This window comes from Crocuta crocuta, unplaced genomic scaffold, assembly GCF_008692635.1.
Source record: "Crocuta crocuta isolate KB4526 unplaced genomic scaffold, BGI_CrCroc_1.0 scaffold556, whole genome shotgun sequence".
In the NCBI taxonomy this organism is placed as follows: domain Eukaryota; kingdom Metazoa; phylum Chordata; class Mammalia; order Carnivora; family Hyaenidae; genus Crocuta; species Crocuta crocuta.
This window is the reverse complement of record NW_027527436.1, coordinates 1,648,981-1,793,159: the sequence shown is the minus strand read 5'-3', so window position 1 is coordinate 1,793,159 and position 144,179 is coordinate 1,648,981. Positions and strand designations below refer to the sequence as shown.

General features: G+C 36.2%; 1 protein-coding gene and 1 long non-coding RNA gene across 2 annotated transcripts; one reads left to right on the top strand and one right to left on the bottom strand.

Moving 5' to 3' along the window:
• Nucleotides 1-37,007: 37,007 nt before the first annotated feature.
• LOC144227886 (uncharacterized) lies at nucleotides 37,008-44,109 on the bottom strand. Its single transcript, XM_077759656.1, has 3 exons — nucleotides 44,089-44,109; nucleotides 39,418-39,624; nucleotides 37,008-37,234 (listed from the first exon to the last, which is right to left on the bottom strand). Exons 2-3 carry the CDS (start codon nucleotides 39,608-39,610, stop codon nucleotides 37,059-37,061), a joined length of 369 nt encoding a protein of 122 aa, XP_077615782.1. The 5' UTR covers nucleotides 39,611-39,624; nucleotides 44,089-44,109; the 3' UTR covers nucleotides 37,008-37,058.
• A 14,758-nt stretch (nucleotides 44,110-58,867) lies between these two features.
• Nucleotides 58,868-108,776, top strand: LOC144227892 (uncharacterized). The gene is made up of 5 exons (XR_013334062.1): nucleotides 58,868-59,002; nucleotides 77,853-78,045; nucleotides 91,057-91,116; nucleotides 101,052-101,175; nucleotides 108,598-108,776. It is a non-coding gene; the product is annotated as an uncharacterized LOC144227892 (long non-coding RNA).
• Nucleotides 108,777-144,179: the final 35,403 nt, after the last annotated feature.

The window sequence follows — 144,179 nt, the reverse complement described above, 5'->3', positions numbered from 1 at the left end:
TAACAAAACATGCAAGGAGCTATATACAATATACTGTAAAACTAATGAAACAAATCAAAGAAGTTCTAAGTAAATGGAGAAATATTCCATGGTCATGGTTAAGAACATTCAGCATTACTAAGATTTCAGTTCTATTCAACGTGATCTATAGATTCAAGACAATTCCATTAAAAATTTCAACAAGTTACTTTATAGGTATTGACAAACAAATCCTAAAGTTTACAAGAAAAAACAGAAGACCTAGAATTACCAATCCAGTATTGAAAAGACATAGTTAATATAAAGCTACAGTAATCAAGGCAGTGTTGTATTAGTGAAAGAATAGACACAGATCAAGAGACGAGAATAGACAGCTAGATAGAACCATATCGGTAGAGTCAACACATCTTTGACAAAGGTACAAAGAAAATACAATGGAAAAGTATGGTCTTTTCAACACATGATGCTGGAACATTTTATGTCCATCTACAAAACAACAAACCGCTAAACATGGCTCGAACCCAAACCTTATACCTTTTACACAATTTAATTCAAAATAGATCATAAAACTAAATGTAAAAAAAGTGCAATAAAATTTTTAGAAGAAAATGCCTGACCAAGTATCTTGAATTTGGTGATGAGTTTTTAGAGGGAGCACCAAAAACGCAATCAATAAAGGAGAAAAAATAGAAAGTTGAACTTAGTAAATTAAGAAAAAACAGGTCAGAGACTGGGACAAAGTATTTGCAAAACATGTCCGGTAAACGATTGGTATCCATATCTATAAATAACTCTTAAAATTCAACATTAAGAAAGAGAACTACCTAATTAAAAAATAGCCAAAGGATATTTCACCAAGAAAGAAATATATATGCCAAATATACACTTGAAAAGAGGCTCAACATCATTTGTCATTAGGAGAATGTAATTTAAAACACCAAGATACCATTGCACACGTAGTAGAAACCCAAAAAGCTGACAATACCAAATGATGGCAAAGATATAGGGCAACAAGAGGTCTCATCCATTGCTGGTGGGAAAGCAAAGTGGTACAGTCACTGTGGAAGAGACTTAAGCAGTTTCTTACAAGGCTAAAGATAGTCTTATCATGAAATCCAGCAAACACACTTCCAGCTATTTATACAACTGATTTGAGAACTTACATACCTTTCAAAAACTTGCGTGTGAATATTTATAACAGCTTGGTTCATAAGTGCCCAAACCTAGAAGCAACCAACATGTGCTTCAGTAGGTGAATGATTACTGGATTTGAACAATTAAGTANTCTGGATATTAACCCTTTATCTGATATGTCATTTGCAACTATCTTTTCCCATTCCGTTGGTTGCCTATTAGTTTTCTGGGTTGTTTCCTTGGCTGTGCAGAAGCTTTTAATCTTGATGAGGTCCTAATCATTTATTTTTGAGAGCCAGATATCTTATTGGTAGAGCCTGACTTTATTGATAAGCGGGGAGAGGAAGTTAGAATGATCCATATGTTAATGAATTAGAGTTAGAGACATCAGTATGAACTCATGTTTAGCTTAATCTGGACACAGATGGCTACATACAGAAATATCTATAGATATGCTAGTATGTACCCACATCTCTCAGGTGAAAGAACCTTGAAGAAATGACATTCCGATAGCAAAGAGCACACCTGGAACAGAGATCTTTGTTTTTAATTTCATTATAAAACAAATAAATGTCGGAGGCCGGCTCCAGCAGGTCCAGGGGTCCCTGAAGGATGGACGGTGTCGGCCAGAGAGAGAGTGAGAGAGCCCCGAGATCCTTTCTGATCACCAGGAGGCATGTCTGTCCTGTCGGTTTTGGTGTCTTTATTTATAGGTCAAACATTAACATGAGATCAGGAAATGGAATTTTTACAATGGATAGCTCTCTGTGATAAGATGTTTTTGGAAAATGTACAGAAACAGGTTTTATAGAAGTCTTCTTGCAGAACTGCCCCAATTATAGTGAGGTTGAGTAACTAAGAAAATAACAGGATGTTCACATTATAATAACACTAAGATTAAGTCATAAGTTTGTAGATACTCTTATCCATCCTCATCACAGCTGCCAGGGTAAGGGAAGGTGTTTGTGGAATGTAGGCCTTAGGGAAGGGGCTGCTATACACCGTCAGTTAGCAAAGGTGTATGTACTAACTTATGTTCTGCCCTTATCTGTTCCTTCTCTCTAAGTTAGGCTCTTTGTCTCCAGGCAAGACTTGGTTTTCCAGTTATATGCTTTATGGCACCAGAGAGCCAACCATACCTTTAAAGAGTTTAGCTTATTTCCAATACATAGAATAGCCTCTTTGAGTGCATTTACCTTTGTGTCTACTTTTATGATTTCTTGAATAGCTAGGGCATGAGAGACATTTTTGGTTAGTTGATTTACATGTTGAGCTGTATGAACATCTTGGACTAATGCAACGGTAGAAACAGAATTGTACATGTAAAGGTCAATCTTTTATGACTAGGGGTCATTAGCCTGTTCATAGCTCAAGGGAAAGTATGGAGGGAAACAGGACCTTCTGGAGACACGATGTCTGTTCCCATAATCAAAAGAAGAAGTTCCCACAATAAGTTCCTTCACAAGGTGCAATCATCATACCAGGGCCGGAATAAGGGGACAAGTCACTCCCGATATTGATCAACAAGGTACCTTAGGGGTCAGTGCTCAAGCAGAAATAATTGAGTGGGGGTGGATATCGGTCATCATCTGATTGGCAAGAGACCGTGCAAACTTGCTTTAACCTCACCAGGAGTTTTCTCGACTAGTGGGCTCAGAATGGCTCCCAACAAATAATCAAAGGCTTCTTAGAGAAATGGATGATTCTAGAATTATAATGAAAATATACAAAATGACTGAACCTTGAGCATAATGTAGTGCCATATAGTAAGGAAAGTCTCCAACACACATACACACACACATACATGCAAGATATGGTATTTTACTTTATTTATTTATTTTTAATTTAAATTTTAGTTAGTTATCATACAGTGCAATATTGGTTTCAGAAGTAGAATTCATTACCTACATACAACACCCAGTGGTTATCACAAATGCACTCTTTAATGCCTGTCACCCATTTTCCTCTCTCCCCACCTATCTCCATCAACCCTCAGTTTGTTCTCTATCATTAAGAGCCTCTTGTTGTTTGTTTCCCTCTCTTCTCTTCCCCCCTTACCATATGTTCATCTCTTTTGTTTCTTAAATTCCACATATGAGTGAAATCATATGGTATTTGCCTTTCTCTGAATATATATATATATGTATATATATGTATATATATATATATACATATATATATAAAACGTATTTTTTATCCATTCATCAGCCAAAAGACATTTGGGCTCTCTCTGTAGTTTGACTATTGTTGATAATGCTGCTATAAACATTGGAATGTGTTTAACCTTTCAAATCTGTATTTTTGTATCCTTTGAGTAAATTGCTAGATAATAGAGTGGTTCTAGTTTTAGTTTCTTGAGGGACCTCCATACTGTTCTACAGAGTGTCTACTCCAGTTTGCATTTCCACCAGCAATGCAAGAAAGTTCCTATTTCTCTGCATCCTCACCAACACTTGTTGCTTCTTGTGTTAATTGTAGCCACTCTGACAGATGTGATGTGTCATCATGGTTTTTGATTTGAATTTCTGATGATGAGTGAAGTAGAGCATCTTTTCATGTGTCTGTTAGCCATCTGGATGTCTTCTTTGGAAAATTGTCTTAACTCCCCATTTCTTAACTGAATTTTTTGATTTTTGGATATTGAGTTTGATAAGTTCTTTATAGATTTTGGATACTAACCCTTTATCTGGTGTGTCATTTGCAAATATCTTCTCCGATTCCAAAGTTTGCCTTTTAATTTTGCTGATTATTTCTTTCACTGTGTGGAACATTTTTATATGATTAAGTCCCAATAGTTCATCTTTGCTTTTGTTTCCCTTGCCTTTGGTGACATGTCTAGTAAGTTGCTACGTTTGAGGTCAAGGAGATTGCAGTCTGTGTTCTCCTCTAGGATTTGGATGGTTTCCTGTCTCATATTTAGATCTTGTAGCCATTTTGAATTTATTTTTGTGTATAGTATAAGAAAGTGGTCCAGTTTCATTCTTCTGCATGTCACTGTCCAGGTTTCCCAGCACCATTTGTTGAAGAGACTGTCTTGTTTCCATTAGATAGTCTTTGTTATTTGTCAAAGATTAATTGACCATGTGTGTCCGTGAATCCATTTCTGGGTTTTCTGTTCTGTTCCATAGATCTATGTGTCTGTTTTTGTGCTGGTACCATACTGTCTTGATGACCTCAGCTTTGTAGTATATCTTAAAACCTGGCATCAAGCAAACAGTCTTAAAATTTGTAGGGAACCACAAAAGATCCCAAATAGCTAAAGCAATCCTGAAAAAGAAAGACAGTGGTATGTTAAAGTGACACAGAAACCAAACTAAAGATCATCCAATAGCCAACACCATAACAATTTGAGCAACAAAATTAAGTAGTTTGGATTAAAACTCAAAGTATGAAACAAATATCTGAGTCTGTATTGATAGAAAGAAATGATGGAATAAATGAATACCGTAAATAAATGGGGAGAATAGACAAATCTCTCATATATTAGAGTTCTAAATAATTTACATAAATACATTCTTGAAGCATACTCTCCACTACTTAAGTGTTAGCTATGCATACTGACTTCTTTTCAAGAAATACATTGTGGGGGAGGGGCGGAGAAGAATTTTGGAGTAGAGAAACCTGACAAACTATATCAGCCAGGTGATCAAGGTTAATATCAACAGTAATAAGTCATGTTAGTAGTATGTACCCTTGATACATGGTTTTGAGAAATGTCTTTTACCCCTCTAAAAATCAGTCTAATAATGAGAACAAATATCAGACAAAAACAAAATGAGAGTTCTTTTACAAAATACCGATACTCCTTCAAACCATCAATGTCACCAAAGACAAAGAAAGTCTGAGAAATTATCACAACCAAGAAAAGCCTAAGGAGACATGATAACTAAACATAATGTGGTATTATAGACGGTATCATGAAATTTAAGAAAAAGGACGTTAGATAAAAGTTAAAGAAATCAGAATAAAGTATGAACTTTAGTTAATAGATGCCTTTGATTTTTTTCTCTCAAGCATATTTTAGGGGCTATTTGAAATTTTTAAGAGAGTTTTTATATCCCATTAATTTTACATTTTGGTAGCTTCTGTATTAAATTCATTTCAGTCATTTAAAAAATATGCCATAATACATTATAATTTGGGTCTGTAGAGAAAAGACAGCCCGAGCCTTTTCAGTTTTCTGTTATAGAATCAGTTTTGACATCATGTTTACACAGCAAACAATGGGGCAAAAATACTTATAACTCTTTTCTGAATGGTCTAAGCCAAGAAGTAATTTAATCCATATGTTTTTCACAAATGGTTCATCAATTATTGATTAGGCTTAATGAGTATGCTAATAAGCAGAACTCAAGTGGCTTCTTTAGCCCTTCTGTGCTTTCCAGGTCCTCATAAATTTCTGAAATGGTAGCTGCTGGAAATAGGTTATGGATTGGTGCCAAGAAGCCATAATGCAGACCACATATGGTGTTCAAGGGCTGATGTTTGTCCTTTCGGGGTAGTATCAAAAATGCACTTTGTATGACATTTGTTTTCAATGTAAATTAATTTATAAAGTTTCCCCTTGTGTACTTGCTACACATATTGTTTCCTCTTCACAGGAGGTATTAAAATATAGATTTTGTTCATTTTAAAGGTTACATTGTGAACGATCAAATTCAAGCCATGTTGTCCTTAGAGATAGACACAGTGAAGGAGACCTAGATTTTGAACGGAAACATCTGTAGATTGGTCTCATTGTAAGAGGATTTACTGTCAAAATCTTGAAAATAATTTCCTGACCCTGACTCATTTACTTTCACTCTCTAAATGACACTGCATGTAGTAATCTATCCTTTTTAACATGTTAATGCATTCTGATTATTATATCATCAGAAATAGAGAGTGAAAGTGCAGTTGACTTCTTGGACGGGTAAAGAGCAATATGAAATATGTTCAGAGCATAATTAAAGTATAATTTTTGCTGAGACAATGAGCTGCAAACTGTTATATTTACATATAATGAAACTTCTATAAGGCGATCTGGAAATAATATGAATAAAAAGCCATTAAGACAGTTTATTAGAGATAATTACTTGAACTTTGCTTCAGATATTCCAAATTAACATCCTAGTTAAACTAAATTCTCTCTGAATGGATATTATAATGATGGTTTATTAAAATTGTTGCAAACAGATTGAAAAACTCTTATTTAACATCATAGATGTTATTGTATTACAAAAGATAGAACTCTTTCTATTGTAACTTCAATTTGTTCTTAGGATTGTTACTCAAAACCTCTAAGAACTAAGAAAGATGGATAATGACATCTAGCTACAATGATATTTCCATCAGAATAGCAAATTCTTTGTTTTAGGATTCCAAGAAATCTTACTGTACCTTCACTGCTGACTATATCTTTAACAACCTTCCTAAATAAGGCAACACAATAAAATAGATGCCACCGAGCACTGAAATGAACACAGTTGGTTTATTTTGGAGATTNTTACTTGAACTTTGCTTCAGATATTCCAAATTAACATCCTAGTTAAACTAAATTCTCTCTGAATGGATATTATAATGATGGTTTATTAAAATTGTTGCAAACAGATTGAAAAACTCTTATTTAACATCATAGATGTTATTGTATTACAAAAGATAGAACTCTTTCTATTGTAACTTCAATTTGTTCTTAGGATTGTTACTCAAAACCTCTAAGAACTAAGAAAGATGGATAATGACATCTAGCTACAATGATATTTCCATCAGAATAGCAAATTCTTTGTTTTAGGATTCCAAGAAATCTTACTGTACCTTCACTGCTGACTATATCTTTAACAACCTTCCTAAATAAGGCAACACAATAAAATAGATGCCACCGAGCATTGAAATGAACACAGTTGGTTTATTTTGGAGATTCCCCCCCCCCCCTTATGACTATGATCTTCACTATTTCTAGGTTCTTATGCATCAAAATACTAACTTCTTTTAGATAACTTTAATTTCGATAACAGCTTTTATGCTTTCATTTTGAACTTTAGTAAAATGATAAATGTCCAATTATTTATTTAACCTTGTTTCCTAAAGTTCAGAGTGTCATTGTTGACATAAGTTTCATATTAAGGCTGTTATAAAAGAGTAAAACCATAAGAAACAGATTGAAGAATAGATAAACTTAAAACGAACTAACTGCAGTTACTCAGGGACAATGGCGTATAAGGGTGCCTGGGTGGCTCAGTCGGTTAAGCATCAGACTCTTCTTGATTTTGGCTTAGGTTGTGATCTCACCATTTGAGCTCCAGTTGGGCTCTGTGCTGACAGCAGAAACCTGCTTGGGATTCTCTTTCTCTCTGCCCCTCCCCAGCTCCTGCACATGCTCACTCTCTCTCTCTCAAAATAAATAAATAAACGACCACCACCACCACAAAAAATCTTAAAAAAATAAAATGGGGAATTAATAGTTGGTCAATTATTCAGGTATTTCATAATAAAGGGACAAATAATAATTTATAGAAACCACTGAAACCAAGTGTTTATCCAGGTGTTTTGTTCCCTTATCAATGCAGCTTAAACTAAAATCTTTTCTAACTTATACTGATGTTGATTCCTTTTGCTACCTTCTTTTGTTGAAAAAAATGAAAGATAATCAAACCAATATTCTAATCCTCTTCAAAAATTTACAGCCACCAGAAACATACCATTTTTTTTCCAAAATTGTGTTTGATATATGTATTTAATATGAGTAAGTAGGATTCTTGGAGAAAGAGTTTCATGATTAAATTGTGACAGTTATAATTGTGACTGAGAGCTAGCATGATTTTTAACTTCAATACTGTTTGCGATGTTATCGACCTCTCTCCAGGCTCATTGATTTCTCAGAGTTATCAATTTTAGTTTAAAGACAGTTACTTTCAAAAACATTAGTTCTTTTACCCTCAGAAAAATCAAACTTTGCCAGAAAACCATAAATAATCATAGAAATAAATAGCAGGAATCTAATTTACATTTAACCTTTGTTTTAAATGATTAATGGATGCTATTTATGTAAACTATTTCTACAATGCACCATGAAATGAAATTTAAATTGCAGATTTTACAGTGGTGTATTTTAACTAGTGACCCTATCCCCACGAAGAAAAATAAAAGAAAACCAATTACATTTGTAATAAAGATGCTAATGCATTTCTTGTTTTAAAGTTATTTAAGTTGTAATGGTGTAAGAAACTTTTTTTTCTAATGAACTAGGAATAGATGCTCTGTTTCGTGGAACTTTCTAAGAGAGAAATGACTTGTTTTCTGCTCCACCCTCAACTGCAACAAACTTCCCTCTCTGGACTAGTTCCTGTCAGAGTCAGCAAATAGACTGGCATGAATCAGGCCCAGGATATTCTGTGCATGCAGAGGGAGGGAGAGGTGTGAGATTTCTGTTTGGTGGGTCAGTCACCGGAGAGACTGAACACACTGTCAGCCTCTTCTAATGTGGGGTCAGAACACAGGGCACTTGGAAGAATTCAGTTCACAGAGACCTGTAGACCTTTCAGTAGGGTGCTTGAGTGCACCTTTGAGGGCACCTGGTCCCAAGCGTCCCAAGAGGAGCTATCGAGGTGGGCTATTTCTACTACTTTCCAAGGCTAAGAAAATAGCCTACTTCTGCTGGTGGTGCAGTGGGGGGTTGAAAGCAGGTCCAACTACTTCCAAACTGGAATATGGCAGAGAATACTTTTCCTAATATCACTCACAGATCTATTAAAACTTACAACTTACACTTAGATCCCAATCTCAAACAATAGACAAAGAAAAGATAGAACATCTCAATGAAGGGAAACAGAAAGAGATGCAGAATATTGAGAGAAGTCAATCAAAGACAGTCAGTGAAAGAAATAGAGCAATATACGGGCGCCTGGGGGACTCAGTTTGTTAAGTGTCAAACTTTGGCTCAGGTTCATGATCTCATGGTTCCTGAGTTTAAGCTTTATGAGTTTCAGCCCTGCATTGGGCTCCCTCCTGTCAGCATAGAGCCCACTTTGGATCCTCTGCCTCTCCTTCTCTCTGTACCTCCCCTGCTCTCTCTCACTCCTCTCTCTCTCTCTCTCAAAAATAAACATTAAAAACAAAGAAACAGAGCAACTTAAATGTAAAGATATTATTAGAACAATTTTTGAAAATCAGACAAAATAAAAGAATCATCACTGCATAGTTAGTGATTTGGGAAAACAAGAAGTCAAATTTTCCCAAATCACAGATCAAAAATACAAAAGTTTGAAAATCATGAGAGTCTTAGATTCTGGGGATTCATATGGGATTCAGAAAAAGAAATGGCAGGGAGCAAATGACTAACATTTATTTGAATTGACAAAGACTAAATCAGTATATCTGTTTTATATCTACCTAAGTTTCCATTCACCTATATAGATAAATGAAAAATATTTATGGCAAAGGCAGGGTTTGAGAGAGAATATTACTCAATATTCCATCTGAGGAAAATAGTTGAGAAAAGGCTCAAACCAAGTCACTAAATAAACCACAAAAAGGCCACAGAATTAGGAAAAATAAAGTTGAGAAGAAATACTATTGAGGGAGTAACAATACATGTACGTATTTAGGAAATGACAAAATGACAAATAAATGGGACAAAAAAATCAGAGTTTTCCTTACTGTAACATCCATTAAAAACCAAGTTTTCAGTCAATTCACTGGTTTTGTAAGCAAAAATGTGCAACTAGCAAGTGGCCTAAATGTAAGTGTATGGCGACTCCAATAAATATTGTTCAGATTTGAAATGATCAGTAGAGAGGTTAAGGACTAAAAATTCCATATGTAGAGATAGAGATATATTTCAAAATAAGAACTACACATTACTTTATAATAATAAAGGTTTTACCCAAATCAATCAGATATTTGATCACAAAGGTAATTAAACCAATTTAGTAAGTAGAGTTATTAAAGCCTGCATTCTGTGATCACAGTCCAACAGAGCATAGGAAATAGCAAACTGAAAAGTTTGCAGAAAATGAAATTTTATTTGGAAACGAAGAAATGATCCCTAGCTAATATCAAATCAAGGTAAAAAAATCTGTCAAATTGTAGAAATGTTAAGCCAAGTGTGCATATTAAAATCTGTGAGACACAGAGAAATGGGGAGGCACTAAAGCTACATTTCTTTATTATTGAGAAAGTTAGTTCTTTAGTGCTCATCGGAAGAAATGGAACCTGACGTTCACTTTAGTATGGATTATAAAAAAATGTCCAGGAGATTGTAGAGAAAGGAAGTTAATAAACACACAAGCTGAAATAAAACAGGACACTAAGAAATAGTGAGAAAAATGCTTATCTCCAAAACTTTCTTTAAAAATATCAAACTCGGGGGTGCCTGGGGTGCTCATTTGGTTAAGCCTCCCACTCTTGATTTCGACTCAGGTCATGATCTCATGGTTTGTGAGTTCGAGCCCCACATCAGGCTCTGTGCTGACAGAGAGGAACCTGCTTGGGATCCTTTCTTCCTCCCTCTCTCTCCCTGGAGCTCTCTCTTCTCTTTCTCTCTCAAAATAAATGAATAAACTTAAAAATAAACAAACAAATAAATAAATTTATAAAATATCAAACTAATAGTTAAATAAATTTTTAGTCTGACACTGAAGAAGAGCCAAAATATACAAGATTAGTCATAAAATAGGAATAGTAACAGATATAAAAGAAGTTAGATGAATAATAGATACAACTCTTTGACAACTAAAGCTGAAGTCCTTGAAGTGTTACTAATATTCCCAAGGACAGTAACTTCGTTCCCTTCTGACCTCCAGTGTTCTGACTCTATCCTGGGAGATGGAATTGGAGTTAGTCTGCATGGGTAGATCTTTCAAAGGCTGGGCAAGGCAGGGGTGGGGTGGGGCAGAGGAGGGAACAAAGTCTTCAGAGTCTTGGCCATTGCTGTCCAACCTTCTACACGATGAAGTTGCTGTCCTCATGATTGGCTGTGACAAGGCAATAATTTTTAGGTATTATAACTTCCCAGAAGGAAGGGATTCTGTAAGAGGTGTTCCTTTAGATTAGTAAACATAACAATAAAATGAACAATCAGATGTATGTGTTCCTTTTATCTTTATACCTACAGTTATGTGTTGTTACTCTTATCCTAGTTTATTTTCAACTCTTTCTATATCTGTTAATTCACTTACACCTTCTATACTAAGTCTGAAACATATGAGTATTGGCCAATCACATTTCAATTTCTATTATCTTTCACAAGCTATATTTAGTAAAAATAGTCCTCACTATAAAAATTGTTTCTGGCCTCTCTTATCCACAATAACTTACACTGATAAAGGAGATGATAAATTTAAATGACAAGAGCACCCATTGATAGCATAAGACTAAGATTTTATATATATAATACATATATACAGATATGTTATATGTAATCACTCTACAATTCAGATTAGAGATATAATTATACATGTATATCATACATATGTATGTAGTATATATAAATTATATATTATATATATATTGTCATTCTCAATTATAACAATCAAGCGCTCCTGGGAGAATAAATACACCAAAAAATTGTTTGCAGGATTAGCAGTAAAAAGCTAAAAGTTGTATATTAAAATTAATGAGCTACCCATATAAACATAAATGATTTTATTTAAAAATTATATTTACAATGTGAAGTTAAAAACACATTCCTACTGTAAACATTTTGTCTGGGACATTCACGGATCACTAATAGTTTACTGAGGCTGATATTAAAAAGCTGAATTAGTTACAGTTTCTCTGGCAACTGTATTTTCTCAGTCTTACCAACCTATCTAGTGCAGAATAAGCATTAGCTAAATCCTCACTACATGCCTTTTCCTGACGGCAGCAAACACTCCTTCTGGACCCTTCACACACCCTTCTCCTTGCCCCTGAAAACACATCCATTGTATGACTGAATCACAGGTAATTAAAACTGTCTTTTCCATACCCTTAACGCTAGCAATTAAAGGAGTGTATGAGACAAAAGCAAGGATTTGAGCAAAAGTGTGGTGAATAAAGGGATATGGCCTGCTGAGTACCATTCTGTTGAGTAAATTCAGTGAACAATTCATCTAACAATTTAACTTAAGAAAAAACTTGGTATGCATCTTATTAGCTGATGGCATTTTCAACTCATGTTTTCTAATATTGTAGTTCAAAAATTTCATTCAGTTTTTCAGTCAGGCTAATTATGAGTCTCAAACAACTCTCCTTCCATTATTTCTGGAACATTAGGCCTTGGAGATTTTTCCACTCATTTAAGTTACTGTCTTTACATTCAGATAGAATGTTGTTAAATGACATAAATTTATTTGAAAGAAATCAGAAAGCCTGTTAGAAGGTCTGCTTATGAACTATTTTCTCTTGGATTTGCAGAATGTTTGAAAATAATGACTCTTGGGGCACCTGGGTGGCTCAAGTGGTTAAATGTCTGACTTTTGATTTTGGCTCACATCACAGTCTCATGGTTCATGAGATCTAGCCCTGGATCAGGCTTTGTGCTGAAAGTGTGGACCCTGGTTGGGATTCTCTCTCTCTCTCTCTCTCTCTCTCTGCCCCTTCCCCCCCACCATGATCTCTCTCAAAATAAATAAACAATGAAAAAAAAAGAAAATTATGTATTTTGCTATCTTGTTTACACAGCCAAAAAGATAACCTGATTAGTAGTGACCTGATAGGACCAGCTTGTACATATTTGAGCAGAGGTTGCATACATCATCTTGACCTGGAGAAAGGGATCTTTCCCATCTTAACCATTAACTTTGTGCATTGTCAGTTTTACAAAACTCCAGTTACAAAACACTTTTACAACTTTGAAACAAAATAGAAGAGCAGAGTTATGATATTCTATTTGCTGCTTTGCTCAGCAAAGCCAGGACCTTGATTTTATGGAAAAACAAATAAACAAACAAACAAACAAGCAAAACTTGGCATAAACTTTAATAAGGAATCAGACTAGAGAAAAATCAGCATTATGACTTTTCTGAGCAGATATAGAGTTTGATGAAACCGAATCCAAACTGGAATTTTGATTTGTCCCTCAAGTTACAATTGAATTATATGTCACAGGAACCTTAGGTTGAGACATTTACTATGCCATAAATGAGGCAATAATTCTTAGATGTTATAGCTTCCTTGGAAGAAAAGATGCTGCAAAAGCTTTCTTTTATATCAGTAAACATAATAATAAAATTAGTTGTGAAAGTCCCCACAAGATGGATGTGCTCTTTTATATCATTGTTTATGTATCATCACTACTTTGTCCTAGCTCATTCTCAACCCTTATCAAGTCTGCAAACCCTAGTTATCAAGTCTCTATCTCCAACACACACACACACACACACACACACACACACACACACACACACTTACACACTCTACTCCCTACTGGTGCAACACACATTTGTTCATTTCTTTCCCCAAATAATCTTATACATATTTCTATGCTGGAAATAATACATAAACTAGGAAATTTATGCAAACAAATACTTTTGGTTTTCAATTCCCACACTGACTCAAAATTTGAAAAAAGTAGACATTACCCCTACATGAGTTTAAGACTTCTTACAGTTGGTTCCAGAAAGACTCAAGAAAGTTTGAATGCTTATACTTAGAATTATAGGCAGTAAGTATCCATTGATTGAACAGCCATTTTTCTCATTTCCACACTTTTATAAGAGAGAGTGAGATTTTCCAAACTATAAAAGAAGTGATTGTAGATAGATAAAAGTGATCCAATATAAATAGCACAATTGATGTGTCTGGAAAGAGAAAAGAAAAAAAAAAGAAACTGAAAATATTGGAAAGTACTACAGGATCAACGTGGCTTATGAACAGGTAATGAACATTCCCTGTAAAAAGTCTAGAATTGCTGGATAAATTACAACCACTATATTTAAAAATATCTATCTATCTATATTTACAAATTGAAAAGGAAATCCATAGGGTGCTAGGGAGGAAGTAGGAAGGGAAAGAAAAAAAGGAAGGAAAGAAGGAAGGAAGGAAGGAAGGAAGGAAAGAAGGAAGGAAGGAAGGAAGGGAAGTTAAGATAGGTAGCAAGCACAGAACCTGCATATGACCTAGGATATTGTGCAAATACTAGATTTTAACATCCACATGGAGAATAGGAGACAGTCTTGAGCCTACATGAGGTAGGCAGTCAGAGTTGAGATTTACTCACCCCTCCAACACACAGTGTCAAACCCTTCCACAAACTATAGTATCAATGAAAGTGTGGGTTAATAAACACCTTTTTCCTGTGTACAAATATCAACAAGGAGAATTATATGTTACGTATGGGACAAATTGGAAGATAAGTTTCCTTTTCAATCATTTGTAACCAACTTGGGGAACACCATATAGAAACATTCATAAAAGCCCAGAGCCAGGTTGATGGTGCCTATCACCCCGGTACATTGAAGAAAATCTTACACAGGTCATTGGCTAACCAAGTCATTCATCAATTCTGTTGTTTAAAATCACCCAAGTTTGAACTCACAACCTAAACTTAATAAGAAGTAAGCCACCAAGAAAGTCAAAAGTAGTGGCAAAAGCAGAATCAGATTTCCAAAGACTTCTGTAAAAGGTAGCTTTTTAAAAAAATGAATTTTCTTTGCTTACAAAGGGGAAATAGGCAGCTATCTTCTCTTTATCTTGAGTCTCCTTAAAAATAATACTTTTTTTGAAATGCTAATTGTTCTGTCTACGCACTGCATAATTTCAGTCTCCAGTTTATAATGCAGAGATGTCTTGAAGATTGTAGACCTCATCACCCCGTGAAATGTAAACCCACCTCCAGAGTCAACTTAGAAGCCTGTGTCATCGTGTAACCATTGGTTCTTGAGAAGATGAGAGAAATTTTGTTCTTCTGCTCTGGGGTGAAAATAATGTGAAATTTCACTGTGACTCATAGTGTCTTAAGGCTACCAACATGCATGCACTCTGTTGCACTTAATAATAAAAGCAGATGGGGAAAACATAGCGCTAGAAAGCAAGGCAGTAAGAGTAATTCCCCATATACTGAGTACTACTTCACCCAGTCTCCCCTGATCTGGCTGACAAACTGGATACTAGCTTCCTGGAAGAGTTATAGAATCCCTTCAACTGTCCTGAAGATCCCAGAAAGACCCAGTGATTTTTAAGCTAAAGCAGATAATAGCCAGGCTGCGCCAAACCCTGGCAAAGGCCAGGTTTAATTTGGATTTTTAAAAATCACACCAGGATGTCCAGCTGTTTTCCAATGTCTGATCTACCCACGGGTATTGATACATGTCCTCCTGGGCCCAACTCTGGCAACTCTGAAGGTCAGTCTCACCCTCAGAGCTCTCCATGGGGTTGGCTGACATCTTACTGTGACTGCATTGCAGTCCAACTTTTCCCTTTGGCAATTCTGCTTTCTTTTGTCCCCCCACATGCCACAAGTGTTGATCCTGGGAGCACTCTCAAATAAATTGTTACATGCTAATCTCCTTCTCAAAGTCATTTTCCCAAGGAGCTCTATGTGAGATACCCACAATTTGCATAATTTAATTTTTTCATCTACTAAATTGTTATGGTACATTTTACTATGTCATAGACACTAGCCTTCTAAACTTAAGGTATTCATTTAATGCATTTTCAAATAAAAATTCCAGTAAGAACTTTTTTCATAGAAATTGAGAAAATAATTTTTAAAAATATGAATGACAAAGGGGCAAAATAATCAAAGAAAAATTTAATGGAAGAGAACAAGGAGAAGAACCTGTCTACCTCTACAATGACCATGTAGTATTACCCAGAGGACAACACATTGGCCAATGGAGTATATAGGGAAACAACATAACAGAGGAGACATGACAGGTCATCAGGGCGAGAATACTTATTCTGTCAATGGTCCCAGGACAACTGTTTATGCACATGGGAAACATTGTTCATCCTCCTTACATATTACAAAAAAACAAATTTTAGATGGATTAGTCTTTTTAAAAATTTTTAAAAATGTTTTAGCTTGAGCAGGGGAGGGTCAGAGAGAGAGGGAGACACAGAATCTGAAGCAGGCTCCAGGCTCTGAGCTGTCAGCACAGAGCCTGACAGGGCGTTCGAACTCATGAACTGTGAGATCATGACCTGAGCCAAAGTCAGACACTTAGCCGACTGAGCCACCCAGGCGCCCCTAGATGGATTAATCTTTAATGTGGAAAACAAAACTTGAAACCATTCAGGTGAAAGTGTAAAAAAATATGATTATAGATGAGAAAGATTTTTTAAATTACAAAAAACACAAATATAGGAAAACTCCAACTTCAGTATAAAAAACAAAATTTTTCTTCATTAAAAGATAGTACACTGGGGAGCCTCAGTGGCTCAGTCGGTTGAGCATCCGACTTCGACTCAAGTCATGATCTTACCATTCATGGGTTTGAGCCCCGCGTCGGGCTCTGTGCTGACAGCTCAGAGCCCGGAGCCTGTTTCAGATTCTGTGTCTCCTTCTCTCTCTGCCCCTCCTCAGTTCACACTCTGTCTCTCAAAAACAAATTAAAAATGTAAAAAAATGTAAAAAAAAACCAGTACACTAAATGTAATGTGGTGTCCTGGATTGAATCTTGGAACCCAAAAAGGATATCAGGTGCAAAACTAGTGAAATACAAAAACACAGCCTAGAGTTTAATAGTAGTATAACAGTGCTGGTTTCTAAGTTGTGACAGTGTACCAAAATGTACCATATATTTATAAAATATTCAGAGTAAAAGGGAACTCTCTGTACAACCTTTGTACCTTTTAGGTAAATCTAAAATTATTTGAAAGTAACATTTTATTTTTAAAAAATGATGGTATAAAGCAAAAACAAAAGCCACAAAGTGGGATAAGATATTTTATAATATGTAACAAAATTATTTTGTGTCCAGAGTATATAAGCAAACTTTATATTAATGTTTTTTTTTTAAAAAGAAGCCTAGTGGAAAAATTAATTATAGCCTCTTAATGGCAGAACTTAATATTATTTTGCATAATATTGTAAAAAGCAAACTGCAAAAGCATGCATAAAATATGAATATATATAGATTTTTAAAACATGTAAAACAATATTGCTTAGATATATATTCTCATATAATAAAATAGAAAAGAAATACATGAAAGAATAAACTCAAATTGTAGGACAAGGAAGAATACATAGGAAATTTCAAATAATATGGTAAAGATTTATTTCCTAAAGTAGATAATATAAGCAAATTATACTTTTTTGTATAAGTTACATATCACATGAGAAATAGTAAAATATAAATACTAAATATTTGAAAATTATGTGAAAGTATAGATACATATGTATAAAGTTAGATGGCTTCTTAGACAAGTTTCAAGAATGAGAATGCATAAAAATGATGGTAGAGGTTGACATAATTAAAATTAAAACAAAACTTGTATATGGGCAAAGGTGTCATCTATAAACTTGGAAACATTATTTGCAGAATATAAAATAGACAACACTAGATAATTAAATGGTCCTAAAGTGTTTAACATTTTATATACAAAAATAATATCAAACTATATGTTGAATGATCACTGAAGAAAAATAAGTTGTATCAGTTTTCTATTGGGTGATAAAAGTTACCATAAATGTAGTGGCTTGAGACACCACACACTTATCATCTTACAGTTCTTGAGATCAAAAGTTCAGTACAGATTTTCATTGGAATAAAATTGAGGTGTTGGCAAGATACATTCCCTTCTGAAGGCCCTAGAAAGAAAGGAACTTGTTTCTCCTAGAACAGAATCCATTATCCTGCTTATTTTGGTTATTGGCAGAATTCAACTCCTTGTGTTTAAACTGGAGGTCACAGTTTTCTTGATGGCTGCAAGATGAGGGGTATTTCAGCTTCCAGTGGCCACTATTCCTTGTCTCCTGACCCCTCTTCTCCATCTTCAATGACAGCAGGGGGTTCCTTCTCTCCTTCTCCTTGCATTTTTGTTACCCTCTCCACTGCCTTCCCCTGCCCCCCACTTTTAAGAATGCCTGTGATTGGATTGAGCCAAACTAGATAATCCATGATAATTTTCTCATCTCAATGTTCTTAACTTTTAAAATATCTGCAAAATCACTTTGTATCATAAGGTAATATATTCACAAGTTCCAGGGATTAGGGGGTAGACACCTTGAAGGATCATCATTTTTCCTACCACATTGTCTTATATAAAATGGAAAAGTTATGTAAACCTTTACACTTTTTGGAAAAGAGTATTGCCATTTTTCATTCATTGTTGCTGTTGAAAAATCTCATATCTGTACGGCTCTTACTTGCATGTAAATTATCCTTTTTTTCTTTCTGGAAAATTTAGCTTTTTTATCCCTTTAACATCTTTAAAAGAAATACTTCTGAAATTCACAGTCCGGACATGCTAGAAGGCAATAGAAACAACACAAAACAGTCTAAAGGGAAAAAGGAAGCATCACAACCAAACTCAGATGACACATATTGTGGAATTATCAACTAAGAATATCATCATAATTTAAAAAAATTTTTTAAATTTATTTTTGAGACAAAGAGAGACAGAACATGAGTGGGGGAGGGGCAGAGAGAGAGGGAGAAAGAGAATCCCAAGCAGGCTTTGCACTGTCAGCACAGAACCCAGCATGTGGCTCGGGCCTCACAAGCCTGTGAGATCGTGACCTGAGCTGAAATCAAAAGTCAGATGCTTAACTAAAGGAGCCACCCAGGTGTGCTGGGAGCCACACCGGCGTCTCTGGATGGCAGTCACAACAAGGAAATGGCAGTGTTTGCACAGCTCCTGCCGATAGAAGCCAAAACTGGTATCTCCTTCTGCTACTACTGGCTCATGTTGGAAATGAGCCTGCGGGTATTGACCAGGCCTCACAATATTCCAGATCAGACCGGTATCTCCCACAAGATTGCTCATAAGGAAAAGCCTATTCCTGCCTTTTCAAAAGAGACTTCAGATGAAAGCATTGTGGATGATTATCAAAAGGCTTTTCCTATGGGCCTTGCAGATCCAAGACTTACATAATAAAGGGGGCTAAGAACACAAGAGTTACAATTGAGCCTGGCCCTGAGACAAAGAGCCTAATTTAGAGTTAAGGACAGATATTCACCCCCACCCAATTGTTTCTGCTTGGAGTACAGGCCCCCCAAGGCATTTGTGATCAGTGTTCAGAGTGACTTATTCTGGCCTTGAATATTCTGTTTGCATCCTGTGAAGGAACCTATTGAGGAACTTCTTCTTTTGTGATTATGGGAGCAAAGATGTTTCCTGAAAGACCTGTTTTTCTTAATACTTCTCCTTAAACAAGCTATTGACCCCTGCTCACAAAGAAGTAACTTCACCCTTTTTATGCTAAAAACATTGTCTGGTATGCTAAAGATATCTTCTTCCCTATAGGATCAGCATCTAAATCACCTATCTCAATCACTATTGATAAAGGTTATGCAGGAGTCTTCTGCAAATCTATGTTCTGGAAAATTCTTACCTGTCAAAGAAGTTTGTCATCAGAAATCATTGTCTAAGGCAAATGCCACTTCTGTGCCATCCCCCAAACACTTCATTATAAAATAAAGAGCTCCAGTCAGAGCAGAGATGCCTGCCTGGTGACCAGAAAAACTCTTGGGGCTCTCTCACTCTCTCTCACTTGCCGACACCGTCCATCCTTCAGGGACCCCTTGACCCAGCCAGAGCTGGCATCTGGCACAGGTACCCCATGTTGTTTTGTGCTGAGAACTATAAAACACTGAGAGAAATCAAAGAAGACCTAAAGACACACCTCTGGAGAGGGGAGAGAAGCTGGGAGTTGGATCAGTTGCCAACGGCCAATGATTTAATCAATCATGCCTAAGTAGTAAATTTTCAATAAACAAACACAGAAACAAACAAAAAACAGGTTTGGAGAGCTCCTGAGTTGGCGAACACATGGAAATATGGGGAGAATAGTGTACTTGGTGACGGCATGGAAGTTCTGCACCTCCTCCCGTAGACTACCTTAAGCATCTCTTCCACCTGGCTGTTTTCAGGTTCTATCCTTTTATAATAAATCAGAAACCTATTGAGTACATGAGTTTCCTGAATTTTGTGAGCAGTTATAGCAAAGTAATTAAATCCAAGGATGGGGTTGTGGAGACCTCTGGCTTGCAGCTAGTATCTGAATTTGGAAGGAGGCAGTGCCATCTTGTAGGACTGAACCCTTAACCTGTGGGAGGTGATGCTATCTCCGGGTGGCAGCTGGTGTCTGAGAGTTGCTTGCTGGTGGGGGGAAGCCCCTTCTACACACCCTTCTTGGCTTTGGGTCCAGGAACCCCCAAAAAGGTATGATTTCACTAGAATTTTAGTACTTCAGATATATTATGGGCTTTTCCAGTTTTGATTAAATATAGTATCAGTTTCTTACTAGAAGTGGAGTACTATCTTTTAATAGGGAGAAGATAACTGAGATTGATTACATAAGTGAATGCAGTGTTTTGCTCCAGCCTAAACATGACTGTACCAGAAAAGACTCTAATCACTTGCACTGGAATACTTCATATGCAAGTCATTAAGATGAGATTAAAACAACTATTAAAAACAACTATTGCTCTCAATTCGCTTATTTGCAATTTTCTATATCACATTAAAGTTTATTTATTAGAAATGTACATAATTTTCTGCAATCCCTGATACAAATAATAAGTTGAAGCCGAAAGGTAAGCACCCTGGTATTTCATTCATCTAAAAACCAATCTATTTTTTCAAACTTTAATGAAATTTGCAAAATAAATATAATAAGAATATTAAATAAGGAAGGAATATTTTGTAATTGACCATGGTGAAAAGGAACAGTAACTTTGGATCATGTTTATTGAACATAAACTCCATCCTAATAATATTGCTTAAGAACAGTTGCCGGAATGAATATCTTGCTTTTACTACAACTGATTCAATATAATATTACCAGTTAACCTTTTTATCTGGAACATTGCTATTTGTAATACTATTGTTATTGACTCTTTTCTCCCTTATCTATGTAAATATATACTCGGGAAAGAGTAAATATTTTTCTTTGACCTTTTCATAGAAAATATCTTTATATAATCTGTCCAAGATTTTTCAGAGTTTAGGACAAGAGGCACATTTGTTTGTCTAATCCAAATAAACACCATTTAAATTCCTTCATAAAGTCTTATTCTGAAAATAAACAGAACAGTGTGCAAATTATGAGTTCAAAAAATGTCCATGCAGGTCAAGGACTATGATAGCAAGAGCACGCTTTGGGTCACCTTCTTGTCTCCTCCCAATCATCACGCCTTCTGCACTCAGTAAGTCTAACCACTTATATGGTTAGTTTTGCAAATGTTTGGGATTTATACAAGTGAAGTTATATAGACTGCACCCCTTTTTGTTTGGTTTCTTTCACTTAGTTTTATGCCCATTTGATACATTTGTGTTAATGCATGGAACAATAGTCCATTTATTTTCACTTCTGCTTATTATGCTATTGTATGATTATTCTACAATATATTAATTCAATATACACAGCTGGTGAATATTTGGGTTGTTTCCAAGTTAGTATTATTATGTATAACAGTACTGTGTGTATTTATGTACATTTTGTATGCTTTTGTTTAGGTAGATACTTAGGAGTGGATTTACTAGCTAGTGAATGGCTATGTGTGTTTTCAGCTTTGGCAAATACTATACCAAAGTTTTCAAAGTGATTGTACAAATTTACCTTTCCGAGAGGAATGAGTAAGAGATCTAATTTTTCCTGTATATCCTTGAAAATAATTGCCATCAGCTCTTTTAACTTTAGCTATTTTGTGTATTTGATGTATTGTTTCATTGCTATTATAATTTTGATTTTTTTTCCCTGATGACTTGGGTTATTGAACACTCTTCATGTATTTACTGGACAAACAGGCATTATTCATTTGAAGTGCCTGCACATTTAAATTTTGCTGTTGGGGTGCCTGGGTGGCTCAGTCGGTTAGGTGTCTGACTTCGGCTCAGGTCATGATCTGATGGTTCAGTTTGAGCCTGCATTCGACTCTGTGTTGACAACTCAGAGCCTGGAGCCAGATTCAGATTCTGTATCTCCTTCCCTCTCTGTCCCTCCCCTGCTCATGCTCTGTCTCTCTCAAAAATACGTAAACATTTAAAAAATTAAATAAATTTTGCCTATTTTCATTCTTTCTGTTCTTAAGGGGTTTTTTTGGTAAGTGTTCTCTATATGTTCTGATTATTAAGCCTTTTTCAGTAACATATATTGTGAACACCTTCTCACAATATGCAATTTGTTTATTCATTTTTGTTTTTAATTAAGAGGGAGAGGGAGAGCATGTAAGTGGGGAAAAGGGCAGAGGGAAAGAGACAGAGAGTCTCAAGCAGGTTCCAAACCAGACTGATGTGGGGCTTGATCCCACAACTCCTGGGATCATGACCTGAACCAAAATCAAGAGTCAGATGCTCAACCAACTATAAGCCACCCAGGCACCTCTGTTTATTCTTTTTAAGATATCTTTTGACTAGCAGAAATTCTTTTTCCTTTTTTAATTTTTTTCAATGTTTGTTTTATTTTGAGAGAGAGAGAGAGAGACAGAGTACAAGGGGGAGGAGGGACAGAGAGAGGAAGACACTGAATCTGAAACAGGCTCCAGGCTCTAAGCTGTCAGCCCAGAGCCAGATGTGGGGCTCAAACCCACAGACTGCGAGAACATGACCTGAGCCAGTCAGACTGAGCCATCCAGGTGCCCCTGACTAACAGAAATTCTTAATTTAATATTGACCAATTTATCAATCATTTCTCTCTTGGTTTGTACATCCTGGGTCCCATTTATTTATTTATTTTTTAAATGTTTTATTTATTTTTGAGAGAGAGATAGAGACAGAATGAGCAGGGGAGGGTCAGAAAGAGAGGAGTCACAGGATCCGAAGACAGGCTCCAGGCTCTGAGCTAGCTGTCAGCACAGAGCCTGACGTGAGGCTCAAAACCACAAACTGTGAGATCATGACCTGAGCCAAAGTCGGATGCTCAACTGACTGAACCATCCTGGGTCCCATTTAAATCATCTTTGTCAGAATAGTGTAAAAGATAGTCTATATTATTTTCCAATGCAGAGGTTGGCATCACCTCTGTAAATATCCAGATAGTGAATATTTTTGGCTGTGTGAGCCACAGGACTTCTCTTGCACCTACTCAACATCGCTGCTGAGCCACATGTGGTCACAGACAATACTTAAACTAGTGGGCGTGGTGATGTTCCAAAAGGTATTTATAGAAACTGAAGTTTGAATTTCATATAATTTTCACGTATCATAAAATGCTATTCTTTTATATATATTTTATATTGAAAAGCAAAAAAATACATTTTTAATGTTTATTTATTTTTGAGAGAGAGAGAGAGAGAGAGAGAGAGAAAGCAGAGGAGGGATAGAGAAAGAGGGAGGCACAGAACCCCAAGCAAGATCCAGGCTCGGCACCGTCAGCACAGAACCCTACTGCAGGCTCGAACTCACAAACCACAAAATCATAACCTGAGCTGAAGTCGACCGCTTAACCAACTGAGTCCCCTGGTGCCCCCCAAAATCCATTCTTAACTCATAAGCCATACAAAAATAAGTGGCAAGCTGGGTTTTTTTTTGGTCTGCAGGTAATTGCTTGACAATCCTTGCTATAAAGGCTTGAGTTATTTTCCTTTCACATTCATATTTACAATGTACTTTCAGTTGAGTTTGCTGTGTGATATGACATAGAAGAGTCAAGTAAAAGATGGAGAGAGTTTATAAATCCAACTGTCCTGCCTCCATGTACTGATGATCCACTTAGCACTGCTCTACTGTGCTCCCTTTAGTCAAAATCAGTTGTCAGTGCATCTGTCGTGCTGTTTCTAGATTCTACACTTTTTTCATTTTTCTGTGTGTCCATACTTGGAATCAAACCATGTCTTCTAAATTGTTATTAAAAAAAAACAAAACAACTTCGCATCCAGTAGAATAATTTCTCCCTCTTCGTCCATCTTCAAGATTTTCTTGGCTTTTCTTAGCCTTTGCCTTTCCAAATGCATTTTAGAATGATCTATTCTGAAAATTTATTCTGAGATCATTGTTGGAATTATATTGAATCTAAAACTCCACTTGGAAGCTGAGTTTTCAAACCTATGAATGTAATATATACCTCTGTTTATTTAAGTCTTCTTTAATTCCACTAATTATATTTATTATTTTTAGTATAGTGAGCTTCTATAATTTTTTCATGATTTATCCTTCAGTATTTGATGTTTCTTGATGCTATTATAGTTTATATACTTAAAGTTCATTTTAGGAATGGTGGTCCTGGTATATGGAATGTGTATGTGTGTATACATATATGGAGAGAGAGAGAGATTGATTTAATTTTAAATCATATCAGTCACTAGCCTATTTTATACTTGCTTATATACACAATCATGTTATCTACAAATAATGACAATTATATTTATTTGTTTCCAATTCTTAAATCTCTTGTTCATTTTCTTGCCTTTTTATACTGACTAAAATCTGTACTATAGTGTTACATTGAAAGCATGATATGGGGAACCTGGGTGGCTCAGTGGTTAAGTGTTCAACTTCAGCTTAGGTCATGATCTCTTGGTTTGTGAGTTTGAACCCTATGTTGGGCTCTGAGCTGACAAAGCCTGGAGTCTGCTTTGGATTTTCTGTCTCCCTCTCTCTGCCCAGCTTCCAATCACATTCTGTGTCTCCCTCTCTCAAAAAGAAATAAACATTTTAAAAAATTTTAAAAAGCATGATAATAGACATATTGATCTCATGAGAAAACAAATATTTCACACTCAGATATGATGTTTCACAGATACTTTTAATCAGAAGTTTACTTCTACTCTTCGCTTAAAATTTTTTTATCATAAAGAATTTGTGTTAAATTTTATCAATTGTCTTTTTACACACATTGAGGTGATTATCTCATTTTTCTCCTTTATCTCATTGACATGATGAATTTTGATTGATTTTTGAATGATAAGATTTAGTTCTTGGAATAAACCCAACTTGATTTTGGTGTATTTAAAAAAAAATTATCTGAGAGAGAGAGTAGGGGAGAGGGGCAGGGGGAGAGAGAGAGAGAGAGAGAGAGAGAGAGAGAGAGAGAGAGATTGAGAGAGATAATCTTCAGCAGACTCCATGCTCAGCACAGAGCCTGATGTGGGGCTCAATCCCATGACCCTGGAATCATGACCTGAGCTGAAATCAAGAGTTGGATGTTCAACCAACTGAGTCACCTAGGCACCCCTTGATGTACTTTATTTTTAAACTAATACTACTGGATTAATTTTATTAATACTTTATTTGAGATTTTGGCAGCTATGTTAACAAGAAACATTGGTTTAAAATTTTTCTTTCTTGAAATATCCTTGTCAAGTTTTGGTATCAAGGTCGTGTCAATTTCATAAAAAGAACTATGAAGCGAGCCCCTTTTTTGCATTCTCTAAGTGAACATTTAGAAAATCAATGTTGTTTGTTCCTCAAAAGTCTATAATCATTTACCAGTAGAGCCACTTAGGCTTAGATCTTTCTTTGTAGTTTAAAATACTGACTTCACTTTTATGGTAAAATTATTCTTTGAGATAGGATATTCTTTGACTTAGCATTATTCACACTATTTGTTTCTTCATGTTTTAGTTGTAGTGAGTTGATTCTTCACAGATATTTGTTCATTTTACATAAGATTTTAAATTCATGGGCAATATTCATTTTACAATCTTATATCTGTTCTAAACGGATGTCCTCTTTTTCATTACTGATTTTGAAAATTTTTGTTTTCTTCCTTATTTCTTTATAGATCTTGACAGTAATTTGTCAACATTATTAGTTTTCAAACCATCATCTTTGACTTAGTTTATTTTCTTTATTGTATGTTTTCTATTTTCTTATTTTCCCACTTTATTTGGTTTTAATTTTCCATTATTTTCTATTATTTTTCTTACGTCTTGAAATAGATTTCTACATTTCTGATTTTGAGACTTTCTTTTTTAAAAAAAATATTTTTAACGCTATAGAGTGCCCTCTAACTTCAGTATACTTAAGTCTAACAAAGTTTCTTATGTGGATTAATCTTCTTCTTGTACTATGCATCCTTTTTTTTCTCTCTGTGTGTTCTAATCTGTATATTTTCTATTGGCCAACTTCCGTCTGTACTAATCCCTATGACAAGCAATAGCATGTAGTCCTAAGATTTCCTAACAAAACAGATGATATGCCTGTTTAAATTTTATGGATTTTCAAGTTCTTAAATTAACTAAATGTACTTTTAATGAGGTTGCTGTAAAGTCATAGGCTTATATGAATACCTTCCCATGAATTAGACTTCTATTTTACTATTGTCGTGTTCAAAATGAAAGTGCAAAACTGTAAAACTTCAACATTTTATGGAAGTGTATGTTACAGTGCTCAAGCTCAATATGAGAAAATGACATAAAATTTCATAATGGGTTTATTTTTAGTGGAAAATAAAATGGAATATTCAAGCAAGGACGATGTGGTACTTTAAAGTGAACACAGAATACTACTGCAAATTGTTTTTCCATTACAGTTCTGACAGATTTTTTAAAAATTCACTCCATTGCTTCAGTGTTGCAGTTGCTGATACAATTATGCACACATTGACTTAACTGAGCGCTTGGGATGATGGGTAAAATCCATTTCAAATGCAGGTGCAATTTTATGACTCAAAGACTTAAATAAAGGTTCTAAAAGTATTCTTCACAGAACATGACTTGATTTTACAATCTTTGCACACAGAATTCTTTCAATATAATCAACAATAGTTTTGTTTGTGAACAGGATACGTGAAGTTTTTAAAGTAATGTAATGACTTTTTTTGTGTACATGGCGTTGAAGTCATGGCTTTGGCTTTTTTCATTCCTTTTCCAGAAGCATGCAGGAGGGAGATCCAGTGTATACAAATTCATTTGGGTCTTTGCAACTTGTTTTTAGACTTTTATCTGTTTATGTTGTTTTTGTATTATATTCGCATGATATATATTTAGAACAGCAAAATGTCATGCTCTTTGACAGAGGCACAAATTTATTCACAGATAATTCATGTGTATAAGAGAAATAAAACACATTGAATCAACGGCCCACAAAATTCTTTGGCATTTTCCTTTAACAAATCTATATTGTTGGGAAACTGAAAATTTGATGTTAATGACTTATTTGAAAATCTAATGTTTTCAAATTATTAACATATCATTCTCAAAATTCACATAAAGAGGTATGTGGACATGACAAAAACTTCTGTATAATCCTTCAATAAGGTGCATTCGACTTTTTTAACACTGTAATTTTGATTTTTGTCCCATTGTTTTCCAAGTTAAATTTCTTTTTTATGTTCATAGTCTGTAGGAGTCCAGGTATGAGATGTAATACTTTAATTGTACTTGTTTAATCATAATTGTTATACTTGTTTTATACACTTCTACTATGTGGTAGAAGAATCCAGCCACATTCTTTTTTGTTTGTTTTGTTTCATTTTGTTTTTATGTTTCTTTATTTCCACTTGAGGGGAGAGGAGTTTTCTTCAATTAAGATTTAAGATACAATTAAGTGCTTATTTTGAATAAATCGGTACCCACTATATTGAAGTATGATTCTATTTGTAATCAATTTTGCTCTTTCCATGTGGCCGGGACCATGGGGTTATGTGGAAGAGCAGTGCATGAATCTAGACAGAGTGAGTGAGTTTGGCTCCCTGCCCTGTCAGCCTAAATCAGAAAGTCTGCCAGGTCAGGGGAGCTTGGAAGGGTATGGAAAATGTATGCCATCCTAAGTGACTATGAATAAACCAAAAGTTGGATCAATGCTACTTTCTCTATCCGGGGATTTCCCTATAATTGCACTTTCAGGGAGACATACATTAAATTGAATGTGGAATAATAGTTAAGCAGGAGAGTGGTATTCTCTACTGTGGGCCAGAGATGGTCCATGAGACCTCACCATAATTTGGATAATAATTACAACAAACATTTCCTATACTCTTTATAAGACCTAGAACTTTTCTTGACACTTTACACATATTAGTTGGATTAGGTACCAACACGCCTATAGTAAGGGTACTATTAATATTTAATAGATGAGCAAAATAGGACATATAGTAATTGAATAATTTGCTCCAGGTAAGTTATTACTTGCTTGTCTAGTCATACTTGGGTGATATGTCCTTCAAGACTATGGGTCTCTTTGGTTTAGGAGACAAGAGACCGATAGAAGCAGAATTTAGACTTTGTTCCCTCCATACCCTTTTCTCTCACCCCACACGTATATCTGCAAACACCTTAGAAAAAGAAGTCTTCTAGACTTTGCCCTCCCGTCTTCCACGACTTGGAATCTCTAGTCTCCCTGCTGTCTTCTACCTATTGGTTCACACCTGTTTGCTTCTTCTCAGCCCTTTCTGCTTGACATTTTGTTACATGGTAGTGTTGCTCTTTGCTTTTGATTGTGCTACAAGCCTCCCTTGTCAGTATCTCAGCTTCATAAGCTGCCTCCCATTGCCCAGGTAGGATAGAGGATGAAAATAAGCCAAAAATGGGAGAAAAAAAAAAAGACTTTATGAACTAGACACCTTGATAACATTAAATAAAAAAGAACTAAGGTGCCAGGGCACCTGGGTGACTCAATCTGTTAAGCATCTAACTCTTGATTTCAGCTCAGGTCATGATCTCACAGTTCATGAAATTCAGCCCAGAATAGGGCTCTGTGCCAACAGGCTGGAGCAAGCTTGGGAATCTCTCTCTCTCTCTCTCTCTCTCCTGCTGCTGCTGCTTCCCTGCTCATGTGCACTCTTTCTTTTAAAATAAATGAATAAACTTTTAAAAACAAAAAGAACTGAGCTGAATAAGTTGGAAGTATAAGAGAGCTGTCCTGCTTAAAATTTCATATTCTAGATCAGGATTAATTGGGGCTGATAATACAATCCAGAACAGATTTAGAAGGGAATAAATACATTGAGATTAGCATATGAAGGCTATATTATTGCATCTTAAAAATAGACAACATTTGGATTTAAAAAGTTAAGTGAGCAAGATATTAAATTCTTTAAAGAATGGTAAGTATTCACTACATGGTTGATATGTAGTAGTAGCAACAGCAGGAAAGGTGATAGATACAGTGGATATAGCACTCAAAGAAGGACTATCTTGTTCTATTTTGTTGTTGCATATGCATTTGCAGACAATTCCACAAAATACCTAAATTTTCTGAGAAATACTTAGTTCAGAATAGTAGCCCTGACTATTGGTAGCACTCATTTGACTCTGTTAACTAAAATACCCATGAACAACGTTTAGCATCTGTGGCACCCAGAGCAGGTCTAGGTCTGAATATTTTGAAATCATAAATTAAGCTATGACCAATGTTGACCTAGCTTATTTCTTGGGCACATTTTTGTTACATGGAGGCAAAAGGAAATGTGCGCTACCCCAGACAAGCTTGATTTGGGCACAGATCTGTTTCGACAGGCAGACGCGAACAAGTCCAGTTCCTTAAGGGGCCAGAGCAGATAGGCTTCTCTGCTACCTTTACCCCACCTCATTTCGCTTTTCTGACTGTGAATTGTCCAGACACTTCCAAGTCCCTCCTAAATACAAGGAAGAGAAGGGATGGCTGGAGGGAGCATTGTTGCCTATGACTCCAGTCTGCCTAGACTTCTGCTTTGGGGGGATTTGAAGCAGTAAAAATAAAAAAAATAATAATAATAAAACCATTTTTTCTCTCTGGTTTCTTTCTGCACGTACTAAAGTAGTCTTAACCCCACCTATTTTGGAAGTGGGGAATGGAAGCAGAGGGCAGAAATTATTAGTTCAGATAGAATTTATTTTTTATAATTCCCATAAACAACCCATTAATGAGCTTTCAAAAATCATTTTTATTATCCTGAAATGCCAGGAACTTCTATTGCCTTGGTCTTAGGACAATATTGTCTATGAAGAAAACAAACAAACAAACAAACAAACAAACCTCCAGCAATAATTAAAGCTACAACAAACAGCAAAATGAATCAGAAAATCTGAACACCCTCAGACTGTTCTGCTATAATTGCTAAATGTGATAAGATGGTGGAGATGCTGTGGAGATCTACCGAAAATTATAGTGACTCAATAATTTTATGTTCAGCCAAGCTGTCTTTTGTATGTGAATATAAAACTAAGAAATATACTACTTGTGAATTTCTATAAAAAATTAGAAGATAAGTTTCCACTAGATGATAGCTCCCTGAAAAAATGTGCATGCCTCATTTATTAAAGGATTGATAATGAAGCAAAAATCAGTTAAAATCCAATATCCAAGTATTTCATGTAGGACTGTTTGTGAAAATAAATAACAATATTACTGCAATAATCCTCATATCAAATCTCATGTTTTACTTACCAACAATATTTGCCAAGTATGTTAGGAAAATGTGGGAGAGAGTAAATGTGAGAATCTTGAGATTGCAATTTCATTTTTGACCCCCTCATCATTTTAAGAAAGACAAATTAAATAATGTGTTAAAAATGCATAAGTTTAGCTATCTATAGAAGTGGACTTTGTTGAAGAGTTCCCATTAAAGATGAGGCCTTTACTCCTATATTTCTCCATTTCAAAGACCTAAAGTTAAAAACTACTGACAAGGCAATTTTTTAAAACGTAAAACCATAATTACTCAAAAAAAAAAATGGAAAGATTTTTGGAGGAAGTTGATTATCACAGAGCAAGTGGGTAAGTGGTAACTGCTTTAATGATTAAATAGAAGTTTAGCCATAAACAATAGTGGGGAAAATAGAAAACTACCTTGATATACAACATAGAATTCTCAGAATACTCAGGGACTGGCACTAACGGTTGCCTTGGACTTAAAGATAAAGGTCACATGAAGTGAGAAGGAGTGTTATGAATCTCTTTGAAAATTAGTTAGATTCCTGACTCCATTACTCCATTAATATGGAAATTCCTTGCCAAAATACCCCAACTTGTCAGCGTGTAGTCAATTTCAATGACCTAACCACATGCTCAAAACTTCCAAATACCTTTTTTTATATTAAGCATTAGCAGACAATGAAAATTACCAGATATCTGAGGAAAATCTCTAAAAAGGAAAAGACAGAACAAAATAAATGAATAAGTAAGTCAAAGCAACTTAGAGTAAACAGAGTCTTTTTGTAGGACAAGAAAACTTCAAACTATTTGCATAATAGCTTTAGGTAAATAAATAAAGATATTGCATTATTTAAACAAGCACAGAATGTAATAAGAAAGAAATATTTAGAGTACAGAAAGGAACTTTTGGAAATTGCAACAGGGAAAGAAGAAATGAAAAACAGAATGTTTGAAAGGTAAATCTGAGGGAAACCCATAGAAAATAAAGCAAAGCAATGAAGAGATGCATAATAGAAAAGAAATTTAGGAAAATCACCAATGAGGTCAATAGCCAAATAATATGAGCTCTACAATGACTTTAAAGGGAAAACAGAGTTGAGAAAATCATCATAAAATATTTTAAGAAAATTGTGTAGAACTAAAGATATGAATTGCCAGGGGAAAACACCTGATAAGTATCTGGCATGATGAAAGAAAGTAATCAAATCTTTCATTCAAGTCAAATCTTTGTGAGAATCCTGTGGACAGAGAGGAGATTCCATACATTTCTATTTTAAAAATTGATTTACATAAGTATTTTTATTGAGATATAATCAACATATAGCATTGTATAAGTTTAAAATGTATGATGTGTTGATTTGATAGACTTATATATTGCAATATGATTTCCACTGCAGCAGTAGCTAACACCTCTATTATTGCACATAATTATCATTTCTCTTTTGTGTTGAGTATTTAACGTTTGGTCTTCAAGGAACTTGAAGTGTATAATACAATATTCTGACAATAATAACTATGCTGTATATTAGATCTCCAGAATTAAATTTTTTTAAATGTTTTATTTATTTCTAGGAGAGAGATAGAGACAGCATGAGCAGGGGAGGGTCAGAGAGAGAGGGAGTCACAGACTGAAACAGGCTCCAGGCTCTGAGCTGGCAGTCAGCACAGAGCCCGACGCGGGGCTCGAACCCACGAACCGCGAGATCATGACCCAAGCGAAAGTCGGACGCTTAACCGCTTAACCCAGGCGCCCCTAGATCTCCAGAATTAATGCATCTTATAACTAAAAAATTATATTCTTTAGCAACATCTGCCCAATTTCCCCACTCCCAGCACCTAGTAACCACCATCCTACTCTCTGTTTCTTTGAGTCCAGATTTTTAAATTCCACATAAATGATATCACATAGTATTTATCTTTCCCTGTCNTACACACGTATGTATATATATATATACAGTACTCCATTATATATATATATATTTATATATATGTGTGTGTGTGTGTGTGTGCGCATATACAGTCAGTTCCTAATTTATGATGGCTCAACATGGGAAAGTGATGAGCACTGAGTAGAAACTGTACTTTGAATTTTGATTTTTTTCCCCCCAGGCTAGTGATATGTGGTATGATACTCCCCTGTGATGCTGGGCTACATGATCACAAGTGTAAACAACTGATACACTTATAACCATTCTGTATGTATAAAAACATTCTATTTTTCACTTTCATCACAGTATTTAATAAATTACATGAGATATCAACACTTTATTACAAAATAAGCTTTGCGTTACATGATTTTGCCCAGTTGTAAAGTGTTCCGAGCACATTTAAGGTAGACTAACTAATCTGTCATGTTTGGTAGGTCAGATGTGCTAAATACATTCTCAACTTTGCTATTTTCAATTTATGATGGGACTATTGGGATGAAACCCCATCATAAGTTGAGGAAGATCTATGTGTGTGTGTATTCTTTATGTATATATTCTTTACTCATTCATCTATGGACAGACACAGGTTGTTTCCGTATTTTAGCTATAATGAACCATGCAGCTATAAACTTGGGAGGGTAGATACCTTTTCAATATTTTCTTTCCATTTCCTTTAGATATATTCCCAGAAGTTGGACTGCTGGATTATATGTTAGTTTTATTTTAACTTTTTGAGGAATCCATACTGTTTTCTATAGTGGCTGAATCAATTTACCTTCCCACCAGCAATGCTCAAGGATTCTTTTTTCTCCACATCTTTGCCAACACTGTTGTCTCTTGTATTCATAATAATAACCATCCTAATAGGTAGGAAGTGATATCTCATTGAGGTTTTGATTTGTCTTTCTCTGATTAGTGATGTTAAGCATCTTTCCATGAACATGTTAGCCATTTGGATGTCTTCTCTGGAAAAATATATGTTTATTTCCTCTACCCATTTTAAAATCCTTGTAGAGACATAGAAATCTTAATTGTTTCTCAACACTTCTTTTCCAAACTCTCTTGTTTCAGTCAATAGAATCATTACTGCAATTAGCCTTGGTCTTTCTTTTTACACATGATATTCATTTATTACCAAATCCTGCCAGCTCTTCATTCAAAGTAGATCCAGAATCCAATCACTTCTTAGATCTTCTTTGCTAACCTTTTGGTTCAATTTACCATCCATCTCACCTGGATTAATGTAAATAATGTCTTAAATCACCTCACTGCCCCTTACCCTGCACAAAAATGTCCCTTCATGTGGCAATCCAAATAATCCATTAATGTGCCAATATATCCCATTTCTCTGCCTTGGGGTGTTTGTCTTATCCTGAGAAAGTTCTTAAGTTCTTTCAGCATGCACTATACAGTGCTACAGGACCTTGAACTCCCTGACTTTTCTGACTTTCCCTACTGCTTTTCCCCTTGTTTGGTCTCTTCTTCCCATTCAGGCCTCTTTGGTTGTTTAAACACAGGACCTATGCTACCACTTGTGAATGCTTTGTGACCTTGGCCTAGAATGTTCTTTCAGTAAATACTCAGAAAGCTACTTTGTTTACCTCCTTTGAGGCCCTGTGCAAATGTCACTTATCTGAGATGCACACTCTATCTGCACTGCTTTACATATTACAGATGTATTATTTCTTTATTGTTAGCTTCTTCCCATTAGAAGATAAACTCCATGAGAGCAATGACTTTGTTTTATTCACGGTTGAATCCCAGTTAGTAGAAGAGTGATTGGCACAGAAAAAAAAATGTATTCTTTTTAAATGAGTAAATATTAAACATTGAAATTTGCAGACCATATCCATAATGAACCCAACTGTAAACAGAAGGTGTGGGGAATGTTAAAAAATGAAATGTGTTCTAAAGGAAAGCAGAGGCTAAAATACTAACATTATTAAAGATGCAATTTCTAAAAGAAATTATAAAGAGATAGAATATATTGAGAAGTACAGTTCTCAGGTGTAACGTTGTTACCTTGAAATGTCATGACTATTTTCCCCTAAATATTATCTTGATTCAAATATATATACAGTTAAAGATTTAGAAATTAAATAAAAACTGAAATTTCATAAGACATCTTGAGGAGGCATCATGGGTTTCTACTATCAGATTCTCTGTCTTCTGTTTCTTAGCAACTGATGTTCTCATAAATACATAACATTAAGTGGAGATTTTCTCAGGCAGAATGATTTAGAGAAAATTCTCCTTGGAATTTTAGAAATTTATAGCTTTTGTGTCATGTTGCCCAACAGTACCCCTGTTGCCTCTAGTGACAAACGTTGTGTTTGGGGTTAGGAAAAGTTTACTTACCTGAGAAATACGACTCCTGCCTCTTCTGCTTTCCCTGTGGCCAGCTGGTTTCTGTATCTTATTCAATTTTGTTGTTGTTGTTAGGTGTAGCACAGGGCCAATTTAAATGCAATAATAAATCCAGTCACTTTCTTTTACTTTTATTCTTCTAAAGCGATACAGCTATAAAATTGCATGTAGAATTATCTTTCTTATATCTTACAATAAGTAAAACACTGAGGCTTCTTTCATCATTTGGTTTTTGTCTGACTTGCATATTTTTTTTCTTATCAATTCATTATTTCATCCTTTTTCCTTTAATTCTCACATATGGGAGTCAAGCCATTATTAGGCACTGTGTGGTTGGAAATTGCCTTTTCTTTCCTCAAGGCTAATGTATAGTCATGTTGTCTTTCCCAAAATCATCTTTCTTTTTAATCATCTGCAACTCATCTTTATATTTTGGTTAGGTAATTTGATAGTATTTGATATATTGCTGTAGTTATTTTAATAATAAAACCAAATTATTGTATGGCTATTGTCTCAGAAAAATCCTTGTGAGATGAAATTGAGCTAAAGCCTATATTATTATTAAGGACTTCAGGGGAAAAGACTTAGATATACAATTAACAAGCTTAAACATATACACAAAACCTCTTTAGTTTATAAAGGGGAGATCTGAAGGATTTCACTTTGATTTTTCCTTTTGATCATATTAAAAGTGACCTTGAGATGTACTTTTTTCATAGCAAATTCCAGTTTTATGTTCATGTTGCAAATGTTGTCAGGGCACATCTTAGTTCAAAGTTCCTTGGAAATTTGAAGTGTTCCTAAAATATGGTTCCTGATATTTGAACATAGCACAACAAGCCACCATAAACACACATACTTACTTAGATAGTTAACTGTGATCTGTTACATTACAAAGGGAATAAACTGTTAGAGAAACCAAGCATATCATAATTTGATAAATTCAACAGTTCATAATTTCCAATCCAATACTAAAACACTCATTTTCCTTAAGCCAGTGCTAGCATATATCAAAGAGGGCAAAGATATGCTTTAAATAATTATGAATATGGGTTTCCTCTTACCTCTATTAATTTCCTACTTTCTGTATTATTTCAGCATCTCAACTTGGTTCTCTGCACATCTGTCCCTCTGCAACTTTCCTAATATAAATATCTGCATTAGCAATCGATCAGACCTCTTTTTATTGTGTGATTGCATCCTTCTTTAAAATCAAACTGTGAATGGCAATAAGGTTTTATTTTGTGGGCAAATTGCATTTGAGAGACAAATTGCCTGAACCACTCATTAGGTGGAAAGAGATTCCTGGGTTTGTCTGGACTTAGTATAAAAGGAAGCCATTACCAGTTAGTGAAGGTTGCTTCAGGCGAGGGGATGGAACAAAGTGGCATGTATTAACAGGGAATCCTTGCTATCCACTTCCATCTCTTCTGCACATTAAGATAAATGAGCAACACCACTTGCTGGAAATGATTCTATCCTGGCTTATTCTATGTCTTCATTCTGAAATTTCCTTCGTAGGCATTTCTCCAGCTGACACACATCTTCTGATCCATCACTGTCTCTCTACAGCACTGACACTGTGCTAACAGTAACTCTACATTGTCTACACCATTAGCTCAAAGATTGCTACCCAGCTTGTTCTCTGTAGTCCGCAATGCCCATGCCATCGCCATCCTCAGATCTCTGACCTTCCTACAGCCATGCTGGCATTCATGCATCATCCCAACTGCACACTCTCTTCACGTTGCTCCACTGCTGATGCTCAGAGCTTCCTGCACACCCAGCCCATCCTCCACATGTTGGCATGGCATGGTCATTGTTTGGTCATCTTCATATTCATCTCCTATTCATTTCCAGAATAATACTCTAGTTGTGAAAGCTTGGTAGATCTCAGGCCTCTCGCCTTTTGGGCATTATTTTCTTTTGGCATTTTCTGTCCCAGAGAGCTTATCCATTTTACGTCTTCAATGATTACCTCTATAGTTTTGATTGCCAATCCCATAGAATGATAATAAATAAGAACACCTTATGGTAGTGTTTGTATTTCCCGTGATTACATGGGCATTATTTTCTACATTTGACAACTACACATTTACACACACATTCAGAAGCATATGAATATGATTATTCATATCTAAATTGCAGCCCTAATACTGTGATTTTCCCTCAAAATCTTACATATAAATTTATTCTTTTTATTCTGACCACAGAAATCCCTAAATACTACTTCTGTATTTAATCTGATCCCTGAGACATTGGACATTGTTGACCATTTACATTCCCTCTTCATAAAATTCTTCTGTCTTGGATTCTGCCATCTTTTGCCATTTCTCTATTTCCCTGGTTGGTCCTCATCAATGAGCTTCTAAGTGTTATAGGTCCCAGGATTTCAGCCTCCAGCCTCCAGCTTTTCTCAGTTTCTTTGACCTCCTTCCTGTTCAGAGCCAGAGGAGGGAATGAGCCTGGTGGCAGAGATGAAATGTGCTGTTACCTTACCTGCCGTTCGCTTGCCCATTTCTGATATAAACCGTCCCGCCTACTGGAAATTTCTATGATATTCTCAATTTACTTTAATTAGTTCATTTTCTGCTTTATTCACCTATGAACACTTTCTATAGCTTGTTTTTGATATAAAAGTTTTATTATGATTCCCATCCTACAGGTTAGAAAATTGAGTTTTCAAGAGGTTTAAGAGAGTTTAAGAGTTGAACTGGGGTTCAACTCAAGTAATTTGATTCTAGAGTTCAGGCTCATAAACACATCTTACTCTTTTCCAGAGAAACATAAAAACAATTAGAAAGATTTTTTTAAATTTTAAATGTTTTTATTTATTTCTGAGAGAGAAAGAGAGAGAGAGAGAGAGAGAGAGAGAGAGACAGCCTGAGCAGGGGAGGGTCAGAGAGAGAGAGATACAGAACCTGAAGCAGGCTCCAGGCTCTGAGCTAGCTGTCGGCACAGAGCCTGATGCGGGGCTTGAACTCATGAACTGTGAGATCATGACCTGAGCCAAAGTCAAGCGCTTAACCGACCGAGCCATCCAGGGGTCCCTGGAAAGCTTCTTAACCTAACTTCCTGAATTATTTTTATTCTATTAACCTTTTTCTATGTAGTGCAGATATATTTTGTGTAAGCATACATATTTTGCACTCATCCTTAGATCCTCACTTCTATCTCAGAGGAGGTAATATCCTCCTCTTCCCAGTGCCAACAACCCCTTTTGAGATCTGGTTCCTATACTGTTCTTCTCCTATAACGATTTTTGTCTAGAAACTGATGAGATTTTTGGGAAGCTTATAGTAGGGTTCGTGAGGTCCAGAGCCAAGAAAGGATCTTGAAGATGTTTGGTGTAAAAAGTTGATTTTATTGAAGCAAGGGTTCAGGACCTGGGGGCAGGAAGAGCTGCCCTGGGACCTTGAGGAGAGACTGGTTTTATACTATGGAGCTGAGAGGAGGTAAAGTCCAGGGGAAGTTTCCAGTGAGATTTTCATATGCTAAAGAAGACTCCCAGGATAGTAGAGGCCTAGCTATTGTCATGCTAAGATATTTTCCCTATAGCAAAGCATTAACATTAGGACAGTAAGGAATTTCTGGAGTAACATTTTACTTTGCCAGCCTCAAATATTTGTCAATGGACTACAGGTTAGGAGAAAATTTAGTTCTACCTGCCATTTCCTTCTGCTTTGTTTCCCACATCACTATGGAGGGGTGATGGAGACTGAGGTCGTGGGGGACTAAGATCTTTATCAGTTAACCATTTGTTTTTCTCCTTTTCTTTGTTCTTGGGCAGCCAGGAGTGTCTGAGGAATATCACGCATATATCCCGTTTGGGGGTCTGGGGTGTGTTTGCGGCCTGTCCCTTTGCCCTATGTTCCCTCATCACAAATCAGCTGCTTCTCTTCTGGCTTCTTTGCTTCTCTTCTGCAACAAAAAGGTTCTTCTAACCCTCCCAGTACTGTGAGATGTCCACTATCTTCACTACTAAGATTTTGTAAATGTGCTCTCTTCTCTAGTTGTCATGTTAAATATTCCAATTCTTAATCACATATTAAGATGCAAAAATCTGCTTCTCCCTAACACTGCTTACTAACGACTGCATGATGGTCAAATTTTAGGGACATGTGCCATTGTTTATCTTAATGATCTTTTTTTGAAGCGTTGGATGTTGTTTGTTATTCTTTAAAATGAGCCTCCCTTTTGTTTTGTGAAACCAATCTGTTTTCCTAAATTTCTGCTAATAGTTTAAATTGATGTTTGTGGTTTTTAATCCTTCCTCTTAGAATTTATATTTCCTCGGACACAGTCCTCATTTTTCATGTTATTCTCTAAACTGTTGATTCTTGCGCNATAATTGGTCATTTTCAAAGGATTCTCAAAGGTCATGATTGGGTCCCACCAAAAGAAACGGACACCTCATGGATGCTGAATGTCAAAACTGTTACCATGGGTGTTGTACAATTATGATGGTGCTTATGTGATGATGCAATACTTACAACGTGTGCACTGTAACACCCCCTTCCCTTACCCCATAAAAACCTTGCTCGCTGTTTTCGGGGGGGCTTCATCTTTGCTGCTGCTGCAGGGTGAGCCCCTGCCTACCTTGTAATAAAGGTGCTCGGGCTTGTAATAAAGACCCTTATGTACTTACATCGGTGTCGGCTCCTTGGAGGTCTCAGGGGACTCGCGATTCGGGCACAACAGTGGGAGTCACTATCCTCTGACCAAGCCAGCTTCTTCCTTGTAACATATGCCTGTGTGACAATAACAGTACCTACTGAGTTATCCAAACGGTCAAACCCAAATTCTCTTTTGACATTTTGCTTTGTTTTTCTTCTGGTCATCAGATCGGTTAATTCTAGAAAGAAAGGAGGAAATGAAATATGCTGACTCAGACAAGCGTTATGGTAGGTGCTTGCACAGCTAGTTTCTGATTATGTTTTCTTTAGCTGCTTCTCTGATTTTCCTGTTTGTACCTGATTTTGTGTACTTTTTAATTTTGTAATTATATATTGCCAACATTTTTCTTCTTTATCAAGACTTCTTATCCAAAGTCCTCTGACATTTTCACTTCTATATTAATTATATTTTATTAGTTTCTCTATATATTTTTTTATTTTGAATTTCAAACAATCCTATTTGTCTAACTTGATGTTTTACAATTTTTTCACATGCTTTTATGATCAACGTGTATACAGAATTTTTACATTATATAACTTATTCTTAAATTAAAAATCTTCTCTATACCTTATAAAAACATTCTCACTTTAATATGTTTTCAGTGTTTATCCACATATGAAATAATTTATATTGCTACCATTTACATAACCGTTTACATAATTACTCTATATTTTCCAGATTATTTTATAAATATTGTCTCATTTTGAAATAATTCTCATAGGACTTATGGGCAGAATATCACTTACTGTTGTTATATTTATATATTCTTATATTTCTTATTCAAACTAAATAAAACTTCAGATTATGTTATATCATTCTGAGAAAGCCATATAATAAATGGTAGAATTCCAATCAGTATCAATTTAAATTCCCATCAAACAATTTTGGGTGCAACTGAAAGTATTAGTCTAAAATAAATCTTTAGTTTCCAGAATTTAGGTACATTTTTTTTTGTCACTTCCATATTGAATTGTACTAAGTATAGGAAATAGAGATTTTTGTCAGCAATCTAAAAATACATTCGTGAGAAAATTGCTTAGAGATGCATACCGAATATAAATATACTTGAGACAAAAACTAAATGGCAAGGAGATGTTTAGGTTTTAAAAATGAGATGAGATCTGTAAAGAGCTTTATAGAATGACATGCTGTTTACACTTTTCTCTAGGCATCTGATATTATTTTTAGCCTCTTTACTTAGGATAAGATCAGGATAAATGAAGCAAGAAGGCCACAGTTATTGATGGTCCATTGAGTACACATGTTTACAGAGAATCTTCTTTTTCAAAGCCTCCTCATAAATCAATATTGAAGTTTATTTTATTATCCCTAAGTAAACTTTATTTTAGCTAACTGATAATCATTCATTACTGAGCTATTTTAACTGGTCAAGTTGACACAATATATACCCTGCTCTTTGGTTCAACGAACATTAATAGCTGCACAACGTTCTTCTTTGTATAAAAAAAGAACTATAAATATCTATATGCGTTAGCAGGGTTTAAATGAACTATTCTTTGATGTGTCTGCACAAATAAAACTAAGTTTAGATGATTCTCAGCTGTTCATCAGAAAAATGTCCTAAATTACTACTTCAGAGACTTTATTGAAATTGCTGGTTTCTCTTGTCCTTTCAGGCTTTATTCGCGTGGAAAGAATAATAGACTTGACTCAATTTCTTCCAATTATCACTACCTGATATATTGTGTGCGCGCACACACACACACACACACACACACACATAATTTATCCCAAATTATAGAAACCTCTTTCCTATATAAATAATTAAAACAGTTTATATCGTAATGCTACATGTCACAAACGAATATGAGAAGATTAGAGAGGAGATATAATTGAATGATAAGCAGAGTTGGAAAGCTGAATCCACATGACCAATCTTTGCTTTCTATAATATTTTGGTCAAATCCTACAATGGTTCTCTCAATCTTTTTCTTCTTTTAAATATACTAGTGCTTCTTTCCCTGGACCAGTTACTCTACTTGAATGACTAGCATATTGTAACTCTTTGCATGCTTGTTTGTTCACTCATTTCTTTATTTCTCAATGTTTATTATTTGTCTATTATGTCTCAGGCACTTTTAAGATGCCACAAGAGAAAAAAAAAGTCTCTAATTTCATCACTTTTAAATTCTAGCCAAGGAAAATGGGTATGTAACAAATAGGTGAAGAAAATTATAATTCTCTAATAAAAATTTTTCTACAGAGCATAAAAGGATAATGGGGAGAAGGCAGTGATATGTCAATTTCAGTGGCCAAAAATCTCTCAGAGATGACATTGGTACTGAGTTCAACATTTGAAGATCTGGGCAAATGATATTTCATGCAAAGAGAACATGAGTGCAAATCTAAGGTTGAACCTGAGCCGACATGTTCAATGGGTGACTGGAATGTAGTTAACAAGAGACTCTGTGAGATGTGAATTGAAATAACCAGGAACATTGAATTTTTATTAGCCATGGTAGGAAGTTAGGTTTTATTCTAATTACAATGAAAAAAACATTAGGAGAATTTCAACTGAAGATAGTATAATCTGATTTATATTTGGAAGACGTCTCTGGCTATCGGTTTGGATACTATTGCCATAGTCCAGGTGAGACATGAGCACGCTTCATGGCAACTTTGTCACAATGGCGATGGTGAGAAATTATGAGACGAAGGATACATGTTCATGGTCAAGCTGACAAAACGTGCTGATTTATTGAATGTAGAGAGTGTGAGGGTGAGGAGATGAGACAAAGGAGACCTGGAGAGCATGATGGTTGGTTGGTGTCAAACTGGGATTGTTCTACATAGGGCAGAAAGAGGTTGTTTTCCTAGACGAAATGAGAGAGGAATGAGAGTGGAAGAAAAAGTCTGGAGCAAGTGAAAGATACTGTGGAAGATGACTTGCTCTGCCATGTCACCCATCATGGTCTCTTCAATCTTAACTAAAGCAATAAAAACGGCAGAACCTTAGCTTTTTCTACACGTACATATGCATAAATAGTAAAGAGGTTGGCGAGGTTGTAGGAGCATAGAGTCACTAGTAAACGGGAAAATAAGGGTTGGTCACTTTTACACTCTGATGTAGCCTGATAGATGAGAAGTTGAATGTGATTTTAAAGTGAATCATGTCAAAAGGATTGGAAGACACCACAAGAAAGAGTCAAAGGAGTTTTGAGATTCCAATAATATAATCAGAATGCTAGGAGCACAGGTAAACAAAATAACAAAACTACAAGTTGGCAAAACAAATGGAGTATAATCTGGAAAGGGTAACTCAACAAAAACACTCACAGAAATGTGAGTGCCGTAATTCTGTACTGTTACATTTTGGACGCCCTGATCCAAATGTCTCTTGTTCCTGGAAGGGCTTCTAGTCTTCTGTTTGAAGGTACATTTATGCAGAAGATTTGGATCAGGACAAACAAAGATAAAATACTTGGCAGTCCAAATCCTTCTGGTGTCCTCAAGACGAAAACAAGATACTATTTCACGTGGTGGTTTGGTTTCTTATAAAAAAAAAAAAAAGGAGGAGGGAAAAGGTAGGGAATAGCCTTTATTTACCTTTATTAAAAGTTTTCAAACAGCTTTATAGAAGGAGGAAAGGAACAGGAGGGAAAAATCCCCTTGTCAGCCAAGCCAAGAGACAGAGAACTTTAGGTTTGTTTTGCTGTGTGCCTGTTTTTTCTGTTTTCTGTCATTTATTCAGACATTTGTTTCATACAAAATGTCTGCTCACTGTTCACATCAAACATCTGGATGATACATATAGCCACTTGCAATGCGTCTTGCTTTCAAATTGATGGTGATGTTGGGTGGGGTGGGGAGAGGAGTTCTGTTAAACTAGTCCTATGAGTGTGTGCACTGTAATCTCCAGATCTTTCAGGACCCTTCTCCTGCTCTTTCTCTCTGGCATTAAAGGTTCCCTGGGTGGTCTAACAGATGATTCCTGACACAGAAATTCAAACTGCAGGGTGATAAGTTACTATATAAAACAAATTTCAAGCCTAGAAATTCAAAGATAAGTTTTAAGATAATAAACAGAGTCAGATTTTTTTATAGCTATTTTTAAATTCCTTTGAATACTTAAAAGTGAAGTAAATCACTGAAATAGATTTAAGTTGGGAAGTACTATGTACTTAAAATGAAATATGAAAATAATATGATTTGAGGAAGAACAATTACAGGCAAACAGCTATAATTGTAAATATTGGTAAAGGAAAAAGACAGGAAGAATCTATATATTATTTAGACCCTCAAACCACAAAGGCAACATTTTGAAATGTAAGATAAAAAGAAAGGCTACCTTAATGTAAAAGATATTTTCTAAAATATGAAAACAAAAATATGTCTTTACTTTGCTATAGAAAAGAGAGGACTTTTTCGATTTTAGATTCACAGGTGCAAACCTTAGAATAAAGCTATATTTTGTTAAGTTTTAAAAATAGTAGACATAACTGAGTATAAATTCAAGTGATCTATTAACAGTGCTTAGTTTCAGATTCTTTGGGCTCCATTTCTCAATTTGCTAGTTAGAAGGTATGCGATTTGTAGCAAAATATTCAGACTCTCTGGACTTTTGTGTCTACACAGCTGAAAAATAAGAAAAATAATAATATCTACATGGACTGATACTCACCATTAGATTCTGGAAATAGGCTTTTCCACATGTTGGAGACATGGATAAATAATTCAGTGGGGTAAATGGGATGCCAGTAATGCAGTGACATCTTGTTTACTCATCACAGCATCATTGTTGAGTGAGTTGCAGTTGAAGAGAATTAGGGGATCAAGTGACTATAGCTCTTGATTGTTTTGGTGACCATGGTGATTACTGTGGACTGGGCTAGCCTTTTCTGACTTCTCTGAAAGATTTTACACAAAGGAAAAGTCAAACCAATGATTTTGAAACTCCCAAAATGCACTGGTAGAGAATAAAGACTAGATGGAATTATTTAAAAAAAAATTTTTTTTCTGTACTCTTGGCTGACAATGGCCCCAAGTCCAGACTGTAAATGTTGCAGAGTTGTAACACCAAGTATCACTGGCCTCAAGCCTCACTTATAAGGTAAGGGGGAAACAGAAAACCCTGAGATATAGAATGAAGACATTGTAGCAAACAATAAGGTCTGAGATTTTAAACTCCCAAATGCCCTGAAATTATCTTACTTGTGAGAAGAGATTCTTCTTACTTCTTTCTGATGGAACCAGACTTCATTTGATTAAACTCACCCAGGCATTGTTCACAAGGAATAACTCTTACTTCCAGGTTAATAGAGAGAGTTGGATCATAGAATTTCCTAGATGGAGTAGTATAAGGTCTTCCATGAAATTAGAGAGTTATAGCCAGAGAAATTGCAAGATCTTGCCAATTTTTATTGGCAAATATGCAAAATGGATTCTAATGTTATTAGACAGAAATATAAAATTGGATCAGGCTGCTTTTATTAGTGTTAAATTCACTCACCCAAAAATAAGGATTGAATATGTTGGCTTAAGTGCCTGGGAGTGGCATTAATAGTTGGTGGTAGCACATTATATCAGAAATATTTTGGAAGTACAGGGCAATGGGAATGTTGGAATGGATCTAGTATGTACAAACTGTCAGGCATTCCTTAGCCAAATTCCTCAGACATAATCCAAGGCACTATTAATGCATAAGAAATGCATTGGTGCAGGGAACACCAGCCTGCACCAATCCTTTAAGAAAAGCTCTATGCTGGGTTTTTTCAGATGTCTGATATAATTGTTTGGGGCCACATAATGTCCCCCCAAAATTCAAACGTTGAAACTCTTATTCTAGTATCTAAGAAGGTGACTGTATTTGAGGATATGACCTTTACAGAGGCACTTAGTTAAAATGAGACCACTGGGGTGAGTCCTAACCCAGTCTAAGTGGTGTCCTTATAAGAAGAGACTAAAACAACAATAACAAAAAGGATACCAGGGTTCTAGGCACACAGAGAAGATGTCTTGTGAGGACACAGCAAGAAGGCAGCCATTTGTAAGGAGATGCCTCAGGGGAAATTGAAGCTGCCAATACCTTGATCTTAGACTTGTAGGCTCCAGAACTGTGAGAAATAAATGTGTCCTGTGTAAGCCACCCAGTGTGCGGTATTGTGTTATGGCAGCCCTAGTAAGAACCCTATAAGAATGGGAAAAAGCCACAGTAGAATTTGTTTCCCATGGTTTGTAAGAACAGAGGAACTCAGAATGGTGGCGTCCAGGGAGGAGCATAGACCCACCTGTCAGAGACAAGGTGCTGCACTTACCACAATAAGCCACAGGAAAAAAAGCAGTAATCAGACTATTCTAGTCCATAGCATCTGTTGTGGGGGTATCATTAAGGATAAAATTGATCATGGTGTCATTAAGAATAAAATAGAAGCATACTAAGCTACTGCTTGATCTACATAAATTATAAATTCTAGGTCAGATAGGCAGAGACTAGATTCAAGCAACTATAAGTGGGAATTCCTGCCTCTTACATAGGTCTCAGTGCCCCTTAACTCACAGGGAGGCCAGGTCCTTTCAGAAATGTTCCTGAGGGGCCCCCTGGGTTAAGTGTCTGACTTTAGGTCAGGTCATGGTCTCACAGTCTGTGAGTTTGAGCCCTGCATCGGACTCTGTGCTGACAACTCAGAGCCTGGAGCCTGCCAGATTCTGTTTCCCTCTCTCTCTGCCCCTCCCAAGCTTGGGTTCTATCTCTCTCTCAAAAATAAATAAATAAATATATATATTTTTAAAATAAAACAAAAACAAAACAAAATTTCCTGAAACACATACAGCTAGATTTGAAATCTAAGGTAAGACACCAACAAAGGGACTAAAATAACCAGAAGCTTATGAAAAGAAACCATAACATGAAGGCCTCAGCTCTTATATGAAATAGAGAAAAACATTCATTTATTGAAATGGGTTAATTGGATATTAGCATGAGCTCAGAGCCTCAAAAGATTCGTTCCGTCACTGGTAAGAGCCAAGGTATTGTCTGTTTCCAAATTCTATTGCCCCTGAGATAATCCCGCTTACCATCAGCAGCTTGGCTTACTGTACTTTCCTTATGTGCTGTGCATTGATTGATAGGGGTTAACACCCATCTATTCCTGTAGTTCCCAGATTTTGAGGGAGGAAAGACAATAGGCCTGAGTACTTTTGTTACATGGTGTCAAGTTTTGTCTATAAAAAGAGAAAAAAAAGGGAATGAAATATATTCATTGAGATTAACATGTTCTAAATCAATATTAACTTGTCAGTAGAGAAATAAGCCAAAAGCAATAATAAAACGTTAAAAATAACCATACGACAATTATAAGCAAGGGAGCATATAATAGAATAGATTCAGATAGGTAATATTGAGGTGCAAAAACCTTTTACCCTTATTTTAACTTTTGGTTGTTTTTTGTGAAAACAAAGTGATCAATCAATTGCTGGATAAATTTTCTAGTATTTGGCAGATGCTTAAAACACTTAAGCATCATATATCATTGTTCTTTGGCCCTTTGACAGGGTTACTCATTACTACTTCACACTATGTTATTCTTAGTTTGCATTCAGCAAGGAAAATGGAATCATCCAGCAGAGCATCTTCTCCAGGGAACCAAGAACTGTTGTCTGTGTGTGCATGGGCACACATGTCTCTTTATCGTAGTCTATGAAGTGTAAGTACTTAACATATAATAGGGACTCGATATATATTTATTAAAATATATAATAAGAAACTATGTATGATATGGGACTTAATTTTGAGAATTTTTACTAACGATAAGAATATCTCCAATGTATTTTGTTTTATAATCTCTAATCTTTTCCCTGGAAAAAACGTATAATGAATGAATAAATAAAATCAATGAAACAAACTTAATTCACTAGTAGTTACCAAGGAACACTTATGTACAAAAAAACTATTCTATGCAGATGATAATAACAGGCACAGATACACCCAAACATACTATATCCCTGCTTACAAAAAGCTTAGGAAATCTTGCGTGTAATAGTAATGTTTTATCCAGTACGGTATCTTCAGTGTTTAAATCAGAATTTCTTGCTAGGTAGAAGGTGCTGCGCTACTGTTGATAAGGGGGAAAATGAATGAATGTGAAAATCAAAGTAAAGAATTAATCCTACTTAGATGGTATGACGTGTGTGAGTGTCTGAGAGGGAGAGAAAGAGAGAATGAGGAAAAGAATAAAATACAGTGTTAGCAGTACAGTTTCCTCTAGCGACATGAATTCTACTTCTCTGACAAAATAACCAAAGCCTGACTTTCTCCTTCATTAATGACGGAGAGAAACTTAGACACATTCTTCCCTTTAATTCTTTCTTGAATCTATTTGTTGAGGTAGGTTGTGGAGATATTCATAAAAAACACATTTGAATTTGATAGCCAGCAGTAGGTAGGTGTTCAAATAATATTTCCAGTAAAAGAAGAGAATCCGCTTTAAAAAAGACCTATTTGCACATTCTCCCTTCGGTTTCACATTCCACACTGTTTTCGGATAACATAGGTTCATGCCATTCATTTTCAATAACAAGGTGTATATGAAAAAAATAAAAGATTTATGGGTAAAAGCATCTGTACTGTCAGCTCTTTTCTTCATATAGTCTCTCCCACTTCTGTTTATCTTACTCTTTCCTCTCCTTTTGCTTCTAGTTATTAAGAAATTTGCTTGTCTATCCATCTCTCTTATTTGCTGAGAAAAAAGAAAAACCATGGTTCTATAAACTCTCTAAAAATATGCAGGTTTTATATCTTACAGGAACCAATACCAACAACTTAAAAAATCATAATGGCTTCAAGAGCATGACATGGAACATTAGCAAAGAAGTTTAAAAATAATTTTAGGGTTTTTTTTCCCTGATGCCTGCTAGACTAGTCCAATCTGTTCTATTTACTGTCTACCTAACTTCTTGAAGAGGAAAAAATGAAATCCTGCTTAAAGAGATTTATGCACTTAGCTGTATATATGGTATAATACAATGGGAGGGACCCAAACAGCTTATCAGGAAAAGTATTCTTTTAAATTGTTGGAAACTCCCTTGTTCTCAGTTTCCATATTATGCCTTTAAAGCTTAACCCTTTATTCCTCAAAATAAACCATGGAGCTTAACTCCGAAGTCTCCATTCATATGATTCAGTCAATGAAGGGATTCCTGCAATTACATTTTAAAACTTGTGACTTCACTGCACATCTCTGGAACATGTGGCTTTGATTTCCTCTCTTCTATTGTTTGGTAACAGCCACTGGGTTTTCGACATTCAGAGTAAGGCACTCACCTTCTTGTTATGTTGACTTAAGACGTATCTTTTTAGGTCAATCCCAATTAAAAACAAATGGCAACAAATTAATAACAAAAAAAAGAGGAAGAAGAAGAGAATTAGCAAAGAGAAGAAGGAGGGGACAGGAGGAGGAGGAGGAGGAAGAAATACTTAGAATTATACCCTTAAGTGAGCTTTCTTATCTTCAAAATGTTAGTCACCTCTAAAGGCCTGATATAAGTGCCATCTAAAATTACATTGGCTTTCAAACTGCACCTCAAAGAAGCAGAGATTCCTGGATATTCACGTTGGATGAGATATTCTCAATCATTTATGATAAAACCTTTCAAATTAAACCAAATTCCAATTAAAGTGGAGGCCAGGAGCACTTGATATTACTTTTCTTGAACTGATAAAATTTTATTGGGAAGGGGTTAAATCTTTACAATTAATCAGAAAATAGTAAGTATCTGACAACTCCGAGATTAGATTTCTGCTATTATATTCTTTGGAAAGAAAACTATAAAAAGTATTTAATGATTCGTTCAGTCTTACTTTTACCAGTGATACATTTCCAAAATGTCTGCTATCTTGATTGATAAATGTGACCTCGCCATCTAAGTAGCCAATTAGAAGGGGCACTTCCGGTATGGCCGTTAGAAGTCTACAGACTCTATACTAAAATGGCATTTAGGTTACCCATTAAAAAGAGCTTTAAAAGCCAAAAAAATATTTCCAGTAAATCTCTCTTAAGCCCCTCTACAGGCAGCTTTCTAAGCGAGATCTTTTGGCCCAGAGTAAGGATGAAATTCTTTAGTTCTCTCAACCTTTCTGACTGCTTGTCAATCAGGATATAATATCCCTAAGTTTAAAACACAAAATCCACATTTTGGATTTGTGAAAAGGGTGGTTAATCCTATTTCAAAGAACATAATACAAATTAAATAGTGGGGAATCAATTCAACTGCGGGACTGTCACTTCTTAAAAACATAAACAGGAAAGTTATTTGAAAATTTAAGTGTCTTCATTCTAACATTCAGAGGTGGCGAATGAGACGCCTTGCGTTAGCTGGATATTAAATAGTTTAAGATACTAACAGTGTCAGGTTTGGTTCAAATAGAAAAAAATGTCCATCCTTTTATTCATTTACCCAAATACCTTCTCATATTTTGAACCAAGTGGTAAACAATAAAGCATTACAATTAAAAAACATATACTATATATAAGCAACATGGTTGGCCCATCTGTTTGCATATCACTGTCAATTCTCATGAATCTCCCTAGTGGGGGCCTGGGAAGGAAGACACAGTGGCTCTGGGTCCCGGATGAGTGGAAAGGACTGTTCCTACTGCCCAGTAATGCAGGGTCAGAAAACAAACTACAGCAGACTAAATTTAAAATTTTGATATTTTTGTTCCTCAGGAATTTTTTGGCATTATTTTGATTTTTAAAAATACTGTAGGTATTTTATCTTGATTGTCAAGTTTTCTGGCAAAAATTCTCTTCCTGTCATTCTTAATGTTTATTTCTTTACTTTGAAAGAGAGAGCGAGCGAGTGAGCAAGCAGGGAAGAGGCAGAGAGAGGGGGAGAGAGAATCCCAAGCAGGCTTGTGCTGTCAGCGCAGAGCCCGATATGGGGCTCAAACTCATGGAACTCTGAGATCATGACCTGAGCCTAAATTGTGAGTCTGACACCTAACCGACTGAGCCACCCAGGGGCCCCATCCCTTCATTACATTCTTGTGGTGCATGACTCGTTCATATTCCTGAGATCCCTGCCCTGAAGAATGTTAAAGCACAAGCAAAATTTGTACCATGGGAAGACCTGAAAGAATTAGAGTAAACAGAGGAACTATCAGACAAGAAGAGAAAATACTTGGTGGCTGACACTCATATCACTGTTATTGGTAAAACGAGGCTACCCTCTCACTGGTGACTTATTCAGGAGAAATTCTAAAATGCTTGAGCAGAGGGAGGTCCAGGACTGCCATCAATTTATTAATCAATCCAAAAAGTCCTTAATATCAACTTTGAGTTTTCTGCTGCTGAAGGGAACTTGGCCATAAAGGAACATTTCTTTACTGTAAGATCCTACACTTAAATATTTTCTAAAGTTGATGAGAATTCTTAATCTCATCCTCTGTGGATCCCCACGATAAAGGATTCAATTTAATCTTGCCTTAAGGACAGAGGCTGTTTGTTTAACTCGCTTTTCTCAAGTGGTAGAAATTAAAGCTTTAATCTCAATGCAGAACCAAATTAGCAGGGACACGTCCCCAAATTTTGTCACGTACTCACTCTGATAGTTCCCAGAGCTGCAGCTACTTGTCCTGTGAGTCATCTCACTGCGCCCTCTGGTATTGTGTATTCAAATCAACCTGCAAAGGGACAAAGGGGATACTGCTCTCTTTTCCTCTGATAATGGATAATTGAGCCCACTATTATTTTATCACCAGCCCCTGCGATTTCCAAATAGTCTTAACAGGTTGCACTGTAAAAATCGAGCTAGGGAATGGTTCTTTTGAAAATTAGCATGTTCAATCAAAATCCAGCCGGCTTGCCTTTTTCAAAGCATCTGTTGTCATTTCAAATTCATGAACCACTTTCGCACTGTCTGTGACATCAATTGGCTTTTGAGCCATCAGTTCCTAGTATGTAGCAATATGTGTTCTGCTGAATGTTAGTAAAAGACAGTATCAGCTTTTGATGGCTTATCAAAGTGTTTTGATTTAGCTAACTTTCAGAATCATTTTTTGTGGTTTGCTTTGGGGTGTTAGCCTAGGATGATCCATTCATCTGAAAAAAAGGGGGAAATCCAGTAAGGCAGAGCTCAGCGTTACAGCTTTTGTTTCTCCCCCAAAGAGCAATTCTTTTCCTGAAGGAGAGGCAATGTCTCAGTCAGTAGTATTCATATACCTTCCTTAACACAGCCAATCTCTGCCATTCCAATTCAACAGAAATTCTTCCTCTGCAAATAGGCAATCAAGAATTTAAAAAATAGGAACTTAAATTATGTAAGTAGTGTATTTTTCAATAACTTAGTTTATGAAAAATTTACCTAGGAAGGGAGAAGCTCCCTAACATCCATCTGTATTTCTCAAACTTTAACAAATAACCAGAGCTGCTGGTTAAAAATGCAGATTTCTCAGCCTCCGCCCCAGAGATTTTGATTCTAATTCTGTAGACTAAGAGTCAGCCTTGAAACCTAACATTCCATCTGATGATGATGCAATTAGTCCAAGGATCTCAATCTGAAGAAAAATTCTATGCATTTTCAGGTATGTGCACATGTGGCACATAGACTCATACTTGGACCTCAACAGCCATTAGCTCCTTTGCTTTATTTCAACCCCCAGTTTTGTTACCTGAAAGGCAGCATGCTAAAATTAATACTTGCCAAATTATAATTTGCAATTATCCATTAAAGGTAGTCATTTTATCTCAGGAAAAAAATTTTTCCCAAAGATTAAGTTTGAGTGGACTTTTTCTTGTGTTAATATTTGACATATAGTCTTCAGGTTTATAACGAATGTCAAAGGGAAAAATAAAATGCAAGTATTACAAAAAAAATTTCTAGGAACTCTCTTTCTAGAATGTGTCTATTCCCTAGAGTAAGCAACACCTATAGTAGAAAATCAATTTCTATTCTCACAAAGATAAGTATAAATTGGTAGATGCTCATAAAACCTTAGCCTGATATAAAGGAAGGTTTAAAGACATCAAGTTATGGTTGAAGAAGAGTTTAGGTAAATGTTTTTAAAAACATGTTTAAAAAGCATATTACTTCTATATTTTCTTCTGTCATGTTCTATCCAGTTAATACAGACCTCCCCACTTTGTGACATTGTTAAATGTGAGAATTGCTGATTAAAATGAAAACAAACTTTGATTTGAAATCCATATGCAAGATACGTTTTATCTTGACCTCCAAATATAAGTAAATGGCACACATTGTGAAAGAATATAATGTGGATGTGACTTTCAGTCTTTTACAATGAGTGAACCATATTCTGTGTTAAACTATGTTTTTAATTTATTTAAAAATTTTTAATGTGTATTTATTCTTGAGAGAGAGAGAGCAAGCATGAGCAGAGGAGAGGCAGAAAGAGACAGAGGGAGACACAGAATCTGAAGCAGGCTCCAGGCTCTGAGCTGTTCAGCACACGGCCCAAGGCAGGGCTCGAACTCAGAAACCGTGGGATCATGACCTGAACCAAAGTTAGACGCTTAACCAGCTGAGCCACCCAGGCGCCCCAGAAACTGTTTTTTATATAAATGCACATTAAATGATCCCATGTGATGTATGCATGACTATTACCAACTTTTATGTATCGTTATGTGGTCCAATCAAGAGATCTTCTCTGCCTGGAATGGATTCTTATATTTACTGCCAACTAGATGACCCCTCCTACTTGCCTTACAGATGATTTCTGTTTACTCTGAAGTATCTTTATAAAGCTTTGCTTATCAAGTAAATATGTGGTATACTTTCAACTTTTTATAGATACTCAGTCCTCCTCAGAACCTACAATTTTGAGGTCTTGGGCCTAACAAGGGAGCCCATATTACGTGTGCAGTTTAGGTTAGATATGCTTTAAAAACAGATGGTCACTTCAACTTGTGTGATTTCTGAGTCACCAGGAAGCAAGCCCTTACACAAAAAAGAGATCTCACTGGCCATTTGCTTTATGAAATCTCACCAATATATATATTCATTCCTTTGGGACCTCTCCTTGCATTGTTTCCTTTTTCAAAAATGTTTATTTATGTATTTTGAGAGAGAGAGAGAGTCCCAAGCAGGCTCTGTGCTGTCAGTACAGAACCTGAAGCAGGGCTAGATCCCATGAACCAAACCATGAGATCATGATTTGAGCTGAAATCAAGAGTCAGGGTGCTTAGCCGACTGAGCCACTCAGATGTCCCTTTCTTTCTTTCTTTTTTCTTTTTTTTTTTTTTGTAAGAGCAAAATACAAACACCACTAGAAATAATAACTCATGGGGCATCTGGATGGCTCAGTAGATTAAGCATCTGACTTTGACTCCAGGTGATGATCTCATGGCTCATGAGTTGGAGCCTCAAGTTAGACTCTGTGCTGGCAGATCACAGCCTGGGGCCTGCTTTGGATTTTGTGTCTCCCACTCTCTCTCTGCCCCTCATGTTCTGTCTCTCAAAGATAAATAAACATTAAAAATTTTTAAAGAAATAACAACTCTATTACGTTATACATGTTATAGGTCACATAGTCTGAGTTAGGTATTTAGAGTTTTCTATTTCCCTGAAAACAATTTTCCATTGGCAAGAAGTTGAAAAGCACTTGAAATTGACATCTCTCATGAGTATGTTTATGTACGTGTGTGTGCACACATGCATGGATGGGGAAGGAGTGTAGTTTGGAGAAGGATCTGTGGAAAAGAATGGGTCATCTGGAGAGTATTACAATCATAGTACATTTTATTACTTAATAATTTAGTGTAGGGCTTTCCTGGGTATTATGTGAATTTTTAGGTTATTATGAAACTGTCATTTAGAAGCATCCTATTTAAAAGTATAATAATGCTTGTCAGCTGACTTGGTTAACACCTGTCACTGACTTGTAGTGCAGAGAAATGATTTTAATAAAATACTCTTACAGGCAGAAAACCATGTTGTCTCAAGCATAGTGGTACCTCAGTTTACCAGCCAAGTGGGCTGGTTTCCATTCAGGATGCAGTGCTACCAAATCAGTAATGGGCTGTGCTTACCAGTCACAAGACGTTTCTCCCATCGTTTGGGAATATAAATGCCTGATATAGAACTTAAAACCAATTTTTGGTACAGTTAAGCATTTCCTATTTCTATATTTCATTTGAGTGCAGTTGCCAAGTGCATGTTTTTTTAAATTATTCCAATAAAATATATATACATAGGTGTAGAAAAATAAAAATAATATCTTTAAATATTTTAAGTAATATGGTAGATATTATTTATTTCTTATTTACCTTGTAAACTTTTTATATAAAATATTTCTGAAATGTTATGCAAAAGAAAGGCTCATTTTTCATGAAGATGGACAATGACATTGAAGGCTCAAAAGTAGAGAGGTGAAAAGGTTACGAAAAGAGGGAGGAATAGCACAAAATTAATGACTTCTTTTTTCTCTCTTTAAAAACATTTTTTTAGTACTATGTCTTGAATGAAAATGTTTGGCTGTCTGATAGATTCATCCTACAAACCAACAATTGCACCACTAGGTATTTACCCAAAGGATACAAAAATACAGATTTGAAGGGGTACATGCACCCCAATGTTTATAGCAGCATTATTAACAATAGCCAAACTATAGAAAGAGCCAAAATGAGGATCGACTGATGAATGAATAAAGAAGATGTGGGCTGTACAGAATGGAATATTACTTAGCCATCAAAAAGAATGAAATGTTGCCATTTGCAACATGGATAGTAGTATGCTAAGTGAAATACGTAAGTCAGAGAAAGGAAAATGCCATGTGACTTCAGTCATATATGGAATTTAAGAAACAGAATAGATCAACATAGGGGAAGGGGAAAAAAGAGAGGAGGAAATCAACCATAAGAGACTTTTAATAATAGAGAACAAATGGAGACTTGATGAAGGGAGGTGGGTGGGAGATGGGTTAAATGCATGATGGGTACTAAGGAGGGCATTTGTTGTGATGAGCACTGGGTGTTGTATGTAAGTAAAGAATCTCTGAATTTTCCTCCTGAAACCAATATGGCACTGTATGCAATATTGTACTAACTAGAATTTAAATAAACATTAGAAAAAAATAAAGAAAGACTCTTATAAATGTTTGAGATCTTTTTACTTATGTTTATGTAGGCTGTTCACAATGTGGTGAAATAAAAATACTCAGGTGTCAGAAGACAGGTGCAGACTCTATGTAAGAGGCAGGTGAAGACGGGGAGAATATGGTAGAAAGTGCAGTCTGCAAAGCTTCTTGGTCAACCATCTCAGACATGACAGATTTTCCTTGGCCTGGTCCCCTGATGGGGGTACTTCTTTGTTTCATTTATGTGTCGATTACTCTGGAAAACTGTATATTTTGTGCATGAGAGAAAAGGAGAGAGACAGAGGCAGAGACACGGGTACACGCAGAGACACACACACACACAGAGACAGAGAGAAAAAGAGAACCAGAAAGACAGATAGAAGCAGGTAAGGGAGAAGAGTACACAAGACCCATGCTTTCCCTTAAATCAGTTTTCTCTAAATATTGCTACTAAATTGCTATTTTACTAATTCATTTGGTCTAAAATCATTTTATATTAATCCATCTTATTATGCGTATGATGTGCTTGAGCCATAAAGAAAGGCTTAAGGGGAAACAAAAATTATTTATTTTAATGATTGGCAGATAATGCTTTTCAGATCACTGACATCTATGGATAACCATCAGAGGATCCATGGACCACCCAAAAATGAATTTAAATCAGGAGGAGAATGTTTTTATTTAAATGTCTTAAAAATGAAGGTTATAGAGTCAAAGGACAAGTTCAAATCCCTTAAGATCAAATCTTTTCCAACTTTGTCAAGGTACTTGACTTCCCCATGCATTCAGCTCTTTTCTTTGCTAACCATAAAAGAAAAAGCATAGTACTAATACCTAAGTTATGATCATATTTTTAAATGAGATAACCTAACATATACAAAACATTTTAGAGGAGTGCTGTAGATTAGATTCCATTTACCACTGTAACAAATTATCACAAATTTTGTAGCTTTAAGCAACACAGATTTATTATTTTAAAGTTCTGTGGTTCAGAAGTCAGAAATATGTCTCCTGAGATGAACATCAAGGTGACAGTAGGGCTCTGTTCCTTGCTGGAGGCTCTCTGAAGAATCTGTTGCCTTACCTTCCTCCAGCTTCTAGAGGCTACTGGCATTCCTTGGCTCCTGGCCTCTTCCCATCTTCAAAGCCAGCAATGGGCTGGTCTTGTCTCTTTTATATCAGATTACTCCAATACTAACTCTTCTGCTTCCCTTCTGCACATTTAAAAGACCCTTGTCATTCCATTGAGCCCATCCAGAGAGCCCAGGATAACTTCTAATTTTAAGGTCAGCTTATTAGCAACCTTAATGTCATGTGCAACTGAAATTCTCAACTGCTGTGTATTTAACATATTTACCAATGCCAAGGATTAGGACATGGGCATCTTTTGCAGAGTCATTACTCTGCCTATTATAGCCTGATACATAGTAAGAACTTTACTTTGTTAACTATTGTTATAACATCTTTGAGAATAAATATATTTGGATTTTTCTGCCAAGTTTCATAGCTTTAATAACCTCAAAACAATAAAAAAGGGTAACAAAACACTTTGTAGAAATGAAGTACATGTGTTAGAAAATAATGTATATGCATTAAGATGAGTATTGAAGAGTGAATGACCAGAATAAATCTTCATGTATTATAATATATAATCCTTAACTGGATCTGGTTTCTTATTTATCTTAGATAAGTACTTTCTTAATTGGAAAAAAATGTTAAATGCATTTGTCTTCTGTCCAATTCTAAACATCCCATTCTATAGAGAAATTCATAAATATGAGAAATATTTATTAGAAATAATAATAAATTCATAAAAATTCTTAAGTTCTTCAGACAAGTATATGCATATTGCTTTGTTAAATTCCACAAGACAAAAGTCACTAACATAATGTGAGGAAGAATAACTAAACCCAAGTGCCTACAGTGTTCTGAACCATTTATGGCAGATGCCTTATTTGTTACTTCATTCTCACCAGAAGTCATATGTGGTTCAGAAGAGTTGTCCCATTTTAAAGATAAGAAATTGAAAGGACGAACGAATGAATGGATGAAAGAAAGAGAGAGACAGAGAGAGAGAAGGAAAGATGAGAAGGAGGGAGGAAGGAAGGGTAGAAGAAAGGAAGGAAGGAAGAATCAGATTTGGAATGAACCTTGACAAAAGTTACACAGCTAGTAAGACGTGAAACTAGCATATTGACCAGAGTTTTCTAACTCAGGGTATTGCTCTTCTCTCCACCCTCTGCTTCCTCTCAGAAGTGCCTTTTATGTAGGTTTCCCACCTGACCATTAAATTTTTCATAAGACATTGCCTTGTCTCCACATAATATAGGCATATGTAACTTGCTAACATAACCACACAATCCATAACACAACATTTTGAACCATTGTGACTTTATTTCCTAATGCCTTATTAAGTAAGCAGAAACTACTATTTTAAGGGCAAATAATATTTCCCACTTAGTAATTAGCATATTTATTATTTTCAGTCAATGCCTGCTTTCAATTTCATACCATGTGATTCTGAACTAACAATTTCAAATCAGTGATATTTGTCTTTGTCTCATTCTTAATGAACTGAGCATTTCTAAAAAACTTAATAATGTTGTTGTGTTGCTAAGATAAAGTCATTTTCTCTGCAGAAAATATTCTTACTAGCCTAAAAGATTGGAATTAGTTGAGAATGACCCATAAGACTAATTAAGTTCAGTTTGGTCAAGCTTGGCAATTGGTTCTCCTCAAGCACACAAATTTTACTTAGGATTCTTTTTCCTTAAATATCTTATCCATTACACTTAGTTATATTGTGTGTGCAATCATCATTTTCTAATGTTTCTAGGAGTTTTGAAGTAGAATGTGAGCTCCTTGAAGACAAAGTTTATATTTCTGTTTGTTCTTCATGTTATACAACATGGAGATATAGTACTAGTATACTTCTTCAGATAAACAGTTAACAGAAAAGACTTTAGCACAGCTATTTACCTCCCTGTCCTCATATAGCTTTTTGTTTTTAGAACAATGTGATAGATTGAACTCCCCGCCCCAAGTTACTATGTTAAAAATCTGATCCCCAAAGTGATGGTGTGTCGAAGTATGGCATTTGGGAAGGAATTAGGACATGAGGTGTTGCCCTTAGAATGGGCTTAGCATCCTTATAAAAATAAAAGTCCAAGACAGCTCCCTTACCACCTTGCCCCGTGTGAGCACACAACAAGGAGGTGCCCTCTATGAACCAGACTATGTGCTCTCATAAGATGCTGAGATTCCCAGTGATTTGATCCTAGATGTCTGTCCTAGGCTCCAGAAATGTGAGGAAAAAATCTGTTGTTTATAAACCACCCAGTTTATGGTAATTTTGTTACAGTAGCCCAAATGGACTGAGACAAACACTACCTGAATACAGTTTTAACAAAGTGTGATAACGACTGGCATATTCATGGCTTCCTTCAGCTCGCCATCTTTGAGACTATTTTCCATGCCACACCAGCTCTCTTTCAGAAGACCCAGGGTGAGTCAAGTGGCTAGAAATGTAAATTACTCCTTTATAGCTTGGAACATGGTAAGAAAAAAATGTATTTGTGAAAAGTTTCAAATTATTGTATAATCAGCAAATATTATAAATGGTTCAGTGAGCAAAAGCAATACACACAAAAGTAGATTTTTTTAAAAAATGGGAATGTATCTTATCATTGTAAGCAGTGGTAGTTCCTAATTGTAAACTCGCTTTGTTGAAAGACAGAAGACTGAACCTATGACTTATCCATAGTCTCACCAGAATACAATTTGGAATCAGTGTATGATTGACTTAAACTGTAAAGACAAAGGATAATTGTTCTATTCCATGGGTTTCAGGGACATGCTTCCCTTTTAAGTTCATAATATAGGAAAGTAATTATTCCAAATTTTCTTTTCAGAGAAAAACAGGATATTATTACTATGAAAGATTTTCTTAACAATAGTGACCAGGCTGAAATCCGTTTTAAATGAGGATTTTTATACAGAAAGGAAATAAATGCCAATTAAATGTTGCCAATGTGTTGTGTTGTTAGAAATTTGCAGTCAAAATTGGAGGCATATTTAAGATTCATTAAGTAGGCATGCAAATTATGGAATCTAAAGATCTATTTTCAATAATTCACCTTTATTGTCCCAGACTACTATACCTTCTGCTCATGATTAGACAGAAACAGAATTGCATTTATTTACTCTTTGATCCTTTCACTATTTTTGTTTGTTTGCCATCTGAATCACCATAATTTGGGCTACTTGCCAAAACATTGATGCCCAGCTCAGGGGGATGATTCATATGACAGACTAATGAAATCCAGATAATTTATAAGGAGGGAACTGAGTAAAGGGGAAATGTCAGTGGAAAAGCTGAAGATTTTCTCTGACAGGCTATGTGCTAGGCCCCATGTTCAATTTAGAGTCTGGATGGAGGCACCTCGGTCTAGTCCCAGGTTACAAGGCACAACATCTGAGTATCACTCACGTCTTCACTTCTGCAAGATGCACTGAACACCCCCAAAGTGGTCGTCTGAACCTTTCCTCCAAGAGGCTCCTACAGACAGTGGAGCTGAACAGTTTTGTTCTCTTTCCATCATATGTTAACACTATCTTCTCCAAAAAGACATCCCAGGCTTCTTCTCTGTTTATTTTCCTAATTCATAAACAGGTTTAAAAAGATTGGTGTTACATTTTTAAATAAGCCTAAGCTTCTTTTAAATTTGTTTTGTTCCCTTGACAGGGTAGCTCTTTCACACAATCATACATGATCTTACAGCCCTTTTCCCAACATTTGTATAGATCATTAAAAATTCTGAGTTCAGGCCAAAGTTCCCTGTCATTTGCATTAATTTAAGTGCCTTTTTTTCTTCCTCACTGGAATAATATGTGATTATATTAGCATAAGTTGGATGGTCTTTGAGTCTTCTTGAGTTATCAATATTCTCAAGACTCTTAGAACACGGGGTCATAAAAATATTTTCACGGAATGTTTTAATGTTTTATTATTATATAATTACTTATTAGTTATATTAGCTGAACTACACGTGGTTTACGAATTTATGAATAAAAGTCAAGTAGGCATACAGTCAATAGACTATAGTTAAATGCTTAAAGACCAGTTCCCTCTAGAACCCTCCCTCTAGAGGGTGTGTGTTGGGGGGCTTTGGGGGTGGGAATAAGGATGTGAGGCATTCCCTGAATTTTCGAGTGTAAACACATACATCATGGCTAATTTGAAGCAACCAGCATTAAATCACTGGGCTAGAAGTAGGGAAGAGATGACAACACTTACCTCGGGGAAACCGTATGAACTCTCTGTAGATATTCCTGATGATATTAACAGTGGCTTCTTTATTTTTTTCCTTGGATCCCCTCTTATGATGGTCTCCCAAGTCCTCTCTCCAGCGGTGGCAACTTTGGACTCTTAGCTGTTTCATCCGACATTTAAGCATCTATCTACATATATTTTATTTATTTACTTACTTATTATTTATTTATTTGCAAGGTTATACAGCTCCTTTTGATCTTAGATATTATCCATTGACATTATTACAACAGAGGAGGATTTAATTCTCTAATGTCGCCATCAGCCTTGCTTCCCTTCCCTCTCTGCCTTTCAGTATGGTTGAGTGACAGTTTTTATTTAATCAATGTTGAGTTTAACTACACTATGTTTTTGAATGTATAATTCACATATTGTGTGCTATTATTAGTTTTTATTTACTGCTCTTTCCTAAAGCTAATGGATATTTTTAAAAAGTTTGCATAGCTTTGTATGCATTTTTCCACATCTTCAAATAGCTTCTAAGTGTTTTACAAAAGATTCATCATGTAATCTAATAATTCCAAAGATTTTTTGGAATCTTTTCTTTAATATTTTTTTATTTCTGACAGAGGAAGAGAGAGATCATGTGTGGGGAGGGGCAGAGAGAGAGAGAGAGGGAGGGAAAGAGAGAGACACAGAATCTAAAACAGGCTCCAGGCTCTGAGCTGTCAGCACAGAGTCTGATGCAGGGCTTGAACAAACCATTAGAACATTACCTGAGCCAAAGTCGGACATTCTGAGCCACCTAGGGGCCCCTGGAACTTCTCCTTCTAGAGACCTATTCTTCTATCTGATTTGTCTACTCTTTAGTCTTACTGAATGACTCCTATTCTGGAACTTTTCTTGCTGCTCTCTTAAGAACTCTTTATTTTTCTCCTAGTTGGCTTATCTATTTACCCATTTGATAGATCTTATTTGTCTTTCTAGGTACCCCTCTCTCAATGTCCCCACCCCCACCCCTGCTGCCTCTTTCTCCAATTGGAGCACCTTTTCTTGTAGTTTCATTCAAATAAAAAGGCAGCATGTGTGCCTGGGTGGCTCAGATAGTTAGGCATCCAACTTTAGCTCAGGTCACGATCTCGCAGTTCATCAGTACCAGCCAAGTGTCAGACTCTGTGCTGACAGTTTAGAGTCTGGAGCCTGGTTTGGATTCTGTGTCTCCCTCTCTCTCTGACTTTTCCCTGTTCTCTCTCTCTCCCCCCCCTCTCTCTCAAAAATAAATAAACATTAAAAAAAAAGTCAGCAAAATGGCAGCGAATATGGTGTTGATGGCCTCAGTGTATTTACCTTGAGTAACACTGTTTCAGACCAAGTTGTCTTTGCTTAGTACATACCTGTCATTCTGAGATTCCATTGTGCTGTCACTCTAGTTGAGGATATTTTTATTTCTCTCCAGAATTTGTGTGACTGTTTTGATTTACCTAGTATCTTACTGTGTTGGTTTCCTTTCTATTTCTTTTTGTGGAGCATATCTTATAATAATTTCATGAGAAACGGAAGTAAATATCTTGAGATCATGTATACCTGAAAGTGTCCCTATTCCTGTATCATTTAATTGACAGTTTGAGCATAAAGTTCTAGACTGAAAATAATTTTCAATCAATATTTTGGGGCAATTTTCAATTGCCTCTTGTCACCAACCTTTGCTATTAAGAAATTTGAAGCCATTTTGATCCCTTTCCCTTTTGCATAACCATTTTCGCTCNGCTGAAGTCGGACACTTAACCAACTGAGCCACCCAGGCACCCCTGAAACAACATTCCTTAATGTGTGAGTTGATTTTCTTTAATTATTCTAGGATCTCAGCAGTATCTTTTAATCTTGCAACCTACGTCCGTAAGATCAGGGAAATTTTCCTGAATTATGTCGTTTACAGTTTTGTTTTCCTTTTTTTCTCCTGGTAGCACTTCTACTTTTTGGATACTGAGTTTTCCTAATTGCTTTTCTAATTTCATTTCTTTCCCCTGTTTTTATATCCATCTTTTCAATTTACACTCTGGGAGACTGTCTCTGTTTTTTTCTCTAACTTTGTATTCGATTTTCAGTTTCTTTCCTCATGTTATTTCTCAGAGCTCTTCTTTCCCCCTCTGAACATATCTTTTAATATGTCTACTTCTTTCTTGGGCGAAATATCTTTAAGGCTATTAATAACAAAAGTTTGAAGATTTTTTTCCTCCTCCATGATACCTGTTTCCTTCCAAAATTCTTTTTCTTTTCATTTCTTTTGGTTTCTGTGACTCATGTTAGCAGACTTTTCTCAGGAGTTCAGTAATCCTTGCTTCCCTATGCCTGTTAAAGAGTGAATGAGTAAAAAACTCAATTGGCAACTTTGAGCCAATGGGTGCCCACATGGGTGGGCCATTTTGTTGAAGAAACACTAAAGTATGATTAAATGTTTCTACATGAGCTTGCTAGATTCTCACAAGAAGGAGTCTCCTGATCCTTTGCTTGTAGGGATGATGGCCAGTCAATGTTTTTGGAGCCCAACAGCAGAAAAGACAAGTGGAACTGGGAGTGGAAGAGAACATTCAGCATCCAGCATATGTTTATTTTCTTTGCTTTGAATGGTATCCCCACCCTTAATCATAGGGGGTTGCCAAAGCCTGTAAAACCTCAGTCATAACCTCTCCAAAGAATGAAGCGTCTGTGTCTGACAAGACATGGGCAGATGGTCAGATGGGCAATGAAAAGTATTCTGAGTCCAATTTCTCTAAAAGCTTTCAATCAATCCTCAGTAGGTTAACTCTTCTTCTCAGTTATCCTTTTATGCCTGATGCTCCCAATTTTTAAGCCACCTCAAAACTGTGTTGTGTACATATTGAGTTCTCACTTGGCTTTTCCCAATCATTGCTGATTTAGAGTTTGGCTTTGTAGTTTTGTTTTGCCTTGTTTTATTTTCCCCATCAAGTTAGTTAGAACTTGCATATTTCTTTCCAGTTTCCAAAAATTTGTTGGCATTTATTCTTCTCTATTCCCTCCATCCTTGTGGGTTTATGTCTAGTTAAAAAAAATCTGTTTACTGTCACTAAGTGGGGTTTATGGAGGGAACATATCAAATGCACGGTTAAATCTACCATCTGCATTCAGAAGCCCTCTCTTTGAAGTTTCTGAAGTCTGCCTTTCTAAAGCACAGAGTGCATTTCTGGTGAGACCCAGGTCTCCATGTGATGATCATAGACTCTGTAAGTGCATGTTCATCACATCCCCGAGTCTCTGTCGTTTACACTTCACAGAGTCCGTTCTCTGAATTTACTTGTCATTGTATCCATGGTTACAGTTCCTCTTGTTACTTACTCAAACTTCAGAGAGATGAAATAAAAAGCAAGTCATATCATCTTTGTGCAACATGTGCTGCTTTTTCTGGACAAAGGCTTGCTTCTGGAGAGGAGACAGTGGTGATTAGGTGGGAGATATGAGGAAAAGGAAGAGTATAATTGATGCTGAGAGGGTCAAGAACCTCCCACCCGCCCTTCTCTCCCACCCCTCAACCAGCTAACAATAACTTTGCTGGTAAAGCTGGCTATTAGTTTTCTTTGGGGCTTAATCGCAAAAAATGGTTCTCACTGTCCAGAATTGAGCAATATGTATTTGAACAATTGTAAAGATATACGGATCCACTTCTAGCCAAATTATAGTTGAAACAGAAGACTTTCCTTAATTGTATAGACTTAGGAAATGTAAAGAATGTTATTTCCTTGAGCCTTAAAAGAGGAAAGCAATCCCCAAACATTTTGTTTATTTGTTTACTTTAAATATTTATTTATTTTGAGAGAAATTGTGCACACATGAGAATGTGCACATGTGTGTGAACCAAAGACAGGCAGAGAGAAGGGAGAGAGAATCACAAGCAGGCTCTGTGCTGTCAGTGGGGAGTCCGGCTTGGGGCTCTATCTGAACCATGAGATCATGACCTGAGCTGAAATCAAGAGCTGGACGCATAACCAGCTGAGCCATCTAGGTGCCCTACAATCCCCAAGCATCATAAAAAATATTCTAATAGCATTTCCCCTACTACAATACTCTTATAACCTACGACTTCTCCCTGGTGTGGAGCATGGAGGTCCAGTGAAACTTGCATTCGAACTTGAACTATGCAGGTGCCTCCCTGTGCTGAGCCACAACATCAAGAACACATCATGGTCAACTCTCAATGGCCTCTTAATATCCTCTTTATTTTGTCCATTTTTCCTAAAGAAGATAAACAATATTGTACACTGGATTAAAATTCTTTATATCTGTACTGTAAAACATAAGAGAATGAAGACTATAATCTCACATTGTGGTCATATCAATACTAACTGCAGTCTGGACAAAATAGCAACTTTGGCCTTTAATGTTCATCTTTCTGAGTCTATTCATATGTGTCTAGTCGAAGTCAGCTGTTTTTTGTTTGTTTGTTTTTTTGTTTGTTTTTTGTTACGTCCCTGAAGCGTGGCTGTGCTCAGAGTGCTAAGTTCAACCCTCTTCCTACTTTCCACACAGACTGTGTGAGCACCCTCCCTCACTCCCAGTTTCTGTCACCACCAAGGCAAATTCAAACCTCTTGCCTTCTCCTACCACACAATCCCTCTTGTCCCAAGTTCCTTCATGTTCTGCAGATATGGATCCACCAGCATTCCAGAGCCCTTGCCCTAGAAGATCATAAAGACCTTTCTTAGCCAACAAAGAAGAAATCAGACCCATGGCTGCAGCAGGAGAATTATCGGCATTGAAGTCAAAGTTTTAACTCTGTCCAGCAGAAGGAAGCGTGACTAGTAAATGTCCTTGACCAAGTCACTTCCTACTTCTGAACCTCAGTTTCTCAATCTATAGATGGGAAACAAAAAAAAAATTCAGCTCTTAGCAACTCTCAGAACTCTTTGTATAAGTTTTGAGATTTAATAATAGTATTTGTAAAACATGTAGTTCTCTGTTTAGTAAACATGGATGGCCAATTAATAATATCTAATGTTAGCATGTATGCATGCAAATATAAATTGAGAATTAATTATGGTAAAATATTTTTAAAGTAAATAGCCTTCATATATCTTCACCAAACAAAACAGTAAGTAATATTTTTATTTCATATTCATAGGTTAAACTGGCAGACAGTACATTTCAGTCTCTGTGACCAATGTGTCCAATTGCTTAGCTTGTGAAATATGAGTATGGTTTGAAAGTTACATGTGTCAAAGAACACATTCATTACTGTTAATGGAGTTCAAACTAAGTATCTTTTTAATGGTCAGGCTTGAAGCCTTTTCATTAGAAGATTTACTGTCTCATCAGTTGTAGAGTGAATAGCTGCGCATTGTTTTTGAATAACTAATAATGATAAACATCTTAGACAAAAATTTAGACAACCTAATGTGCCCAATAATGAGAAAAGATAATATTAGCATTTAACTTTAAAATGACCTTTTATTCTGTCACTAGCAGTTCATCACAGTTAAAATTCAACTCATTTCTTACTTGCCACTGATAAGTAAAATGTAACATAAAGAGCTATAAAATGGATAGCAACCGAGGGGGAGTAGGGAGCAAAAATGTCAGAGAAACATATAGGTGTCCTGGAAAATCATACTGAATATTTCCTTATGCTGTTTTTAAGCAAACAACAACATTGAAAATGTAGAGTAATCTCGAGAAAGAAAACCCTAAATAGATTGACACTTAACTGTATCTCATTCATAAGGGTAAAAAGCATGGTAATACTTTGGCCTTATCCATAAGGACTCACTATTTTTCCAGGTTTACTGAGAAATAATTTACATACATCACTGTGCAAGTTTAAGGTATACAGTACAGTTGCTTGCTTTACATGTATTGTGAAATGATTACCACAATAGATTCAGCTAATATTCATCTTTTTATTTGATACAATATAAAGAAAAGAAAGAAAAAGATTTTCTCCTAATGATGAGAATTCTTAGGGTTTGCTCTCTTAACAACTTTCCATTATATCATACAACTGTGTTAGCTGTAGACATCATGCTGTACATTGCATCCTTAGTACTACCTTATAACTAGAAATTATATTTTTGACCACCTTCCTTCAATTGCCCCTTTCTTACCCTCCATCTCTGATACCATAAGTCTGATCTTTCATTTGAATTTAGTTGGTTGGTCAGTTAGTCAGTTGGTTGGTTGGCTGGCTAATTGGTTGGTTAATTGATTGATTGATTTACCATTCTACATATAAGTGAGATCATATAGTCTTTGTCTTTTTCTGACTTATTTCACTTAGCATAATGCCTTCAGGGTTTGTTCATGCTGTTGTGAGTGATAGGATTTACTTAGCTTTCATGGCTGAATTACACATCTATTTCTATATCATATATATGTAGATATGTGATATAGATATATGTAGATACATGATATAGGTATAGATAAAACATGTCTGCTTTATCCCTTCATTTATCTAACAGGGACAGATGGACACTTAGGTTGTTTTCATTTCTTGGCTATAGGAAATAATGCTGCTATGACATGGAGTGCAGATATCTTTTTGAATTAATGTTTTTGTTATATTACTAGAAGCAGACTTGCTAGATTATATGGTTGTTCTATTTCTAATTTTTTGTGAATTCTTCATCCTCTTTTCCACAGTGGCTATACCAATTTACAATCTTACCAACAGCACACAAGGGTTCCTTTTCCTCTACATTTATGCCAGTATTTGTTATCTCCTGTCTTTTTAATGATGGCCAATGTAATAGGCACAAAGTGCTATCTCATCATGGTTTGATTTTGCATTTTTCTAATGACTAGTAATGTTGAACAACTTTTCATGTAGCTATTGGCCTTTCATATATCTTCTTTGGAGGAATGCTTCTTTAGGCCTTTGATGTATTTTCTAAATTGGGTTGTTTTTTGCCCTTGAGTTGCATGAGTTCTTTATTTATTTTGGATATTAACCCTTTATCAGGGGTTAATGATTTGCAATTTTTTTTCTCATTCTGTAGATTGTCTTTTAACTTTGTTGAGGGTTTACTTTGTTGTGCAGAAGATTTTTAGTTTATTTTTTATTTTATTGCTTGTGTTTTAGGTGTCGTATCCAAAAAATCACTACCGAGGCCTGTGTCTAGAAGCTTTATGCCTGTTTTCTTCTAGGAGTTTCATCGTTTTAGGTCTTACATTTAACATGTAAGTTACATGTAACTTTTTTCTTTCTTCTTATTGCTGTTAAAATTTTGGCTTTGGCTTTGAATTTTGACAATTTAATTACAACATGTCTCAATCTGGTCCTATTTGAGTTCAACCCATTTGGGAGCTTTTGGACCTCTTGGATCTGAATATTCATTTATCTTCTTAGGTTCAGGAAGTTTTTAGCTATTATTGTGTTATATATACTTTCTGTTCCTTTCTCTTTCTCTTTTCCTCCTGGAATTTCCAAAATGGGAACATTGTTTCTTTACATTGTGTCTCATAATTCACATAAGCTTTCTTTATTTCTTTTTCATTCTCTTACTTTGCTCTCTGATTTGGTTATTTCCCATGACCTGTCCTCCAGGTCATTGATTCTTTCTTCTGCATGCTCACATCTGCTTTTAAAACTCTTTATTGAATTCTTCATTTCGGTTATTATATTTTTCAACTGTAGAGTTTCTATTTGTTTGTTTTCAGTGATTGATATTTCCTTGTTGAACTCATTCTTCATAAATTGTTTTCCTAATTTTGTTTAGTTGTCTGTGTTTTCTTATGGTTCCCTACTTTTTTGAAGATTATTCTGAATTATTTTTCTGACAGTTTATAGATGTCCATTCTTTTTGGGTCAGTTATTGGAGCTTTAATAGTTTCCTGTGGTGGTGTCATATTCATCCACCTTTTCGTGATCATTGATTCCCTATGTTGGGATCTGAAAGTCTGAATAATCAAGCTCCTCTTTCAGAATTTTATCGGTTTTCAGTGGCAGAGATGGTTCGTCATTTGTCAGCTCAGCTTGGGTTTCTGTGTATGTCTGCTGGTAATGTCCATGGGCAGCTGGGGCCTGCTCGTTTGGTCTCTTTTTGGGCTAGGTAACAGCTTGAGGTCTTTGGATGGAGATGGCCATGTGCCACTGGCTGAAAACAATTAGATAGGACACACTGGCTTGGTTCCCTATACAAGGGACACTCTAAGATGAGCTCCATGGTTGCCTGGATTCTCTGGTCAGGTTTCCTGGATGTCAGGACTGGGTATGATATTCAGTAGTAGATGAGATTATGAGTTAAGTTTCCTGCCCTGGCAGGGCACCACAACAAAACTCAGGGCCTACACAGTTCACTGTTCATAGACCCAAATCAGTCTAGAATGTGCATTAAATTCCCTGGTCAGGTGAAGCCACCAGTTTTGCTCTTCAGGTGAGGGAAGCCATGAGCCCAACTTTCTGTTCAAGTGCCACTGTATATAAGGTTGTTGAATGATCTATGAAGCTTCCTGTGTGCTCTGGTTAGCAGCCTTGGTTGAACAGGCTGGGGGCTGGATTAAGCAGTGAGCCAGGCTATGAACTAGGTTTTCTTCCCAGGTGCAGTGGAAGGAACAGCTCTAAAGCAGGTAAAGCTTTTTGTTGTCTTAATTCAAGCTGACCTATACTCCAAGTTTCCTGACTAAACAAGGCCTCTGGCTTTGCTCTGCAAACTGTCAGCTTTGCTTATCCATCACTCACCTTGAGAGCGGTTGGGCTACACAACTTCCAGAAATTGTCTCCAGCACTACTGGTTAAATGGGGCCAGAAAATACTCTCCACAGCGGGCGGGGCTACGTCTCAGATCCTTTGCCTAGGCTGTGGCGGGAAGTCCTCTCTAGGCAATTTTCAATTTCCGAAATATGCTTTCTGGTTGGGAGGGGCAGGAACCTACCCTCAGCCTTGGCTAAGAATTAATTTCCCTGCTTGTGCATAACATGGGAACACTCCATGCCTGGTAATGGCTTTGCTCTGGGACAAATATCTCTGTTCACTTGTCTCTCAGCTCAAGCACCACTGGCCCACACAGTTTTTAGAATTTTTTATTAACTCTTTTAGTCAGGTGGTGCTATAGGGCACTCTTCACAGTGGGTGGGGATTTGACATACCACCTTTCCTGGAAATGGGAAAACTGGGCTCTTTAAAAAAAAATAATAATGTTTTATTTGCTTCTGAGAGAGAGAGAGAGAGAGAAAGAGAGAGACAGCGTGAGCAGGGGAGAGTCAGAGAGAGAGGGAGATACAGAATCTGAAACAGTCTCCAGGCTCTGAGCTGGCAGTCAGCACAGATCCCGACCTGGGGCTCGAACCCACAAACCATGAGATCATGACCTGAGCCGGAGTCAGACGCTTAACCCCAACTGAGCCACCCAGGCACCCTGGGAAAACTGGGCCCTTGAGGCACCCAAACTTCTTGCCAGAGGGTCTGAATCAGCCAGATCTGCTCTCTGCAGAGTTTTCTGAACAGAATGCACTTCAAATTGGTTCTACAGATGAGCAAAATATCTCATTGGAATTAATACTTAAGAACTGCAGATATAAAGTTGGTTCCTTTAGGTCTGTGTGGTGGTTGTTGCAAGCCTCTCCCCCATTCTCCTTCACAGTCAGATCCCCCATCATTGAGCCCAGCACATTCTCCTGGGGCCAGTTGTCCCCTTGGGTTCTTTTTCCTCACTGGAGGAAACTAAGGCTCATTGGAGATCTTTCCCTGTCGTCCTGTGTTGACGTGGGGGCAGGGGCAATGCAGTCAGCGTGTAGCTACTTCTCTCAACTTTCTATTATGGTCTGTTGTGGTCTCTGTCGTGCAGGGGGTGTTTCAGCCTCACTCTTCGTTGTAGGATTCTCTCAGTGGTGTCTTGTTCCTGAATCATTGTTAGTTGTTCATCCTCTGAGGGGGAACGCTGTCAGGAATAACCTATGTCATCAGCTTGTCATCTTGGTGGTGTCACAAGAACTCACTCTTAGTGAAACAGATGATTGCTACGCAGGGCACTATGTGCAAAATGGAGGTCAGTTCCAGATACTTTGGGGGATCAAAAGAGGGAGCAGCCCAGGCAGAGCATTCAGGGAGGATTTCATGATGATTCTGGAAGACTAACATTAAGAAAGCAATCAAATAAACTAACCTGGTAGAAAACTATGTCAAAAATGTAAGTGGAAATGAAATGTATGTTTTAAGAATTATCAGTTTGGATTGCTTTGAAACCATTAAGCAAACAACACGGCAGAAAAGGCTCCAGGGATTATAACAGCATACACTTTTATTGATTTCCATTTGACTACTTCTTGCTAGAGGTAATGTCAAACAAAAATTTAGTTTCTATTTGGATTCATTGTTCTACATTTGGCCACTTGATGCTGCTACACAGAGCTCATGACTATTACCAAGAAAGCCACATTGACTCTGAAGTGCTCATCCCAAATGCTTTATTCTTATAGCACCGCCTATTCTCCAGGACTGCATTTCCTTCACGTATCAAATAGTTACAGAGCCCTTCTTTGTTTTTCTTTCTTAAAAATCTAACCCTATTTTTTTCCCTCCATGTCTTTTTCTTTGCTGTATTTCTATCTCTTGATGTCTGCTTACTACATGTTTCTTGCCTCCAGGAGAGGCATGATGGGCAAGGAACAGAAAGCCATGCTATGTCCTTCTGCTACATCCAATTAGATCTCCAACTCCATGGCTTTAGCACTCTGGTGTCTCCTCATTTGGGTTAAAGACACTAAAAGAATAATTAATACCAGTCACATTGTTGAAGGTGGGGAGACACCAGGTAGCACCCTACTTTTATCATTTAGATGAAGATACGATCTCCCTAGGACTCTCCCCACCACTCATCTATACAACTCTTCTTCTTCATTGCACACTTTTCTTTTTCTCCATCTTAGAATCATTGTAAAATATGCCTTTAAAGAAAATCAAAGGAAGATGATAGCATTCTCACATATTGGTCCACTTTTGTGAGTCCCCCGACATTAAACAAAGTGTCAGCATCAGTCTCTCCATTTTGAAACATTGATTTTTTTGAATCCCATATTCTTCTACCCATAGCTACTATTTGCAGCTGTCTGTCACTCTGGCGTGGACAGGAGAAGAAAGGCTATTGTTTCAGTGAGTGAATTTGATGGTATGCAAAAAGATGCCACAGTTGAACACTGTATCCAGCTAATTTTTCCAGAGATCAAATATTAGAGCTACCTATTCAGCTATATGCCAGCCAGCTTAGTAAGAGGAAGATACACAAAGCACTCCCACACTCTTGTTCTATGTCTCTCTCTTTTTTCCCCCTCTATCTGTCTTTAGCTCTGAGTGTTTTCTGTTTCTCTCTGTTATTTCCAACATTTTCTTTATTTAATTTAGCTTATGTTTTACACAGAAGACATAAAATATCTTTGATGAATCACAACTATTGCATAAACAAAACTGCCTTGAAGCTATTTTGTACATATATTTCTCATTTACTGAAGGCAGAGGGTGCTATATGCAAAGAAATTAGGTGTAGTTACTAGGCAGGATTTCCAAAGACAGACACTTGAAGACATTTATAGTGCCACATTATAGAATTGCTTTAAAATGTATCATTTCTCTCAGATGCTGCCAAATGTACTATGATGCATGTCCTTACTGAGATATACAGACAGCAAATGTTATACACATATTCTTCTCATCGAGGAAGCAATGTGTTGTAACTAATAATGATTTCTCCAAATCACAGATTAATTGGTTTGCAATTAATTTGGCATATCTTAAGTGTAGCAAAGAATCCTTCACCTGAGTTCATCTACAGTAATAAAACATTTTTGCAGATAATATTGCTGGAGTGCCCAGATAGCATCCTTCTCAATGAAATCTCCAATCTTCCATTAACCAGTTAGGTGAGAAGGCAGAGAAAATAAGAACTAAACATCTCATTGTTTCTCCTTCCAAAAACTGACATATTTTGAATTTTTTCCTCAAGTGGTTAAAATTTTGAAGTATTTCACTGTATAGCTTGGAAATGGACGAAAGGAAAAATAAGGTGCGGTGAACATGATTCACATGAATTACAAGTACAAAAGGTAAAGTGTAGTACTGAGCATTACATAATTTCAAAAGCTCTCTAAAAGAGCCAGAACTACAAACTTTGAAAGGTCAGTGGATATTGAAGTGTTTTGACATGCCATAAGGATAAAAAGCCTCAAGGACAAGCAATTTGACTTGTTCAAAAAAGGTATTATTTCTCTAAAACATTCACTTTTGATATCTTCCCTTATTACAGTTATCTGCAGACTAAATTGTATAGGGCAGATACGTAAGACACTTCAAAAATCTTTGCAGCAAGCAAAGCCCAACATCCAAAATGAATTATCCAAGATGAAGTATTCATTTTTGTATTCAAGGCTTTATAGGCATTTAGAAGATGCCAGAGTAAATTTGAATGTCTGGTGGGACTAATAGAAAGTCAGATCAGTGAGAGTGAACCTCTAGGGCCGGCTTCTGGATCCTGAGATTCAACAATCTAAATGTGATGTGGTATTTTTTTGTAAAGCCTAAAATGTTGAGTAATTAGATAACTGACATTATCTTATTATTTTATTAGTAATCATTACTTATGATCCAGTAATTACTAATGATCTAATCAACCTATGTTAAGTCAGAAATGAATAGTAATTTGTGTGTACTGATACTCTTTGTATTTGGAAGTTTCTCAGTTTGGAAAATTTGTAAAAACTACTATTACATTCAAAACAAAATGGAGACTACTTAATACCTAGTAACAAGTTAGTTGAATTGTTTGTGTGTCAATGAGATAGATAGCCAGCAGCCTGCACCAGAGGGTAGAGCCATTAACTTACTGACTTAACATTTCAGAAATTTTTTTTTACAAATAATGATACCAGAGTAGTAAAGCAAGAATAGAAAAAAAATAATACATTTCATTTGTAATGATGATAGCCCAGAGCCTAAGGAAAGAATGCCATGATTGCTTCTGATTTCCATTCTTGGGAGCTTAGGAACAGTAGCTCTAATCAAGATAAATCAAGAAATATAACATATTATATCTTTAAAATATTTACCCATAAAGGGGCACCTGGGTGGCTAAGTCAGTTAAACTTCTGACTTCAGCTCAGGTCATGAACTCACAGTTCATGGGTTTGAGCCTCCATGTTGGCCTCTGTGCTGACAGCTCAGAGCTTGGAGTCTGTTTTGGATTCTGTGTCTCCCTCTCTCTCTGCCCTTCCCCTGCTCATGCTCTGTCTTGCCTGCTCTCTCAAAAATAAACATTAAAAATAATGTTTATAAAATATTTTTATAAAAATAATATTTCGGGTTTTCTATGTAGAGTATCATGTCATCTGTGAAAAGTGAAAGTTTGACTTCTTCTTTGCCAATTCTGGTGCCTTTTATATCCTTTTGTTGTCTGATTGCTGATGCTAGGACTTCCAGCACTATGTTAAACAGTGGTGAGAGTGGACATCCCTGTTGCCAGAAGCCTACTAGAACTGATCCATGGATTCAGCAAACTTGCAGGATACAAAATCAATGTACAGAAATCGGTTGCATTTTTATACACCAACAATGAAGCAACAGAAAGAGAAATCAAGAAACTGATCCCATTCACAATTGCACAAAAAACCATAAAATACCTAGGAATAAACCTAACCAAAGATATAAGAGATCTGTATGATGAAAACTAGAGAAAACCTATGAAGGGAATTGAAGAAGACACAAAGAAATGGAAAAACATTCCATGCTCATGAATTGGAAGAATAAATATAGTTAAAATGTCATTACTACCCAAAGCAATCTACACATTCAATGCAATCCCAATCAAAATTGCACCAGCATTCTTCTCAAAACTAGAACAAACTATCCTAAAATTTGCATGGAACCACAAAAGACCCCAAATAGTCAAAGTAATATTGAAGAAGAAAACTAAAACTGGGGGTATCACCATCTCAGACTTTAGCCTCTACTACAAAGCTGTCATCATCAAGACAGTATGGTATTGGCACAAAAACAGACACATAGACCAATGGAACAGAATAGAGAACTCAGAATTGGACCCAAAAATGTACAGCCAACGAATCTTTGACAAAGCAGGAAAGAGTATCCAATGGAAAAAACACAGCCTCCTCATCAGAGAAATACAAATCAAAACCACACTGAGATACCACTTCATGCCGGTCAGAATGGCTAAAATGAGCAAACCAGGGGACTCTAGATACTGGCAAGAATGTGGAGAAATGAGCACCCTTCTACACTGTTGGTGGGAATGTAAACTGGTACAGCCCTTCTAGAAAACAGTGTGGAAGTTCCTCAAAAAATTAACAATAGAACTCCCCTAGGACTCAGCAATAGCACTGCTAGGAATTTACCCAAGGGATACAGGAGTGCTAATGCATAGGGGCACATGTACCCTAATGTTCACAGCAGCACTCTCAACAGTAGCCAAAACATGGAAAAAGCTTAAATGTCCATCAATGGATGAATGGATGAAGAAGATGTGGTTTATCTATACAATGGAATACCACATGGCAATGAGAAAGAATGAAATCTAGCCATGTGTAGCAACATGGATGGAACTCGAGGGTGTTATGCTGAGCGAAATAAGTCAGGCAGAGAAGGACAAATACCTATATGTTTGCACATACAGGAGGATTAGGAGGAACTTAATGGAGAACCATGGGGGAGAAGAAGGGGGGAAATAGTTGGGGGAGGGATGAAGGCAAACCATGAGAGACTATTGAATGCTGAGAACAAACTGCAGGCTGATGGGGGTGGGGGAGAGGGGAAGGGGGGTGATGGGCATGGAGGAGGGCACTTGTTGGGATGAGCACTGGGTGTTATATGGAGACCAACTTGACAATAAACTCTTTAAGAAATAATATTTCATAAAATAATATTTCATAAAAATAATATTTCTGGTAAGAAATAATTACTTGTGCCTACTTCACGAAATACTGTGTTCATTCTTTGGAAGCAGTAAAAGGGACATGGAAAGGTAAAGACACATTCCACATCCTCGATAGTGTTTATAGTCTCATGGACAAAACCAAGAATCAATCAAAGAATACAATTGTGGGACAGAGAAAGAGAAAGGACAATTGCTGAATGTGAACTGATTACAGCAATTGCAATCTGGTTAAAAAAGCAGAAACTGAAATAAGAAATTTCTAGGTTCAAATATTGGCTCAGCTGCTCTCTACTTCTGTGATCTTTGGGTTTGTTCTTAATCCTTCTGAGCTGGTTATCTCATCAATAAAACAGAGATAAAACTACCTTTTATTTTGTCATTATGAGGATTAACATTAACAAGAAAGTGTATGTAAAAGTACTTGACTCATGTTAAACACACAAAATTGGTATTGCTCTCAAAATCTGTGCTACTCTAACATCAGTATCCTAGTAAACTGCTGAATCTGCTTCCACACTCAGATGCAACCAAGGAGATTCTGACTGCTTCTCTTTCCTCTTCAGTCTTTCTCTGCCTTTTTATGCTGCTTTCAAAGGCAGAAGTCCATCACAGGGATGGGTGGAAGAGAGAAACTTTAGTGGCCAGAGGAGGTTGAGGAAAACAAGATACTACTTTAATCCTGGCTAATCAGGGACACTTCAGATGGGGGAAAATGACAAGAACCCAGTGCCCAGCATGCGTAAATGAGAATCCTTAGGATATGAGACTTAACAGTCAACCCAAGTACTTTAATGTTGAATCCCAGCTGAATTATGGCTCTTTAGCTTACTTCTCCCCAAATTTACTATGAGAAGCAAACATAAGACTGAGCCTGCAAGAGTGGGCAGGTTGTCCCAGTTGTGAGGAAAGAGTCTATAGCAGCTGGGAACCAGAGAGACCCCTGACTTACATAGAAAGAAAGGCATTCACACAGATTCATTCTTATACCTAGTATTTATCAATACTTACTGTTTTAAGTGGTGGGGATATAACAATAAAAAAATAGATCTGTAATCATGGAACATATTCTAATGGAAGGTCAGTCAAGAATCAAGACAACAATGGGGCACCTGGGTGGCTCAGTATGTTAAGCATCTGACTTTGGCTCAGGTCATGATCTCATGGTTCATGAGTTCAAGGCCCTCCTTGGTCTCTGTGCTGACAGCTCAGAGCCTGGAGCCCGTTTCAGATTCTGTGTTGCCCTCTCTCTCTGCCCCTCTGCCACTCACATCTGTCTCTCTCTCTCCTTCAAAATTAAACATTAAAATTTTTTTTATAAAGAATCAAGGCAACAAGTAGAGTTGATGGTGATAAATGATAAACAACAAAATTAGGAAGGAAAGGGAAACAGAATGCCAGAGGGTATGAAATCTTAAGCGGGCTGGGCAAGGGAGGACCCAGGGGTAGGTAACCTCTGAGTGAAGATGCAAAAGAGTTGAGGACAACCACTGTGAAGACACCTGGGGGGAGAGAATTTTAAGCAGAGAGAATAACAAATGCAAAGTCCTGAAGTAGGAGCGAGCTTGTTTCCTGTTTGAGGAGGAGCAAGCTCATCAGGGTTGATGGAGTGGACCAAGTAAGAGAGACACAAGAGATGAATTTAGAGAGGCGGCAGCACAAGACCCGTACAGCCCTAGAGCCCAGCTCACTCTGAGTAAGGCAGGGACAGGGCCATTGGCAGCTTTATCAATCAGCTTCTGTCACCATAATTCAGTGTAACAGATCATTTCTAAACCTACTAGCTTCGCAACAACCATCCGTTCTCACTCATGCATCTTTGGTTGGGTTGGTCAGCCCATCTAATCTAGTCTCAAATGAGTTTCCTGCCAAGGTAAAGATTGGTCCAGATCTGCCCTAGCTTCTTGGACCCAGGGGCTACCCAGGGCATGTTCTTTTCTAGCGATGCTAGAGGTACACGGGAGCGAGTTTAAAAGGACAAAGACGGTTCAAGTTTCTGCTTGTGTTGCCTCCACTAATATTTCATTCGCCAAAGCAAGTCACATGGTTGAGTCCAAAGTCAAGAGGCTGGAGGATGCACTCTACCTCCAGTGGAGAAAATGCGGTCACAAAACAAAGGGTACGGATACAAGAGCTGGCAGCCTGTAGTTAAGTCTATGACAGAGATTCGAGCAAAGGAATCCAATGGCAAACTTTTGTTTTAACAGGATCACTCTATCAGCTGTTGAAAGAGACTGAGGGAGGAGAGAACTCAGAGGAAGATCAATCCATGAGTGATGATGGTGCCTCCAATCAGGGTGATTCGCAGCGCAGATGGCAAGGAAGGTTGCATTCAGGTCATGTTTTGAAATTATAGCATGACATTCGTCAAAGAAAAACTGCACTGGACAAATTAAACAGGCAAGTGAGGCTTTATTCAAGGCCATTACAATAAGAGCAAAGACGGACCTCAATTCTGCTTTAAAAAAAAAAATGTAAGCCCTGAGATAAACTGGTGGAAAAGTCCTACAGAGGAAGTTGGTCACCTGTGATTTGGTTGTCTGTGTTTGCTAATTGTGATTTATCACAGTTAGGCTCCGATCTTCCCACAGATACTGGGGAAGACACTATCTCCTATGGTTACATTTCAAAAGGATGGTTCCCCAACCCCCGAGAAAGAGCCTCCTGAGTTGTAAAACTGGAGAAAGGGGAGAAAATTTATCTACGTTTCAAAGAGGTAGAGAAAGAATGTGAAATTACAAGTTTTCTGAAGTAAATCCTCTATAAAAAGAGAAGTCATGGACCTATGGTCAGGAAGAAATCTGTCTAAAGTTTAGTGGAGTCGAGAGACCATTATGGCTATCTTGGTCACAGTTAAGTGCATGTACTCTAGTGTGAGACTGTCTAGATTAAATTCTGGCTTCTCCAATTCCTGACTTGTGACCTTAACATCTTTGTGCCTCAGTTTTTTCATCTGTAAAATGGGCATGATATAGTGCCAAACCCATAGGATTATGTGGGGATTAAAATAGTTAATATATTTGTATAGCATTCAGGACAATTCTTAGCATGTAGTAAACAATAACTATTATTATTATTATTATTGAGATCAAGCTAACACATTCTCCTAAGGAGTCAGAGATCAGACATGAGAAGAATAGAGGAGTAAGTATAACTTCAAGGTTTTTTTTGTTTCCTTGTTTTTTAAAACTGAATTACTGAAAAAATGGAATTGCTCTTACTGAGATAGGGAAGGGTGTACGCACAGATTTTAGTATATGGGACGTGATAACTCCAAACAGAGTTTAAGTTTATGAGCATTCAGGGGAAGGATTTAATTATGTAATGTCATTTCACTTTCTTCCTAATTAAAACATATATCATATACTGTATTTTAAGAGTTCTGAGTACAGGGGTGCCTGGATGGCTCAGTTGGTTAAGCAACTTACTCTTGATTTTGGCTCAGGTCGTGATCTCAGAATTGTGAGATCAAGCCCCACAGCAGACTCTGAGCTGACAGCATGGAGTCTGCTTGGAATTCTTTCTCTCCCTCTCTCTCTGCCCCTCTTTCTCTAAATAAATAAATAAACACTAAAAAAAGGAGTTCTGAGTAGGATGTTAGGAGACTTTCATGTTAATTTTTTCTTTATGCTCCAAATTAGACATTGGTATTTATACCAATAAATAAAATAAATAAAATTGGTATCCTAATACCAAGAGGTATTAGGCAAAGATATTAATTATTGTAAGCTCTAATTAAAAAGAACAAAATCTTATAGGAAACTATTTTTAAAAGTTTGCATTGTTAACCTTAACATGTATTCATTTGTGCCATTAAAGAATCACCCTTGGGGTGCCTGGGTGGCTCAGTCAGTTAAGCGTCTGACTTCTTGATTTCTGCTCAGGTCATAATCTCAAGGTTCGTGAGTTCGAGCCCTGCATCAGGCTCTGTGCAAACATTTCAGAGCCTGGCACCTGCTTTAGATTCTGTCTCCCTCTCTCTGGCCCTTCCCTGCTTGCCCTCTGTCTCTCTCTCTCTCTCTTAAGAATACATTTAAAAAAAACATTAAAAAATTTAAAGAATCATCCTTAGTTCAGAAAGCAAAGTATCTCCTAGAATAAATGCTGTACCTGCAAAAGCTATGCCTTGTTTACCACAGTGCCAGCATGTCCCAGTGCAATCCCAGCCACACAAATGTGCTCAATACATATTTATGGAATAAATGAAACCATAGACTGACACTTTATGTTTAGTGTAGTTGTGTCCACATAAATATTGCTTTGTAATCCTGTGAACTATTTGACTTGCAGCATGTGCAATTCTTCTAGCCTGCAATTTGCCAAATGATAGATCAATATATTAAAATTCTCAACCTGAGGTTTGCATTAGCATTTTGAGATAAAGAACATGGCCAGCAGGGTAAATTTCATCCAAACTCTTGATAGGATTACAATATTGATAATTGTACTATTAATGAATACATTAAAAACAAGTGGAAAATAACAATCTGGATTTTACTTCATATAGATAAGTTTACATAATGGGGTGGCTTCGTTTTTCTTTTGGTAAAGGATTAAATAATATGTTTCTGTGTAAGACTTTCCTAGTCCTAAGACTAATGGTTATCAAATTTATCTTTTGTTTCCGTCCCATTCTCCCTCCTTCCTCCTTTTCTCTCTCTCTTCTTCCTTTTCTCTATTCTTTCCTTCTTTGTTTCCTTCATTACATCATCATTTTTGCAAGAGAGAAATTCTGATCTCTAAAATGAGAACCAGATGTATAGAGTTGGGAAGAGAAAAATATTTTTAAGATTAATAAAGTTAGAGTTATATTTTGAATATCATTTGCTTATTTTATTGCCATCCTGATACATAAATTCTTGGAAGAAACATAGTTAAAACATTTCCTTAAAGAAAAGGATATCCATAGAAGTCTGTTGCAAATGTGTTATCATCTGAATTATTGAGTTATTGTCTTATGGTGGATTTTTTTTTTTTTATCATTTGAGACCTCATCAAGCCAACAGTGATTCCATACTCTACTTAAGAGAAGAAATTGGAGAAAACCAAAAACAAATACAAACAAAATCAAATTACTTAACACAATTACAATAATCTTTTAGCATTTTTCTTGCTTAGTAAATGATATTTAAAGTCTTTTGAAATTAACAACAGAACTCCCCTATGACCACTGCTAGGAATTTACCCAAGAGATACAGGAGTGTTGATGCATAGGGGCACATGTACCCTTATGTTCATAGCAGCACTCTCAACAATAGCCAAATCATTGAAAGAACCTAAGTGTCCATCAACTGACGAATGGATCAAGAAGATGTGGTTTATCTATACAAGGGAATACTACATGGCAATGAGAAAGAATGAAATCTGCCCATGTGTAGCAACATGGATGGAACTTAAGGGTGTTATGGGAGCAAAATAAGTCAGGCAGAGAAGGACAGATACCATATGTTTGCACATATAGGAGGATTAGGAGAAACTTAACGGAGGACCATAGAGGAGGAGAAGGGGAAAAATAGTGGGGGAGAGGGAGGGAGGCAAACCATGAGAGACTCTTGAATATTGAGAACAAACTGAGGGCTGATGGGGGTAGGGAGAGGGGAAGGGGGGTGATGGGCATGGAGGAGGGCACTTGTGGGGATGAGCACTGGGTGTTATATGGAAACCAACTGGACAATAAACTATGAAGGGTAAAAAAATAAAGTCTTTTGAAATAAATACGCACTATATTTCATAATTAAGAGGAGAGACATTTTTAAAGAAACAAATATCAGATTTAATGATTCCTTTAAAAATATTAGTAAAACTTTCATTGTGTTTGTTTCTTGAAAACTTCTGTATGAGCTGAAGTTTTGTGTCCCAAGTTTGTTTTATTTATTTATTTATTTATTTATTTATTTTTGCCTATATCAGGGCTGTTTCACATTTACATCTGACTGTTCTTTTATGGCAATACACATTCAGTGTTAAGTCGTAGACTCCTTGGGCCTCCTTGTTCAGTGGTTAATGATTTGTAAACAAACATTTAAAAGCTAATTAAGAAAACCTATATTCTTGCAAAAAATTATTCCCTAGTTTGATCCAATTTTTGTAAATTGAATCTGGACTGGGTCCTCGGATGTGAAATTCATTATTCTACAAGCGTTTACACAGTCTTCCAAGGACCTACGAGGAGAACTTCTTGAAATATCTTCTGATTGAGTTGTGTGGGCCTGATTAGCAAAATCTATTCCGGGTCAGAATCTCTGATACCATTCTATTTATTTAAGTTTATGTTTAATGCATAAATTTAAGTTGAAGTCTGATACTGGTGGGCTAAAAAAAACATTGGAAAGGATAACATATTTTTGGTTTTTATGTATTATTTAAAATTTACTGAATTTTTTTATATATTGAACAGGTTGATAATAAAATAATATTTGTGATGAGCAAGAAAGGAATGTTTTGTAATTCCTTATTGTTATGAAAAATATATTTGAAAACACATAAGAAATACCCACATTTATTTTTATTCTGTTTCCTATTATGTTCCATTGATTGCTTATTTGCCTACCCAGAGACTACATGCCTTATGAGGGTAGAAATTCTGCTTGTCTGTCTTTCCTAATTAGCAATTTATTTCAGTTCTTTAGCTAATCTCTTTGACATCTCATTGCAACCCAGGCATGAGGTAAAATATTTCAAAATTTGATTTTTATTTTCATAGATGCAATTGAACATTTATATTAACACCATTGTTTATTATTTCCCTATTATTTACTGCATATTCTCTGTTATTCAAGCAATTACAGATTTACATTATACTTCATTACATTCTCCAATTCACTGGTCAATCAGGTGAATTGTTTGAGAATTCTCATGAGTTACCAAGATTGTTGCAATTTTGGTAATTACATTGGTAATACACCACCATGAGTCAATAAACTGTCATAGTATAGTAAATATTCCATTTCTACCACTCTGTTAATTTATTTCCATGAGGATATTCTGTGGGAGTTGAATGGTATCAACAGCCCTTATTTGTTTTTTATTTTATTTTATTTTACTTATTTTATTTTATTTTCATTTGTTTTGTTTTTTTTTGTTTGTTTGTTTTATGTTATATTCAGTTGACTTAAAAAGTTATAGATTTTCTAAGATTTTTAAAAGTCAGGTTTGAAAAATGGGAAATTACCCATTTGTGTGTTTAACTATATTTAGATGTTTAGCTAATGAATATATTCAGATATTTTTCAGAATAAAGAATTGCACTGTTAATGCTGTAGATGTGTTTTAGAGAACAAAGTAAGACTAAGATGCCTTGCCTCACAAATCCAGTTGCTGACATCTGTTAAGACAGAAGTCATGCACTGACTTCCATGTCTTTAGGCACCAGGGAGAGTTTAATCGAGTATCATTATGCTGTTGTTGAAACATAAGCTAGTTTTACAGAGAAAAAATGTTTTTCTTAAGACAAAAATAAAACTAAAGTTTAATGCCTGGGTTGGTTGTTAGCCCAGGAAAGTATATACAAATAATTAAACCTTACATATGTAATTCATATATTTCTGTAGCATTGGCTCTGTAGAATACGGTGGATTATATTAAAATGTAGAAATCTGTTATGCTTTCATTAATTAGTTTTCTTTTAAAATCCAACCCATTTCTTCTTTAATTTATTGGATGAGGAGTTGAGATTATAATTATTAGCATACTTTTATATAACTCTTTAAATTTGCAAATGTAAATATAAACACTTCTTAATATTTAATTTGATTAATATGTAAGAAATTTGAAAATGGATGCTTATTAATCACAAGATTACAGAATGGGGAAATGGATTCACCAATAAAGCCAAAGTATGTTTAAAACTTAAAAAAAAATTTTTAATTACTGATTCTGACTTGATTTACAGAAACCAGTTGAAATGGAGACCTGTGGCTAGATAATGTGCTATATGATAGATCATTTAAATCTCTTATTCTTCATAATCAGTTTTGTAGTTCAAATGCTTTGGCCAGTATGTTAGTTTATTATTTTGGCTTTTATAGACTTTAAATGCTTTAATAAAGTATTCATTTTGAGTGCCTTTAATGAAGTATTCAATTTAAAATCAAATGTGGTGCACCTGGGTGGCTCAGTCGGTTGAGGCATGAGCCAGGTAATGATCTCATCGTTTTTGAGTTTGAGTCCATGTGGGCTCTGTGTTGACAGCTCACAGCCTGAAGCTTGCTTCAGATTCTGTGTCAGCCTCTCTCTCTGCCCCTTCTCCACCCGCACTCTGTCTCTCTCTCTTTCTCAAAAATAAACATTAAAAAAATAAAAAATAAAATGGAATATAAACATAAGCATTACTGCTTTCAGAAATATGTATAAGAGACCTCCCATGTCGATGGTAACTTAACAGATGACATGTGTTATCACTACATTTATATTTCTTCACCTATAACTAAGATTTCAGAGGAGGAAAATACAAATAAATTGGTATTAGGTATGTGGTCAAGCAACTTTAAAAAATACGTAGGACAATAAAATTTTAAAAACAATTCCTTTTTTAAACTAAACAGAATGCTTACTTTTAGTCTCATTACACACAAGATATTAGCAAAAGCAAATATGTTTTTAAATTATGTTTAGTTTAAATCACATTTTAGAGAAAGGAAATTTAAGGGATGATTCCGAAGAGAAAGTTATTTCCAATTATGTTTCTAAAAGTATAATGAAAAGAAGCTAATCATTTAAAACATCAGGATAATCAAACTACCAGCAGCCTACTGATGACTGGAACCCTTGCAACTAGCACTGTTAATTAGCACATATTTTGTATGTTATATCTATTATATATTCTTACAGTGATACCTAGTTTTTTCTTAAAATTTTTCAGTATGTTTAGGCTATATGGTTCTTCTGCCAGTTATTTCAAATTGTCTCAAATATCCAAAAAAAATTTCAACATATTTACTGATTTTTAAAATCTGTGTGAAGAACACTCGTGGTGTTTCAGCCTGTGTTGTTTAAGAGTCAACTGTTTATACACCGATATCTATAGAGATGTTCCATGAAATAAATTTTGAAGTCAGCCATGGAACTGGTGATCAACTTAAAAACCAGACTGAGAAAGATACAAGGAGAAATATAATGACTTTATCAGACTCTCTTTAGGACCATTCTTAGAAATTAAGTCTGTTTTGGCAGATTCACTCTTGGGAATATCCAACAATTACTATGATATAAATGAACATATAAATAGGTATGATCATAATTACATGTATTATATTTTAATTTTAGATTTCACTTTCCATTGTTGAATTTATTTATGGTTTACTCAAGGTTAGTTTGAACATGGAAAACAATATAGCCACATTTGTCCTTGGGGTCAATACTTTTTTAGTAAAATAGCAGTTTAGGATCTAGGTAATTTCCTGGGTGTGGTGGCATAGGTAATAGCCATCAGGAAGATAATGCAGATTTTTGTGACAGAAATAAATTACTGGAAGTCCCAGGACTCCATTCCTGAAAATCCTTACCCTCAAATCTCCAATTTCTCTGCAATTATAGGATAAATGGTTACAAGAATCCTGACTACCTAATTTTAAGGGACAAAATGAACGAATGAGTGTCAAAAGATCTCTTGCAAAAGATGTATTTCCTTAAACTTAGTAGTTTCTGTAGGAGTCAGAACTAAAAGTAAGACTCAGACATTTCTACTATTGCTCTTGAAATGCTACCTGTTTTTCTTCAATTGCTTCCAATTGTTAGCATTTCTTTGTCATCAACATCCTGTCTGACCACACTTTAAAAGGCCAAGGTGACAACCACATTGTATTCCTGTTGATCATGCTTCTATTGATTAGATGGTTTGGGAAGAATGTTGAACTACAGGAAGTTTCTGCACTGTCAATCCCTAATTTGATTTACACAGTAACCATTTTGAGGACTAGAGTTGTTTTTCATTTTCTCCAGTTTCCAAAAGCTAAACTGTCCTTGATCAAAAATCATAATGCCCAGTCAGTTGGAATTTTTCTCTAGTACAAGATTTCACTTATCTTATTTACTAACTATTATAATTTTAAGTAATAGTATCAGCCTGAACATTTTAAATGTGGAATTTCCTAGCAACTAGAAATTTATTAATTTGAAGATAATTTTAGGCTGGATTAACATTGTATATGTCACCCTAAATCAGATATTGGAAGACCCAGTTGGGCCATTAATGAAATAAGTTAGATCCTAGCTTTCTACTCACAGTTTGTGTAAACACAGAGCAAACATAAGAACTAACTCCATGCAATGATCTGGTACTTTTTAAGAAGTCACTCTTCTTTACTTCCTAGGACTCAGTAGTGATATTCCACTGAAATAGCACTAGGCCCCAAAGACACTATATGGGAACAAGAATACTGGCAAGATTCTCCTCCCTTAACTTTGGAGAACTTTTGCTAGACGTCAACCATACAGTGGTGTCTTGTCTATTGCAAATGTTAGAGTAGCAGAATCAGGATGACCTTTTGTTATTATTTGTTTTTTGGCCATTTGTCAATTATATTAGTTTTATGCTCTGTGTTTTATTTCATAAAAGAATTTTTCACTAAAGCAAATAGAACAAATAGCAATTGTCATTGACTTTCAGTGCCCATTTAGTAATTTCCCTAGAAAATCTGGCTTATGATTTTATCAGAAAGAAAATGATCATCCACTATAGATTTTATAAAACTAGTCATATTAAAAACTCAAAAAAATTTAAATTTAGTTATTATTAACATGTAAAATAACTTATATTTTATTGTTACTTTTTCTAAATTGTGAGCAAACCTGTGTGTGTGGCGGGGGGGGGAAGGCAAGGCAGACAGCAACTGAGTCTCTCGTTATCAAAAGAGCTGTATTTAATTAAGTTAAATGGGGCACCTGGGTGGGTCAGTTGGTTAAGTGTCTAACTCCTGGTTTCAGCTCATACCATGTTCTCACGGTTCATGAGTTAGAACCCTGCATTGGGCTCTGGGCAGACAATGCCGAGCCTGCTTGGGATCACTCTGTCTCCCTCCCTCTGTGACTCTACTCCATTCTCTCTCTGAATAAATAAATAAATAAATTAAAGCTTAAAAATCAAATTACATAAAGCTATATCTATTGATGTCATGGAGACGTTGTGAGTTTCTAAAATAAAAATTTACTTGTGTATGTTTCATCAATCCTTCAAAACTTAGACTCAAAACACCTTTTCCCTTTTCAGTAGGAGTTATGGTTTCTTTAATAACACCCTTGTTTTTTTCATTAAATGAAGAATGATGTAATATCAATGATGCCATCACTGATCCTTCAGATTTTCCCAGTGGTTATAAATTGTTTCTCTCATGATCTGAGACTGCTGGGAGTAAACTTTATCTTAAGCATTCTTGGTTGATACGTGACCTTCCTCCTCAACGTAAGGTGGGCAGATAAAAACTGACTCATAAATTCACTTCCAACTTTTTATTTATTCTTCCTTCTTTTCTTTTTCTCTAACTGCCTCTACTATTCTCTTAGGAAGAAGCAGTTTAGGAAACCAAACTTGATGCTACTCATGTCTGGAACCCACCACCCCAAAGCAACACAGGAAGTAACAGTGTAGATACTTTTTAATGTTTAACATTATTTTTAGAAACATCCCGAAAGCCATCTTGGCTACCACTGTCAGTTCTACCTGGGTCAGAGACAATGGCTCACAGGCAGTTCATTCTGCTTCCGGATGGAGATGGGAATTCCTAAGTGCCTAGAAATCCTTTTCTTGACTGTATAACATTAATCCACATTAAAAAATGAAACTTAAATTGTTTCATTTTATTTCAAGGAAAAAAACAGAAAAGGTGTTAATTTTGTTTGAAATTTGTTCTATTGAATAGAAAACATCTATTTTTATGGGACTGATACCATCAAATTTAAGCCTGTAACCATAGATCTGTTTATGTAGGGAGACCCTTTTGCTCAGAAACGAATGTGAAACTTTTAGCATATGCTTTCTCTAGATAATTATAAAAATCTGTTCTTTTTAAAAAGATACAGATTATCTCTTCTTTCTAAAATGACTTGCAGATAAATTTAAAATGCCAGCATTTTAGATTTCAAACACAATTCAAATATTTGGTGTTCTAGTAATTATGCAAATGATAAAAATCAATGCATGTCAAGACTTTGTGTCTGATTTCTGATCAGGTAAGTCTGTTGTAAAATGTCATTTCCAAAGCAGTGAAAGCTCTACCAGGACAAACAAAATTTACTTTAAATATCATGAGCTACTGGGGCGCCTGGGTGGCTCCGTTGGTAAGCGTCCCACTTCAACTCCGTCATGATCTCGGGGTTCATGGGTTGGAGCCCTGTGTTGCGAACGAAATGACACAAAGACAGGACACACACAAAGGACAGACACAGACACAACTCCGGCCGGAGGAACAATTCTAAGCAAGCCCCTCTTGCGGTTTATTTTATACCCCGGCAACTGGATACAAACTGAAGTCTACAAGATGCATTCCTTTACCAATTAAGGGCAAGTAGCCAAACACATTTCAAGGACAGGGGGGAGCAAAGGGAGGAAGCGACCACAACATGTTTACTAAGAGGCCTGTTCACAATTCCAGCCTCCTCCTTACTTCTAAGGAGGGCATGTTCCCTCGTTTGCGAGCGGATCATTAAACTTGGATATTGTGTGCAGGCCTCCTGGCACAGCATCCTGTTTGCAGGCATGCTTTGCCCAGGCAGGGAGCCCCGTGTGCAGGCACATCCCCGCGTCCCTAACCACGCTTTCCTGTGGTCACTGCCGGGCACCCACAGCCCTATATGTAGGGTTTTGTGCGGACAGTTCAGAGCCTGGAGCTTGCTTCAGATTCTGTGTGTCTCTCTCTGTCTCTCTGTCTCTGTTTCTCGGTCTCTCTCTCTCTCTCACACACACACACACACACGCACACACCCAAGGTTTTGGGGAAAATGTTTCAAATCTTGCCACAAACCAAACGCTGTGTCGACAAGACTGTTCATGATGTTAAATGACTGTCATCTATAACTAGTACCTATTGAACAACAGGATGGGTGTTACATCCGGTGCTACAGGAGGTAGAGAGCTGTGCTGAAGAGAGTTAATGGCAATTTCTATGGTGAGCAGCGATGTACCCTGAATATGGAAAGCCCAGGTTACAGTCTTTCTAAAACGATACCTGATAGCTTAATTTTCTCTTTAGCTTTTCCCAGAAGGTGTGTGTTTTATCTGGAAAATGATGCATGCTTTTAATTTTCGTGACATGCTACATTGATGCAATGCCATGTAATTGAGCATTTATCATTGTTACTACGTGGCAGCACTTGGGGTGAGCATGGGAGCCAGATTGCTTCCAAACTCCACAGCTTCCTTATTTAGATTCCTCACATGGCGCTACTGTTGCCGAATGCAAAACATATTGTACCATCTTGTGAATGGTAGTTTTTTCCCCTTTGTTAATAAGGTCACTCAAATGTAGCATTGAAGAATTGCGAATTGTGCTTAATATCTTACCTAATGGCTAAAGGCAGAGAAATGGGAAAAAAAATGTCCTTTACATTACTCTGGCTTTTAAAAAAGATTTTCTTATTTTTTAATTGTTATTGGTTTTTATTCAACCAAGAAAACATTTCTATATATTCTTGCTTTTCTCATTTGAAGGCATTATTGTTGCAAAAATAATGATACTATTACTACCAAATCTAATAATAATATTCATAGCTCACACTTATATAGTACTTTTTATGGCCCAGAAGCTGTTCCAAGCACTTTCTATATATTAACTCGGCTTTCATAACAGTCTTTTCAGATATTACTATTACTACCCCCATTTCATAGGTGGGACTAAGGTACAAAAAATAAAAGAAAGCCTGCCTAGCTACTGGGTGATGGAGTTTGGATTCAAACCTTAGGATTCCAGCTTTAGGGTCCATGCTCTTAAACCCTACGGTAAAACTGTTAACAAAATTTATTGGAATAAGACTGACAAAAATTATTGATCAAGAATGTCAATAATTATTAATGTGTCCATGATATTTTCTCTCTAGTGTTTTTTTGAAAATAAGTTCTAAGAAGTAAACGCATTTTATGTAAAATTTTGTGAAAATACTTTTTAAGTTTCTAAATAAAATCATACATTCTCTTTTTATTCCATACATATTTTGGTAGTACTCTAGTACTGTTCATTCTGCAGGTGTTTCTTTCTCCCACAGACTGAATATTGTCTCCCAAGGAAGGTTGTATTTACTGAAATGTTACATGGTCTTAAACCACATCAAAGTTCATACCAATTTCCCACTGAAGTGAAATGTTCTTTATCCTCTGGAGTCCCAAGGTTGGGCTGGAGTCATGTCCACATTCATAAATTTTCTGAAATTCTTTCAAAACTCTGGATGGACATCATTTGGTTAGAGGATTCACTTAACAGAGCTTAGTTTTCACTATAGGAAAAAAAATTAAATTGGTAAAAATAAATTGGGAAAACCGTCATAATGTGGACAGTTTTCAGTTTCATTTAACAAGCTCTGTGCTGAGCACTTGTATATAAATGTGTACTGGAGCATGCTGGGATATCGGCTGTGGAATGAGAAGAAAACTGGGGTTACCTGTTGACTTTACCGGTGTGCAAGGAAGGAACTGAAATAATAATAAAAAAAAACAGTGTTGCTCAAGCTCATCCCAGCAAACACAGCCAGGCAGTCAGAGTCCAGTACAAATATCCGTGCTGATATGATTCAGCCTGATTCAGCCCCTTATTAAGGCTTAGATGCCTGATCTGATTGGTGGAGCACAGTGACGGAGAATCTGAACAAAGATAATATCTCCAGATCTGACAGATGGTAATTATAGACCTGTGACTTTAAAAGGTGATTTTAAAAAAACCTTCCAAAAACCTGAGCATAATATGAGAGACCCAATTAAACTTTGTGCAGTTCAGAACCATAGTGCGTACTGAAATATCCCATAGGATAATTAATCACAAACTAGAAGAGGGATAATCAGACAAAATCATCCTGATGGAAGAGAAAGATAGAGAGGATGTATCCTGTTTAGGTTTCTATTCACACCATCCAAACACCAAATCTTAACTCATAAAACTATCATTCTACTAAGTTCTAACCATTCAGAACTCTGAGCTAAAGAGAACAGAAATGTAGAACAGAAGAAAGTGGTCCAAATATAACTTCTGAAGCAACATAACATTTTACACTATTAATAAGGGTCACAGGATTATGCTTGCATTCAAGACTTGGTTAAAAGATTAATTTAACACTCTGCTTAGGAAAAGTTATTGCTAAAATTTTTGGTGCTTAATTTATTATAATTTAAAAATAAATTAAACATATTTGAATTACAATTAGAAATAGGCTCATGAGAAATACTATAAAATTGTTATGAATATAAGATATATCTTTTTTCCCCTAAAATAGATTCTGGAGTATTGATTCATTTTTGGTGGGACACATGCTGTTGAAGGCTACAGAGAAAAGGTCAGTTTTCTGCAAAATTACTTTCATTATGTTGTCCCCGAAGGTACAAGACAAGTTAATTTAAAATTGCAATTACATCTTCACACCAAATATATCTGGATTAAAAATAACAAGAAATGGGTTTTTTTAGTTAAAATTTTAAACAAGTGAAATTAACTTAAATCTCATTAAGTCTGTCTTTTATTTTAAGTAAATATCCAGCAGGAGCTAGGTTATGTAAAGTTAAAATACAATACTTTAAGATAGTTGCAAATTTAAATGAACAATTTGAATGGGAAGTTAGAAAGTCATTGTGAATAGTTTTTAAGCTCTATCGAGTTATAACTGCCTTACAAACAATTGGACATGTTTAATGTATACCTTTTGATGAGTTTGGATATATGTGCACATCCGCAATACCATCGCCACAAAGTACTAACCATATCCATCACTTCCAAAAATTTCCTGTGTTCCTTTGTGGTTTTGTTGTTACTGTTGCTTGGTTTTGTTTTTATGCTAAGAACATTTAACATAAGGCTATAATATTAACATGGTTTAAAGTGCACAATACCACATTATTAACATGAGATACTACATGGTACAGAAGAACTGTAAATCTTACCTGTTTAGTATAACTGAAACTTTATACTCATTGAGCAACAATTCCCTGTTTATTGTAGATTATTTTCATAAAGCACAATGTCTTTTTTTTAGTAGGCAGACAATTGTGTTTGTAAAAACACAATTCTTGTGTTTGATTACTCAGTCAAACTCTACATCTCATTTTAATGTATAATTGCTACTAAATAAATTATAATGCCATGTTTTAGGTAATTTTCTCCACAGTAGATAGGTTTATAGGAAGAGGAGAAAAATATCTGATGGGTTCTATTATGTGCTAATATCTTGGGGGTGTTGTCTTATTTAGCGTAGAAACGGAAGCCCAGAGAGGTTAAGTAATTTACCCAAACCACAAATGTACTAAATGGATTTCTAGAAAAGATCTATATTTAAGTCTGTCAGAAATCATATGTGGGCTCTTGGTCCCATGTTTCCTGAGATGGCACATTTTCCCGGGTCACTCACGCTGGCCTGAATCACCGGGGCCTCCTGTGTTGGCCTTGGATACTGACCTTGTCACAAGGAAGAAACTCCAGCAATGTTGGCTGGCAGCACAGCTCCTAGAGCTAGAAGGGACACGTGAAATCTCTCTAGTCAACAGCACAATTACTTGGTCTCCACAGCTTAGAAGAGGCAGCTCCCGAATTGAGAACCAAGTCTATCTGCCTCCACACTCAAATTGGACACTGAAAACCGAAACCACACCCGCCTGTGTGTAACAGTGGGTCTTTGCCATTTCACTGCCTCCTTTAGTATCGTTTTACTTTTCAGGAAGAGTTATACCCACACAAACGGTTTGATTGTTCATTTTACGTAGTCACTTCTGAAAAGACTCATTTATTCCTCAATAGAAAATATCAGTCGACAATAAAGCTTCAAAGGTCACTTTTTGCAAACTTACTTTCACTAGGTTGTCCCTGAAAATAAAGACAGTTTAATTTAAAATTGCCATTTGAATTCAAGCCTTAATTTTTTTTAAATTCTTCCACCATTCCCTAACTATTATATCTTGATTCTTACCTACTACTGCACAAGCCCCCTCTTTGAAAATACTGCCTTAAATCCATTTTCCAGTTCTCAACAATTTCTGATATTCCTGTCTCCTCTCTGAGACACTGCCAATGGCTTGCTCTTCCTCACGGCTGTAAGCAATAAGCCTTTGCTTTTCAACAGATCACTGATGATATTTACGAAGCCAACTTTTTGCAGTTTCACACCCACAACCATTTCCTGACAGGTGCCTATATTGTCATCTGAGAAGAGTTCTCCTCTCCCCAGACCCAAACAGAGTTGCTTGTCTCATATACACACCCAATATCTGGGAGGCACCTGTTCTAGTCATCTACAGGCACTAGTTGCTCAGACTATGACCTTTCTTGGAAAGAAGCAATTTAATCTGAGGAAGAATTCCATAATGCAAAGGATATTCTGTATAAATGGTACAAATCAAGAGGTGGTAAAACTGAGTGTTCATGTTGAAGATTGAACATGTGAGATCAGAGGCTGCTAAACCTGAGACATTTGGGTTTTATCAGGGTCACACTTAGCTCATGTAAGCTAACTTTGACCAAACTTTGGTCAAGCTCTTCTGACCTGTCTTTTTGACTACACCTTATCCTGGGCTCCTGTTTTCTTCTTTATAGAATCCAGTTCTAGTAAGAATCCAGCTAACTCAGTTTAGGTCACAATCCCCACCCTTGATGATAACTGGTCACCTCAACATCTCATAAATGATCACCTCAACATCACCCGCAGGTGATGTCTGAAAACCCTACTTGCCTCTACCCAATAATTCTGTTAGGTCAGCTTACCATGATTTTATCTTACCCTAATGTTTCTTCTTAGTAATTTTCCATCTGCCAACCCCCCATCTGAATCCTCGCCTGTAACTCCTACTTTTCCGCATTTTATTCAGAATCGAGCCCAATCTCTCCTACTTCAAAACCCCACCCCAGTAGTCCCTACACATATCATGATGATGCCCTTGAATAAAGTCTTCCTTACCATATTTAATAAGTGAATGAATAATTTCTTCTTTATCAGTTAGTATAGTTGCATAAAAATGAGCTGTGAAATTTTCCTCTCTGATACAACCTTTGACTCTCACATTCTTGGTGTCTATCACAGACATCAAAATTGCTGCATGTATCACTAGTTCATCCCTTTCCATTATTGAGTAGTATTCCATCATATATCACATTTAATTTACCCATTTACAAGTTGATGGACATTTGAATTATTTCCAGTTTGTGTCCATTTTAAATAACTGCTGTGAATAGTTAAGTCCAAATTTTTGTGTGGACTTGTTTTCCTAATCCAACAAACAATGGAATTGTTGGATCTTCCAACATTTTAAGAAACTAAGTAACTGTTTTTCCAAAGTAGCTATTACATTTTATGTTCTTACTAGCAATGTATGAAGGTCTTCATTTCCGTACATCCTTACCAATACCTGAGGTAGAAAGACATGTCTATTTTAGTGTTATAAGAGTTACACAGAGGGATCATACTATGGTTTGAGCCTTCAATCCCTTAATGAAAACTTATGGTGAAGTTCTCTTTAAATGCATATTTATCCTTTGTATGTATTATTAGGTGAAGTTTCTATTTAAATATTTTTGTCCATTTATAACTACATTGTCTATCCTCTAATGTTGATGGTTGACTTGTAGAGTTTAACATGCATTCTGGATACACATTTTTACTGGAAATGTGTTTTGCAAATACTTTCTGCTATTCTGTTACCTATCTCTTTTATTTTAATGATGTCTTTTGTTTGAGAAGCAACAGACTTAAATTTTCATGAAGTCTGTTTTATCTTTTATTTTCTTTTAGGGGTTAGGCTCTATGTGTTATAAACAAGAAATATTTTGCTATCCTAAAGTCACAAGGGTTATCTTCTATGTTTCTTCTAGAAGTTTTATAGTTTTGCACTTACACTTAAGTCTATGGTCCATATCATGTTTTGTGTGTGTGTGTGTTTGGTGTGAGGTAAGGGTTCAACTTATTCTTTCTTTTCTCTGCCACGTGGCTTTCCAATTGCTCTAGAACCATTTTTTGAAATGACTACCTCTCCTTTAGAATTAACTTGGCACTTTTGTTGAAAATCTTATATGTGGATTTCTGTCTGGACTTTCTTTTCTGCTTGATTAATCTATAGGTCTACATTTATGCCAATACTATACTGTCTTAATCACTATACCTTTAGAGTAATATGTGAAATCAGGTAGCTTGTCTTCAACTTTGTTCTTTTACAAAATTGTTTAGCTATTCTAAATTCTTTACATTTCCATCTAATCTGTTTATATTAAACATATGTATATATATGCTTGGAACAAAAGCTTATATACAGATGTTTATAGAAGCTTTAGTTATAATTGCCAAAACTTGGAAAAATACAAGATGTCTTTCAGTAGGTAAATGGGCAGAAAATAAATAAATAAATAAATAAATAAATAGAATAAATGAGTAAATAAATGCCTGGCACATCCAGAAAATGGGATACTATTTAGTGCTAAAAAGAAATGAGTACCTAACCATGAAAAAACACAAAGGAAACTTATATGCATATTACTTTAGGTTTTTATAGAGACCTCTTTGCATTGGCATAAGTCATCTCATTAAAATAACAAAAGACACCTTTATTGCTCTCATCACTTAGGGAGTTCCATGGGTTTGAGAAGCTCTGTGCTGGAACAGAAAAAGAAAGCAAATATATATTTCTTATTATATAATTCACAATATCACATTTACTTTGTGGACATCAAGGTCAAACTATATCAGTTCTCAATGTATGGTCTGTGTCTTCCCTGAAGACTGGAATCATACTCAACTCAGATGACGCCAGGCTTTACACAAGACTACAAATATTTTCTGAGACTCATACTCCTTAGCTTGAGGATGGGCTAGTTATACACTAACACTATTAACCTTGGAAAAATGTTATCTTCCATGTGGTCTAGCTACTCAACTAAGGCTCAGTTGTTAAATTCAGTACCACAAAAATACAACCAAACTGCAGAAATACAGGCCTCTGTAAACTCCTCACTTACCCTGACTTAATGTCATGTCTCCAACACTTCAAGCCTCTTGATCAAGACTCTGCCGGACCCCTTATTCTCAGGATTTTGTTCCCCAAATGTCCATCTTATAATTTCCATTTTCAGCACACCGATTCTTAACACTTATCCTACATTGAAATTGCTACTTTCACAAACTTCAGAATTTGCCCTCCTTCCCTGCTCCACTTTTCCAAAGAAGGAATTCATGCTTTAGTAAGTCTCATAGACTGAGGAACTGGAAGAAGCAGAAGAATGAAGGAAGCAAAGAGCATGCATCTCTATAGGCAGGTAGTCACATCCCAAAGAAAAAGACAGAGAAAGGGGCAGAAAGAGAATCATGCTGAGCAATTCCTCTCCCTGTGAAGCAGAGCAATTGAATACTAGAAGGCCAGACATGTTTTGGAAATGAAACTCTCTAAGTAGAAGGAGGCATAGGTATGGGAAAGAAGTATTAGTATTCNCGCGAGATCATGACCAAAGCGAAAGTCGGACGCTTAACCGACTAAGCCACCCAGGCGCCCCACTCCTACTTCTTTTTTTGAAATGTTGTCAACCTTTGATTCTGGGGAAACCCCACTATCGACATTTTCTGTGTTTGTTTTCAGCTTGGCAAATTTGCCAAAAAAATGAGCTCATGAATATATTGATTCATTAACTATATACATTTTTTTTTTTGCTGTGATAATGTATTCTTTAAAAGGTGTTTAAACTGTGATTATTGTTAATTGCTAAGTGTACTCCACCTGTGTTCTTTTTTATCTTGACTGATGCTGGCCGGGGAACTCAGTACTTACACCACTCATCTTCCAGTGTTAGTTTGCTACAGTATCATTGGAAGTGTGTTCCGTTTTCCTCATGTACCCACTTATTGAATTGCATACCTCAGATGACTTTTTATTTTCTCAAAGGTCTTCACTCTTGCCCTTTTCCTCCTTTCTACAGAGGCAGATTGTCTTTTTCTTTGTAAAGTCAACACTTCCACGTATGTATATCTACAAAAGACAGTCGGTCTACTGTGCTAAATTTGTTTATGCTATTGTACGTTTTTTATATCAATGGCATTTTATTAGAAAATCTCACATTCATTTCCTGTGAGTGGTGCTTGTTACTGATGTTGCTTCTCTCTCAAAATCCTAAAAATCTAGAGAACACTCAAATGTGCCCTATAGATTTCTTTCTTCTTTTTTTATATGTACATCTTCTAAAGTATGTTAGAATAAGCTTTAATATATTTGAAACCTTGTCATAAAATAAGAATAAAATGAGAATTCTGGACAGTTCACAAAAAGCTTTGGTTATTAATCATTTAAGATGTAAAAAGAGCCACAGATTATTTTTCTTTTCCTCCTTTCTGTTTCACTGTGGGTCCATTGTTCCCGGCCTTGTAAAAAAGCTCAGTGGTTTTGATAATCAGTTTCGACCATCTCACCATCTCACCCTACTGCAGTGGTTTGTTAAAAACATGCTTCTGGCAATCTGTAAACCTAAATACAAAACAAAGTTTTCATTATGCTTCAACAAAGAGAAACTGGCTGAAATGAAGCCAGCACAGAGGCGAGCCGAGCTCAGTTGCAGGGAGAATGGGAGTGCGCACAAAAGCACAGCTAGAAGGACACCTATGGGTCCTGGTTAATGTGATCGGTCAGGCCTGCAGCCAGATCCTTTTGTTGTCTTTCCAGTTAATCCAGTGAATTATTATAATTGTTAAAACTAGTTTGAGTTGGTTGCCCGATACTTACAAATACAAGGTGATGGAAACAAAAACATTGGTAGCAAGAGGCAATTTCTGCAATTGAAAGACCTAAAATATGAAATCCATTGATTCAAGGCAAGGTGAATGGCAGGGGAGTATCTTTCCCTCAAGCTGGGAAGTTAATCTTTTTAATGAGGAGCAAAGCAACTAATTAGGCTGATACATCTTCTATGTCTAAAAACACACGTGGTCGAGTGATGTCAGGAAGTAGGGATATCTTGTCTAATGTGACTGGTATTTTTGCTGTAAGCATCTTTGCCACAAGCGTTTTCAACACAAACATTTTTTGCTGCATAACTAACTGGCTGTCAGACAATTTTATTTTTAAAAGATAAAATTACAAAAAGGTGGGATGTTCATTAAAAAGGAATAATGAAACATGACAAATGAATAATAAGTTTAAAGGTAACATACTTTAGGGACACCTGGATTGCTCAGTCGGTTAAACGTCTGACTTTGTCTCAGGTCATGATCTCATGGCTGGTGGGTTCAAGCCCCGCATCAGGCTCTGTGCTGACAGTTAACTCAGAGCCTGGAGCCTGTTTCAGATTCTGTGTCTCCCTCTCTCCCTGACCCTCCCCTCTTCATGCTGTCTCTTTCTCTCAGAAATAAATAAAACATTAAAAAAATTTAAAAACTAAAGGAAAACACTTTATTGCAAAATACAAAATATTTGAATACATTCAAATGTGTGTAGATTTTACGGCAATACTGTGCAAATAACATATTTTATTTAGTGGATTTTACCTAAGTGTTGGTAGTATTATACTTTTTAAATTTTGTTTGTTAACTTGTTTCTTCATTTGGCATCACACTTTTTCTTTTTTCACTGAAATTTCTTCCTTCACTAAGTGAGTATCAGGTTCCAAATACTAGGATGCATCCTTATGACTGAGCTTTCTATTGTGTTGTGCAATCTTCTACACTGTTGTTTGTTCTCAGTGTGTCTTGTGTCTGTTAATACATGTTCCAAAGTCCTACGGGGCATGTGGGTTCAAAACTCTGTGCCACTGTATAGTCGGTTAGGAGGGCAAGGATTTATATAATGTAAGAATGGAAGTACTGAGTCAATGGAGAAAGGAAATTAAATTGTCAGCCCATTGATAAAACCAACAAACTGTCAAATCAACCCTGTCAACCAGTTTATTTTATATTTTATGGCAGATTGCCTTATGGACCATTAGTTATGTGGCAAAAATGTGGAAATGCTTGCAGCAAGAAAGCTTGTAGTAAAAATGCTTACTGAAAACTACCTAGAACTACAATCTAATGCCTGCAGCCTATAGCAAAAGTATGGGGTGGGTGGGAAGAGAGGTCTAAGCTTTAGTCTCCACTGGCCTGGCCAGAAGAAGGGAGATAAGACCATACAATTTCCTATGGCCATTCATGCCATTCTTTGGTTTTATGTGAAAACTACCCATACTACATTCTCTTTCTGATCAAATGAATTACCATTTACATTGTATAGATTCACCCACTAAGATTTAGCCTTGTGACATCAGGTAGAATACATTTACCCATATTTTAGCCATTAATTTGGAGACAGAGGCCTGGAGGGAGGCTATCAAAATATAGGCCATGGTTGCAGGTAGAGAACCAAAGCCTGTTGCTAAGAGACAGAACTGTTAAATCCAGATGAATCAACTTTGATTGAACAAGATTCCTAAGTTTGGTTACTTGATTGAGAGTAGGTAGAATGCAAACTTGTCAACTTTTTNTTGGTAACCAGGGAAATCCCAAGCTAGCTGAGAAAATATTCGTGATTGTTTACTCCCAAGGATTGAAACCAACTCCACTAGAACAGAATACTCAAGCAGAAGAGCTCTCCAATTTCCCTTCCATGTGGGAACAGGAAGGCCAATAGAAGGGCGAATTTTCCAGAGAAGAGAATCAGGAGTCATGAGATTGGTCAACCAAGGAAGTCATTTCACTGCCTTGGAAGGGCATCTTTGCATTCCATGTCCCAGAAGTATGAGAGATGCCTTACATATGGTTTTTCTTTCTTCCCCATTCTAAATATGAGCTTTGTGGGATGCTTATCTGTTTTATATCATCAATGTGTACTCAGTGTTTTGTAGTGGTTAAATATATTGTTTAGCCGTGAACTTGGATCAGGAGGCCTTATCTGGACCTGGCTGGAAAGGCTGGAAAAGATAAGTGAGATTTTTTTAATGAATGGGATATTTGTACCTCATTATGCTGAGAATTTTTAAAATTATGTGGATGACAAGAAAGTGTACTTGTGGCTGATGAGAAGTCATGGGATAGAAGGCATCCACTATTTTTAAACATTTTTATTTCCACAATTCCTTTTCAGAAAAAAAAATATTTCCTCCATTTCATGTGATTCTGATGGTTAATTAAGATGGTTTGATATTTCCAAATAGAGATATAGGTATCTGACCTGTTCTGACCAGGGTAGCTCTTTTCCAATGGATTGAAATACACATTGAGAGAAAGCCATTGTCTCAGACTGTGATCAGAGTGATGAAAATTTAAAGATAGAGGGGCTATCTTAACCACTGTTAATCAGTGAATAAAAGCTATTGTAGGTAGAGGGGGTAACATAGTAAAGAAAATCAAGCCTGAATGTCTATGATAACTTTTAGGTAATTGTCTCCATCCACATCTCCCTCTCAGAAATTTCTGCCTAGAGCCACTTCTAAGTGGTGAGTAGATTTCTTTAGTCAACAGATGATTCAGCCAACAATGACTCTGTATAGGGATACAGAACATAAATAATGTGGTTTGAAAACTTGAGCTGAGCCCATTTGACACTTCTGTTTAGTAATCAGACCCAAGAGATGTAACAGAGATCCAGTTAGTGTTAGAGCCTTGATCTGAAAGGTATGGAAGATCTGAAAGCAGTCATCAGCTCCTCTGGAAGGTAATTCTTCCTCAGGAATTTAACTTTTATCTTTCAGAAAATTGTTGTAGCATAGCTCATGTTGTTAGAACAAGACATTTACCATGGTGTTTTTGAAGTGTATGGCACCCTCTTTAAATATGGTGCCCTGTGCAGTGCACATCCTTTACAACTAAACACTCTGGCATCAGTTATGGCAATATGGAGCCACATGGACATGAAAATTGGAAATCAGCCTTGCTAGTGCTTTCGATACACTAAATAGTTTGGTATAATAGAGTTAAGTTATATGGAAAGCCTTATAACCTCCTCTTTTCAGATAACTGAGATCACAATGTTAAAGACCTGTGGCTATAATCTGACATTTGGACTTTACATAGTAAGCAGGGGTGAGACACTAACAGTTTTAAAATAAGACATCAATCAGAATTGTGATTCACAAGGTGCAGAGCTTACAATGAAAATAAAAGAAATTAGAATCAGTGACTACTATTAAGGGCTTCAGGCAATGAAGACAGTGTTTAAATAAATACCCACTAGTTTGCCTGTGTGTTTAATAGCACAAGTAGTGTTTACCTAACATCTATCTTTTTATTTTACTTGAAAAAGTTTTTAATATGAAAAATTTTAAATAATTTCTTTTTGACAAAAACAGAGAGGAGGGCAGCCACCACCCCACAACCCTGAATGAAACAGGAAGGCTCAGAAAATCACACAGAAAGCATAGAGACGTGAGGTCTAATCTTGTAGCAGCTTCTGGAGAAGATCTCAGTCTAGGGGTAAGTTCAAGTCGACAGGTTAAGTAGCCAAGATTCCCTCCTTCTGGTTGATGATTTCTGACTCTTATTCCAGCAAGGCCACCAGTTTCTGCATCAGGGCTTCCTTCTCGATGGGTGAGGGACCCTGTAAGTTGGGGGTAGGGAGCTGGAATGGCGCACCCAGCAGCCTCACCTTAGCTCAGTGAGTCCTTGCAGAGTACCTAACATCCATCTGGCCCAGGGTTTTAATCCTTGATTCTCCACCAGAACAAATGAGGTTTTTTAGAGAATTTTTTGAATAAAGATATGTTGGTCTCATTATATATCCTATAGAGTTTGTAAAAACAGTTAATAAAATGTATTTAAAAACACAGAATGGAGGAAGATATGTATGAATGTAATATAGTTACATATAAAAATGAGAAAATAATTTATATATGTAAATTTTGTGATATGGACTTTGGTAGCAGAAAATTCTCAAAGGAAAGGGAAACAGATATACTGGAGCTGTCAACTTCAAGGTCTAACTTGCTATCAAACTTAACTCAATGATGTCAAGATCACAGGCAGTCAATAATCACACATTACATAGAGAGGAGTCACCATGTCAAGAACAGATTACGAGGTCCTGCTTTCCCACATTGCACATGACTTTTGTGATGTGTGGGGTTCCTGTTACTGGAAAGAACCTTCCAGCTGTACTGAGTTATAGCCCCGTGTTGTAGGGCTTAGGTAATATTCTCCAGGGAAACCTGCATCATTGACACAGGGGTTTTTTAGTCTAGGTAATCCTTAGCCAGAACCTTTTTCTAAGGGCATTTTAAAGGTAATGAATCTTTCTCTTAGCAAATATCATTAGTTTTTTTACTTGAAAAAGTCCAGTTGACAAGGAAATTATGTCATCTGCTTCCTCTCCTTCCCAGTATATTTCCCGTCTCCCACAGGGCAATGACTAGATTCCTGGCCTGTTGCCTTAACTCTTTTCCCCCAATAATATTTCAGAACCATTCTGAATTATTCATGAAATAAAATGAGTTTTGTGGTCAGGAAATGTCCTACAATTATAACAACCTGATAGAAAGCATGAGAGGAGTTTCAAAGAATCAGGTAATCTGGAAAATAAGATGGCTTTTTTTATGCTGGGGAGTGAATTGGAAGATTTCTTAATCCTGAGAGAACTGACTGAAGGTAATGTTAAGCAGTAGGCTCTTCACTTATTTTTAGCATATTGACTACAGCTTGATTGACTGTACTAAGGGTATTAGACAATTTTAGAATCATTCTAGAAATCAGTATGTCTCTCACATGTAAAAATGTTTTTCTTTTAAATTGAATGCTTGTCTTCTTTTTTGAGAAAAAAATAAATCTCTACACTCTGGGCAAACATAAGGTATGCTTTAAAACTGCTAGCAAATAACTTACATAATTGGACAGCCCATTACCTTGATTATTATTATTACTTACCACAGATATAGCATTTGACTCAAATGGTATTCACTCAAAGTAACTGACAGGCATTAATTACTTAATGTGTTCATGTTCTTTCTGTATAAGTTAAATATAGTTGAATGTATACGTGAGTATACACACCCACTCTCCCAGGATTAGTATGGAATAAAAGGAAATTTTGGCTGCCCATTGAATGTATATATAACGATGTCTATAAAATTCCCAACAAATGGATATCAATCTTCTTTTTTGAAACCATACTTTCAGTAATAACACTTATAATCACTTTTAGATGTGTTTTTAGCATAAAAGTTATTTTAGTCAGGAAGTTCTTTGCAGTTAAACTTTTGTGATAATTTTTCCAGATTTATTGAGGTATAATTGACAAATTATAAATTGTGTATATGTAAGAAATACAATGTGATTTTTTAAAAAAAAAAATGTGTTTCCTTAGAATAGTTTGAGGCTCCCAGCAAGTCTGAGGGGAAGATTCTGGGGTTTCTCCTATACCCCTCACCCCCACACATACATAGCCTCCCCTGCTATCTATATCTCTTACCAGAGTGATCCGTTTGGTGAAATTGATGAGCCTCCATTTTTGAACAAATGTTGCCATTTCTGACTCAATTACCATGCCAGTCATTCCATGTCGTATATATATTCATGACACATTGACTGAATTAATTTGGTCTTTCAACTGATCAACATTACAGTTTTTAAAAGATAATAGAAAAGATGAAACTTTTCCTTCTGTGCCTCATCTATTAGGCAAAGCAGAGCTAGATAGGCAATGAACCACTGTAGGCCTCCAGAATGGGGGGAAGCATAGTATGGTAGAGCAATAAATCAGAGTATGGTGGTCAGTCCCAAGGGAGACTATAATATGTAAAGATAGGGTTTCGACAGGAAGTAAGCTGTTCCAAAAATCTATTCCAATATACTCTGTTTTACTCTTGTCTTCTTCTGGGTCTCTTTTGCTTTAAAATAAGTCTTTTTTTAAAAAAAATTAATTATAATTTGAAAAGTCACCAGGGATTATTCCTTTCCTTGAAAAGTGATGAAAGACATGCATCCTCTACTCAGATAATACACATATTCACATGAGCACAGGATTTTAAAGACTTACATGTCATGTCCGTCCAGAGACCACATCAATGGTTCATAATACAAATGTCAAGAATCCTTCAACTTTATAAAATGTAGGGAAAACAGTTTGTAATTTCATCTAATAGTAACGAGATTATAAGAATTATAATTGAAATTATTATTTAATGATTCAACTTTTATATATAATAACTCTCACTTTTATAAAATTTTAAAGATCTAAAACTTCAATTCATTTATATTATTCTATAATTTTTAAGTTTTGTACTAATATTCATTTATTTGCTTATGAAAAACCCTGGTAAATAATTACATTACGCAGAAGTCTTCCTGACTTTTTAAATGCATTATAATGTTTTGAAATAATAAAACCATCCTCGTATCTTATTAAAAATTATTTGTTCAGATGTTTAGAGTATTCTTAAGATCTTTTGTTTAGGAAACTGACATAATGGAAAACCAGTTTAATCTATACATGCAAGACGACAAAGACAATGACAGCATGCTTTTCATGTCATGTGTACATGCAAAGCTTTGTAGCTCTAACTTTATATATAGTCTGTGATGGGTTTACTTTGCGTCTTACATATTTGGATTTCTTGAATTCCTTATTTAAAAGAACTACTTTATAAATGACTATTAGTCCTTTCTCTGAGTTATGTGATTATCAAAAAGATACACCTACTGAAAAGCTCGGAATACAAACATGAGTTTTAAAAGATATCGGTTGTTGGGGCACCTGGGTGGCTTAGTCGGTTAGGCCTTTGACTTCGGCTTAGGTCATGATCTCGTGGTCTGTGGGTTTGAGCCCCGCGTCGGGCTCTGTGCTGAAAGCTCAGAGCCTGGAGCCTGTTTCAGATTCTGTGTCTCCCTCTCTCTCTTGCCCCTCCCCAGCTCGTGCTCTCTCTGTGTCTCAAAAATGAATAAACGTTAAAAAAAAAATCTGTTAATATTGATATAATAGTATGGGGGGATGAGAATGATACCTGCTCCATTATCCCGTTGTTGTGCAAAAAGTCACCCTATATCTAAGTGGCTTTGGAAAATAATTTATTATTTCTCCTGGTTCTATGGTTTGGCTGCTTTCAGCCTGGCAGTTTTCATTGGAGTCTCCAGAGCAGTCATGGACAGATAGCTGCTGGGACCTGGGTCATCTAAAGGAGAGACTGGAATGGTTGCTGACACTCCCTGTTGTCTAGTTACTCAGCTAGAGCACCTCCATGAAGTCTTTCCATAGGCTCCAAGGGTGTCCACACAACAAGGGGAGCTGGAATTCTTACATGGGGTCTGAGGGCTCAAAGAGAAATGGTGGAAACTTCCAGGGGTCTTATAAAGTGTAGTAGACCTAGAATTGGGATAGTGTCATTTTGCTATAGATAAAGGAAGTCATGAAAGCCAACCCAGAATCCAGAGGAAGGAAGTAGGACTCTTAGCTGGAGGAATAGCAAGCAATGTACTTGATCTCTCATAGTATCCTTTGAGATAATTCCCAGACATAAGCAGGGTTAATGAGCTACAAGAATAAGGATGTCAAATACTATATTTTCAATTGCTAATGTTGTGTTATGTTCATAAGATAATACTCAATACCCAAATTTGTATTGGTCTACCATATACAATAGAAAAGTTGTGGACAATTAGGGTGAGTAAAAGAAACATAACTTGTTTCATATTCTCCACACTGTTAGTAATAATTAATAATAATAATAATAAAAGAGCTAGATCCTGTCTAAAAGATTATGTCCAAGGCATTCAGATAATGAGAACAAACTGATGGCTACCAGAGGGGAGGTGAGTGAGGGGATGGGATAAGTAGATGAGGGGAATTAAGGAGAGCACTGTGGTGATGAGTACCCAGTGTTGTGTGGAAGTGTTGAATCACTATATTGTACACCTGAAACTAATATTATACTATATGTTAACTAAATGTAATTTAAACAAAAACTTAAAAAAAATAAAGACATTTAGGGAAGACCAAAAAAAAAAGAAAAAAAGATAATGAGAAACAGCCCAATGAACATGATAGCTAGAAGTACATCTAAATCTTCATCATATAAAATCTTAATCACAATAAAAAAATCTTTAAGAGGTCCTGTAGTAAGACTCCAGATATATCTTATTCATATGAATAGTTCCCAAACTTATTTTAACCTAGATTGAATTCTTTCCTTCTCTCTCTCTTCCTAACAACTATTAACAGCTAACAGAATTGGTTTACAATGCACATTTTAGAAAATGCTTTATAGCAAACTATGACAGAGTATGTTGAGTTGATAAAAAGGAAAATATCTCTGGATTGCAGCTTTCAAGATAGATTTAATGAAGGAAGTAAAACTCCAGTAGAATGATTGATAAAACTTGTTTTGAAAAACAGGAAATTTTGTTGGAATATTAGAGTTCATTTAGGCCAAGAGTTTTCATGTTTTCAGTGGAGTCCTAAGGGGTTTTCCTAAGGCATTTCAGAGAAGATTAGGAAGAGATGTGGGTGCACAAGCCAGTGGGACTCTAATATCTTGCCAAGGAACATCCAAAAAGCTCAGTTTATACCCCTTCTCTATGGGGGGTTAAATATTAGATTTCACTTGAAATAGTAATGTTGATGAAAAGTTGGCAAACGAGAAGAGGAGAGAAAGGTAGGAAAAGAGTTAATTCAAAGAGTTAATGGCACAATCAGAGACAAAAGAAAGATGGGGAGCCTGGGTGGCTCAGTTGGACGTCTGACTTCAGCTCAGGTCATGATATATTGGCTCTTGGGTTCAAGCCCTGCATCAGGCTCTGTGCTGATAGCTCAGAGCCTGGAGCCCGCTTTGGATTCTGTGTCTCCCTCTCTCTCTCTCTGCCTCTTCCTCACTCGCACTCTGTCTCTCTCTCTTAAAAATAAATAAACATTTACAAAAAAATAAAAATAAAAATAAATAAATAAAATAAAGATGCTCTGACTTTAAGACCAGGAGATAATCAGTCTTCTATGTCATTTCTGAGAAGGGGAAATTCTGAGAGAAGTTCTGAGAAAATTCTGAGAAAATTAGGTTGTGGTCAGATTGTGAGCGTATTTGAATTCAAGATAAAGATTTTGTCATTGTTCTTGTAGATTTTGAAAATTCCACAAATATTTCTTAGCATAAAATAAAATTGTATTTTAGAACATAAAGTATGAATGGTACAAGATAAAACTGAGGAGAAAAATATTGCAATTGACAAGGAAAGAATGTGAAAAAAATTTTCCTTAGCTGTTTATTTAAACAATTCTGACAAGAGGTGGTGAATTATAAGGACTATAGTAATTCCATGCTAATGTAATGGTAAGTAGAAAAAGCAATGCATTGCCTACAGTGAAGTTACAATATTTCCTCAGTTTGAATGAATTTGATTTTTAGTGCTGTATTTAAAATTTCTAACAAGTTTAAGTCATAATTTATGTATAAATATCACATCTTGAAAATGACAAGTTTTGATTCTTTCATTTTTAAAAATGTGTTTTTTAAAATAGTATTAAGATAAATTTCTGCATCATCTTAAGTAATTTTGAGGTGAAATCAGCCAGTGTTATTGGATGGTTTACTGAAAAAAGAAATTAACAGTAGCCTCATACATTTAATTGTGCCGGCAGAGACCATCACTACAAGCTACTATCTAAAACTTACCACTTAAATCGTCAATTGCTAGTTTTTGTAATTAAGCTAATTCTTTAAGCCCCTGTAGAACAGACATGTTTGTCTTATTTGCCTTCTTTTTCCCAGTGTCTGTCACCTCCTAGACACTCAAGTAGAATACGGAATACTATCACTGGTAGACACTTAGAGTTATCTGTAGAATGAACACAAGCTAATACATGAAGCTACTTATTTTCATGTTGTTGAACATTTTGTATAATACACTATTGCATTTTGAAATTTACTTATCCCTTAATAATATAAGTTCTGTGAATAAATATGATCAAACAAAAACATGATTTTATATAGAATCAAACATGTTATAATTGAAAATTACTTAGAAGTTCTTCAACAAAAGTATGTATATAATATCATACTGTTCAAGGTCATCACTTTTTATCTGAGAACATATTCCTGTTAGCCTAAATTAGTTCTTCCAATCAGACAAACTGATGAGGCAATTTTTACCACACTTGAATTTTTTGCACAACTATAAAGATAGAATAATGCATAATTAGAAAGCCTGGAAGAAAATTTGCAAAGCCACATCTGATTTCTTTTATAATTTTTTGTTTATTCTTCCACCTCTTGGCTGAAAATTTTTTTTGTTGAATTTTTTAATATGATGCTTAAAATAAAATAATAACTTATTGTAAAGTAAGACCTTAGGTCCCCCAAATAATTTTTCAAAATTGAGTGTTATTTGAATTTTTTGAATAAATACACACTTTCTAATATTAGACTATTAAAATCAGTGCAATTGTTTTTTGTATGAACAACCCATATCAGGGACTTAAGTAATTTCTTGTAATCTTGCCTAGATAGGGTCTGATTGCAAATAGCCCATCAGAAATTCTGATTAGCAGTTGTAGATGGGTTAGATTAATAACAGTGATAAAGTCATCATTAGTTAATAAATGCAGTTTGTTTCACAGACAAATTCTCTCCCACACACATCACTCATGGGGAGCTGGAGTCTTTGTCTCTTGAGTGGCAAAAATATTGGGGCCCCATGAACTCAATATGGTTAAAGAAATTAGTAGCTCTTTGATAGGGAGTGCACTGAAGTAATTAATTTGCTTTTCCTTCAAGGTTTTTAAATATCCAGCTTGATCTTTGTCCACCTGATTAACCAGTTAATTAAATTTTTATGTAAGTCTTCTGACCTAGTTAATTTGCCAGGAGCGTACATTAATGGAGAGTAACAGATGAAGTTCTCCCTGACCCCTCTCTACAGATTACTGCATTTCATCAGCTTCCACCAGACGGAGCCCCTGCTTTGACTAACATATGAACCATTGTGGAGACAAATAAGCAAAAAGAGCCAGCACTAAAACTGGGAGAATTTTGGAGTCTCTAAGTTTCTACAGTAGAAGTCAAGACACTGAAAGGAGAAGAAAAATGTTGGCAAAACTCAATGACCCACTTAAATGTTAATTGAATAAACTAAATGAATGAATGAGTATATAAATGGTTTGTGGGCTGCGTCAAGTGGCTTTGTGGGTATCTTCCTCTATCCAAAGATTTTGTCTTATTTTTTTAAATTACAGTTGCAACGCTCTTTTGAAGTCACTGATTTTAAGACTTTAGCAGGCATTACCATTTAGAGGTGTATGATCTGTTTAGTTTAGAAAGCTAAACTTGAAAGTGGTGTGAGGGCAGTGTTCAATTAGAAAAGGGGAGTCACTCAGAGGCCTGGGAAAATGGGCAAAGGTATCAGAGAAGAGGCAAGGGATAGAAATAAAAGAAATTCTGAGTTGCTTCTTAAGGTTAGGTCAACACTTCAGAACTGACAATTTCTCCTCCACCTCATCTTTCGTCTTCTCTCCCTTTTCTGTCTCGCCACCCTCTTCTTCCCCTTTCTCCTCTCTAAACTTCAAGATCCTTTTTTCTCAGGCTACAACAAAATTCCCGGGTTGGGGGTTACTTATATTTAACAGAGTGGTGGACTACCTATATGTTTTACCTTTTTCTCATTAAAATAAAAATGAAGATGTTCTAATAAATTCCTTTCACTTACTAGCTCACCGATGATTGTAACTCTCAAATACCTGTGAAGAAAACTAAGCAACTTCCGCAGAATACTGACACCATGCACATCCTTGGAAACTAATGTTGTATTTAGCTTCAGGCATGATGGATTGATGGAGCACACGGTTGTACTTTGTGGTTTCAGAAAAATGATTTATAAGAAGAAAAACAGGCATCACTTTGTTTATGATTTATGGGCTTTGATCTTTAATCCTGAATTTTTATATCATTAGTCCTGAGAAAGGGATATTATAAGACAGGTGCAATGAGATTTCAAATATTTTCATATGTATAAATCAGTTTATTATCTGTACTTTGGTCAAGGGCTTTATGACAGAGAACATAATCATAAGGGCACACACAATCCTTAACCCTAGCATAATTTTTCAAATACATATATATATACTAACTTGCATAACCGTATGTATATTCACATGGATATCAATATGTGTGAGTGTGAAAAATCAATTTAAGTACAAGAAAATATACAGTAGAGAAAGTGTTTATTCAGAGAAGTTTAGTGATTGAATACAAATAATCCACGTAGAAAATAAATTCCTTTTAAATATGTGAGGTCACCTACATTTTAGAAAATGGAAAGATTTTCAAGGACTTATTGACCTGAGTTCAAGAGAATTGCCTTTCTCCTTGCCAGACCCCGAATAAATGAATAGGTTAGTTGTTATAAATGAATGAGTAAAAGGTCCAGAACTCTATAGAGACATCAGTCAGAAGATTTTTCAAAAACTTCCCCTCCTTTTTTTTTTTTTTCACTTAAGCTAACATTGAAAAATTATGAAACATTACTGAGGCTCTTTTTTTTTTTTTTTTAAGCCTTCTTCTAGTGTTCTTTCTCCTTGAACAGTTTCAAGCTAAGTTCTATGAAGTTCTATGTTACAAGGCAGAACGTGGCTTGTCTTATGTCAAAGCACGTGGAAGCCACTTGTTCTTTTCCTTGAGATGACTACTTCTGGTCCTTAAGGTGACTGATCTCTACAGACAAGATAATGGAGAATCATCAGCGATTTAGCCAGAGAAGCAGAGCCAGTAGGAGATACATATTAAAAGAGTTGTTGCAAGGAATTGGTTTAATCATTTCTGAGAGTTAGCTGGGTAAATTCAAAATCCATAGGGCAGACAAACTCTTGTGCTTTGGCTGAAGATGTCCACAGATGCAATTTCTTTATCAGGGAACTTTTGGAAATGACTTTAAGGCATTTCACTGGCTTGAATCAAGTCCACCCAGATTGTCTAACATAATTACTTTCTCATGTTTGACTTTTATATATCATAAACAGGTAAGGAATTATCTAGGATAATCTCCCTTAATTAAAGTTAATTGATTATGAACTATAATTCATAACACCTAGATTAATATTTGCTTGGAAACTATAGATGGCAGTTTAGCCAAATTGACACATTTAAAGTCTATTGTATCACAGTGATGATATACAATTACAGCTTTTCCTTTATCCTTTGGGTCACCCAATGGCAAATGCTGTTATAGGTTGGTGCAAGATCAAAATACTAAGAACATTTTTATACTCTATATTTTTTCCCCGTTGCTGTAACAGAGCCTTGTCCTACTGCACTTTCCTAGTAACAATCCTTCCAGTTCTATTTATTTACAGATGGAAGAAGCATTGCCAGGAATATCTGGCACTGACATAGAATGGTGCACAATGGAAATTTTGCTATTTAAGTTAGTTGGTAATTCTGTTTATTGATTAAAGTATAAAATGTAGGTTCATGGTTTACGTTCATGGCTTAGGATGTTTTATTATCTATATAACATATATGAAGGAGGTCGAATATTTATTTTAGGTAAATATAAAACATCTTTAAGTCATAAGTCTGTGCTCTTTGGAAGATATTTATATTATTAGAACACTGTTGAGAGCCATTCTGAGCCCACTAGTCGAGAAAACTCCTGGTGAGGTTAAAACAAGTTTGCACGGTCTCTTGCCAGTCAGATGATGACCGATATCCACCCCCACTCAATTATTTCTGCTTGAGCACTGACCCCCAAGGTACCTTGTTGATCAATATCGGGAGTGACTTGTCCCCTTATTCCGGCCCTGGTATGATGATTGCACCTTGTGAAGGAACTTATTGTGGGAACTTCTTCTTTTGATTATGGGAACAGACACCGAGTCGCCAGCAGGCTCTGTTTCCCTCCATACTTTCCCTTGAGCTATAAACAGACTAATGACCCCTAGTCATAAAAGATTGACCTTACATGTACAATTCTGTTTCTACCGTTGCATTAGTCCAAGATGTTCATACAGCTCAACATGTAAATCAACTAACCAAAAATGTCTCTCATGCCCTAGGTATTTTAGAAATCATAAAAGTAGACACAAAGGTAAATGCACTCGAAGAGGCTATTCTATGTATTGGAAATAAGCTAAAAAAGGTATGGTGGGCTCTCCGGTGCTGTAAAGAATATAACTGGAAAATCAAGTCTTGCCCAAAGACAAAGAGCCTAACTTAGAGAGAAGGACAGAAGATAAGTTAGTACCTACACCTTTGCTAACTGATGGTGTATAGCAGCCCCTTCCCTAAGGCCTGCATTCCACAAACACCTTCCCTTACCCTGGCAGCTGTGATGAGGATAAATAAGAGTATCTACAAACCTATGACTTAATCTTAGCGTTATTAAAATGTGAACACCTTGTTATTTTCTTAGTTACTCAGCCTCACTATAATTGGGGCAGTTCTGCAAGAATACATCTGTAAAACCTGTTTCTGTACATTTTCCAAAGCATCTTATCACAGAGAGCTATCCATTGTAAAAATTCCATTTCCTGATGCCATGTTAACATTTGACCTATAAATAAAGACACCAAAACCGACAGGGCAGAGATGCCTGCCTGGTGATCAGAAAGAATCTCGGAGCTCTCTCACTCCCTCTCTCGCCGACACCATCCATCCTTCAGGGACCCCTGGACCTGCCAGAGCCGGCCTCCGACAGAACACATTTACAAGGATAAGGTAGAGATTAAATTAATATTTTCATCTAACATGCTGTTATAATATTCTTTACTTTTGAATATAAGGATATAGTAGACAAAGAAAGTAGAGGTTTGGGGCACCTGGGTGGCTCCGTCAGTTAGGTATCTAACTCTTGATTTCAGCTCAGGTCCTGATTTCACAGTTTATGGGATCGAGTCCCCAGTCAGGCTCCACGCTGGCCTGATGGAGCCTGCTTGTGATTCTCTTTCTCCCCGTCTCTCTGCCAATCTCTCTCTCTCTCTCTCTCTCTCTCTCAAAATAAATAAATACACCTAAAAATAAGCAGGTAAAAGTTTTCTTGGACTATTTCAATTAAAGATACTTTTGGAAGATAAATCAGTATTAAAATCATTTTGTATGGAGAAACTAATTACAGGCTTGGGTCCTTTTATGTCTTAAAATGCCTTCTCCTTGTGTCTCTTGAAGCAAAAGTCACTCTTTAAGGTAGGCTCAAGGCAAAATATGAAACCTAACTTGGGAGGAAAGAGTCTCATCATTTTCATCATAGCAAAAATAGAGTCAAAGCAATACTTTTTTTGAGAAACTGAGGATTTCTTCAGAATTAGAGAATACATTTTTTATTGTTTTTGCCTCCTCTATTTAATCTCTCTTATTTGTTGTATGTCTACCGCATTAATTAGCAACTTTGTGAATATCTCTGAAGAAACCTGAAGTAAACCAGCCATAAAGCGATTTGGTCTTCTAATTTTTTTTCTAATATCACAGATTGCCTATACCTAAGCCAAATAATTCAAAAGTTTGCACTAGTTTCCTATCCAAGATTAATTAGGTCTTGTCTTTTCCTTTCTATATTATTTTATCGCAGAGTGGGAGCGTGCACATACCTAATAGCTGTTTTGTAAATATTTGTTGATTGATGACAGAGGCTGGTTAGAAGAATTTTAATGAATCATTAGTACATTAAATTAATAAATCATGACAACAATATTAATGATGGCTTAGCTATTTCTAAACTCTGCTTTCATATATACAAATAGTCCATTGGTGGCTTCGAGTTCACTGCTTTCTATATGTAATTAAACATAACATTCTAAATTAAGTAGAGAAAACAAAACTTTCACACAAAATATTTAAGATTTACCATTCTATATGCATTTCTGTGTACTCATCAAAATATTACATTTGTTTAGGGAAAAATTAGAATGTTATCTTAGTCCATTCACTCAGGACACTTGCACACTTGAATCTAATTAAGTTTTTACCTGTGAACATCACTTCTATAACCGAGGCAAAATGATTTATCACGACAAAGGGAGAATGTCAAAAGAGACGTTTTTCTTCAGGGCAGAACTGATTGTTTCTTAATTGACCAGAAATTTCGTTTCCCTGGCTGGGTTTCCTTTATTTATTTGTTTGTTTCTTTATTTATGTATTTATGTATTATTTATATAACATATTTATATATTTATAAATATATACTATTATTTAAATATTTATAAATATATATTATTATTTATATAATGTGTATATTTTAAGTTTTTATTTGAATTCCATTTTGTTAACATATACTGTAATATTAGTTTCAGGAATATAATTTAGTGATTTATCACTTACATATAACACCCAGTGCTCATCACAACTGCCCTCCTTAGGAGATGTTGTCCATTTAACCCATCCCGGTCTACCTCCCTCCATCAACCCTCAGTTCTCTATAGTTAAGGGTCTGTTTTATGGTTTTCCTCCCTTTCTCTCTCTCTCTCTCTCTCTTTTTACCTATGTTTTTCTGTTTCATTTCCTAAATTCCACAGATGAGTGAAATCATGTTATTTGTCTTTCTGTGACTGAATTATTTCACTTAGCATAATACATTTTAGCTCCATCCACATTGTTGCAAATGGCAAGTTTCCTTCATTGTGATGGCTGAATATTATGCATCCATTTTGTATATACACCATATCTTATTCATTCATCAGTCAGTGGATATTTGGTTTCTTTCCATAGTTTAGCTATTGTTAATAATGCTGCTGTAAACATTGGAGTACATGTGTCTCTTTGGGTCAGAATTTTTTTAATTTTTTTAAATTTATTTCTGAGAGAGAGAAGGAGAGAGAGAGACACAGAAAGAGAGAGAGAGAGAGAGAGCATGAGCAAGGGAGGGTCAGAGAGGAGGGAGATACAGAACCTGAAGCAGGCTCCAGGCTCTGAGCTAGCTCTCAGCACAGAGTCCAACGTGGGGCTCGAACCCACTAACCATGAGATCATGACCCGAGCTGAACTCGGACACTTAACCGACTGAGCCACTCAGGCGCCCCTGCATCAGTATTTCTGCACCCTTTAGGTAAATGCCTAGCAGTGCAATTGCTGGATTATAGGGTATTTCTATTTTTAACTTTTTGATGAACCTCCCTAAATTCTCCAGATTGCCTCACCAGTTTTCATTCCCAACAACAGTGCAAGAGTGTTTCCCTTTCTCTGCATCCTTGCCAATATCTGTTGCTTCCTGTGTTGTTACTTTTAGCTATTCTGACAGGATTTTTGGTGACATCTCATTGTAGGTTTTTTTTTTTTCATTTTTAAATTTTTATTTAATTTAGAGAAAGAGAGAGAGAGAGAGCAAATAGGGGAGGGTCAGAGAGGGAGGGAGCCACAGAATCTGAAGCAGGCTCCAGGTTCTGAGCCTCCAGCACAGAGCCTGGCACAGGGCTCGAACCCACAAACCATGAGATCATGAATTGAGCCAAATTGAGCCGAAATTGGATGTTTAACCTACTGAGCCACCCAGGCATCCCTCATTGTAGTCTTCATTTGATTTCCCTGATGATGAGTGATGTTGAGAATCTTTTCAGGTGACTATAGCCAACTCTATGTCTGTTTAGATGATTTGTCCACGACTGTAAGCAGGGCACTAAAGTCCCCTTGTTTCCCTATGTATGATATATAAAAGGCAAACATGAGAAAACAATTTTTTCTCAGAAAACATCATTTTAATACTCTTATTATGTTTTCATTTATTGTAAAAGATAGATTTGTTCTATCTCTTACATAACCAAAAATACAGCTAACAATGGTTTAATTGTACTTCATTAATTGATGATAGTAGTATTTCAAAATGATTCTGATATTACTTCAGATGGCTTTTAGCACCTTCTGAGAATGGCACTGTGTATATGGGCTATGGGGGAATCACAGCCCTGCGTTGTCTTCTGCAAGTATCGATGAGCACATGCCTGGGGGCAGCTGGGCAGGTGCACAGAGTAGCAGAGCCAAACACCATGGACTCCTCACTAATCACATTTATTGAGCTCCTCTTGTGCACCTTATCGTGGGTTGAAGAAACAGATAGTCCTTTAGAAATTACAAGCTTGTGATATAGGCAAGAATTCAACAAGAAATTGTAGAAAGAAAATAAAACTAGAGAACAAGGAGGCAACATTAGAAATGGAAGAATGGAATATGAAGAGCAGACAGCCTAGGATTAAATCCCAAGAATTTCCAATGCTTAGAATAGGAATCTGCAAAAGAGACAGAGAAGATAAAGAAATTCCAGGAAAAAAACATGCAGGGAAAAAATGGGAGTATAAAATGGAAATTGTATTTTGAAAAGAAAAATGTGGGTAACTGAGCCAAAAACTACAAAAAGCCAGAGGAATATAAGACCGGGCCGCCCTATTATTTCCTAAACTATTCCTCCTCTATTCTTGATGCTGTGAGGTTTGGTGCTCCTACATGGATGTCCCTCCATCTCTGCCAGCAAATTGGCGTGGTAAAAGCAGGCCAGTGGAGGGGTTCACCTTGAACCCAGATAGAAGCAGCCTGAGAGGACAAAAAGCAGAGCCCTACTCTTTGGCAGGGCATGTTATGAGTTGTTCAGCTTTTTGGTCTAGTGCTTCCTCCCACGCTGTGAGGGAATGCACTGCTGAATGAATAAGCATGGCTCTACAGTTCAAAGGAGTTAATTTCCCCAGGAGAGCCCTTAACCTCTGGGACGCAGGAACTGGTGGGTAGATGGTCCAGCAGTTCTTCAGACACAACTGTGAAAAGCATTCCTTTAACTCCTCAGAAGTTCCCATAGTGGTGACCATGACACCATGCCCTTCTGTTGAACTTTTCCTTTCCTGTTCACTGACTGCAGCTTCCTCTCAGTAAACAATCTGCATTTGCTTCAGCCTCAGCTTTCAGGGGAACCCAAATTAACACTGACTGTTGAAAAGAGATTTGGAGATTCAAGGAAAAGCTTTGTTTATTTGTTTTAAGATGGGTGATTATAAATTCATGTAATATCTAACCAGAACGATACAGAAGGTAAAGAGAAAATGAGTTCAAATGAGAGAAGAGTAGAGTTGATGGAGTGAGTTCCTTCAAGAAGTAAAAAGTGATAGAATTCATGATACTGAAAGATTACCTTAAATGAGAAGAGGGACACACACATATATTCACATACAAAGAGGGGGAAATGAGTGTGGGTAAATGCTGTTTTGTAGAGTTTATAATAGGGAAGGTATGGAGTTTTTTCTGATGACTTCTGTATTACCCATGGATTCCATTCAATAGTATTCAACATGCACTTACTGAGTGCCCACCATGGGCCAGGAACTATGCTAAGTACCTGATTCAGACTACAAAATAGTGACCACTCTCGAAAAAAAGGAAAAGGAAAAGCACTTTTAAATAAATGTGGCATTCAGATTGTTGTTTCTTTGAGTTTTCTTTAATAAATGTGGAACAATCAAAGTAGAATTTAAGTATTCATTTTGGAGGTTTACATTATGGAAACTATGTGTCATTATTCAAGAAAATTATAAAAATGAAGAAAAGCAGAATTCAGCAAAATCCCACCTGTGATTTCACTGAGATAATTGTTATTTACATTTTTCATTTATGTCCTTCCAGTTTTCCATGGATATATTTAAAAATGTAGTCATAATTATATTATTCATATACATATGTAGTTTATTCACTCAACATAACATAATTGTTTTTATGGCATTTCATAATCTTTACAGAATAACTTTAGTTATAATTTTTAGAATATGAATACACTATAACATATTTAACCATTCCCTTCTTTATAACATGTAGTTTTTCTCCATATTGTTTTTAATACCATTTTAATGTAATTTTTGAATAGGTACTAGACTCACATGGCTCAAAATCCAAAACTCACAAAGCTACAAATTGCTCGAGCACACTGGTACCTGCAATCCCCCAACTATAGCAGGGGTCTCTGCTCACCAATATTAGATTTATTGCCTTGGCTGCTTGCAGCCTGCTTTCGTAAAACTCTCAGGAAAAGTCCATCTGAGTAAATGAGAAGAAAACATTAAGGTACTATGTATGGAGCTAAATCTATCCGAACCTCCCTTTGATACTGGCAAGGCCTAACCGCCTACGGCACACCCTGAGAGCATGTGAATTAGTGTTCATTTGCCTTTTGCCAGAATCTTAATAATGTTGCTGTGGTTTTATAGGCTGCCAATATTTCTAGAAGATCTTTTCCCTTTCCTTCTGAGAAGTCCACCAAGGTTGTGCAAAGGGAATCCGAAAGCTGCAAGAAACAGCCAATAGTGGGCACGGGTAGCTTCCAAGGCTCTAAGATTACAACTTCTGGTTCTCCATTTTACGTCAGTGAAAGAAAGCTAAGGCAAAGTATGGCGGCAGAGGCTTTGGCTATATGTTGTAATTGCTTTGTTGTTTAGCGTATTTATGGATAGATAGGAGAAATTTGGTTTGGTTCATAACATTTGGTTTATAACATTTTCTAATATATAAAGGGTAACAAAATTAAATTAGCATAATGCATTAAAGGTGACTTCAGCAAACATTTTGAGACCAGTATATTTAAACTGAGTTTTCATTTAATTATTTTTATCTTTATTTTATATGCATGCGTAATTCACAGAAGACACTGGAAATCATGGCTTTACCTGCCTGACATGCTTCAGACATTAGCAAGAGACTTTTTGAAAGACATTGATCAACTACATTAAAAACTTTTAAGTGTCTGAAAAGTTAAATTGGAAACTGAGAAGCCAGGCTTGTCTTATGTCTCACAAAAATGCCCAAGCACTGGATTCTATAATGCGGAATTATTTGCCAGAGTTCTCCTGAGCTCTCAGCGTGAGGCAGCCTACCACATCTAAATGTTATAATCAATTCATGGATGAACTCCTAAAGAAAACGAATGTTCCCAAATTCCATAAAGATTGACGGTGCTCCTAAAAGGATGGCATATATTTTGTGACAGAGCAAGATTTCTTATCTGTCCTGGGAGCCATTGACTGCAGACACATTACTATTCAAGCAAGGGTAGTTAATGATTTAATCTTTATTAATAGGAGAAAAGATTCCATTTGTTTAATATGCAGGTTATTTGTGATGCTAAATGCAATGTAATTGATGTAATTTAAAAGTTCCAGGGATAATGTCATGATTAATTCATCTGTAAACAATCTGGCATCTTTCATTTTATGGAGGCAGGCAAAATTTTTAACTAGCTGAAATGTGGGTAAGAACATTTATGACAACAATTATCATTTAAAAATATAATGCGATATGAAAGATGAATGTCCTACAGGGCATTTTACATTTACTGTAAGGTCTTAAGAGCTGTAATTCGGTATGATTCATTGTCTCTGGGTGAAAGAAACACAAGGGCCGCATAACTAGCTTCGTGTCTTTGGGCTGAATGAGGTTTTAGACTTTCATGAAAGAGGTTACTGAGCATATTTCAAGGGTCAATTTCTTGAGAGTTTTGCTGCCCCTATGCAACTATTCATTCGCCAAATCACTTATTCATCCATTCAATAAATATCATGGAGTGCCTTTTAAAGGACAAGTGCCTTGGAAAGGACTGGGGAAATGTATACATATTACATATTCTGAGATCAAAGACATCTCAAGTATTAAGAAGATAGTTTAAGTGAAATGCAATTAATATGCCAAGGCAGACATAAAATAGATACTTCAGGGGCAACAAGAGAGGGCATTTCATCAAGGCGTAGGGAATAGGCTGGAGAAATTGACATGTGTCTTACTTAAACTTACTTAAAACTGCATCTTACTTAAAGGGTGCAGTTAAAGTCTAGGAAAATGTGCTCCAGACAGAGAGGAGGACATGTGAAAGCATGAGTTAAAAAAAAGAAAAGTAAAACTGTTAATCTGTGAGAATGCACAGAGCTGTTAGAAGATAATATACACAGCAAGGGGTGTTCATGGAGCAAGATTGGAGGGATGGAAAGATGCTAGAATGTGGAAGGTCATGTGGGCTCCATTATAGAACTTAGACCTTGTTCTGTAGATTGTGGGTAATCACAGGAGCACTATTATCTTGGATAGATCACCTTAGAGATTTGAAAGGGACCAGAGTAGGAGCCTGGAGAACCTGGTTAGGATTCTGCAGATGTAATCAAAGGAAGGGATCACGAGGGTTTGATTACCACTGGACCATGGCTGAAAGTTGAAGGATGGGACAATTTAGCATCAACTTGCTGTTTCAGAATAAACAGGGGAACTTCAAACAAAGATTATGTGGGGGCACAGAGAGAAGAGTCTGTAAAGAGGACAAAAAGAAATGGTGAGGAAAACTTGGAAAATTAGCAATGTTGTCATAAAATCCAAGGAAGAAGTGAGCAACATATGATGATGTGGTAGGAATAAGAAAGGTCGCTTTAACAATGAAGTTATCATCGGTGATTTTGGAAGAGCAGTTTCAGTGCACACTACGGGTAAGGCACAAATGGGTAGAGTAATGGATGGGGTTGGAAATCGAGGAAATTGATAGTTGAGTCTTTGAGAGCATACAGCCTGGATACCAAATGCTCTGGATCCTCAATTGGCTGTTGACTATGACCAATGTTGTAGGTGAATATATATATATATACAAAGGACAAAACGTAGTCCAATACTAGTATTATTGGCTAAAGCTTTTTCCTCAAACTCCAGTGTATTCTTCCATTAAAATAAGCTGAGTAAATGAGGCAAACTCTTCAAATGCAGAGCTGCTTGCAAAACTGGGTCAACAAAGTGGGAGAAAGGGAAACATTAATTTCAGGGGCTGCACAAGTGAATAAAAAATGAAGGTGTAATAGAGTCACATATCAACAGAATAGGTCCAAGCAGGTGGGTCCTTTACGGGGTGGGTGAGTTAGAGGATGTCTATTTTATATAACAAATGTAAAACTGTTGAAACTTTTGAAATGTTAACTATTTAGGGGTGGCTAACGTGGGTTGCTCTGTTGGTTGAGCATGGGACTCTTGATTTCTGCTCAGATCATGATCTCACAGTGGTCTGGAGCTCCCCATCAGGCTCTGTGCTGGCAGCCCCGAGCTTGCTTGGGATTCTCTCTTTCCCTCTCTCTTTCTCTCTGCCCCTTTCCCTCCCACTCTCAAAAATAAATAAACTTGTAAAAAAAGAGTTATCTAGACTATATTTTAAAATAAAATAAAATATTAAACTATTTAAGTGTTTTTAGAATTTGATGAAACAAAATTTGTTATAGATGAGATAAAAGTTGTTATATTCTAAACATAAAGACAGAGTAAGCAAATTGGCCAAGGTTCCACTGCTGTGAGGAGAAGGGTAAGGATTTAAACTCAGCCGCCTGGCTTCAGAGTTCTTGCTTCTCCATGTTCTTAATATACTGTACTGCATAGTTTCTTGGACCTACCAGTAAGGACATAGAGTAAAGATTTAAAGATATCATTTCAAATCTTCTTGATTCAATCTTGCCTAATCATAACTACAGAGGTCCTTAAATTCAGAACTTTAGAAATATGACACTCTCCCTCTCTCTCTGGCCCTCCTCCACTTGTGCTCTGTCTCTCTGTCTCTCCAAAAATAAATAAATGTAAAAATTTTTTTTTAAATGACAGTGGTTTAATTGTGAAGCTCATATCATGTAATGAATTCCAACACCACTTATATATAATAAAAATAATATACAAGTGCACTTATACTGATATTTATTCATTGGTATCCTTACCTTTGAGTTTCTAAAATAGATCATCTTCAAGACTGAGAAATCCAGGACTGGAAGAGAATGCAAATGTTTTGGAATGGGCATTATGAAAAATGAGACAATGAGATGGGAATTCAACTGGAGACTAGTAAAAGGCCTGTTAATCAGCTACAAAGCCTGACTGAGTCTGAATAGCATACACTGGCAGCGGACCAACTGGTTTGTCTTTATGACTTGACTTTTACTAACAACAGTCAATAGAGCAGGAAGATATGTATGTATCTGTTGTGTCAGGGGTTGAGGAAACAAATGATCCTGTCTGCTCAGGGTTACTGAAGGGAAATGCAGTGAGGCAGATGGAGAAGAGAGCAGTTGGATTTTTAGGAATATGTATTTACACAGTTCTGTACAGTTCAGTAATAATCCAGATAAATTGCCTGGGCCAGATGGTTGGTTTATCCAGCCATGCTGTGTGCCTTTTTGTATGCAAATGAAATGTCTACATATCAAGAGAGCTTTGGGAAGAGTCCAAATTGAGGCCGCCAATTCAACCTAAAAGGTGATAAATTTAGGACTCAGAGATGAGAATATTGGAGGTTGACAGTATTGTTTCCTAATATGTCCTAGTGATTTAATTTTAATAAATGAATGCTGACTCACTGATCAGCTAACTGTTCTCTAATAGATGTATTGTGGTGTAGTCTTTTATATAAGTATGTTGCAGAAGAGGCCAATAAAACGCAAATGTTCTTTAATTTTTGGTTATTCAAACCATTTCAATTTCAATTTTGCAAAAACTAGTCATTGAGAGAAAATGAAGCCCCTAAATGGTTGCCCCTAAGAAATTGTAAATTCTCACAATAGCCTTGTGGAAATGCCTGTTGGATTAAAGTTGGGCAGGAAAGAACGGTTGACTGGGAAAGAAGGGAGGCTGGAAATCATGATGAAACAAATGACATCTATTTCACCCACAGACCCTGCTATCCTCAATAACTGTGTTCTTTATAAGTTATTCTTCCCACTCCCCTGGTCTGGCAGTATGACTTTCATAGGTGGACCTGTGCTTACCTCCATTAGAAGAGCTGGCAAGTCAAATACTGCTATTGACGATTTAGGATGGAGAGAGTGTGTTATTGAGTTATCTAGGATTAGAAACTAAAGCAAAATTTGAAAGAGAGAGATATGATAAAGTAGCATAAATTATGGATAAGCAAAGGATTCCTCTTGGAAGAGAGAGGAGTCGAGACCAGTGTTCTATGGTCAAAGGAAGGAGTGTTCACATTTGAGACTTGGAAATGTAGCAGTTTTGAGAGATGGTGAGATCTAACAGAAGCAATGGCAGATGAACGTTAACTTGTGTTCTACCACTGTCAGTTTATTCTTCCTAAAGGCCATGAGAAAAATGAGTCAGAGGCAAAGGTGGAGAGGGCCTTGTTTCATTTAGAAAATCATCCAGAGGAAAAGGACTTTGGAGGTTGACAGGGCTCAACAATGAGGATTTTGAAAACATGGTTTAAAGAGAATGTGAAATAAGAAGGAAAAGGCTACTGGGCCACAGTGGGAGAGTAAAAGACCATATGAAGCAATGATAATATAATAAAAACTACTAACACACTGAGTGTCAGGTACAGGCAAAGCATTAGATTATGTCTGTTTTAGATCTTATGTTTCAACTGGAAATTTTTGTTTTTTGCTTTTTATTTGTCTATTTGTTTTGATATTTCAGGTAATAAAGAACACTTATAAATAAGATCAAAGAAAATTCCTTTGGGAATAGGGTCTTCAGAAAAGGTACAATTTATGTTCAGGGAGCATTTTGCTCAAGAGGGTTGCCTACTTAACTAGTGTTATTTTGTGGTTATCACTTTGAATTTCCACAGGGACCAGAGATATTCCAAGGCCAAAGGTATAAATATGCTCTCCAAATTAAAAATAATCTCCATTTGGTGGTAGCATTTTGATTTTTATTTAACACTAGTCTTTAAATATATTTGTTGTATCTTTAATTACCCCTGAAACTTAATACATACAAATTGGTATTTTCAACACGTGGGTTTCTTAAAGAATCATTTACTGCAATAATGATTTTATAGATGAATCTGTGTCCAGGACCACTAGATGTTGCATCTTATACAAATGTTCTTTTTTTTTTTTTACAATAGTTTATTGTCAAATTAGTTTCCACATAACACTCAGTGCTCATCCCCACAAGTGTCCTCCTCCATGCCCATCCCCTCCTCCCCCCCACATCCATCAGTCCTCAGTTTTTGTCAGCATTCAAGAGTCTCTCATGGTTTGCCTCTCTCCCTTTCCCCCACCATTTCCCCCCTTCTTCTCCCCCTTGTTCCTCCGTCAAGTTCCTCCTAATCCTCCTATACGTGCAAACATATGATATTTGTCCTTCTCTGCCTGACTTATTTCGCTCAGCATAACACCCTCAAGGTCCATCCATGTTGCTACACATGGCCAGATTTCATTCTTTCTCATTGCCATGTAGTATTCCATGGTATAGATAAACCACATCTTCTTGATCCATTCGTCCGTTGATGGACACTTAGGCTCTTTCCATGTTTTAGCTATTGTGGAGAGTGCTGCTATGAACATTGGGGTACATGTGCTCCTATGCATCAGCATTTCTGTATCCCTTGGGTAAATTCCTAGCAGTGCTATTGCTGGGTCATAGGGGAGTTCTATTGTTAGTTTCCTGAGGAACCTCCACACTGTTTTCCAGAGGGGCTGTACCAGTTTACATTCCCACCAACAGTGTAGGAGGGTGCCCGTTTCTCCACATCCTCGCCAGCATCTAGAGTTCTCTGATTTGCTCATTTTAGCCACTCTGACTGGCGTGAGGTGGTATCTCAGTGTGGTTTTGATTTGTATTTCCCTGATGAGGAGGGATGCTGAGCATCGTTTCATGTGTCTGTTGGCCATCTGGATGTCCTCTTTGGAGAAGTGTCTGTTCATATCTTCTGCCCATTTCTTCACTGGGTTGTTTGTTTTTCGGGCGTGTAGTTTGGTGAGTTCCTTATAGATTCTGGATATTAACCCTTTATCTGATATGTCATTTGCAACTATCTTTTCCCATTCCATTGGTTGCCTATTAGTTTTCTGGGTTGTTTCCTTTGCTCCTATACAAATGTTCTTGACCAATCAATCCGTGTACTTTGGCTTGGGCTGTCCAGAGAAAGGACACTTTTGAAAAAAATTGATCTTTCAAAAGAGAATATATTTATGAAATTTGCTCTAAGATGCCTGTAAGCTTATAGCTAATCAATGTGTATCACCCTATTAGCTTAGTCAGAATTAAAATGCTAAATAATAATTTTCCAATCCACTATGCTCACTCAAGTATCACATTGGTATATTTCTGGCATAAAGTCACTTGATTTGATTAATAGCTATCTCCAACATACCATATACCAAAGAATGACAGGGGCCATGTATTTTATTCCCGTTGTATGAACCACAGATCAGAATATGCCCTGGAAAATAGTAGATTTTATATGAATATATTTGAGTAAATACATAGACACAAAATATTTTCTGTAATTACATATGGAGAATTTAGACATAAAAAGCTCTATCTCGGGCGCCTGGGTGGCTTAGTCGGTTAAGCGTCCGACTTTCGCTTAGGTCATGATCTCGCGGTTCGTGGGTTCGAGCCCCGCGTCGGGCTATGTGCTGACTGCCAGCTCAGAGCCTGGAGCCTATTTCAGAGTCTGTGTCTCCCTCTCTCTCTGACCCTCCCCTGCTCACGCTGTCTCTCTCTCTCTCTCCTAGAAATAAATAAAAATATTAAAAAAAAAAAAAGCTCTATCTTCTTTCACTAGACTTTAGGAAAACTTGCAGTGGATATTTTTTTCTAAAAGAGGAAACCAGGAAAATGGAAAGAGGTAACCAAGTTAGTCTTAGACATATGAAAAATGAGCGATAACAAAGAGTTTAGGCAGCGAGAAGCTGTACTAACTGGTTTCCAAACAAGGGAAAGAATATCATGCCAGGAACACACGGTATCTCAAAGGGCAAAACAATAACATCAAACCTGGCTCCTCCACATTACAAATGTCATTTGCATTTCAATGATACTACACTCCAAAGAATATGTTCTACTAAGTTTGTTAGATAAGCCATATGTGTTCTGTTGCAAAGCACATAGTAATAAAAGTGATCTAGTTCTTTGATAGATTTGCATAATTCCCTAACTGGACTACCATTGATTCCCCTTAAGAAATGTATATAGACTTTATGAAAAATAGAGTTTCTAAAATCCAACTTCCTAGTGGATTGTGTTATTACTTTATAGAAAAATAATTTCTAGCTGTTTCCTTGTTGTTCTCAGGAGGCTCTCCAGATCTTGTATATATCTATTCAAAAATTTTCAACTTTCTCAAACTCCTTAAAAATCATTCATGACTTTCTTCTCATTTTAATTTGTTAATCTTGGCCCAGTTTTCTCTTGGTTACATATTTTTACCTTTTTGCCTGTGTTCCATCTCTCCCTCCCAGCCCCCTAGATAAATTCTATTTTCAGGTCACCATACATCTCTGTTTTTCTCATCAAATGGCTTTTCTACAAAGCTCAGGAGAAATATTATTGATGGGTGGTAGGCATTATTTTTTCCTAGGACACAAAGAGTCTAACAAAGGTTAATTCTTATTATACAAAATAAGTTATATTTTAGTGGCATTTTAAATTAGAGCACAGGTTATGATTGCAATCCCAGAAATGTTCCAATTCTCAGTTTAAATTTATGTATTAATTCATTTATTCATTTTCCCAGTATACCTCAGGGGTCGTGCATCTCTTTTACATTATATTGCACCTAATTTTCTTTCTGGTGGGCCTGAAACATTCATCTTTCCAGCAGTGTGATCAGGAGATTAAAACACTGATAAAGAAATATAAAGACAATAAAAATTGCCATTCTAAGGAGAATTTTGCAATAGGTAACATGTAAAAGATTTCACTAAAGAATGCCAGAATCAACCCAGAGAGATCAAGATGTTTCTTCTTTAATGTAAAGATTTTAACCCTCCCATCGATGAGCATTAGGCATTAGGACAAATTTGCTGTGCTAAGGAGTGAAGAGGATGGAGAAGGGGAAGAGAAATGTTTGAAGCTCTCTTTATAGAGCTGCAGGATTTTGAAAAGAATGAGAAAGAAAATAAGAGAGGCAGAAATCAGACACACGAGTCCTTATCTTTTCTCTCCAAGTCAAATGTGTTACAAAGGCCATCTAGAAATGCCAAAGATGGGGCCTCTTGACAGGAATAATGCTTGGGACTCGAGGAGGGGTGTGTGCCTCAGCAGACTGACCCTATGACAACTTGAAGGTGACACCAGTGGGGGACCAGAGTGGTACAGTGTGGTCACAGAGAGGGCTGACATTGCATCCTGAGTCACTCTTCCTTTTTGTGAAGCATGGAGAAAGCATCATGTTCCAAGAAAGGGCTTGGAGAGTGGCTGAGTGGAGAGCGAGCAGTTCTGCCATGTGGCCCACTTTGTTGAGGGGTTGGTGATACTGTAGATGGATGACCTAGACCAGAGGCTCAGTGGAGGATATTATAGAGACACAGAGAAGTCTACAGTGTAAAAAGGAGTCAAGATAAGGTCAATTCAGTCATTGATCACTACTAGACAGTGACCAAGTCACCCTGTGAGTTAATCTGTCATTCAGATTGATCCACATTGTTGACATGTTTAGTGATGATTAAGAGGACAAGGGTACTGAGGGAGGATTAAAGGAGAGAGCTCTGTATAAATTCTAGAATGATTCTGGTCCACAGGCACAGGGACATGCTAACCCAGTATACCTTGTGGGTAAGGGAAAGAAGACCAAAGAAATGTGAAAGTCTAAACAACTTCCTTAGAAACACCAGAAAAGACCTAATTGTTCAGACTGAGTTTGAAGTCAGATGAGTCAATTTTAATTTTTTTTTTCCTAGAATAGAATTTAATTTGGGGTAAGAGGTGGAGAGCATCCAAATAGCTCTATGAGAACTTTGTCACAAGTATTGATTGTGTCACAGTGGACAAGTCATTTCAATACTGTAATTATTCACATTTTCATTTGGAAAATTCATGAGTTGGGCTATAGAAATTTTAAGGTCTTTTCCAGTTGTGAGAGTCTATATGTATGTATACTCTGTCCTTTTTATATAGAGGACACCAATGTCCTATTGTTTTAATTTTTTTATGATAGAATTAAATTGATGTATTGAGCTGGCCTCTTTCAGCCATGCTTGTGACCAGAGTCATCAATTTTGAAGACAGCTAACCAAATCAAGGAATGTTAGGTTACAGCAGTAAAATAGAACAGAGATGTCTAGTCTACAGAAATTGAACCTGTCACTTTGTGCTGATTAGTAAGATGCTTCAGCCAACTGTAAACTAATATTTCTCAGGGGCAGATTCATGATCTCCTAATTGCCTCACCCTGCTTGCCATGCCCAGCGCAGCTCCAGCTGGGTCTCAGAAAACGTTCTCCCCAAAATATATGAGTCTCTATTTAAAACCATAGCTTTCTACATGCTGTTTCTATTACAAAATTTTTATTACTTTCCTGATCACATTCCCCTCTTGCCTAACATTTGACAATTTGCTAAATTCCTAGTTTCCTTACGAATTTACCATAAAAACCACAGTCTTTGTGACATTTCCAGACTCATTTGACTTAGCTATCTCCATAGCTGAACTTCTGAAGCAGTTGTTCCTGTCTTCTAGGATCTGTCTCTATTGCCGCATATATCCATTCCAATGTATTAATGGGTCTACCCATGCTACTGAATTCTGGGGCTTTTAATCATATTGTATTCTGACATATTATCATCAGATAATATCTGTCCCAACTCTGACCCCAAATAAAACTGTACGCATTCACAACCCCCTTGAGGTCAGACATGACACCTTACCTACTACCACTCTTGATCACTTGAGGTGAGGAGTAAATTTTTTTACAGCTAAATGGATAGTTCTCATGCAACATTCAGGACTCCTCTTACAATTGGGTGTCCCTTGTTCATGGCCTTTCCATGTTATTTTTAATTTACCCAAGCACTCCCTTGAATTCTAGTTTCTGACTTTCAAAACAATCTTTTCTATCATCAAAGGTCCATTCCATTAAAAACAGATTTTTACACAGTTTGTAGACATGGCCAGTAATATGGGTCAACATCTAATAAATGTCAGAAAATGTTAGGTAATTACATTTTAAATTACTTTATGACCAAGTCTTTTTAAAAATTTTTCTCTAAAGTAGCTATGCACAGATAAATATTACTTTCTGATTCACAGCAGCAAAATTTAATGATTTCATCATATTCACTACTATATTATGTTATAGTTTTAAATTTTAAATAGGAAAAAGGGGGCAAGGTATACAAATGTTGAATGTGCAGAACTTTCCTTCCATAACTGAACCAGGGATAGAACATAAGTCAGTTTTATTCCTCACCTGGGAAAGCTAATATTACTTCCTCTGTATCCACTTTTGTTATATTCAGTAGAATAAATAATAAGAAAGTGACTCTATTTGTAAAGGAGAATGGTCCAGAAAACCTTGAATAGAAATTTCAAATATCATGGTAGTTACAAGCTGAGTGACTTATTTGTCATGGAATCAATAAAGCTATATGTGAGAGGTGATGGTAGGAAACTAGACAAAAATTGTATAATACAGCAATAGAAATACACCTGGAAATGCTAAGAAATGAATTCGAAGCCTATTTCATTGCTTGAATGCAGTCTGTGTTCTGAATGATAAGAGAATGTTCCATTGTGTATTTTCTATCTGAATGATCTTTTGTAATTTCAACCCCAAGAATATCATGTGAAACTGCCCAGCAGATTATACTGTGCACTATGTGTAGTCTGAAACAGGCCATGAGCTTGGAATTAGTGAAGTAATTGATAAATATAAAGTTTCAGCATGACACAATTTCATTTTCAGATGTTGAAATGGAAACCCAGCCTCTCAGAGGTGCACTGCTATTTTAGCGGGTGTTTCTTTTTTGCATCATGGTGCAATTGCAGATAGAGATGTGATTCTTTTCCTTCAAATTAAATAACTTCCTGATGCTATTTTTTTGAAAGATGCTGTTTTCTGACAAAGTCACTTTGTGCATGGCCACTTTAGGAATAAGCATTGGCTGTGGTGCCTCAAATCCTGCAGACAGTTGATTTCCTTCCCAGGGAAGGAAAATTTTGAGCAGTGGTTTTGTATTTAACCCCTGGGGTGAAATCTAGATTTCCCCATGTGAAGAAGATCCAACAAGTCTGTAATGAGTAAAGGCACTTGAAAATATAACACGTCAGAGAGGGATAAAGGTCACTACTTCATATTATAACTTTCCAAAGTAACTCCTGAGTTTGTCAAATGCAAATAGGAAAACCTGTCTGCATATCCACCCTGTCTTTTTATGTTGGTTAAGGAAATAAGAAGTCTGACAGCATTCTCTCTCTCTTTATCGGGCAAGAGACTTAAAGGAAGTGGTGTGCAGTATAGCTACAATTGCATAGTGTTGATACATAGTCATATACATATGTACATATGTATGTGCATAGTATATGCATATGTGTGTACACACACTCACATACACACACACTTCTCAGGCCACTCCAATCCTCATAGCCAAATGTTTATTGAGAGTTGGAAAACAGTTATAGCCAACAAAATTGGCATTGTGGAAAGAGAAAAGCACAGATGTAACATTAAAAGTCCTTGCTCTATATTCTATACCTTCTGAGACATATTAGAAATTAGTTTTGCTCATTCAGTATATAATAGTAGATCTGGATATGTATATATATATCCAGTATATATAGATACATATATATATACATATATACACAAGATATATATCCAAGTGTATATATATACATATATGTATCTTTATACATTTTTTCAATACATTTTTAATATGGTGATAAAAGGTAGTTTCATAAGTAACATTTTCTTTCATATAACATTATTGACAAACCATCATGAAAATTAATGTCTATAATGTGGGAAGGGAACGTTACATTGCAGGTGTCATCATTAAGGATGCTTACCTTAAGTGATGTCTCTGACAACGAATATGTGACAAATGAAAGTCAGCCATGAGTATGTGGGGTTTATTCCAGTAATTCTAAGTATAATTCAATATTATACCTTTGTCAGTACAATTAATCACATCTTTAAGACAAAGAAGAATACTCATAGCACCACCTCCAAACTGGAAGGGATTTGGTAAATGTCAGCATTTATTCCTTATTTGTAAGTTGTTTAAGTAGAAGTAGAAAGGTATTTCTTTAATTTGACAAGCCAGTAGTTAGATCTTACCTTTACCTGGACCTCCTTTTGCACTATGTGGCCTCAGTTGCACATCCTCCCAGTATTAACTACTGAAAACCTCTAGACCTGCCCAACCCACCCCCCAGCTCCACTACTGCTTTTTAGCTTTGTCTTCCATTATCTCTCACATAATTAAAATCACCTCCAAATCCTTCCTTTTACTGTTTTATTTTTTTCACTCCCTTTTCACAATGCTGTCATAGTAATCTTTCAAAATTGCAATCCTTAGTTATTTCCCTACTTAAAAAATTAATGGCTGCTCGGATCTGTTGAGGAAACGGGCCTACTAGACTTTTCGCGCTTTGGGTCCCTGAAGACCACTCAGCTTGTACCTTTGTCACATTTGCGGTAAAAGTTTGGACTTCGCTCCACCAATTTTCTGAATATCAGTTCTCTCCTAGCTTAGAACATTTTTCATGTGGTGGTACTGTGGTTTGGAATGACTTTCCTACTGTATTCATCCTCAAGGAATCAAGACTTAATGCACACATCAACTCCTTTGAGAAGTCTATTCATATTTCCAGTTAGATCTTTATACATTCAGTTTCCTCTTTCAGTCAGCGATCTAGCACTTTCCATTATATAATACATGGTGGTTATATCTCCTTGAGAGAGAGAGATTGTATTTTATTCAGTTTTGCATCCTCAGGATTTGCATTGTGTCTAGGAAATAATAGACACTTGCTAAATATATGTAGAATCAACATTTATTTTTCTTGAATTGTTCACTATAAGGTTCCATGGAAATAAGAGCATCATCTACGAATATAGTATACTGTTTAGGGCTTCAATTTGTGGGCATATTTTCTAGGTGCGCAAAATCCATCTAGAATTCAGAACATTATCCTTTTAAATTCCTAAGAGTATGCTCTGAAGATATAAAGGAGAATTCCCTAACATTGCTTTGATCCCTGGTGTTGTTTATTTCAACCAAGATATGCCTTAAAGATGATTTGCCTTCCATATTCATAATCCCCACACGGCACCAAAAAAGGTCGTCTTAACAACCATGAAACCCATGAAAATTTCTCTCCTAGTACCTGTCTCTCCTATTGTGTCTTATTTCTCTTTTATGATGCTCTAGGGGCATTCATTCATTCTTTTAGAAGTTTTTGATGGTCCTAAGGTGTGTACAGAATCTGGTATTATATGCAGTCCCTTTTAATATGATTTGATAATAATGCTCTAGACTCTATTCTAGATTCTGGTAGTTTTGACTTTTATGTGAACAGGGCATGCACATTTAGGCCTCCGTATTTTTGATCATGCTGCACCCCTGGCCTGAAATCCTTTAACTCTTTACCTATGGAAATCCTTATAATATTACAAAGGTCAGTTCATTATAGTCTTCCACTTTTGCTACCCATCTAGTTAACTTGTCTTTGACTGTCAACATACTCTAGTAATTCTCTTTATCCGTATGAGTTGATTTAGCAGACTCATTCTCTTACACTCTTAGGCTCCACCTGAGTGTCTCCCTTTTGGAAATGTGATCTGGGCTGCTCTAGCAACAAACTCTGTCCTACACTACTTTCCCTACCATACAGCTGAGTCCTGACTCTAGGGTTGTGGCCCCTACAACTCTAGAAAGACATCATCAATGTTTCATAGTCCTACCCTCTGCTGTTTTTGATCTAACACACATTTTTGTGTAGATGTCTGTCATCTTGACACTCAAATGAAAAGATGAACATCAGCAAATCAGGTATAGCTAAAACCACAAATACCAAAGAAATGTTTTAAAACTCATAAAGAAAGAAGAGACATAACCTTCTTAATGTAGCCTGTGTCAATTAAGAATGTGTATAAGAGGAGAGTTATTGCAATTAAATAATTTAAAATATTATAGTTAATTGAACAACAATATAATAAGATTCAGAGAAAAGAGCAAAGGAAAAATCAGCATAAAATAAAAATATATATCTGCTAATCTGAACTTATTGAAGGAATTAAATCACAGCTGTAGATTTATTTACTTCCTTATTCAATTGCACATCCCTTCTATTGTTTTTATGGATGTGTTCAACTTCAAAGTATGAGATTTCTTAAAAATCATAAAGGTTGTGTTTCTTTGTATCCCTTAAAAAGACAAACTTACAAAAGGCAGTAAATAACTGGACTTTACTGCGTTAAAAACAGAAACAAAAGGAGCACCTGGGTGGCTCAGTCGGTTAAGTGTCCAACTTCGGCTCAGGTCATGATCTCACAGTTCGTGGGTTCGAGCCCCACGTCGGGCTCTGTGCTGACAGCTCAGAGCCTGGAGCCTGCTTCAGATTCTGTGTCTCCCTCTCTCTCTGACCCTCCCCTGCTCACACAGTCTCTCTCTCTCAGAAATAAATTAAAAAAAAAAAAACAGAAACAAAAAATAAGACAAAATCTGTCACCTTAAAATGCTACTGTTCATTCATTAATACACAACACCCGAGTTGATAAAGAATGGAATCTTGCCATTTGCAACAATGTGGATGGAACTGGAGGGTATTATGCTAAGTGAACTAAAGTCAGTCAGAAAAAGATAGATATCATATGTTTTCACTCATATATGGAATTTGAGAAACTTAACAGAAGACCATAGGGAAAAGGAAGGAAGAATAAGTTACAAACAGAGAGGGCGGCCAACCTCAAGAAACTCTTAAATATACAGAGAAAAAGGGGCGCCTGGGTGGCTTAGTCGGTTAAACGTCCAACTTCGGTTCAGGTCATGATCTCACAAAAGTTCATCATCTCACAGTTCATGGGTTCAAACCCTGTGTGGGGCTTTGTGCTGACTGCCAGCTCAGAGCCTGGAGCCTGTTTCAGATTCTGTATTTCCCTCTCTCTGACCCTCCCCTGCTCATGCTGTCTCTCCCTCTCTCAGAAAAAAATAAAACATTAAAAAAAAATTAAAAAAAAAGAAATGAGAAAACTAAAACACACAGAAGTCAAGGAACTTGCCTGTGGTTATGCAAACAATAAATGGTAAAGACAGGATTCAATCACTGGGAGTGTGACTCCAAAAATCCATACTCAACCACCATTCCTGTACAGTTGCAATGGGAATGAAACAGCATGCTATCTCATGTCTGAAAACATCCACCAGATCCCAGGGGGGTCGAAACACTCCTGAGACCAACAAATTTCAGGATCTGTTTCCCAGCTTTCTAGACCTGGGAAAATCAACATTGTTTGTCCATACTGAGGTAATGTGGCACAGGGATTAAGTAATGCTGATTGGTTATGTTACAGTAATTCACCTGGAGTAGCCACGCACATTCAAGAACAGTGTGAAGTCAGACATGATGGTGGTTGAACTTGCTTCACCTTGTAGTAACTGCTTATTCTTGACCAAGATACCACATATCAGGCCTTCATTTTCCTTATTGGTAAAATGAAAATAATATTAACCTCCTGGATTCTTGTGATGTAAGTATATGTTTGTTAGGGGGTGGGGTGTATAAAGCAACTGCTATAGTTCCTGGAGTAGAGTGAGAAATCTGTAATCAGGATGGTAACGGTAGTGAGTGTAGCTGTTATAACTGAAATATGCCTGAACGAATGTTGGTAAGAACAAAGCTTCTGGATATTGTAGGCAGCACAGGATATTGTAGGCAGCACAGTGGCATTGTTAACCTCTGTTTTTCCAGTTTCTGTGAGGCAACTACTATTGTTAGGCTCCATTTTCCAAATGGGGAAACTGAAGATTAGAGAAGTACAGAAACGTGTAGCTCTTTCTTGATCATTGCTACTCCTTTCTAAGTGACTTATTATTTCTTTAAATACATAAATACATATGATCCAGTGACAGTCTGTTGAAACTTGGAGCAGGCTTGGCTCAGTTACATGACTGCAAATATCTGCTTTGACCCATCATAGGTTTGTCTCATGTTTCAGTGTCCATGGTTACTGACTACATGTGAAGTGAAAGAGAAAAGGAGAAACTGAGAATGTCACTAAGGTTTTTATTTTTCGTGGTTGGTCCTATGATGATGCCAGCAATCTAAGCAACAGGGCAGTGAGTGACATAGTAAATTAAGTTTTACACATACTGAGTTTATAATTAAAGCTGGCCCAGTCATTTCTACCATTTAGTATCTGAACATGTAAAATTTTATGTATTGTCTTTTGCAAATAGAATTACAAAAAACATAAGTAATTCAATTGACATGCATATAAAGCATGATGTGTGCCGCCTTACCTTTCCAAATCTATTCTTACCCTTAGAGGCAACACCATTAAGTTAGGTGACTGCATCTGGAATGTAAAAGATCACCCAACATACATGTTAACCTATCAGGCAATCTTATGTTCCACTACGGTCTTCTCAACCTCACTTCCTTCTAGGTCATTGACCAATGGCCTTCTGACAGACTTCCCTGAAAGAACAAGTTCTGTGCGGATGACCACTAACTCCATGCAGATACAATCCAACAGTGCTTGTCTTCTGCCTTTGTAGACACAAGGTCTCTGGGCTTCCTTGTTAATGCCTCTATTAGTGCAGGTCTCTCTAGGTGCCCACACATATATCTCAGGACTCCTGTGAAGCAAAACTTTGATATATGGGAGATGAGGTTTCGTAGATAAAATATGCCTTTCTTCCTAGGATGAAGCATTTTGTTCTGAGAAGTAGTCACTTTTCTGGAAATAATGCATTTACAGATCAAGCAGTCACCACGACTAACATGAAGTGGCTCCCTGCATCATGGATATAGCCCTTCCTCCTTCCCAAACTCCCTCTTATTTCCTGGAATTACACTCTTTAGTGTCATAGTAGTACACACACATTTGCTTCATGACTTGCTTTTCATGGCTATCATGGTAAGACAATTTAACTCTTGTATGGAAATTATTGTACATCCCTCTGTGGAAAGATCTCTCTCTCTCTCTTTCTTTAAAATAATTGGTTATATATCCTTATTTCTGTAGTCATTTTATTTCTGAATGAGCTTTGACATTTTTTTCCTACTTGATTAAAATAATGAGTGATTTATTTTCTTCTAGGCTTATTTTTTAGCATTTATATGACATTTTATATGACAATCATAGCACATTTGTTGTGTTTTAAAGGTAGATTCTGGAGGAGAAACTTTAAGTTCAAATGGTGTGCAAATTTGACCTTGCATCCTCTACCATGCCTGTAAGAACTTGCCTTGTAAACTACATAAAACTGATATAATTAATATTAGTAAATAATGATTAATTAATGTCAATCAATAGGAAGTAGATGCTAGGTATGTTACTGTGGTTTTAATTTGATTTCCCTGATGACCAGTGAGGTGGAGCATCCTTTTGAATATTTGTTGATTACTCCACTGGATATTTTTTCTTGTTGTTTCCTCTTAATTGAATTGGCTACCCACATCCTTTGCACTTTATTCTGCTAATTTCATGTTTGCTTTTATTTTTTGTGGTGGTTTGTGGGAGGTTTTTACAATATGGAATGTATTCTTGTACCTTATAGATATTTGTTACTTATACTTTAACTTTGTTTATAGTATCTTCATCAATCCTAATTCTAAATTTCCTTAAAAAACATATTTATTTATTCTTTTGAATTTTATTCCTTTCTTCAAAAGACTTCTCCCACTCATATTTATTAAAAATAAAAAATTTTCAGGGCGCCTGGGTGGCTGAGTCAGTTAAACATCTGACTTTGGCTCCGGTCATGATCGCACGGTTCGTGGGTTCAAGCCCCACATCAGGTTCTGTGCTGACAGCTAGCTCAGAGCCTGGAGCCTGTCTTCAGATTCTGTGCCTCCTTCTCTCTCTGACCCTCCCCTGCTCACGCTGTCTCTCTCTCTCTCAAAAATAAACAAAACATTAAAAAAAATAAAAATAATAAATTTTCTACTAATTAATATGGTGTTGCTGGTACATTTGACATTCTAATCCATATCTAGTGTTTTTATATGGGATGTGAGGTAGAAATTACCTTTATTTTTTTCTCTCACAATAGACAGTAGTTAAATATTATTTATTCAATAACTACTTTTCCATTGATTTAAAATTCCACATTTATCCTAAGCCTGCTCAATTATCCCCGTCTTCTCTTTTATTTCTCCTTTCTTTCCTGCATCGGCTGTTTTGAATTCACTTGTGTCTGCATTCTCATGTTACAGTGTCTAGATTAGTAAGGAATTAATGTATATTTTCATAACAAGCAAGATATATGCTAGCTATTTTTCTTTAAAAAAGTATTGGCTATTCTGTTGTATAAAACTTAAGAATTCCAATATAAAACTTAAGATTTATTTTATTATTATATTTTAAAAACTCAATTATAATTTTGATTGTGGTTTTATTTAATTTATAACTTAATTTGGAAAGAACTGACATATTCATTCTATTGAGTATTCCAATCCATGAATACAATATATTTCTATAGAACTATTCAGGTATTATTTTATACATTTAGGTAAAATTGAAAAATAATATTAACCTTAGTATTTCCATTGTTTAGGATTACTCTTTAGCATTTTATTATCTTTATTGTTTTGGTTGGAAATTTCCAATACATTTTTGGGATATAAGAGTTTATAATATCTTTACATGGGTCTCAAATTTGGTAATTTACTGATTTCTGGTTTTTTTCTAGCTTTTCAATTGATTTTTAAATTTTATCTCTTTGTGTTCAATTTGTGTACTTTTTCTTTTTTTTTGGAATATTTAGAATCAATTAGGGATATTTAAAATTTGCAATAATGGTCCATATCTTGTTTTGTTTCTTATGCTAATGGAAATATTCCGTTTTTCCATTGTGTTTTATTTTTATTGAGTTTTATACAGTAGAAGAAATTTCCTTATATTGCTAGTTTGATAAAGTTCTATTTCCTTTTAAAAAATTATCAAGAATGACATGTTCATTTCAAGCTGAATCACATTCCCAGGTGGTAATGTTACATATTACTTGTAAATATAAAATTAAAGATCACGTATTCTGAGCAGAAGATTAAAAAAATTAGCAAGCTTCATAAACTTAATGGATATTGAAGATATACAAGTGAAGAAAATCCAGAAATCATGAAGGAAACAAACAGATTTTTTTTGTGTGTTACCATTGACCATTGTACATTCTGTCTTTAGATCATTTATACCATTGTATTGTAATTACTTTTTGTTAGTTTCGCTTACACTCTGAAATAGTGTACCATTCCTCGCTCTGTTTTGCTGTGGTGTCTAATACAGTGATTGGTAGAGTAGCCATTCAATAAGTGGGGTTTTTTGTTTTTGTTTGTTTTTATGAATGGAGAGAAGGAATATCCAAAAGTTTCCAAGAAATCTAAGAGAAAATTCTGGGTAAATGGTGGTATTGTGGTAAGTAAGCTGAAAACCAAAGAGAAGTCTTTGGATCTAAAAAATTGGGGAATTTCATCAACTTTAAGAATATGAATTTCATTGAAGTGATAGATCTATGGGTCTAGAGACCTATACTAGAGACCTAGTATAGACCTCATACTGTTAGTATGAGAAGGGATTTCCTGCGGTAAGATAGAAGTGATACTGTTGCAAAAAAATTAAGTAACACCAAAAAAAAAAAAAAGTTTAGCTTGTGAGAGATTGTTTTTGTGCTACAATTTCAAGGAGAGAAATGCTAAGCTTTCTGTTATAGACAAGAGCTCTTGAAGGAGTTTAAATTTGAGGTGTTTATCCTCTGTCTGAAGCAAGGACAATTGAGTTAAAAAAATAATGCATAAATTCTGATTTTTAAAAAAAAAATGTTACTAGTATTTTAAATTGATCCAGTAGTTTACTTTTCTCATTTATGCAGAAAAAAATATTCTATCTAAATTTACGGTGGCCAGAGAAATAGTATAATAATTAATAAATACACTTGGGAGTTGGTTTCTTGGGAAGAAAAATGTAGGAAAGTAATGAAAAATCATTTTCCATTTACTGATCGTAGCAGATTTCAGGGCTGGGTCATCCAAAACAATTTGATACATCTGGGAAAGAACATTCAATCTCCTTTGCATAATGTTTGGAGTAAGCTTTTGTACATGATGAAATGTGAGTCTGTACAAAAGTTTTTATTATTCAAAACTGCCTTCCTTGCAGAATATGTCATCTGGATGTTTACACAAAGATTCAGAATTTGTATTTTATTTTCTTCATTTTGGGTTCAGCATGAACTGATGAAAGAACAACCGGGTCAGCAGTTTTGTCACCAAAGAACTGCGAAAAGAGCTTTCCAACTGTACTTAGCCCCCTCCTTGATTGTGTTTGAGGGTTGTAAAAAGATGCTTTTCACTTAAAAATTTGATGCAATTAACCAGCTTTAAAATTTGTTCACATCAGCAAATCTTCTATTTGAGTGATCTAAATGATTGCTGACACAAACTCCCAGCTAAAGATTGAAGAGAAAAAGGTACATATGATTGCTGTTTAAATTGGAGAGACTAGCTTGTAAGTTACAACAGCTCCCAGTAAATTATTAAGTTGGTTGTATGTCTCTTAGAAAGAGCTGTAAGCTTAAATCAAGATCATCAAACCAGAGAGAACTAATGAAACGTTTTTCTTCAATCTTCCAGAATTGTTGCAATTCCTTGAGCCATTAATGCCTTTGTTACGTATGCTTTGCCTGTGTAACATATGGTTTCACTCTTTCAATTTTCACTTTACAGGGTACCCTCCATCCCTTGGAGATACTGTATTCTCATTATGCGTATCACCTTGGCTACAGCTTGTCTATTCATGTGGTGGCATGGCGGAAACTTGATCCACTCTGGAGTTGTGGGAACATGCATATAAATGCCCACCTCACTAGTTACCTGCAGTAGGTCCTTGGCCAAGGTGCTGATTTTCTGAGCCTCAATTTCCTCACCAATAGCCCAGAAATGAGGCTAATCACTTTTTGGTGTTGTTGAATTGAATTAAGAAAAATGTATATTAACTTCCTGTGGTGATAATTAGCCCTAACAGCTCTAGAGTTCTTATTGCATCTTGAAGTGCTTTTCTTGTCCAGTTCTACCTAATGCTTACAATAACCGTATGAGGTGAGAGTTCTCATTATCTAGTGGAGAAAAGACATATTTAGAGTGTTAGATTGCCTTATGCCTCTCAACTTATAATTTACTTCTTCATGCTTTTAACATATTTCCAAATTATGCTTTAAAAATGTTTTTCATGTCTATAAATTACATGCTAGAGAACCCGAATAGGGTCGAAGAAGAAATACACCCTGCATAATTGCAAACTAATGGAATTAGTTTAATTAGCCGTGAATATAGACAATGTGTCATTTCTGATTTATACACTGAACTCGTTCATTCATATAGTGTGCTCTATTGTATGTTTGGGACGTTATTATCACCAGAGGGATACCACAAGAAATGAGGTAGTTGTGGTCTCTGCTCTCATGCAGCTTACACTCCAGTGGGGAAGACACATAAGGAATCATAAAAGAAAACAGATTATAGACAATTGCAATAAACGTGTAGGGAAGAAGAAGGACTAGGAAAAACTAAAAAGACTGCAAAGAAGTGGAATTCAAGAGGGATTAGACACAACAAATTAGGTGACAGTCAGTTTGGATGTTATGATTATTTTCATCCGATTTCGGTAGCTCAAATGTAAAAATGATCAGAAAGTGGATAACTTGATTGTTACCATTATATCAGATAGAAAAGTTCTGGCTGAATGTTATAGAAAACCTAATGTAAAATGGTCTATACATGAGGACATTGATCCTATCACAGGTCAAGAAATTGAGAAAGTGAATCCACTGTTGATTAATTAAATGTTGCCATTCAAGTTCCAGGTTTCTTTCCTTCTTTTGATCCTTCTGGGCCTGTTGGCCTTAGTCAACTCATCTCTTGTTTGCAAAACGTTTCATAGCAGTTCCAAGCTCTGCATTTGTATAAAGCAGATTAGATAAATTTCTTACACTAATGCAAGCCAAGGGCGAGTGCATTTAAGTACCAATTTGAATACAATGGCCATGAGAACATTGTAAAGAGAAAAAAAGGGTGGTATGGTATAGATTTGTTTAGTTTTATTACACACTACACACCCATTTAATCCTCATAGCCACTCTATATAGTAGACATTTTATTATCTTTTTTGCTTAGATGAGGAAAATGAGGCACCAAGACATGGAATGCTTTTCCTCTTGCTACCCAGCTGACAAATTGTGACACTGGAATAGAACTTCATAGGCCCCTGGCTCTTGAACATTATGCTCACATGAGGAAAGGCTCCTCAGGTTTTGTTATATGAATCGAAGTATGGTATTCATCCATTCACTCTTCTTTATTTTTTTACAATAATCCATTTAATGCTACTTCTTTATTTGTTAACTTAAAATATTTATTCAGCACTTAGTCCTTCCAATTGCAGTGAGGTACAGACCTAGCCCTATCTCCTCATGTAGGAAAGATAAACATTGAATAAATAACTATACAGAGTAAAACCATGGACCATGAATAACTTATTCTGAGAGTGTTCCACAAGACGAGCAAACATTTCTATAAATTTTAACTTGATAAACAAGTGATGTCTTGCAATACAAGGAGTATTTGATGGCAAATGTCACATGATCACAACTAAGGAAATGGTTCTTCCCTCTCCCTCTCTCTCTCTCCCTCTCTCTCTCTCTCTCTGTCACTACAGGATTGTGGGTGATCATCTCCCATGCTCATGTGCTCGGTCTCAGGCCACGGTGTTTGGCAGAAATCAGTGATTTTTTCCAGAATGTTGGAAGGTGCACACAACTGGCACTAGTGTGTTTTTGTCACTTCAAAGCACCTGTGGACAGTCCTTTGCTTTTCCGTACAAGAGTAAGTGTAAGAGTGCTTTGCTTCATTCTAGGTCAGGCTGCCTGCAGATACAGACCCTTTCCTCTACTGCCGTATAACCAATTACATTAAATACAGTAAATAACAAGAGTTTATTAATACAGTACTGTAGTCAACATCCATGTGAGCATATACAATGGCCCCCAGGCAGAAAAAGATTCCATTGAACCAATAGATAGCAGTGATTCCATTAGTGATAGTGAAAGTTGTCCTATACCACAACCCTCCTCTCTCTGGTCTCCTCACACCAGCCACAGAGGTTTACAAAAGTAAGTGCAGGTTAATTTGTTTATTTTTCTTTTTTAAAAGTTTTCTTTATATTTTGTTTTTACTTTATTATTTTGTATTATATTACAGTACTGTAATCATTTTTGTATGACTATTTCTTGGTTGTAGAATGAATCATCTGAGCTTCCATTATTTCCTGTGGGGAAATTTGCTTTGTTATACTAGTGCTTTGAATTACAAACATGTCTCTAGAATGAATTATGCTCACAAACCAAGGTTTTACTGTATATATTTTATACATACATAGTATATATATATAAACAAATAACTATATAAATATATATTATATATTACACAATTACACAGTGAGATAAATGGAGTTTAGAAAGCTATGAAGGCATGTGGTATGGGGCCTACTGGTATCAGGGAAGACTTCAGGGAGAAAGTGTCATTTGAACTGAGGTCTCAAGGTCTAAACCATGAGTTTATTAGGTAAACTGTGGGGAACAGGTTGTTCTAGGCAGAAGGCAATAGCATATGTTCTCCTACTAGCAAATTCTGACAGAAGTGATCAACGTATCATGTAAATAGGGAAACATCTCCATCAGCAATAGACCCAGGCATGGTATAAAGCCCGTGTCCAAATGATGAAAGGCTCTCTACAGATACAGTGCTGATGTCCTCAGATGAAAGAAGCCAGTGAATGCTGCTGCTTATTTCTATTTCAAAGCATATCAAAGAGCTAGAGGGATTAAATCAAAAGCATTAGAATCCCCTCAAATGTGGGACAGTCCTCAGATTTATTCTCGAAGCAATATCCATACTATCCAGAGAGTCGGGTGAGGCAGACAGAGGCTTTCTCCAAGGGATGCCATCTAACTCATGCACATGGAGCTTCCACGTGTGTTCTGTCTCCATCCTCACTTCCCTGAACTTTCCGGATCTCGGAAGAGATAATACATTATACGTCGTGATGTCATTGTATTTGCTATTGTGTAATGCTCCTTGTTTTTTAATTTATTAAATATGGGTCTTTTCCTATATAAAGGATTTGACAGTGACCTACATCAGCCACTCAAAGAATCTAGTTCAAAAATCCTCCTTGAGGGGCACTGGGGTGGCTCAATTAAGTGTCCAACTTGTTTTCCACTCAGGTCATGATCCCACAGTTCATGGGTTTGAGCCCCATTCCACCTCTGTACTGACAGCATGGAGACTGCTTTGGATTCTCTCCTTCTCCCTCCCTCTGCACCTCCCCTCCTGTCTCTCTCTCTCTCTCTCTCAAAATAAATAAACATTTAAAAAGTCCTGCTTGATCAACAATTGGTGCTGAAACACCAAATACCTACATGCAAAAAATATTAATCCAGGCACAGGCCTTACACAACTCCACAAGATTAACTCTGAAAGAATCACAGAACTAGAGGTAAGACACCAAACAATAAAACTCCTAGTAACATAACACAGGAGAAAACCAAGATGACTTTGGGTATGGAGATAATTTTTAGATACAACACCAAAGGCACAATCCATGAAAGAAATAATTGACATGATAGATTTCATTAAAATTAAAAACTACTCTCTGAAAGACAGCATCAAGAGAAGACAGACTAAGGGCAAGTGTCTGCAAAAGACTCATCTAATAAAGGAGTGTTGTCCAAAATTTTCAATGAAGTCTCAAAACTCAACAATAAGAAAATAACCCAATTAAAAATGGACCAGACATCCACTAACAGATACCTCACAAAAAAAGACATACAGATGGCAAAGACACATATGTAAAGTGGTCCACATCATGTGTCATCAGGGAAATGGAAACGAGAACAACGATGAGGTGCCACTCCACATCTATTAAAATGGCCAAAACTCGGAACACTAACAACACCAAATGCTAGTGAGGGCGTGGAGCAAGAAAACTGTTATTCATTACTCATGAGAATGTAAAATGGTACAGCCATATGGGAAGGCAGTTTGGTAGTTTCTTAAAGTACTTTTGTCATACAGCTCACCAATTACCCAAAGGAGTTGAAAACTTATGGTCACATAAAGGCCAGCACACAGATGTTTATAGCTGCTTTATTCATTATTGCCAAACTTTAAAGCAACCAAGATACCCTTCAGTAGGTGAATGGCTGAACTGCAGTACACCTAGACAATGGAATATTGTTCAGTGCTACAAATGGATGAGATATCAAGCCATGAAAAGACATGGAAGAATCTGAAATATATATTAAATGAAAGAAGCCAATCTGAAAAGGCTATATACTGTGGGATTCCAATTCTATCACCTTCTGGAAGAGGAAAAGCAACTGAGATAGTAAAAAGATCAGTGGTTGCCAGGATTTGGGCTATGGGGGAGAATGCATAGGCAAACACATAGGATTTTTAGGGCAGGAAAAATACTCTGTATGATACTATAATGATGGATACATGTTGTTATATATTTGTTGCAATGCATAGAATGTACAACACCAAAAGTGAAATGTAATGTAAACTATAGACTTTGGGTGATAATGATGTGTC

Coding starts and splice junctions, on each gene's coding strand:
- LOC144227886 (XM_077759656.1), bottom strand. CDS start 39,610: ATGACCAGAAGAAAAACAAAGCAAAATGTCAAAAGAGAATTTGGGTTT. Junction 37,235..39,417: donor TCCAAGGAGCCGACACCGAT/GTAAGTACATAA, acceptor CTCTGCCACCAG/GCTCATTCCCTCCTCTGGCT.